At 42.7% G+C, this 124,285-nt stretch overlaps 4 protein-coding genes across 4 annotated transcripts; 3 read left to right on the top strand and 1 right to left on the bottom strand.

Moving 5' to 3' along the window:
• Positions 1-2,886: 2,886 nt before the first annotated feature.
• FAM114A2 (family with sequence similarity 114 member A2) lies at positions 2,887-14,136 on the bottom strand. The gene is made up of 14 exons (XM_053462361.1): positions 13,993-14,136; positions 12,562-12,779; positions 11,320-11,416; positions 10,668-10,766; positions 10,444-10,550; positions 9,665-9,799; positions 8,650-8,808; positions 8,269-8,389; positions 7,299-7,378; positions 5,838-5,960; positions 5,466-5,602; positions 4,689-4,761; positions 4,185-4,238; positions 2,887-3,748 (listed from the first exon to the last, which is right to left on the bottom strand). The coding sequence occupies exons 2-14, from the start codon at positions 12,766-12,768 to the stop codon at positions 3,662-3,664; spliced, it is 1,479 nt and encodes a 492-aa protein (XP_053318336.1). The 5' UTR covers positions 12,769-12,779; positions 13,993-14,136; the 3' UTR covers positions 2,887-3,661.
• A 57-nt stretch (positions 14,137-14,193) lies between these two features.
• On the top strand, positions 14,194-17,942 carry MFAP3 (microfibril associated protein 3). Its single transcript, XM_053462355.1, has 3 exons — positions 14,194-14,316; positions 15,730-16,162; positions 16,657-17,942. Exons 2-3 carry the CDS (start codon positions 15,865-15,867, stop codon positions 17,412-17,414), a joined length of 1,056 nt encoding a protein of 351 aa, XP_053318330.1. The 5' UTR covers positions 14,194-14,316; positions 15,730-15,864; the 3' UTR covers positions 17,415-17,942.
• Positions 17,943-47,757: 29,815 nt separating this feature from the next.
• On the top strand, positions 47,758-106,134 carry GALNT10 (polypeptide N-acetylgalactosaminyltransferase 10). Its single transcript, XM_053462352.1, has 12 exons — positions 47,758-48,034; positions 86,198-86,300; positions 86,666-86,804; positions 92,285-92,451; positions 98,551-98,736; positions 99,367-99,550; positions 100,591-100,708; positions 101,853-101,960; positions 102,710-102,931; positions 103,406-103,522; positions 103,626-103,775; positions 104,148-106,134. Exons 1-12 carry the CDS (start codon positions 47,885-47,887, stop codon positions 104,313-104,315), a joined length of 1,812 nt encoding a protein of 603 aa, XP_053318327.1. The 5' UTR covers positions 47,758-47,884; the 3' UTR covers positions 104,316-106,134.
• A 4,387-nt stretch (positions 106,135-110,521) lies between these two features.
• SAP30L (SAP30 like) lies at positions 110,522-113,281 on the top strand. Its single transcript, XM_053462357.1, has 4 exons — positions 110,522-110,820; positions 111,271-111,393; positions 112,071-112,169; positions 112,711-113,281. The coding sequence occupies exons 1-4, from the start codon at positions 110,629-110,631 to the stop codon at positions 112,840-112,842; spliced, it is 546 nt and encodes a 181-aa protein (XP_053318332.1). The 5' UTR covers positions 110,522-110,628; the 3' UTR covers positions 112,843-113,281.
• The last annotated feature ends 11,004 nt before the right edge of the window (positions 113,282-124,285 follow it).

The raw sequence follows: 124,285 nt of genomic DNA, 5'->3' as shown, positions 1-124,285 counted from the left end.
ATAACAGCGGAGATCTCAAGTTATTTGTCACAGATCATTTTCACTTGCCGTTCCTAATCCAACATTTTCTTTGGGTATCAAAGTCATGTCAAGTTAGATTTTTCCCCAGCTCACAAATTGAAGAAGACATTCGAGAAGAAACAGGACTACCCAAGCCTGGACTATGCCATAAGCTTGGTAGGCATTTCCCTTTAATGCATGTGGTTAAGTTATACTTAGATGCGTTTTATTTAGTGCACTGAACAGCGGTGCGTGGAAGAAACTTTATGAGAACGTTTAAGTCCACGGAACGCAACAGGAATAACATTCTCAACGACCTTTCATTATTTCGACCATCAAGATCTAGGGATACCGTAGAGCCATCTAGGAAACTTTACTACCGAACCAGATCTCGACCCCCTGCGGACATCCGGTCAAGGGATTAAGTAAAAATAAAACTTATATCACTGTGGAGGCCCCGTCATACCAAGGTGACATAGATCATGTGGCCATCTTCAGCGACATCATGTCATGGATCCGGATCTGAATACGTCTGGTTATTCCTCCAGCAAATCTCTGTTAAGAAAATAAACCCTAAAGGGAATTTCCCCACCTGAAGGTAGAGTTGTAAACTGGGAGGAATCAGACTCCATGTCCATGTGAAGGCCTGGGGGCGAGAATTCTAATATACTCCAATGTGCCTTGGTTTAAATGACCTTCGACAGATTGGTTGTGTAGCAAGGAAATTCCCAGCAAATCCTGATCTGCAAGGTGTCCTCAACCGGACAGTACTGGACATTAAGCGGACTTCATGTTCGGCAAAGGATCAAAGACATTTATTTCATTTTTTACACATATTTTCACCATTATACAAACAAAAAGTAATCAACTTCTTAGCTAAAAAAAAAATCTATTAGTAAAAATACATTACTTTTTCTTTTTCATTCTTTTTTTCTAGAACTTGCTCACCAGCTTTTTAAATTAGTAGCATTTTATGTTTGCGGGCAACCCTGCGCGGAGGCCATGCGAGATCTGGTGCATAGTTGTTGTTTTATTATGTCATTTTTAATACTAGATCAACCCTTGTTGATTCTTGTCTGTACACGCAGGGTTTGTCTGTATTTTGTTGCGGGCTGGATCCGGTACGGCTATATGTATATATAACTTTACCGCACCCTCTCTTCTACTGTTGCGCAACATGTAAACTGTTACAGCTAAAGTCTAAGCTCTGTTCCAGATTTTAAAGGGCGAGTATATTTGGGCCGTGCTGGAGAAATCTTCATATCCATAAATATAAAAGCAGGTATAAGCTGATCGGTCAGTAATGTTTTTAAGACTTAGACAAGGTTTACATAGAACAATTACCTATACAGTAATGCTATTAAATGTGTAGGATCTCACAAAGAGGAAACATGTTTATCACCATGTACACCGTATTATTCTATATTGCAGTTGCTCCTTTGTATATAATAACGCCTTATCTCATAGGCGGCAGTGAATGCAAATAATGTTTCTTGATCTATACATAGGCTTGTAGATCTCTATAGGGGGCATGGCCTCTTTAAAAAAAACATGCAGACCCAACGAGATCTGGGACTTGCACTCCAAATGCATTCTCCTATACTAGCCATGTTGGGGTCCAAATGAAGCTGCAGCTTGTCCACCCCACTAGCACATTATCCCGCCATATCAAGGAATGGGGGGGGGGAAGCCGCGCTGCAGAGTATCTCACATTAAAAAAATACTGTTCAGTTAACAAAAACAGCTTTAGTCTATTGGGACTGGTGATCTAAAGAAGTCTGCTTTGTGCCTAGCAAGATCTACTACTGCGCGATATGCTGCGGTACCGAGAGAAGGCCATTACAAACATGACATTTCATCGATGCTCACACAACACCCTGGGGTAATATTCAAAGTTTAATATGCTCCAAATAATTAAACAGCAACATTGGGCAATGGTTTTCAATATTGTTAAGTAAATAAAACCCTTCATAAGAAAAAAAGTCACAGCTTGAAGGTCCAGTCATAACCTTGGAAGACCCAGACCCCCATTTTGCATTTGAAATCCGGGGGGGGGATCATACTATACTGTAACGTGTCTTGTTTTCTTCATACACGATGAACCCTGAAAGGTCAGCTATTTACTTATGTTTTCAGCTAGGTCGTGTAGCAAGGAAATTCCCAGAAAATCCTGATCTGCAAGGCGTTCCCTCCGGGCTTAGAAAAACTTGAAAATAACATGAAATACATAGTTTCACTCGTTATACATAAAGAAGTACAAACTGTTACTTAGATAATATTCAAAGCATAACGTCTTCTACCTAATGGCCCAGAATAACTGAACAGCCAAACACTGAAAGTGCTTTAACTGCTAAATAGCATTTCAATTCACATACTTTACTACGGGGCATATCCACTAAAGCGTGAGTCTGTAAAGTAAGTTTAAAATCGCATCGCCCTGCCTTTGCTGAACTGACCCTGTATAATGCATTGTTAACATGGAAATACTTCTAAAAAGTTGTCTTGTTACGCAGGACCGGTCTTGCTTATGATTATAACCCAAAATCAATAACTACATTATATGCCTTACAGTGATTTGCAAAGGGATAAACTCCCATTAGTGAAAATATGCTTTACGCCTGCCACATGCATGTTTAATAATTGGTTCTGGAACCACATTGCTGGCTCTTTAAAGAAAAAAATAGGTTAAATGTATATATATTGCATCACCTGCTTTGTAGCGGGTCTTGTGCTGAATTAATTAATGAATTAATGAAGACAGGTACTCTATGCCATCCTCAGGTTGCTGAAGTTTCACGGAAGCGTCGGTTGAAAAAGTGCCAGATTTGTGTTTTGGTCACATTGCAACTACAACAAAATTATCCACAATTAAGTCTTTCAAAACCCTTTTCTTTCCTTCTCTATTACGCAAACTCTTTAATAAGGTTAAAAAGGAACGCATCACCAATTCCAACAGCTTAACCATTTCCCCAAAGATTATTAGATTTGGGACAAAGAGGTGCTATGTGTATATTTTCCCTGTTTTAGGGTTATAGATGCTTACAAAAAGATAAAAATACAGAGTTTAGCATTTATAAGAGTACTTAAAACATACTTTTACAGTAGGGCGGTAGACAAGCTTTTATCTACAGGACAAACAGAGGGATGACACATCAGCATCAAGAAACACACCCTGACACTGCGAGGCACCAGGTCCGGAAGCAGTATAACTAATACTAATCAGTGGGAACCACGGACCGTGCACGAGAACGTGATATATTGGGCACAATAGCCCTGCGAGGACATCTCTACAGGTATAGATGTTTAGGTTACATTTTGAAAGACATCCGGGTTGAACCTTGGTATCCGTTGGCTGCCTGCGGAATCGCACACAATGGCGGCACTCATAAAGGAAAAATACAAGAAGAAAAGAGCTCTCGATCCGCCCGACTGGTTTAATTCAATGCACGGCTGTTGTTATTTCCCTGCTGACTCCGACTGGAGGTTTTCTGGATTCTCATTTGGTTCCGGGTTGGGAGACGTCCTCTGAGCAGATAGTTTTGTGGTCAGAAATTGGGAAACTGGGTTTTAATCTCAGTGGTGACAGCCAAGGATGGTCCAAGTCAACAGAGGAGGAAGCAATAGAGCAGAAAATAGCATTGGCCGATAAATTAAACGTGGATTATGTCTGGCTCTGGATATGGGATATTTCAAGGACTGGCAGCAGAAGCTGGAAAGCATCCTGGATGTAGGAAGCGCTGTTAGAGGCCTAAAAAAGAAATGAATGAATGAATGAATGAAGCACAATTCACTTGATTAAAGAATTATTATTATTATTATTATGTGATAGGTGTGGGGATTGTTTTAAGTATTAATTTAGCAGTGTACCTTCAAATCTTCCAAGAGCTGAACCTTTCACAAGATGCCCCCTTGACATAAACACTGACATTAAAAGAGTCACGACATGAACATGTGGGAGCCAGGAGTTACTCAGAGAATAGAGGTTCACAAAAACACACACCAACAACACCCGACAACCTGTGTGACATGCATCAAGCTGTGTACATGAGCAGTTCTTCTATTTTTTGTCAACTGTCTAAATAAAGTTGATTGAAATGGGAAGCCGTGTTAGCATGTCCGTCCTGTGGATCCGCACATGCTCTACTCTCTGATCTCGATTAGGTACATCTCTGAACCACACTCACCTCTAAAAAGACGGCCGTAATTAATGGGTTCAAAACATCAGACTTTTCTGAAGCCTGCAAAAAAATAACATATGTTATTACGTATTAATACGTTGGATAGCAAAGAAAATAATAATTTCCTGTATTGTTTTATTGATTAAAGCCGACTTTTCTGTACTTTGACAAACCATTAAATATAAACTTAGCCTGAATATCCTCCTTCTCTGCTAACCAACAGATGCACTCAAAATATGAAATGGTATAAAATAGTGAAGAGGCCTGACTTGTGTTGATAGCGTCGATGAATCCGGATTAACAAATTTTGAATTTAAACTCTGGCCATAAGAATAAAGATGCGCAACAAAATACACCCTCTTCAAACTTTCATAAACCTTCAGCAATCGCTTCCAAGCCATAAATCCATTAAGTGCTCAAAATTTGTTTTCCAACATCGGGGGAGTGAAAGAAACGGGCATTGGAATGGGTAATAAAAGATTTAATGTTACATATCCAGCACACACTTACCCCGGTAGTCGTCAGCAAAGTCGTTACCTTCTTTGAAAGCTGTGAGAGTTCTTTGCACAACGTAATTGTCATTCTAGAAGAAAAAAAGAATGCAAAATTAAACCAGGAACTGGGGGTCCTATTGGTGGGCCACTAGCCAAACGAGTAGCCCACAATAACATCAAACGGTCAATTACTGGCCCTATGGCTCCCACTCAGATGCATCTCCACTCCAGACCAGTCTATGTATCTCTATACCACCCATCCATTTAAATTCAGTGCATGGATACCTTATGTAGCAGCGGGGACAAAATAAAACGTGTTTTGGGTCAACTGATCCTTACCCACAGACTACAAAAGGTATTATTATAGTGTCCCTGCTATGAAATACACCTTGTGTTACACTCAAAAGCAGATACTTACCACTGCAAGCCATTGGGAAATGATTTAATTACAGACTCGAGTCTATGAGAAATCATTGGCCTTTCTCCTTACCCCACCCGTACCGAAACGGCTGCCTGAATCAATCAACAATAACCAGCGACTAAACAAGAGGGGACAGAGAACTTAATGGGGAGGCATAACTATGTATATACCGAGATCAGGACGTCTGTTGGGTTTGATTAGTGAACCGGAATGTAAAATATAGGATTTGGGAAAAGTGATAGAAGCTGCACCCCTCGCGAAATATCTTAATCAGGGGTCACTGACTGTAACCTGTGCTGGTCAGCAGTGGCCGATGTTCACGCAGTAGCTGTACGGTGAGAATCGGGGAGCAGCAAGACCGCGTGCACTTACTGGGACAGGGCCTTTCCCCTTGATACGGCAGGCACTTGCGTCTCTCCGTGAAGGATTAATGTAGCCGACTTGTGGAACATTTCCATAGAGCAGGCGGATAGTTCTGCCAGACTGCGAATCGCCAGGTCATGGATTTCCTGCCATCAGAGAACAGAGCCATTAACACTTTAAACGAAGGGCTCGGACACAATACGAGTTTCTGACATACAATGTTCCAGAACCTTTGAAGCCATGTGGCTTCCACATTTAAGCAGATGTTATATAATCCATGTGCCAAAACAAACGCATTTCTCCATCATTCCCCGATCACATCCCCTGATTCATCCCCTGATTCATCCCCTGATCATTGCAGCATTTTCCCAGACTGTTCACCTCAACAGTGGTTTTCTTCTGCGGCTCTGTGACCTCCGTGACCTCTGTGTCAGTCTGTTCCTCGCTTCCCTTTGTTTGCTGTGCCGCCACTCCGGCCACCCAACTGTAAGCCGCTTTCCGCGCCTGAAAGGGGAATAGATGGCAGAATATGGGAATAATTCATCTGACCAGGAAATCAATAAAGATGTAGAAAAGCCATTTGTTGAAAGCATTATCTGCACGTTGATCACACCGGTTACTCTCCTGCATTTCTTAAACTTTACCTCTAAAGTTTACCAACTAAGTTCTGAAATTAAATGCATCAGATCTGAGAAGCTGCGGCAGCCACCTAGTGGCCACGCATGGCATTGCAGCAAAGAAAAAGTCAAACATCTAAAGAATGTGTCGGGTTTTCTAGATTCTGGACATGTACCGGCCAGTGCTCAAAATTTGAGATGTTAGCGTGTAGTGTTATGTAGGAGCCGCAGGGGACAGATAACTAACATGTTGTAGATGACTTGTGTGGCCAACAGCGAGTAACGTTCTAAGTCATGGAAGCCACCGCGCTAAACACCGCTTTTTCGTTGCTGTTAACGGTTTGTTCCTGAGAACGCTACCTAAGCGGCCGCTATAATAAAGGTTAAGCCTGGCCGCTGGGACTAGTAAAAATAGGCAGCAAAGTAGGCCCTTTTCTCATTCGTCACTATGTCCTCCTCGTCTGATTGGTCCCCGAGTTAAATGGATTCAGAGGGGACACAGGTGCTTTAACGGCAAAGCTGATTGGCCGCCTCTTGCCACTACTGTGTGCTGACTGATTCAACTGCAGATATTGCACTGTGGGTCTAGCGATATATGTGCTGTATGTTTCCTTAATAAAGTGCGCCCCTTTGTTCAACCAATAAGACCAGTGCCGTCTGTAATATTAGGAAACAATATAGCAAAGGGACGAGGCATTAAGCCAAAAGAGCTGACTATTAATCCAAGGACCAGAGGAGGATTTTGGCAACAAAGGCCAAGGAATACTCGGTGCCCTTGGTTCCCATTACATTCTAGTATGGAAAATAATTGAGGATAACAATGAAATAGCCCTAAGTACAATGACACTGGCCCTCACAGCTGCCCCACTGGCCCTCATAGCTGGTCCTCCCATCTCCGTTGACTGGCCCAGGGAGCTGTAACATTAATGGTGGTCTGTGCTGTTCCAGCATGGACCTTCACGGCTGCTCCCACATGGTCATCTTCCAACGCCCTGAAGCTGGGCACTGCAAGGTGGTTCCTCAAGTATGGTGAACAGGTGGCCCTGCCCTGACCACACCCCTTCCTGTCTGGTCACACCCCCACCTCTAACCACACCCCCAACACAATTCCCCCGATTTGGACCTTTGCCATCAAATACTGTCACAAAACCGTCTGGTTACCAAACGCTAGGTCACACAGTAAAAGGATGTCGTTGATGATAGGGACCGGGGCAAGCGCACTCACTCTGGTCAGTTTATCCGGCTTGGCTGAGATCTGTAACGCCTCGAATAACGCAGTTACCTCCTGGCTGAAATCTTCATCCCCTGCGTGAAAATCATTAGCAGAGGTAAGACGACTATTCGGTCTAAGAATCCATTGGGTATTTACAATCTTTTGACAATGTACAAAAAAACCCTAATATTTAAAAATATACAAAATAATCAGCCAATTAGGAGAGAGAGATACATTCTGGCAGATACTCCTAATGGGAAAGTTTTTTGTAAAAACTAGTTAAAATATTATTAAAAATATTGATACACCATGTTTATTTGTTATTGATAAAATAAGTTTCTCTGGTTTTCTCCCCACCGACATGGCTTTAATGCATTCGCATGCCATGTTCCCATGCAGGAACTATACAGACTTTACATTCATTTACATTGTAATTAAACTACATTTCAGTAAAAGTGTGTGTCCATTAATTATATATATATATATATATATATATATATATGGAATCATACTTTCCAACTACTTTCAAGAGACTACAAATATGGCAATTAATTGCTGGGTTTATGGGTCAGTCCTTTGATGCGCCCAAATCCACCGATCTCTTCCTATTTTAAATCTCAGCCGCTCCAGCTGCCAGAATGGAGATAGGTCCTTGGGATAGTTGTCAGGTACAGTAAAAAGGTACAGACGGTGCTGTGCGCTTGAACTGACTTGACCCAGCACATCAGCACTGAGCCAGCTAAAATCACCACCTTCCATCTTTGGTCTTCATGTGCGTCTGGAAGGGCTTTCGCGAGGACCTTCAACATCAGGTGGGCAAGTCAGGCTCAGCATTGGCCAGCTCACCCACCTGTAATATAAAAAAAGGAGTCTCCGCAGAATGATGCCTGTATTTTAACTTGAGTATCAAGCAACCTTCAACTTTTCACCGCTTAGCACACAATTAATGAATTCCACATAGATTCCTGCACTGCGTTTTTACCTTTTTCCACTTCATCCTCATCATCAAATTCCTCCAGAGAGAAGGTTTCCTTTAACGGCTCCAGCTCAGATTTGACCGTGGCGAGCTGGTCCCCAGACAGCGCACTAAGAACGGACTTCACCTGGGAACACAAGCAAGAGGAACCATACGATGACCCCAGTTACCATTACCGAGGTCCAATATCAACCTTTCTTAATCACCGCAACATACGTTAAAGGCCCGGGATTCAGGAACAACTGAGAAGACCTAAAAGTGTCTGTTAAATCTGTCACAATAAAAGTTATTTTCATCATAAAGGCTTTAAAAAAGCTAATAATTTACCTATTCTCCTTAAGCATTAATAATACCAAGCTCTGTTTTTATGCGAAATATAAAGCAAACCTTCGCTTCACTTTCTTTAGAGAGGATTTCCAAAGCCTCAAGGTGTGCGAGACCCTGGTACTCATCAAATAAGAGCCCGTAATGGGCCTTTCCATCGGTCTGTGCGGTAACCGCGCCACTGACTCGCTGTTCTTCTTTCTCCTTCGCCTCTCTCAATACCTGCCAGAAAGAAAGAAAAAGTTCTGGATCATTAATAGCTATTGTTGTTTTAAAGCGCGTGTGTTCACGTCATCTCCTTTGTTCCAGATTTCTATTCTGTTGCCATCTGCGCTGAACGGATATCATAGAAACAAATCTCCTTTCTGGCTTGGATGCGGCGGGAAGACTCACCACCAGAACTCCGATACACAATTAAATTGATTGTAGAGCTTTGGCAGACGCAGCGATCCGCTTGAGCTATAGCGCCAAATTATTGTTTCTGTAACAGCTGATATTTCATGCTTCCATACAATTAGGTGGCCCTGAGGTTTCCTACCCTACAACCAAGAGCTGGCAATGACACGTAACAAAGCTAAATGCACAGATTTACATTAAAAATCAAAGGGAATGTCATGAATCAGCCCCCAGCCTTACAGCCACCGGAAATAGAATGCTTGTATTACTTACGCAAATGTATAGATTTATAGGTTACTTATAATCAGACTGCCCTAAGCACAGCTTAGTTAATTAAGCCTGCTGTTGAACTATTAGGAATAAGAGTAACGGTCCACAGCCGGTCTGTATCGACTGCCGGAGTGGCGGTGTGATTGTAAAAGGTATAGCACGGAATTGCCGTATAAAGACGGAGTGTGTCCTGCTTTAAGCAGAGTGTGGTTTGGCTCTAAACAGCCAAGCTTAGGCAAGCTGGGGCAAAATATTTTTTCGTACATCTATAAAATATTTACATTTATTCATTACGTCCATCCCTACGCCTCATCAATTCACACATTTGCCGATCATTGGTGGGGTGTAATACTGCAATGGACCACAGACTCCTGCGAGAGTTCTGTCTTTGAGGGATAAAGCCGTAACTTACTTGGGATAAGGTTGAGTTTCTGTTTATAAGTCCCTTGGTTTTCTTGAATCCTGGGTCTCCCTCTGCAATGACGTCCATGGTCTTTTTCCCGATAAACTCCAGGGCATCTAATCCTCCGGTGAGAACAGTCTTCCCCTAAACAAACATCCACAGATCAAAACGGGATATTGTTTTTAAGACATCGTACAAACACACGCGCTCACCAGTGTCATATTAGCATCCCAAATATGAAGAGAAAGCTCAGGGGCCTAATATCAGGAAGGCAGTCTATATGCGCTCTCTTATAAACACCTTATGATAGCCGGTAACTATGGAAAATTGCTAAGAAAAGTATGAATAATCCTGATTTTCTTTTAAAATGGAAGAAGTAGAAACGTTTAAATACTCAAACAGAAGTAACAAAGTACAGGAGGGAAGTTTATTTAAAAGGAGGAGAATTATGAGGTCATAATCCAAACGGGTCAGAGGCTTTGATGTAATATATTCGAGTTTTACTGAGAGGGTGGTAGAGATAAATACAGTGAAGGAATTTAAACACGGAAAACATAAATATATGGCCTGAATCTAAAACGAGTCCAACAAATAAGGTTTATGTCTGTAAAGCAGAGGGGAAAAAACCAAGCAGACTGGATGGGCTGAATGGTTCTTATCGGCAGTGAAATTCTCTTTTTTTTTTTACAAATGTTGATCAATTCTGTGTTTACAGAGAGTAACAGGAAATTATTACAGCCCAGACAAACATTTCAGATTCCAAGAAGCGATTTGCAGTGAGCGCTTACCGTGCTTTGGACTGCTGTAGAGATGCTGGAGAGAAAACCGAATGCCCCCGTTATAGGAGACGAGCTTTCACTCTCTTTGGCGCCACCGCTCTCCCCAGAAATGGCCTCTACAATAAATAAATGGGAGAAAACACTTCTCGTATAAACAATTTGCATTCCATTTACCATCATCTCATTGATAAATTCCTTCTGCCATACGACAAGATTAAAGGTATGGTACTTGCCTTCTGCTGGCTCTTCACGGGTTCTAAATGAAAGCTCAACAGGGCTGGGAACCCCTAAGGAACTCTCAGCCTTTTCAATAGCAGTAGAAATCCCATGACCTGCAAGAACAGAGTGGGGTATAAAAATACTCAAGGGGTCCAAAAAAAAAAAAATACACCGGGATGGGCATTTATGTTCAGAAAATGAAATAGTTGCAGCTAGGTGGGATATATATTATTTGCATACATTTCCTGCACCAAATTGGTTTAGAAGATGTGATTTTTGTATTGTCTCTATTCCATGGCTTAGTTTCTGTCTAGCAATAAAGAAACCAGGGCTGCTGGCTGTAAGAGTGTAAGCTCATTTGACCAGGGCCCTCTTTACCTGTTGTTTCTGTATGTTATCTTGATGTGTTATATACTGATTGTTATGTTCTGTCTACCCTTTGTACGGCGGACTTCTAATGTAGGAACTGACACCGAGCAGCCAGAACAGATATCCCATCCCAGCTGGCTGTTGGTCTCTTTAACTGGGTTACATAGGATGATTTGGAGTTAGATAAGAACTCAAATTAACCCTGTAAACAAACGGTTTGATATGCGCAGCCAAACCGATGATAATTCAAAATCTTTACGGTAACTAAGAACTCCCACATGTGCTATCCCTACTCACCCACAGTAGCCACAGTGGCTGAAGCTGTAGACATTAATGATTTGCCCCAATTTCCCCAGTAACCCCATCCCGATGGCGATTTGGAATCAGAATCCTTCTGGGGATAGAAACAAAAAATGATACATTAATGGAAGCCTACCGAAAAGAATGGGTGATGAACTTTATGTTACTAACTGATCATTAACAAAACTGGAACTGTTATCTACAATTGTAAACAAGGCGATTGCTGCTATAGCCACTTTTAGGTGATCTAAGGTAAAGACGTGGACAATGCATCCACGTCTTCTAACACGGAGATCCAAAAATGCACAGAAAAGAGGAAAATGGTAAATGTAATAACACCGTTACTGTCCAGAGCTACAGTTTTTCCCATTCAATTAATGTTATAAACACAATTAAAGTGGCTAGACACTCGCTGCTGGATTGGTCTTTCATTATATGAAAGCCTTTGCATGCAAAACACATAAGAACATTTATAGAAATAACGAGATTATAGAATCACACTGTTTTAATATAATGGATGTATGTTTTTGTTTTTTTTTAATGGCGAATATTTTAATTTTGCCTCAGCTCAAAGTAACCGGGAATAGAACAGGCAGACTGTGCTGGATGTTTCTAGGTGGGACCTGGTTTATTGCCTTATTACTGTAGCACTGGAAGCCCCTGGGCTCTGCTACTGGAGCACGGGGCTGTGTTATCCGAGAGCAAGGAGGATAATGGCTTCCAAGCCAACCTTTGATCTGTGACACATCGCTTTCCATCGCGGGTCTCTGATATCTTACAGGGTATTGCAAAATAACAGGTTGCTCTTAAGTACTTTGAAATGCCCCAGCAAATATATTTACTAGCGTTAGATATTAAGGTTTGATGGAAACCCACTTGAAGGTCTACTGAAAAACCCTCCTTACTATTTCCTTCTGCAACATTATTTATCACGGAAATGGTGGAGGTTAATACAGCGAGAGCACGGGAGAGACGTAAAGCTCCTGAATCCAAGACAAGATCAAGGACTGATTGAGGTCTGAGTCTCTGCATCGGGGAAAACGGGTAGACTAGAAGGGCCGGGCGGTTCTTCTCTGCCAGTAAAATCTATTACCAGAAACTGCGATCTCTCACATGGATAACCATAATTACGTTTGGATGAACTTCCCCAGGATCAGCTCCCCAGGAATAATGCAAACTAGATCCAAGCTCAGCTTCAACACCTCTGAATAAATAAATAATCATTTTAAGTGGCCTTACTGGTTCGGACTTCTCTGGGGGCTTCTCCTCTTCATCTGTTGATGTGCTGTAAGACTTAGACTCCGGGCGCTTCCGGGTTACAGCCACTGGTTCTGCGACTGGCCGGGGCTCCTCTTTGGAGACGTTCTCCGTTGACGCTGCATCTTCTTCCCCTTCCTGAGGCAAGATATCATCTGTAGTGTTTTCACTGCTGTCTTTATCAGACATGTTTAAAGCATCTGGGAGGAAGAAAAAAAGTTGTATTTTTAACAAATTCCACTATATCTGACCCTAAATGACAAATGATTGATAACACCGCATCGCCTTCAAACATTATTGTCCTCTTCGTTGACCTTCCATCGTGACCTCCTTCCACTAACACTTCCAGGACCTCTACTGCTGCACCTGACCTTGGTCTGCCAGATTCTCTACAACATCTCCAGGATGTTCTTCTCCACACACCGTGTCCAGCATTACCCTCGTAGCCCCCGTATCTCCTAACACTCTCTACCTCCTAAACTCCTAGCACTCTCTACCTCCTAAAACCAGGTAAGCTCATAGGACAGCCTTCTGTCTCAGCAACGTATGTTTCTTCACAACAGTCAAAGCAGCCATGCTTATTGTATTTTGCTCAGCAACAGACTACTGGGAGTAACCTAAGTCATGGTATACATTCTGTCCCAGCGGCTTTACAACCGGTGCTTCCGAGAGGCTACCAGATTACTTCACAGCTGTCCAGCTGTGGCCCCACGAGTCAAGTTATAATCGTCCTTCACTGAGCAACACAGGAGCCGTACTGTAATGCGAACGGCATGGAGCCCGGTGCTGCGTGTAGAGCCGTTGCACATTAAAGGCATCGGTGTCTATTGTAACACAAGTACCCTTCTTACACATGAAAGCATGATCACAACTGCGTATCCATTACTATTATTAACTTATATTGGGGCTGTGTTATTTAATAGTAATAGTAATGGAAAGAAGGGCTCTGTTCACAAGAGATCACAATCTTATGTTTCTCAATATATGCAATTATTTACAATCAGCAGCATTATGTGATTACTTATAATAATTACATGATTATTATTAAGAAATAAATATATATATATACACACACACACACACATGTGCTATACATATTATAATATATAGATATATACACACATATGTGCTATACATATTATAATATATAGATATATATACACATATATGTGCTATACATATTATAATATACATATATACACACAGATATGTGCTATACATATTATAATATATATATATATATATATATATATATATATACACCCATGCATTATACCACATGACACCATATGTTTATATAAGCGGGTAATTGAAAGTAATATTTCTTTTCCTGCTTGGCGCATATAGCCCGTGCCCCTATATATATATATATATATATATGCAGGAAGGCATTGTGAAGTAATGTATACATACACCCAGCGTGCTGGCAGACGTGGTGTCCGTGTCTACAGCTTCCTATGACGGGGTAATATTACTGTTGCTGCTCGGAGCAGATGGGAAGGGGGTAAACCCCGATGACGTCACGAGGCAGTGACAGCACGCGCCGCCACGTCACTGTCAAGTCCAGAAGCCAAACAACCGTGCAGGCGGAAGTGAGAGTTGAGCATTCCCCGTCCCACACCCGCGACCCGGAAGCGGCCTGTCATAACAGAACGCTTCCGGATGTGAGGCGGAGGAGGCTTTGCGGAAGGTAGATGTCCCTGCTGATGAGTGTGTGGATAACTCGGAATACGGTAGGTAACTGCTGGAGGCTTCGGCCATAACGCTTAGAATCTGACGGAAGTTGTGACTCGTTTGGCCCCTGTAGCCTGTCTGTCAGTCGTTGGTCTCGTCTTAGATTCAGGCGCTGAATGCCTATCCCATACGTGTTTAAATCGCCTCACTGTATTAATACCGCTGCTGCTGGTAGGCTGTGCTGTTTATCTACTACCCTTTCTGTAAAGTAAAACTCCCTTACGTTACATCTAAGCCTTTGACCCTCTAGTTTTAGATTATGGCCTCTTGTCCTAACATTTCTCCATCTTCAAAATAAACTTCCTATAAGTTAAATCCCTTTAAGTATTTAAATGTTTCTATCACATCCCCTCTCTCTTCTTTCCTCCAAACTTTACGTAAGAATCCCCATTGTCTATATATATATATCTATATATTATAATGTATATGGGAGGCTTCCCTTACTGGCAGCTGGGCAGGGTGTACCCAGCAGCATTATAGCCCATGGGCACTATAACTAAATAAATAACTATCATTAAAATAATACCGTCTATAGCAAAGATCTCCATTCTACATCTACACAGAACGCTAGTGTTTAATATAATACGATAATACAATTTGTGTGCAAAAATAATGCACAGCAAAAAGTAGTGGGTTTGTGATCTGTCACGTCCAGATCTCCTTCATAATAAGACTATAAACTAACCCTTGTACAGGGCTACAGTTTGGCATCCAGCACTGTTGATAAAGCAGCATTAGAAATCGCTGAGCTTGCGTTATCGAGGGAATCTGGCAATGTCCGGCTCGTGGAGCGCGATCTGCGCGCCTCTCTGTGTCTCGCCGTATGCCGGCCAATGCATTTCATTAAGTGATCATTTATGAATAGCAGAAATTATTTGCATGTAAATGATTGTTTTGATCTTATATATATATATATATATATATATAATCACAACTATTCAAAAGTTTGGGGTCACTGAGCTGTTTTCATGGCGATCCTGGAAATTTCTAGCTGTGCCAGATGAATGCAAAAGGGTCAATTAGGCGATTAAAATTGAATTAGCCAACACAACGTGCCATTGGAACACAGGAGTGATGGGAGTGATAAAGAAGTGATGGGAGTGATAAAGGGCCTCTGTACACCTATGAAGATATTCCATTAAAAATCAATTTCCAGCTACAAAAGTAATTTACAACATCAACTCCGTCTACGCTGTATTTCTGATCCATTTCATGTTATTTTAATGGGGGAAATGTTTGTTTCTTTCAAAAGCAAGGACATTTCTTAGTGACCCCAAACTTTTGAACAATTGTGTGTGTGTATGTATGTATGTGTATATATATATATATATATACTGTATGTGTGTATATGTCAATATACTTATATATACACACAGGCAATGGTACATTGTGACTACATTCTTTTTATGTTCACAGGAGGAAGTATCTACAGAAATGTCTGATGTGAATCCGCATCTTTAGGTTTCCTCATCTGAAGATCTCTTTCACCAATGGATGTTCTTCAGTGGCTCTGCTGACTGAGGTGGAAAGGTTCTCGCTGTAGATGTCCAAATGAAAGCCTCATTTCCCACGCGGTCTCCTCTGGCGCCTCTCCTCCTCTGTTCTGGACTCGCTGTGTACCTCGCCAGCGCACAAACCATTTCTAATGCAACCAGCGCCCACGCACTCAGCCCGCACAATGCGTCTTTTCATGCGCAGCTCCGACTCTCAGCAAATTCGCCCGCACACCACAACCTGATCGCTAAAGAGGGAAGCAGCACGGTTATAGAATGTAACCTCAACACCACCCAAAATGGAGACATCATGTGGTTTAACTCCAAAGGCCGTCCTCTGGGAGAGGTGGAAGGAGGTGAGAAGTGCAATGAGTTCGGGAATGGTTTGCATTATCTTTGACATATAATACCAGCTTTCATCCGGAATGTCAGAGGATACCCTTTGCTTGACAACTATATATGTTGGGCACAAAGTGCAGTCAGATGAGCTTTGAGGTCCTCAAGAGTCTCATCTTTAGATGGTCAAGCACTGGTCCTGGTCAGTTTTGTTTAAGCTACTACGACCAATGGTCTTAGTTAGTCAACTGGCGTATGTTTATGTGAAGAACCTACTTATTTAGTCAACAGCCCACGGTTTTAGAGTTTGGTAGGGATGGAAATGGGTGTTTGTGTGATTATAGTGGGTTTCCTAATTGACTCACCCTTGAAATTGGTACATTTTGAAAATCGAAAATGTTAACGTTATGCATTCCCATTTTTATTCTGTGCCATCATTATAATGACTTGTTTGAATGACGCACAAAGAGTTGCCATGTTTTAATCCAGTTCTTATCTCCTTTGACTCATTCAGGAGGTAAATGGGTGATCTCATCAAGCGGTGCTCTGAACATAACAAGCGTGACGTTTGCCGATCGTGGTAGGTACACCTGTATGTACCCTGTTGGCAATGGCACGTCCTTCTATACAGTTACTCTCAGGGTCACCTTCACCTCTGGAGATATGGGCATCTACTATGTGATTGTCTGCTTGGTGACCTTCACCATCACTCTTATCCTGAACATCACCCGCCTCTGCATGATGAGCAGCCACTTACGAAAGACTGAGAAAGCCATTAATGAATTCTTCAGAACTGAAGGAGCTGAGAAACTTCAAAAAGCTTTTGAGATCGCCAAGCGTATCCCGATTATAACCTCGGCCAAGACTCTAGAACTGGCCAAAGTCACTCAGTTTAAAACCATGGAGTTCGCTCGTTATATAGAAGAGCTGGCCAGGAGCATCCCGCTTCCCCCACTTATCTTCAACTGCAGGGCCTTCATGGAGGAGATGTTTGAGGCCGTGAGGCTAGATGACCCAGACCAGGTTGATAAGGTGAATAGTTTGGGTATCTACACAATCAGCCCACCTCTGCCACGCAGCATATCCCCATCTGGAGACTCTGAAGACAGCTGTATCAATGGGCAGGAGATAGCTGTAAATGTGTCTGTCCACCCACAGTGCGAAACGCAAAGCATCCACACGCATAACTCTCAGGACAGTTATCCCATGGCTGGTCCTGAGGAAGTTGTGGCCATGTTGGATCCAGAGACCACACCAGAAGATCATGTATGAGGTCGATGTCATCCCAAGTCAGAACCCAAGGAGCTTGCACCCAATTCCAAACCCCACTGGCACACAAGTTTATTCAATCTAATATTCTTCACCGTTCATGATGATGGGCTTTGGTGTCTCTTCATAATGCCGGAACTCACCTACAACATACAGGGTTGATATGAGTTTGGGCCTAGTCCATTTCCCCCTTTTTAGCCTCTGAATGTGCCAACAAGCCCTATGCCAGCGTCGCCAATAATATTGTAGTGAACCATGATCGGTCTAAACCGTATTCAGGAATCATATCCCCAAAACTGTAGCCAGGCAGGTAAGTGATGAGCTTTGAAACGCGGCTCACGTTGGAGTAAGACAGGGGCTTGGATGTGTTATTATACATTCAGTGTGCTTTGGGGCAGTTACATTATTAGGTCATCTGGCCAATTTTGCCCATGGGCTAACATTTGCCATTCTGACGCTGTGATGTAGTATTCCAGAATCTTCCAGCATGTGCCATAAAGATGACTCCTGGTAATTAGTAACCCCTTTGTTACCGCAAAGTCGCTAGCCAATAAAATGACGTTCCAAGAAGCAAGAAGCTGTTCAAATCTTGCTCAATACTTATGTTTCTCGATGGTGACCCAAAGCTGTGCTATTGGGGGGGGGGGATGAAACGTTTTCCAAACAGGGACCAAAAATCACTAAGGATTGGTTTATAGACCCAGGTGAAAGTACAGACGATGTTGCAATGTGTTTTGTGTTAGTTCAGCTTATGATTAGGGCATTAACCGCCTCGATCAGCTTATCGTATTTCGCGGACTCCCTGCTATTCCTGCTGCAGCGCATTGTAATCAGTCGATTGACTTTTTAATGTTATTTCTATCTTACTGCATTGTCTGTCACATTTGTTGTTTTTCCTCTCAACAGAGCTAGTGTTTAATTGGAAGGATCTGTTACATTTTGTAGCATAACTTGGGTAACTTTCAACAAATAATCAATCTTCTGGTCTGCCAGCTAATATGTAGGGAAAAAACTGACGTCACACAAATATATATACTGTCCTTCAAAAGTTTGGGGTCACTTAGAAATCTCCTTGTCGTTATCAAAATACCATGAAATAAATCAGTAATACAGCGCAGACGTTGTAAATGACTATTGTAGCTGGAAATGCTTTTTTTAAAGTTTTTATTGAGGAGGTGCATGACATCACATCAATGTATGATGACATACTTCGCTTACAGAACAATCGTCCACATGCTACATATGTGTGCATGCAGAGAGGGTGGCTCCCCAAAACAGCAATGGGAGATAATCATTGAGTCTTACCCTGACCAGTGCTGGATATTCAATGGCAATGAGCGTGAAAAGGATAATAATCACATAGCCGACCAGAATTGAAGAAATGCAATTGTGTGTGTGTGTGTATATATATATAACCTACAACCACAATTCAGCCCTCAAAGGACATCAATGCCAAATAATTAGTCATTCATTATAGTAGAAGCCGCAGAATATATTTCCCACCGGGACTGCCGGATGAGATCATAATTTATAATCAACGGCTGATTTTTAATGGAATCTCTGCATAGCCGTACAGAGGCTCTTTATCACTCCCACCACTCCTGTGTTCCAACGGCACGTTGTGTTCACTAATCCAAGTTTAAGTTCAAAAGGCTAATTGATTGTTAGAAAAAACTTTTCAATTGATGTAATAATTATGTTACATACAGAAAGTTCCTTGTTTCCTGTGAAAGCAGTGACCCCAAACTTTTGAATGATATTGTAAATGTCTGAAAATAGCCTATTGCTTATTTTTTTTTTTTTTTTTTTTTTTTTGCTAGCCTTCGCAAAGCTTACTCTGCGTTGCCATTACGGCGTTCGCACGGACACCAGACACAAATACTATGAATATTTTTAAGGTGCTGTTCCACCAACACTGCTGGCTTTAACACTAAGCACCATTAAAAAAGATCGTCTCTAGTACTGCCGAATGCCCAAATACTTGCCCATAAACCTGCCTCAATCACCGTTTTTGACGGCAACACTTAATTGTCATGTGAGGCAAATGCGAGAACTAATGTTGTTGCCATAGAAACTGCAGAACTGTTTTAAACATTTCAGTGCTCTTTTCATGTGCTAAAACCTTCCGAAGAAAGAGTAAAAAGACAGATCAGCTAAGGGTTAATTGATTACATTTATGGAAAATGCAGTTACGGTAATATTTTTTGTCCAATCTTACATTAGATTTGTGAATATCTGTTAATGGCTTTTGTTATTATCGCCATATAAAGTTATTAGTTAGATACACTGATAGCATATTGCCGGTAGTGTTTAATAGTATTAATATTTGAATAGTACTGTAAAGTGTGCAGTGACATATCATTTCTTCCCGCAATAACTGTTATTCCCTCTATAAAATATGTTTTTAGGAGAAGCATGCGGTCTCGACCTTTCTACCCCCTATGTTGAGGTATAATAATGATCTGTTATAGGGATTATATGCGATAACGTTGTGATCCGTGTACGATATACCGTGATCGTTACTTCTAGCTATGTTGTCTCGTTTAGGCTTGTGTTGTCTTTTAGAATAGCTTGTGTTAAGTATTTGATTAAGTTTGATGCCCAGCCTTTATCATGGCTGTGTAGGCAGCACCCTGATGTCCATGCTAGTTCTGTAATCTTTGGGGCAAATGATTGGGTCCATTCCCCATATTGCACGATTCTTTGAGTTTGTTTGCCACTTTATAACTATTTTGTCCATCAAAAAAAATCCAAAAATCAAATAGTTCCTCGTTCCAGACCTGTCTTAAGGGTGCTGTTCCACTTTGTCTGCTGAATGAACCTTAAGTACCTAAAGGTTCCTTCGTGCTCTTGAATGTCAAAACCTTTCCCAGGAAATAATCACTTAATGGCATAACATTTTCGTGGGAATGCCTAATTGTCATGTGACACAAATCCAGGCACTGGTAGGTTATGAGAGAAACTGAGAAGGCTTTTATAAAAGTCCTGTGTTGGTTTTAGAAGGAAGAACATAACAGCAGATTAACACACTAAAGAGCGTCATTAATATTAAGTGGAACAGCACCTTTAAGAGGCTGTATTCTTCTAAATTAAGCAATATAAACCCAACTTTTTGGAACGGTCTGGCACCCACAAATAATCTTCCCTCTCGTCAAACCTCACTGATTTTCATAGGATGGTAGCAGAGTATAGGTTTATGTTTTTATGTGGTGTGTTTTGTATAATTGAAGTGCCCCAAAATTGGGGTTTGTTAATCAAAAAGTGAGTAGTGGTGAGCTGAACCATTTTAGTGTGTATTCACTAAAGTGTGAGTTTGCGGGACAGGTGAACATTCATCTCCCTAACTTCACCATGCGTTATAAAAACGCCAAACACAGCGAGCCTTCCCTTCAAGAAGGTCCAAGCTTGCCCAGCAGAACACATCATCATTAGAGCTGGCTCTTGGCCGTGTGCGGTCTGGCTCTTGGCCATGTGCGGTGACGTTAATAAGTTCATCTCTCCTTTAAACATCTTAGTGAATACCCCCCCTGATTTTAACTTGCAGTATTAAATATTCGTTATGAAGGACGAGTATCATCCTCCTAGCTGGAAAGACTCACCATGGTTGGTCCTTCATGAATAGACACCAACGGTTGATATGGGTGGCAGCGGACCTCATGTTTTGACATTGACCAGTAACGTTTTCAGGAACCAAAGGAATTCCACAGTGGGCCACTTCTCACCTCATCGTATGTACCAAACGGGGCAAATAGGCACCTCATCCTAATGGGGGTTTCACTTGAATGATATTTAACCCCCATCTCTATTTGCCTCATTCTCTGTTTATTTTTTGGTTTTGTGCTTTCTATGTTCCTGATGTATTTTCCATAAAAGCTAAAAAAAAATCTTTACACTTTCAGATGATTTGGTGAATTTACAAATAGAATGAACTCAAAATGTTGCAGTTTTTAACTAACAGAATGGCAACAAAGTGTTTCATTGTGTGAACGAAATGGGGTGTCTTGTAAATAAGGGGGTGGCAAATGATTCGGTAACATTTTGGGGGACAAGTATTATATTTGGAAAAAGTCACCCTTATCGCTACACATTCCTCCGATGAAGCAAGTATTTTGTAGCCAGCCGTGTAATATTATTGCTAAATGTAGCAGATCTGCAACTTTTCATGGAGTGATTTAATAAAATCTGAAAGTTTTGTCTCATATTGTGTTTTTTTCCATTTTTACTTTTGTTTACCAGCAGAACTATTGCGAAGAGCTTTAAACTTCAGTTATTTGAGTATGAGGTTGTATCTTAGTCTAATGCTGGCATTACATGTTCTTATGTTTTTGCATTGAGATAGACCAGTGCTGATCTCAGGGTCTCACGAGCCACAAACATGCCAGGAATTCAGAACAGGGCAGTATTCCAACCTGATAACGACCCCAAACACACCTCCAAGATGACCCCTGCCTTGCTAAAGAAGCTGAGGGTAAAGGTGATGGACTGGCCAAGCATGTCTCCAGACCTAAACCCTATTGAGCATCTGTGGGGCGTCCTCAAACAGAAGGTGGGGGGACAGCAAGGTCTCTGACATCCACCAGCTCCGTGATGTCGTCATGGAGGAGTGGAAGAGGACTCCAATGGCAACCTGTGAAGCTCTGGTGAACTCCATGCCCAAGAGGGTTAAGGCAGTGCTGGAAAATAATGGTGGCCACACAAAATATTGACACTTTGGTTATATTGACAATATGGTTATTTCCACTTAGGGGTGTACTCACTTTTGTTGCCAAGGTTTAGATATGAATGGCTGTGTGTTGAGTTATTTTGAGGGGACAGCAAATTTACACTGTTATACAGGCTGTGCACTCACTACTTTACATTGTAGCAGAGTGTCAATTCTTTAGTGTTGTCACATTAAAAGATATAATAAAATATTTACAAAAATGTGAGGGTGTACCCACTTTTGTGAGATAGTGTGTGTATATATATATATATATATATATATATATATACACATCTGTGCAAATGCCCCGCCTGCCATTGGCCTACAGTGCCCCATATTCACTAGACTGGATATGCACAGCCACACAGCGTAAGAATAGTCATCGTCCTTCAAGAGATCGGGCCATCTGCTCATCCCCAGTCCGGCCGTGAATGTAATCTATGAGGATCCCAAAAGGTTGTAGCTACGCACTTGTGACACTAGAGGGCGACATTGTAACTTTATAGCCGCATATAAAATATGCATCACAATGCAAGGCAGTAAATTCTGAATATGAGCAGCTGTGGAGGCCACACAACCTGTTTGTTTTCATAAATGACGGAAACACAAATGCAAGAGAAACCATATTGCGTCTAGAAGCGTTTAATTCATGAGATAAACCAGAAAAAATAGCCCGCGACTACTCCTGTAGTTTGATGCCAAAAAACAGCAACGACCACAGACTTGATTAATTTATGCTGTGTACCGGCGTATTTCTAACAAATGTTTAAGATTCACAATCACATTGATTCTTCCTGATTACTTCTTGTCTGTTATTTGTCATTACACAGAAATGGAATAGAGAGATGAGATGTAAGCTAGCAAACAAATTGTGCTATCCCTATAAATACTGTTTCTTGCTTTGTATGTTTGGGGAGTGATTTGTGTGGCTGGCAACAGTGTGTGGTTGAGTGTGGTGTTGTGTGTTATCTGTGTAGCCAAGACAGTTCTGTGTGTCTGACACTGGTTTGTGGTGGAGTGTGATCTGAGTGGCTGAGCGAGGTGCCTATGCTTGAGTGTAGTTTGTGTGGCTGAGGGAGGTTTGTGGCGCAGTACACATACATTCATACACATGCACATTCATACACATACACATTCATACACACGGTAACTGTGAAACTACAGGAAAATCTGTCTCCTTTTCACAGATCTCCTAAAGTAAGCTCTGTCCCATGAAAATCAGAATGGGGGGCAACCCTACCTATGGAGGCAGATCCGGTCCAGTTTCAATTCAATGAGTGGGTTTGGGAGATCTCCCATGTAACTACTGAGGCCTGTGCGTATCCAGTGTTGACTTTCATAGTATCTCTTGAACTTCATGAACATCATATCCTAGGGATCTGCTAAAAGGCCTGGGTATCATTAGAGGTGCCATTCTTCATATCTTAGGAATTAGGAAGTGAGGGCACAAAGGATAAGGGCAGATGTAGTTTGGGGCTTGTGCTACTAGTCCCAAAGCTTCTATCTCTGTTCCATGCAGTGTGGGTCACACAATTTGTCTTTCATTGTGTTTGTATCTCTTTCCCTTCCTTTTTCTCATAGGTGCCAGTAGACCAGAAAATGTCAGCATAGTACCAACAATTGAACTTGTCTCAGTTGTCTGACCCAATGTACCAGAGGGACAGGTGGCAGCCTTGCATGCTTAGTTTCAAAAACCAACCAGGCTCTTTCTAGAGAAGACGTTAACTGGAGATGGACCTTCATCATGCATAGTGAAGCTGAAACACAACTCTCCTGGATGTCCCTCACATTGTAGGCAGGCTTATGGGTGGCATGATGTGGTCTTCTGTGTCACTAACAAACTCTCGGAATTTACACCTTAATCTCAGGGTAATATCAAGGTTACGCAATCCAGAGCTGACTCCGTATTCTATACATTTCCGATCATACGTGAGCCTTCCTTTTACTACCTGTGTGTCATGGTTGATATGCCTACTTGAGTACAGGTGACTCAAATAAGTGTTAGGAAGGTATTAGAGCCATTTGGATAACACATTTGATGAGTGGCTACATAGAATCTCCACTATTAAAGGGTTATTATTTAATGAGTCTCAGGGTCAGCTCATTTTGAAAGTTTGCAGGTATCACCGACCTCTTTCCATTCTTACAAAATGATTTTTATTGATAAAAGCTTTAACGACCCCTTGATCCCTTTTTTGGTTTGAGCTCCTTATTAAAGGTTAATTGGGTGAGCCATATAAATTTTACTCGCTTTCTTATCGTAGATATTCGCTTGGTCTGGAAGTTCAGGAAGTTCCTTTTTGTTGTAATTTATATATGAAGCTGGGAGTTTCTACAGTATTTGACGGAATGGAAAAGAGGCGAGTTGGGGCTACACACAGGGCTGTAGGTAGCACTAATTCCATTAGAAAGGGGATGGAGAGCCGGCATTGCCAAGCTTCACTCCCACCAGATTTACTGTCCTGGAGACGCGTGATAACTGATGTCTCTAGGATAAGCCCAAGGGTTTCCAGGCTTGGCCAAGACTGGGAGAGTGTAGGCTGGAGCCAACCTGCCTCAAACCCTCGCTTTCATTTAATCATTTGGTCCTCCTTGGCAGGTCCTGTCTGGCCATCAGCAGACAGCACCCCATGCTTACCCATACAGTTGCTCCAGGAGCAGATCAGGCTTGCAGTGTGAGGACGCCAGCTGAACACTCACATATCACATCATTTATCAGCCGCTGGCCTTAAAGCCCCAGCACTGCTCACGAGACCCCATACAAACATTTTTCATGTTCTGAACTTGCTGAAACTCGGGTCTTGCTGAGCCTCAGAGTGTATCCAACATCCAGAAGATCGTACCCTAACTCCCTCTAGATTGTAAGCTCATTTGAGCAGGGCTTTCCTTCTTTCCGTATGTCAAATTGTTATTCTATATATTACTTGTTATGTCCGGTCTACCCACTGAACATCCCTACAGAATATGATGGCGCTATATAAAACAATAAATAATAATAATCAGATACTAGGTGTGGATAACCACGCAGTCAGCGGGTCTCCTTAACCGAATGATTATTGCTTCAGCATGAAAGCCAAAAGTTCCAATTGACTAGGACCATTTATTTAAATCAAGGTCTCTCCTCCCACAGTATGTATTCGGCTAAATCATCTACCAGCCCTTTAAAGTATGATAAACGATCGTGATCCGGATCCTTTATTAGGAGAAATGGCTGTTGTCAGAAAAATGTTATGATATAAACATATTAAATTCCATAGGCTTATTGTTATTATGAAAGATGAGCTAAATATACGGTTAACTAATTAAATAAGGCGTGTTATCAAATATATATATATATATATATATATATATATATATACATTTATTTCTCGCTTAAACAGAAAAATAACATTTGATTACGGAGTTTGATGGCACAACCGAAACGCCAATACTTTATGATTTCACTTTAAATTATTTTATAACTGGTGTATGAATGAGATGGTGACATCAGACGCGCATACACTACCTCCAGCAATACCTGCCTACCCGGGAACTCTCCGGGTTTTTGCCCTAATCCTAGGGTGAAGGGGCAGATTCTTGGGGTCCTACAGTCTGAATCTGACTCCTGAACTTTCTATATAAGCTGACCATGAGATTTGTGAAATATTAACCCTTTAATAGCTCTTTGTGATTATTCTATATAGTTGGCTTACCAGATATGTTAAACATGTGCGTGACCCTAAGAATCTGCCCCTTCACCCTAAGATTGGGGCAAAAACCCTGAGACCCAGGGTCAAACCCAGAAAGTTCACCTACTCGGCTGAGTTTATGACATTTCAACTAAATGCGGTGTTAAAAACGTCATTGCCAGTACTTTTAGCAGAAATAATTTGTGCACAATTGTGCCTCATTCATTACCTTTACAGGGACACAAAATCACTATCCAGGCTGTTACCACGGAAACTGAAAATGTTTTTTAAAAAAATTCAGGTTTGTTTTTATGGAAAATGACTAAACGGACAGATCTGCTAAACTGTAAATATGCATCGTGTGTTATAATCGTCTGGCATTCCTGGGCTCTATATTTTGCTCATTCTCATTCATTCGCGCACTCAAAAGGCGACAGTCCCCATAATAACGTAATAGGCCATTCATTCTTTTAATACAAAAAACAGAAGCAACGCTGACAAATATCACGGCTTATAGAGCGGCAGCTGTAATTCTATTTGAAGTGTCATTGTTAGGCTCTCCAGAGCCGTTACACGAGAGATCCACGCAGGAGAGCTTTAATGTTATAATGTATGTGACTTTGCATAAGTGCCATTAGACAATATGAGATCTTTATGTATGGGACATTTATTTAGTGGACTATAAGCATGTTTACATTCACCGAGGTCTCATTAATCGCCTTTACATGCATGTTATGTCATTGTTTGCAGAATATAAGATGCCATTGAGCTAAACGGTGTTTAAATTGACTAAAGTCACTTGAAACAGATGGCTGAGCAAACAGATCTGCAAAGTGAGCAGATCAGCCGGAGTGCCTGCTTTAACGCAACGCGCCTCGGAATGGTAAAAGGGATCCAAAGTGAGGGTTCTGCCGTCAATCCAACCAGGGATATCTGGTTCCTCTTGTTAAGCTGTCGCGGCCAAACCTTTAGCTTTCTGTTTCGGGCCGGGGAAGGATCATTCTCTCTGTTCAATTCACAGGCTCCGGCTTTTGTTCAGTAGGAGCCACTGAAAGCCAAGGAGAATTGCAATTTCATCAAGACAAAGAATAGAGCACTATAGACAACACCGAGTGCCATTATTTGATGTTAAGAGGGCTTGTTCAACCATCCCTACTCCACTTTCACGAAACACCCAATTTATGCCCAATACAACCTTCTTTTGTATAAAAAAGAGTAATAGGAAGGTGCGGGCTTTCAGCCTTTGTCTGTATCTTAAAGGGACAGTAAAGATTAAAGTCCACTGAACAAGGCTCCTGGGAATAAGCGTAGCTAAATGGACAGGGAGCATGTATGTGTGTGGGTGAGTGCATGCTTAGGGGATGTGTGTTTTTGATTGGGGTATGTAAATGTAGGGGCGGGAGTCACTAGGGGATAAAGGGTGCCCTCTGGGTGACCCCGGTCACTGTCATTTTTCCAGAGACAGTCAACAGACTTACCTGCTTCCCTCAGCCACTATGCAAGCAATGGCTTGGTTACAGCTTAACTCTAAAGCAGGCAAGCATCAGCTCAGTTATCTGCCACGAGGAATGATTGAGTCCTGACCAGAGCAGGTTGTATCAACCATACAGCACTTTGTCATGTTCCTAGCTGTTTAATGGCAGCACTTAACTTTATAATGGCCGGGTATGTTTCTGAGGTGGGATTGATCAGTTTTTTAATTTTTTTTTTTATTTGTCCCCTTGCAGCATGGATGCAATAATCCTGTATAATGACAGCCATGTGGGATTGCAAAGTTTTTATTTTAAGTCTAGGGATAAACCAATTTAATGTTATGTGAATGGCTGGGGGATGATTACTCTGCTGCAGGGTCCTATCTTATTTCTCTACATATAGGTGTATTAGTAATCACCCTGCTGCACCTATTTAGATGGAAGATGCACTTCAGTAATATCCATCTTATTTGTACAAGGCCTTTGCTAAGTATCTGAGGGAAAGGATTTGGTACCTCGTGGCATTGTACCAGGAAAGCTGTGCTGTTTGCTCAATGGCAGGAACTCTTGCAAAGTAAAAACTCTCATGTGGGCCTTAGCTAAGCATTGCTAGGCCTTAACGTGCCAAAGCTAGGGGTGGGGGCTAGCCCATTCACTCCTATACAATGGGGAATGGGTTAATGTGATCTTAAAAAGCAAGATTGTAATGGATTACTAACTTGGCTGATATTTAGCAATCCCTCCATTAAATTGGCAAGTGATGGAAAATGTATTGGTCAAAAGACCTTTAAGATTATGAACTGATACTTTCAGTCTAACTCCCACTTTGCAGTGCAGTGATTAGTTTGTCATGTTTTCACGTCTTAGGTTTTGGTGGGAAGATTTGTTTCCTTGCCCTTTATGTACAAATTCATCTAAAGTCTGATCATTGGCACAGCGACGCTAATTCCACTTTACTTTTGCATGGTGCCTCTGCCTCCATTCTATAATCCATTCACTGCATGTTAAGATTGCAGTGCTGTGCCAAAAGCAGTAGTGAGTACGTGGCACCGCTTTATTCTTGGCTTTCCTTAGGATGATTGTGCTTTTCTATTTAAACGTTTTATCATGTTTTCCACATGAAGCTCCTGATACATTTTGCAAAGTAAAACATCACTGCACTTTGGTTTAAATTGCAGATTGTGGTATTATATTCTTCTGTTTAAAAAAAAAAAAAAAAGTTTTTCAATTGTCACTATTTAAGGTGAGCTACTGGTTCTGCCCCCCCCTTTTAACTAGCCACGTGGCTAGTGCTCACCTGTAACAGGGCGGTTTCAGGAGTATTGAGTTACAACATGGCACTCCTTTATGATATTATTTATATTTGGGCAGATGGCCCCATTTATTTGGTTTTCAGAGCTCTTCATTTCATTTTTCATTTTATGGGGGTTGCTGTCTGAGGGGGGTCCACCCCGGATAGCAGTAGCTGTGGTGGCTACCTGCAGGACTCCCTCTTGGCTGGGTGCCTGGGATACAGGTCGTGCAGCTACTGTGCATGGATGATCCGCCAGTAGCTATTTCAAGCTGAGTTAACAAAAAAAAAAAAAAAAAATGCCTTCTGTGGTAAGGCACACTCTGGGCACAAGCTATGGTGGCTTGCGTACAAGGGCTCCCCACGGGCCCTGGTGGAAGTCTGTGATCTGGTTTGCCTGGTGCCATGAATGGATGTGGCCAGGGTTCTGTTTTACATGTCCCTGGTGGTATTGTGTGGAAGGCCTACCCACGGGCTGAGTCCTGGTGGAAGTATGTGATCTGGTTTGCCCAGTGCCACGAGTGGACGGCACTATCCCTTGGTTCGGACTATCCTTGGTGGTACACCATTGTGTGGGAGTTAGCCCTCTGAGGTGGTGCTGACTCAAGTCACAAGCTATGGAGCTTGTTATGGTTTTGCTCCTGGGCCATGTATGATCGGCCAGGAGTTTAGGCCCCAAGGGGTGGGATCATAAGGATCTACTGGACTTGCTTTCACTCTCTGTTTCGTTCTATGGCCCGACATTCACACCCCAAGGAGTGGAATCCTGCGGGATCTATAGAATGCTTGTCCTCGGCTGCCACTTACACCTGGTGTTTTTCTAGGCTAACCAGTCGATCGCTCACCGGTTTTCTCTTGCAAATATTCTATTGTTTTGCTGGTACTTTGTTTGCCTTTTATTCCTGTTCTCTTCGCATGATGTGTATGTACTTGGCTATAGGTGAGGGCCTGGTACTGTACTTAAAGTCAGGAGGACATCACTACGTTGATGGGTAACTATAGGTACACCATATTTTCCATGTTATTGCTTCAATGGGGCTCAGGTTGGCATTTGTATGCTTGACCAATTTTCTCTATACTTTTTCATTTTTCTGGGCTTAACCTGGTATCTATCTCTAAAATTGCATACGTCACCTTAAGTCAAATATGCAAAAAAAGGACAAATTAATAAATTAGATAAATAAATAAATTATTAGTTGACTATGACCTCACCTTGGTTTTCCACATACGGGGGTTCATTTATATATAAAATCCATTTTTCCATGTAATGGAAATTTGTTAATCGTGTGCTAATTGCCAAGACCATTTCTAGCTCATATTGAAATCAAACCTTCATGTTCCCAGCGTGTTTACTGGTTTTTAATACAGATCTTTTAGTATGCATACTGCACAACCTTAACCAGAGAATCCATTGGGGCGGGAGGTGGTACTTATTGCATGTGCCTTCCCCCCCGCCTCATAACTACAGTCACAACTTAATATCTGCATCAGTTATAAAGTGAAGTTCTTTCAGGGAAACTACCTGTGGTGCAGTGTGCCATTTAGGGCAGCTAGGTGATGCCTGTCTACTTGTATCGGGGTCCGCACAGTCTAAGGTTTGCATTCTGTGCGGCTGGATATTTTACCAACAGATAAGAGCCGATTCCATTCAGCCAATGCTATTACAAAGAAGTTTACTCATTACATTTTCATTATACTGGTTGGTTATTAGCATTCTGCCCAAAACTGTATTGAAACATATTCCTTTGGCCTTCACCTATAGCCTTGGTAGCCCCCTAATACTTTCATGGAAGGATATCTTCTCCCCAAGCTAGTAGGGGGCCCGCTTCTGGTACATCAGGACGGGTCCTAATTGTCGCATTTTCAATTTGTGGGTGTCTTTCGGAAATTGCTTTTGGGGGCATTCCTTCCGTATTGGGGCAGCCACGGAGGCTACCTGGGTGGGTTTGCCCGATTCCTCGGTGCAGCGTGTTGAGCGTTGGTGCTCGGGGCGTTTTAGGTCTTACATTCGTTTGGATATGTCTGCTTAATGTTTTCTGTTTTGTAGGTACGGTTCTTCCTCAAGTTTGGCTCATCGGAGACTCATTCGTCTTCTGGGCTAGGGAGTGGACGGGGTTCGCACGAATGGGGCACAGTTGGGGTTCTCCCCTCTGGGGGTTGAGGTGCGGCGGTTTGGGAAGCGGGGGATGCGGTGGGTTCATCTCCTTTCCAAACTTATCCAGGCTGTTAGGTTCCCTGTCAGTTCTAGTGATTCACCTCGGGGGGAATGATCTAGGGGTGGTCCCGGTTAGCTCCTTAGGGGATATGATTCTTAGGGATTTGTCTAGGATTCTGGTGTTATTCCCGGAGGTTCAGCTGGTGTGGTCCGAGGTGGTGTCTCAGAATTTCTGGTGTCAGGCGACTAGCCAGCTGGCGCTGGAGCGGTTGCAGGTTAAGTTGAATCTTTGGGTATCTAAGTTTGGTGTTAGTGTTAACGGTGTGCCAGTTGGGCACAGGGTGTTTGAGAGGGACGCCGCTAATTTGTTTTGAAGCATTGGTGTTCGTCTCAATGATATTGGTTTAGATATTTTGAAATTGGCACTGCAGGAAGCGATCGGTCAGGCCATGGCTTTTGTTGGTGGGGGCCCCCGCTGATTTAAGGGGTTAAACAGCGGGGTTTGTGGCGGTTTGTGTGTCCTTGCCGGTCTGGTTTTGGTAAGTGATGGAGTTTGGATGCTGGTGTGAAGGAAGGCTCAATCCTCCCCTAACCTCTGGTGTTTTTTATTGGACGTGCCCACCGAGCTTATGGTCGGCTGGTGGTTAGCATTAGTTCTGGGACAGCGGAAGTTAGCTGTCAATGTTATTGGACGTGCCCACCGAGCTTATGGTCGGCTGGTGGTTAGCATTAGTTCTGGGACAGCGGAAGTTAGCTGTCAATGTTATTGGACGTGCCCACCGAGCTTATGGTCGGCTGGTGGTTAGCATTAGTTGTGGGACAGCGGAAGGTAGCTGTCATTTTTGTTTGGACGAGGGGGGAGGTGAGTACCTGTGGTCTGGATTGTACAGTGGTGAGCGGCCGGCAAGGACGGGGTTAATTCAGTTCCTGTGTTGGCTATGTTTGAATGTATTATGTGTTATGTATATTTGTATATTTGTATTTAGTATTTATTGTGTGGTTTATTGTGTATTTATGTTTATTGGTTTATGGTGTTTAGGCCAACACAGTGTTTGTGGTTATTCTTAATAAAATATGCTGTGGCCTGTTTTATCCAACTTCAGTCTCTGTGTCGTTAATTGGTGGGGTTTAGGTGGTAGTTGGTTTGTGATGCACGGTACACACTACCCACATACAAGGCTCCTGGGAATAAGCGTAGCTAAATGGACAGGGAGCATGTATGTGTGTGGGTGAGTGCATGCTTAGGGGATGTGTGTTTTTGATTGGGGTATGTAAATGTAGGGGCGGGAGTCACTAGGGGATAAAGGGTGCCCTCTGGGTGACCCCGGTCACTGTCATTTTTCCAGAGACAGTCAACAGACTTACCTGCTTCCCACCCTCCCTCCCTATTTTTTGTGTACTAACTTTCTTTCTTTTGTCACAGCTGGCGGTTTGTGTGTCCTTGCCGGTCTGGTTTTGGTAAGTGATGGAGTTTGGATGCTGGTGTGAAGGAAGGCTCAATCCTCCCCTAACCTCTGGTGTTTTTTATTGGACGTGCCCACCGAGCTTATGGTCGGCTGGTGGTTAGCATTAGTTCTGGGACAGCGGAAGTTAGCTGTCAATGTTATTGGACGTGCCCACCGAGCTTATGGTCGGCTGGTGGTTAGCATTAGTTGTGGGACAGCGGAAGGTAGCTGTCATTTTTGTTTGGACGAGGGGGGAGGTGAGTACCTGTGGTCTGGATTGTACAGTGGTGAGCGGCCGGCAAGGACGGGGTTAATTCAGTTCCTGTGTTGGCTATGTTTGAATGTATTATGTGTTATGTATATTTGTATATTTGTATTTAGTATTTATTGTGTGGTTTATTGTGTATTTATGTTTATTGGTTTATGGTGTTTAGGCCAACACAGTGTTTGTGGTTATTCTTAATAAAATATGCTGTGGCCTGTTTTATCCAACTTCAGTCTCTGTGTCGTTAATTGGTGGGGTTTAGGTGGTAGTTGGTTTGTGATGCACGGTACACACTACCCACATACATGTCCAATGTGGCCTTATTCAGAATATCTGACGGGAACACTTAATTGTCAAGTAACATAAACAGAGGCGCTGATAGGTTGTTGCCATAGGAACTGGAAAAAAAAGCTTCTTAGATATGGAAGGGTTCCTTGTCCCCTTGTGCACCGACGTTCGTCGTTATTATGAAGGACTCCCCTGCTGCCACCTAGGGGGCCGAATACATACCTCCCAACCATCCCATTATTTACGAGATAGTCCCAACTTCTGGACACGGTCCAGCCTCTGATATCCCCTGACCGGCCCAAGAAGCTGTAAAATCAATGAAGATTGGGGCTCTTCCCATGTGGCAACCTCGCTACGCTCTGAAGCCGAGCACCTTGAGGTGGCTTTTTGGATAATGTAATCCCGTTCCACCCCTGCCTTCCCGAACCCACTCTCACCACCTCCAGCCACCCCCTTCCTGACAAAGGTGTCCCGTTTGGTCCCCTGAAATGTTGGGGGGTATGCTAATTTGGCAATTCTTTTAATTTTATTCTTTAACTACTTTCATGACAGCCATAGTGATAGTAATTACATAGTTACCACTAACAGAGAACAAAGTGTTCTCCCACCTACTCTGCTGAAATGAACGCTTTAATAAATTAATGCAGGATTAGAAACATTTTAGCTCAGCCGAATGCCCAGACCTCACCGATAAATAATTATTTCATCATGTCAAATATTACCTACGTTCTACGTTTTCAGGGAATGCTTAATTGTCATGTGATGCCAAAGCAGGCACTAATAACTTTTTATAGTATTTTAAATGCTTATAGGTCCTTTTATGTGGTTAAACTTTAAAAGGATCATATTAGTTGGTTAAGGGCTTGAGTAAGTGTTTATCTTTGGCGTTCTCCTAGGCCTAACCCAGGGCAGCGGCACCACCGCCTCCTTTGCGTCACCATCCTTAATGCTGGGATATGACATCATAATTTACACGGGACGAAGTAAGCTATGCAGTCTGTGCCAACTTGGCATGGTCCTCTATAGTCTTAATGGGCTGTTTGGGGAGATCAGTGATGTCACATTGAACTGGCCCATTGAACAGTGGAACTACCTGACCGTCCAAAAAGGCAATAGTCCCCCTGTCATGCAGCAGAGGGGCTGTTGCCCCCTGGACCTGTATGCTAATGATTGGGAGTGACGTGTAAAAATTCCAAAGTAAAATGTTTTCTTGGCCACCCAAAAATGTCCCCATCTGCCACCTGCTAAGCTCGACGTCTTGGCACTCAAAGCAAAAAAACGTAGCAGCGAATCACCGCATTTCCACTTAATCTATACGGACTGGTGAAATGGAGTATCAGCTCCCAGCGGGCTTCAGTGTAACAGGGAATTGAAGAGAACGAATCCACAATGTGTCCCTTCTGTCCGTGTGCAGCCTTCTGTCTGATCCGATGTATAAACTCAATGATATTCTGTTACGCACAATATATATATATTTATATGTATGCATTGGCTGATATTCCCTCCATATGCTAAAAAGTAATAATTTAAATTATTTAAATAATTTCACACCTTTTTTGATGTAATTTTCCAAAAATCATCACACATTAACAAACAATTAACACGGAGCGGTCGCCTTCAAAGCTTTTAGCATAATTACATTTATTATAGCTTGCTATTGCTCGTAAATTTTCATCTAAACAATTGTTTTGGCAATATTTAGTTTCAAATTAAGAAACTATTTTTATTTTATTAGCGGCGTCAGAGATCTGTGGGAGAGCATTCAAGACGGTTGCCAATCGTCCCAGGAGTGGACGTCCCATCTAATTCACCTTAAGGTCAGAACATGCAATGCTCTACAGGCCTCAGTTAGCATGTTACATGTCACATGTTAAAGTTCATGACAGTACAATTAGAAAAAGACTGAACGTGTATGGTTTGTTTGGAAGGGTTGCCAGGAGAAAGCCTCTTCTGTCTAAAAGGAACATGGCAGCACGGCTTAGGTTGCAGCTGAACAAACCCCTAGACTTCTGGAACAATGTCCTTTGGAGAGACAAGACCAGAGTGGAGATGTTTGGCCATAATGCACAGCGCCACGTTTGACGAAAACCAAACAAAGCATATGAGCACAAACACCTCATAAAAACTGTCAAGCACGGTGGCGGTGGTGGTGGTGGTGGTGAAGGGGTGATGATCTGGGCTTGTTTTGCAGCCACAGCACTTGGGAACCTTGCAGTCATTGAATCGACCATGAACTCCTCTGTATACCAAAGTATTCTAGAATCAATGTGAGGCCATCAGTCCGACAGCTAAAGCTTGGCCGAAATTGGGTCACGCAACAGGACAATCATCCCAAGCACACCGGCAAATCTACAACAGAACAGGTGAAAAAGTAAATAATCGAGGTGTTGCAATGGCCCAGTGAAAGACCAGACCCTAGGCCTGATCGTTTGATATAACTGATCAAATGCATTAAGATATTCAGAGTGTCCACTTAAGGTGTCAACTTTTGGCAACCAAATTAGTAGACAACCAATAACACTAGGAGGCCAACGAAGGCTATGAGTAACCTCCAGCCACCGCTTCACCAGGCGTCGGGTTGCCAGCTAGCATTATCTTTCCACTTTTTCCTCTTTGGTAAATTTAATCTCAGCTTCTTTACAGGAAAAGTGTAAAGACATCATTACGACAATAACATGGAAATGAATTTATTTGGTCCATTCCACTATCCCGAAAGATCCTAGTTAGTCATGTTGATTTATAAAGCAGTTTATAAGACCTGACAGTCAATTTAGGGCCCTGAGAAAATGTCTGTTATCAACTTCAATGTTTATCAAAAGCCGAAAAGCCCACAGGAGAATCTGATAATAATAAAATCTGGGGGGAAAAGCAAATGTACCGCTGGGCTAGTTATATGCGACTATACATTTAATCAAAGGTGTTACTGAGAGACATATACAATTTAATTAACACTTTAGATTCATTTAGTTGTGCCTGCAATGCATGTTTATTGGAAAGAGATGTCTTTATTAAAAGGATACATCATATGCTTTTCACAGATTATGATAGATGAGTAACCCCTTTCGATTTTTAGGGTGTCCCACTTTTGCAGAATCCCCCCATATGCATTTGCCCCTGTCGTAGCAATTTGATTTACAGGACATATGTTGTGCCGTATGATGTCATTACTGACAGTAATCTCCAGCATAAGAGAGTTCGGCAGACCCGCAGACCCCTATGACCACAGCCAGTGTAGAGTGTGGCCGCGTGTATCCATCCTGTTGCCGCAGGTGCATAATTTATCGGCCGCTGGCCTTAAAGTGCCGGAAACCAATTTTAATCCCCCAGTGCAGATCTTTTTCCCCACTATCTAAGCCCACAAGGCTACTTCAATTTCACACCCATCAATAGTTCAAACATTATTAAACACAGATTGTGCTAATGCCACCAAAGCTCTGTTAGTAACGTGGTTATAAATATGTTTTTCTGCAATTAAATCCTTGCAAGTGTTTTGAAAGAGAATGTTGGCAATCGCCCAGTGCCTGTCGTGGCAGCTAAAACTTTTCTTTTTCAGACTTTTAGGCTCAGTGACATTTAACCATCTGTCATCAATATTCCAGCTTAATTATGACTGTCCCAGTTTTTATTCACATGCTATTATTTAGATCATCAGCAATATAAATAACCTATTACTCTTGGTTGATGATGCAAGAAATGGTATTATCTGATACACTCGTCATGTCTGGGCACAACTTGATGCATTCTACCCACCCCAAGAGTTCTGCATACAAAATTAAAGTAGGTTCTAAAACCAATAAATAATAATATTGGCAACATAACAGACCTTTACTCATTCTACACAAATGCCACTGCCTGGAGGAGCTGACCCTTATTTAATGGCTACTCTGGGGTAAAAAAGTGGAGGTTTTGCCGTCGACTAAAGAGCAAATGGGCTGAAGATCTCCCTTGGAACCGGCCTATTGAGCAGCAGAGCACTGTGGAGCCTGATTACTAGACTTGGGCACCGGCCAACTCTTCGTGTTCGTCTTCAGGGGGGAAAAAATCTTCGTATTCCGCAAATATTCGCCCGTTCCTGTGTTCGGTTCGGGCGAATATTCGTTTACATTCTGACGAAAGCGACGTGACCCTGCGGTAATAGCACAGTGTGCAAGCAGCTATAAGGTAAGGATGTGAGATGAGGGTTGTTGATGTTTGAGGTGGGATGGATAGAGTGAAGGTGTGATGGAGTGTGTTTTAACGTGAGAGAGTGTATGTGAGCATTAATGTTTGTTAATATGAATGTGTATGTTAGTATCAAAGGATGAGGATGAGGAGGCGAATCTTGGGGTCAATCCAAAAGGTATTTCCAAAAAGTAAATAGGGCAGCCTGGCAAAATTTTGGAAGAAACATGGTACTGGCACTTTAGGACATACATGTGGCTGCCAGCTTGATTCCCATGCCTGCACACCACACTCCCTACACGTTTGCCATGTATCTGAAGAACGCGATCTGCTGCTTTTGGGGCAGTAAACTTTCGGCTCCACTGGCCATCGGCCCATCGGGCATTTGCCTGGTTTGCAGATAGCCTGTCCAGACTTGGGGTACGACAGAAGACTGAGCCTTTTGCTGAAGGTAGTCCCTTTTACTTGGCCAACATAGCAGGGTCTTTGGGGCTATAAAGTCATTCTATTGATATTCAGAATCATGGATGCCGGTATTCTAGTCATCTAATCGTTGTACATGTAATTCATGCAGGCAGATCACAGCACATTGCCTTTATCCTCAGATTTAAATGCTGGGGTGCTCTGAGCTCATCAAAGGACACACAAAGTAGATAGGTGTATGACCAAGTATTTAAATATGTTTTAATACTAAGTAAAAATGAAGGAGGCAATGTCACGCATGCATTGCTCTTTACAAGCTGGTGCTTTGCCAGGGGCTAGAAGCCAATGTCTTAATATCTGTTCATATTTGCTTGAGTGGCTGTACGAAAGTAGCTGCCAAAAGTGTCTAACGATTTTAAAGCAAAATATCATCTTGTAATAAAAATTACAACTTGGAAGATGAAAGGCTCCGAGGATCTTCTAAATGGATCGACCATAATTGGTATTGTTGGCACAAAGCTGTAGGAAAGAATAGATTTATGGTTCGGTATTCATCGAAAGGGACATGGGGCATAGTACCTACATCTTGGCAGTAATTACTCTGCCAATTCATTATGTGCTGGGCTTTGTGATAGACGTTTCACAATATGCCTCATAAGCACCGACGACTTCAATTAGCCTTGTTACAGATACTTTGTCCTGGGTGGGAACCTTCTCCAAGCCAATATCTTGGTAAATTCTTTCCAAGATCATCCGTACAAACTGTTGATGGATCTGCAATAATATGGTAGCCTGGCTCAGTTTAGAGGTGTCAAACTTTATGCCTAGAGGGCCACAGACAGGTCAGGTTATCTGGATATCCCAGAATGGGCACTGGTAGCTAAATTCACCCAAATGCCTGTATTTTTTGGCCCTCAAGGGCTGGAGTTCGACATCCTTGAATTTAAATAATATCCAAACTGATATCCCATAAAATAAGAAAAATTTGGGCAAAAACATGCTTTATCATGGACATTTAATAGAATGTTCTATACCTATTGAAGACTATTGACGACCAAGAGTATTGTCACAGACAAGTATGGATACTTTGCCCACCTCTTCTTGATGGAAAAGGAGATTTGCATCATGGATGTGCAGCTGACAAATCTGCAGCCGCTGCGTGATGTCATCATGTCCATATGGACCAATAAGGTCTCATAAGGAGCACCAAGTATCACCAAATGTTTTACTGCTTTGAAAGTTCATTTTGGATTACAATACAACCCTTTTCCCTCCAGTGGTTTGAGCATCTTTTTTTTTGTACTGATACATAGAGGGTAATAATTGGATGTCAGATTTGTTATTCTTTAGTAGATAGCTAGAGGAGAGAAGTTGCCCGGAGCTCTGGATGATGAAATCTCCCGTGACAGGTACATGGAAACACTTGTGTCTATCCACACATCATTTAAGAGTAAGATTCAATCACGCCAGTCGTGAATACCTCGTCCCCCTTTCCACTGACTGTATATCTAAACTACACTTGTTTTATGGTATTGAGTATAGGCACTGAAACCATATTGTCTAAGAAACAGAATGCAGACAAAAGTAACTAACCTAGAACGATAAACACAATGCAAGTAAAAAATTCTGAAAACTCAACACCCCTTATATTACCGGAAGACGGTAGGTGGAAAAGGTGTCTTTTAGCCGGTGTCTTTTTGCATAGACCCAGATGAAAATCCTTCTAAAAGCACTATAAAGATATATAAAGCCTTATATATCTCCAAGGGCAGGCAAAATAATCCCTGGATCTACTACTATTTATATGAATATGCATACCGCTGTTCTTCCTCCAAAACAGGAAGCTGCTTCGTTCCTAGAAGCCTCCATGGTAGCTGTGGTTTCCATTGTCATAGAGAGCGCATTTCAGTGCTTTACGGCCCTCACTGCGAATAATGTCCATGTTGGGATCATAGTGGTGGCTTCCAGTTATCTGATGACTTTGTGGTGTGAAGATTTCCAAAGACCTTCTGCTGACCTCCATTGGTGAGGAAGTGGACAGAACATGGGCACGAATGGGTTGGTTATGTTAAATAAAAAGAAGTGTTCATGAACAAATTTCATAACTAGTTAAAACTGAGATTCATTTCGAATCTGGGCAGCTCTATGAGTAGCCGGATAATGTGTGAAGTGCCATCACTGGGCTCGGCGCAAGCTACAATTAAAGTTTCCCTTGAGTCACATTAATGTATTACTTAACCTGATTGCTTTACCTCAAGCCTTTGTCTTTTGGGATAAGACATAAATCTAAGAAATAAAAGCAATACAACACATCAAATTAGGCTGATACCGCTCCTCACAGACTTTATTGAACCCGTTAAAGTTTTATGATATTCTAATTGAGTGACATTGCATATGGCAAGACATAGACTGTACCCCATGCCCCACCAATATTGTTAAACCCTTCTCCATAGAGTTTTACATCTGGTTTTAGTTGAGCGGGCCTATAACCACAGCCGAGAACCTAGATGCCCCTGAAGCTCGGGGTATGGGGGCTTGTTAACAACCTTCTGGGGTAGCTTTTTGGAAAGACCGCAGTGTTTAGCCAAATCCATGCCCTATTCTTACTCTACTGCATTTTCCTATAAACCCATGGCTAGTCCTATTCATCATATGGCTAGCTCAGCAGCCCCGTCCAGATTTAACTGCTCCTGGCTCCCACGTCTACAATAAGTATATGGAACAGAGCGCACGAGAAGTTGTATGTTGGCCTATTAGAGCGGGATTTACTGCATATATTATCCAATTACCAGCCATTTGGGAACCATTTAAGTTCAGGGCTATTCCAATATGTTCCAATTAGAATCCCTTCTCTTGTTTTCCCAAGCTGCACTTTAAAACTTCAAATACATTTCAGGAACTTTCCCAACTTTCTCGGCAGCCACCAACTTATCCTGCATGCTTTTACTGTCCCCTAAGTATGGCTGGGATGAGGGACCTGATGAGATCACCTATTTTGTTTTCATTTTTGTCTATTTTTTAATTTTAAGAAAATTATTCATGACAGTCATTGACTCTCAGATACGCACACAAACCCACTTTAGAGAAAAAAGATAATCATCATAGCAACAGAATAAAATACAGTTTTGCTAAAAAAATGTAAAAAAAGGTCACCTGTTTTTATGATTTTGCAAAGAAAAAGCTTGCGATTGCACGAAGCATAGAATAGAGCAGCGGCGGTCGATGAGACTACACATTTTTCAAAGTTAATTAAGCCTTCTTGTGTTGAAATATAAACTGTACTTATTGTTTCCTACCAAAATATCGCTCCCGTGTGTAACCCGCTAGCTTTCCAACAGCCCCCTAGGGAAGATGTTCAGGATTTTCTTGTTTAGCTTCAACTTAACTACAGATATCGATTACTTCCTTACCAAGAAATAGAAAAAAAAAAGACACAATTTCTTCCCTGATAGAAAAGAACATATTAACCCTTTGGACACTAGGCAAAAGGACAAAAGGACATGTCTCATCCTCTAGTACTAGTTCTCTTCTGCGTACTTCTTAATGGCATAATGCTCGCAAGTAACAGTGGCATACTAATGAAGTGGGGAATCCATATTTCTTAACAGTATTAATTTTTTATTAATCCTATATTAGGGTTAAGAGTAGAGCATTTTACCCAGCATAGGCCTATTCCACCATATATACCTTTTTCAGAAAACTATTGAATGTAATTTGGTCTTATCTGGTCCTTGGGTATAAAAGACTTTCTATAGACTGCGTAGGTAGAGACGTGGGTGTTCAATTTATATATTAACATATGTGTCTGTAGCGCCACTTAGTATATTCATAATTCAAAATTCTATTGATTGCTCAAGTTATCCCTGTAACGCTTTTATTCCATATGGCATCATTTAAAGCATTGCTGTCTACAGACGGTTTTCCATGGGGAACAGAGATGAAATCAAAGCAGTATGTCTTCATTTTTATTCAGTGTGATAATTTAACCTCTGAAGACATTACAATACGGCACCCGGTGACCGAGAATGTGCCGTTTCCAATAGCTGGTGGAAGAATGATGGTAGGTTTATACAATACCTACCAAGTGTCTCACTTTAGGGTTAAACTCAAGTGTTCCTTTTTGCAAGGAGCGTAGAATGTTTGCTGGCCATGAGTGTTCTGCAGATCTAAAATTAATTCACTTCATTAACATTAATATGACAGCAATGCTTATAAATGAAATTGTACAAATATAGCATATTATTTTTCTTCTAAATTGCTTAATCTGATATGTAATTGGTAGGAAAGTTATCTACGGTGCCACAAGTAAATGAACCCTTTCTTGTTTCCCAGACTAATTGTTCATAAAATGTGATCTGAGCTACATCATCATCAAGTCACAAGTAAAGGCAAACACAGTGTGCTTAAGCTAATAGCCCACAAACAATGATAATCCTTCATGTCTTTTAATATTCACAGTGCTGGCGGAAAGAGTAAGTGAACCCTTGGATTTAATAACCGGTCGAGCCTCCTTTGGCAGCAATAACCTCAAACAAGCAGTAGCTGCACAACATTCAGGAGGAATTTTAGACCATTTTTCCTTACAAAACTGATAAACTCAGCCATATTCCAAGGCTGTCTGGTGTGAACGTTCTCTTGAGTTCATTCCATAGCATCTCTAAAGGTCTGAGCTCTGACTGGGCCACTCCAGTCATTCTTTTAAACCATTCTGTAGTAGATTTACTGATGTTTAGGGTCATTGTCCTGCTGCATCACTCAACTTCTACTGAGCTTCAGTGCCTGTCCTGGTGAGTGTCGGTGTGGCAGAGCCTGTCCTGGTGTGTGTTTGGGTGTCGGTGTGGCAGAACCTGTCATGGTGTGTGTGTGTTTAGGTGTCAGAGCCTTTCCTGGGTGTGTGTGTTTGGGTGTCGGTGTGGCAGAGCCTGTCCTGGTGTGTGTTTTTGGGTATTGGTGTGGCAGAGCCTGTCCTGGTGTGTGTGTGTTTAGTCATCTTTTTCCAGGCACTTTATTTACCGTATGAATAAAATTCACTTTTACTTATCCTGAGAGGACAGAACTTTATAGGCACAGAAATCAGTGAGGGGCAAATTCAAGGTATTGTGTTATTTACTCTATTTCAATTTGCATGTTTTATTAAAAATTAATAAGGATTACTGGCACAAAATTGTGACTTCAGGAGTCTTGTGTTTGATGACTTTTGTTTTAGTTTACTGATGTACTCCCAATCCCATCACATTAGATTCTATCCTATATTATCTGCCTAGCACTGATGTCATCTTTATCCAGTACATATGGATGCCGAGGAGTTAAGATTCTGTCTATTTTATTTATTTCCATAAAAAGGCCACCAAAATCCTCAGTACCATTCCCATGATGCTCTTAATCCGGTCCTGGCCAGGTAGCCACATCGCTATCCTCACCACATAAAACAAGTATAGTTCAATCTTCGTATCACATCTCCGTTCTCTCTACTTTCCTACAAGCTACTCATACTGAGTTCCTTTAATATAGATATATATCATGTTTAAGGCTTTGACCTTGGGTATTGAGGGTTGACTGGGACCTTGAGTGTTTTTTGTTTTCCTGTTTTTCTGTTCCTAGGATCTTGAGGTAAATTGAGATATTTTCATGGTCACAGTCTCAGTCTCAGAAATACAAAAAAAAATGAATTCCAGTTCCTTGAATAAAATAATTCACCAATATATTTACTGTCCCACAGGCATAAATATATGTTTCTAAACATATTGGTGAAATTATTATCATAACATGTGTCCTTCAGACTATATTGTGTCTACAGCTTCATTTTCAGTATATAAAGTAGACTTGTGCATTTGTATTCGGGCGAACATGGAAACGAACACGAAGGGTGCATTTTCGTTGTTCAGCCCAAATACCGAAGAAACGACCATGGCGGCAGCAAAACGTATACGAAGACGAAGACACACAACACGAAGAATCTTCGTGTTCGTCTTCGTTCACTAATCTCCCTGGTCCCTTGCCCATCTAGCCCACCTCATCTACGCAGCATCGCAGGGATTGACGGGAGTGGAAATCCGTAGGTTCGCCGTCAGGAGTGAAAGGGCTGTCCAAGCGACTCTATTGGTCGCCTGCAGGGTCCTCCTCTGGCATCAACCAATCGGTACCCCATCATGAAGATTTTATGTAGTTATATACCAAATTTGTAACCGAATAGCTTGAATATAGGCCTACTTGACATGTAATTATTTAAATATAAGCTTGAGTCACCTGCATTCAAGCCGACATATAAACCACGCCATACATGTAAAACTTCTTAGAATGAGTTCTTTCAGAATGGAAGTAACTTTTATAAATCAATACACTTCCAATTTACCCAGCCTTGCGGGATTATCATTAAAAAAAAAAAAGTGACCAGTATGGTGAGGTCAACATTCACGGCGAGATTTTTTTTTTCTTCTATAATGCGATTTGAGGCAATAATAATAAAAAAAACCCAGCATGAGGCCAAACCTGCCAGGATAGCTACACCTCTGCAGACTTTTTTTTTTTTACACTTATATCCTTGCTGTCCTAGTTTCATCGTAAATGAAAAATGAGGTACAGAGATAGCTGTTGACACCTGGGACCTAGAACATAGCGGGAGGTAGGATTTACACCATGAAAACAATGGAGGAATCGCACCGGTTGGGTGAACGGGGTGACAGGCAGAGAGATACATTCATTCTGTTGGCGAAAGGCATTTGTCAAAGTCACTTTTTGCATTATGGTGCCAAATTGCATTAAATCAGATCTCTGACATCAGAACGTATTTTTGTTTTTCTTTTTTGCTCACAGCGCAATTTTTTTTTATATGGACAACGACAAACAAAGTGAACAATGAACCTCATGCCGTAGGTCGCAGGATACCTTGGAGCTCAGCGCTGTGTATTAAATTCAAGTCTGTCGGGTATTGTCTTTTAAGTGAGCTGTAAAGAAATAGAAACATTTTTTTTTTATTATCTGGCTCTCTTGTGTAAACGAAAGGACTATGGGGACCCAATGCGAAGCGAAAGGACTTTTTTCGGTCTAATAGATTCTCTCTTCCAATATTGTATTCCCTGAGTTATTGACCCTAACTTAGGAAATCAGCCATGTTCGTAGTCTTTTTTGGAGTGCGAACGGAGAAGGGCATAGAAACATAGAACTTTCTGGCAAATAAGAACCATTTGGCCCGTCCAGTCTGTCCATTTTTTCCTGATATGACTCAGATCTTAATGAGTCTTTGATCTTGTCTCAGATTCAGGATAGCTTTATGCCCATCCCATGCATGTTTAACCCCTTAGGACGCACCTGTATCTCTTGGCATTTTGACTAATGGCTGGCTGGTTTACTGTCATCAGATCACCGTTACACCAACAAAGAGGAGAGAAAAGACCAAGACCATGTTGGGATCTATGATTACTCCCCATGCTGGTTGATCACACACATTGCGATTAGCAATGCAGGGCTATGGAGCCCTGCTTGCTGATCACAGTGGGGATCAGCACAGGAGAGATCAGAGGGAGATCTTCCAAAAAAAAAATAAGAATAATAAAAATGTAAAGAGGCTCTAATGTTCTGAACAAAATAAAGAATAATTTGTGTGTGCACATCAAATATGGAAAAGGGGAATAATGGTTTAAACATATCATAAAAATGCTTAAAAAGCTTTAGTGGATAAACACCCTCAATGCTGTAGGGCTTACATTCTCCCAAGGTATTAGCCTCTACACCGTCTAATGGAGGCTCTTTCATTCATCTACCACGCTCATGAACTCGCCGTATCAATTAAAGACATGCGCGCTCATTAGTCGTTCACTTAACCATTTAAAAACTCCTGTGAATAAAGTAAATAAAATTAATTGAGCGTCCACAGCCACCGAGCTCACATAGCATCATATCACAAATGTTTATGATCGGCTTATGATTAAGCGCCTGGTGCGTGAAACTCGTAAGGCTGCTTTGTAAAGTTGCTCGATGTCTCCCACCGCGTTGCTGCGCAGCACATTCTCCTACTGATCACTGATGAGTTATTTGTGCAAATTAATTACTCGGAGACGCCCGAGCGCTGAATCCATTCGCCTTTCAATCTGATGATTGCGCAACTAAAACAGAGATGCCTTCTAACGGGGTGTTTGGAAAGCAATCCGAAGACGGTCGGTGCGTCACTGGTCCGCTGAAGCTGCTTTTTTCTTTATTTGACTGCATATCGTGGTTATCTTCTCACATTAAACTCAAACAGGGAAGTATCTTTATAAATGCAGAACCCTGCTTACCAGCTGAGGGGCTTTACCTAGAATTTGTATCTTGTGACTTATCTTTCTCCAATTTAGAAAAGGAATAAGATATTTTAAATACAGAGCTTATCAGTATACTTTGCAGCTTTGATACAGGTTACTTTGACTCGCAGGGCTGTACATGCAGCCAACATGCTCAAAAGGCGGATGTCAGGGGCCGGGGCCGGACTGCTAATCACGAGGTGGCCCTGGCAATTTAAGTCCAGCAGCCGTCTGATTACATATTTGCGGCTGATGGATGGGCCTGATCTGCCGGTACAGTGACAGATCGGATGAGCGTGATGGCCAGTGGCCCGTTGGCCATTGGCCAGTCCAGGCCTGGTCAGGGGAGGGAAGAGAGACAGAGGGACTTAGAATCAGGAATCAAAATACATATTTACACATATTACATACACATAATTTACATATTGCCTAGAATTTATTATGAAAAAAGCCCTCGTTATCCATCATCAGAACCAAACTCAACACGGTACGGTTTTCATTCTATGACATCATCCACAGGCAAGTGGAACTTTTTATAGGACATGCAATTTGTCGTCCTATTTTTTTTTTTTTTTGCTGTTTTCCATTTCTTGATTTTTTATTTTTAGAGATCTTGAGCCGTGCCAAGTGATTACGGCTAATCAGCGCTAATTAAAACACCTGGAGTGATTCTTTTTCCTAATATCTTGAAACTCTCATTATTTATCCTCGGGTATACATTTCACCATCTTAAAGTTTGAGGAATACATAAACATCCTACCCAAACCATCCGAACGACCAACAACCTCTACAGATTATCTCGACCAACTTCTCCCCATCCAAGCCGTCCTCTCCTGTTTCTCTTCCCCCTCAACTAGATTGCAAGCTCCCAAGAGCAGGGCCTCCCCATGGCCGGTCCCTTCACATGGCGAAGGGGCAGTTTGTGACGGCTGCTCTGTAGGAAGTATTTAAGCGAATTACCTGCTCCTGTTTAAACTTTAACTACAGACACCAGGAAGGGTAATTTTCCGCACCGAATGATTAGAACGGGCGAAGGTTAACTCTTCTCGTAATAAGGATGCTACAGGTCACAGGTCAACGATAAGATAATTAATTACGGGCCAATTCCAGATGGCGACGGGACGGCCGTCGGGAACATTTCTTTCCCACAAAGAGCCACAAGGATCCGAATATATGATGGGATGGAGCATTTTCTCGGGTCCACAATCTTTTGGAATAAGATCTAGTTTGCTCCGATTCGTTATGTACCTAATAGCCTTACGCATGCCTATGTTTCCACCCCCGCGCAATGTGTCCACCCCCGCGCAATGTGTCAACCCCCGCGCAATGATTCCACCCCCGCACAATGCTTGCACTCCCTCGCCGTATTAAATAAACACTTTCTTTGCATTCCCCCCCAGAAGCGTCAGCGCAGGTCCTTTACCGGTCAGGCCGGTTTCCGTTGGGCTCGGTTGGGGGTCCGCGCCTCAGTAAGGAAGCAAAGACCACCCGCAGCCGCCGTCCATCAAAGACACAAAGAACGTACGAGGAGCCGGGCTAGACGCGGCCCCTACAGCCACAGAACACCCTTACAAAGGGGAAAGCCTGCTCTCCGGTGTCACTGCGCTGCCTCACACCTAATACACTGCCTATTAGTAACGAGTACTACCCTGCCTGCCACCCTCCACATCAATCCCATCTCCACCCTCCACACCACCATCACTCACCGTCACCCTCCACACCACCCTCCACACCACTACTACCACGCGCTGCCACTCTCCACACTACTGCCACCCTCCACACCCCCACTACCATGCACTGCCACCCTCCACACCACTACTACCACCCTCCACACCACTACTACAACGCACTGCCACCCTCCACTCCACTACTACCACCCTCCACACCACCACTACCACGCACTGCCACCCTCCACACCACCATCACTCACCGCCACCCTCCACACCACCACTACCACGCACTGCCACCCTCCACACCACTACTACCACCCTCCACACCACTACTACAACGCACTGCCACCCTCCACTACTACCACACACTGCCACCCTCCACTCCGCTACTACCACGCGCTGTAACCACCCAGCCGGGTCTCACCCGCACACAGTACACCCCGCTCAGTCTCCGCCCTGGGGGTGGCGCCGTGTCGGGGGCGCGCGTCATGCCCCGCCCCCTCGCCCCGGTGCGCGGCGGGTCACTTCGCTGGAAGCGCCTGGCACTCGGTTGCTTGCTGGCTGTGTCCGCCTGTCGGTCAGCCTGTCTGTCTGCTAGTCGGTCCTCGGGGTCGGTGCGGACGGGACAGGGGGTGGGAGACCGGGCGTGGGCTCCATATGCGGCGGAAGGAGAAGCGGCTCCTGCAGGCGGTGGGGCTGGTGCTGGCCGCCCTGCTTTTCCTGCCCAACGTGGGTCTTTGGTCTCTGTACCGGGAGCGGCAGCTGGAGAACTCGGGGGGCAGTAACCGGGGACCAGAGGAAGCGCAGGTAAGAAGATGCCCCGGCAGCCACTCGCAGCCAGCTGTGCGGGGTAATTGACTGAAGCCCCTGTGTGTATCCGGGTGTGTCCGGGTGTGTCCCGGGGCACTCCTCATCCAGGGTGTCAGTACAGGGGCATCTGTCACCTCATCATCTGGGGGAGAGCCCCGTCACACAAAGAGTTTCCGCCGCTGAAGGGGTTAAGACTTTAGTATGTTTTGAGTGTAAACAGAAGTTTGTCTGGGCGTGATGTGAGTGTCAGGCTGATCGGTGTGACTGTGTCAGGGGTATCTGTCAGTGCCCTTCCCAGTTGCCCCGGGCTGTGTCGGTGCACTTTGAGATGACGTGGGCTTAAGTGTGACCTGGAAAGGTGTTTCGGTGTCGGTGGTAATGCCCGGTCACATCTTTGTGTGTGTGGGGGGGTGCACTCGTACTAAAGTGGGACCTTTTCTTATATGTTACAGATGTGTCTTGCAAGGGTTAATAAATCGCCCCTTTCATGTTGTTGAATGTTTAAGTATCTTTAAATATGACGTCATCAGAGAAAATGCAGCCTCTGAGTAGCTGCTGGTCTGGTTTGGGTTAAAGGTCTGTTTAGCACCAAACATATAATTAAAAGTGGCTTGAAAGGAAAGCCTCTCTGTCCCTCTACACAGAGTATATATATATATATATGATATATAATGTGTACATGATCTATATATATATATTATATATATATTATACAGTGTCAGGGTGAAGGGGCAGATTCTCAGGGTCACAAAGTCTGGAACTGACTCCTTCCTACTCTACATAGCTGTGATCATATATAAGATAAGCATGTTATGGTGGATATCCCTGCTTGCATGCAGGTGACTCAGTTAAGTGTATCTTTAATGAGAAGTAACGTTTCCATGTTCTAGTCATTTTATTACTCATTTAGTTACACATTTGGTGACTCGCTACATAGAATCTGCACGACTGGCTTTTAAAGGGTTAATATTTCAAGTCTCAGGGTCTGCTTGTTTAGAAAGTTCCCAGGTATGAATATATATATGTTTATGTTTATGTTTAAATACTGTGTGTATGTGTGTGTGTATATATATATGTTTATATACTGTGTGTGTGTATGTATATATATATAGATTGTAAGCTCTTTGAGCAGGGCCGTCCTCACCTGTTGTTTCTGTAAGTCTAAGTGTTATAAGCTACTTGTAATGTCTTGTCTACCCATTGTACAGCGCTACTGAATATGATGGTGCTAATTGTGTGTTTGTGTATATGTATATATGTGTGTGTATATATGTGTGTGTTTGTGTATCTATATGTCCGTGTAAATATGTTTGTGTATATATCGTTTGAGCAGGGCCCTCTCACCTATATATGTGTTGTTTGTGTATATATGTGTGTTGTGTGTGTATATATGTGTGTTGTGTGTGTGTGTATATATGTGTATATCTGTATGTGTTTGTGTATATGTGTGTATATCTGTATGTGTTTGTGTATATATGTGTATATCTGTATGTGTTTGTGTATGTGTGTATATATGTGTGTTGTGTTTGTATATATATGTTGTGTTTGTATATGTGTGTATATCTGTATGTGTCTGTGTATGTGTGTATATATGTGTGTTGTGTTTGTGTATATCTGTATGTGTTTGTGTGTATATGTGTGTTTGTGTATATCTGTATGTGTTTGTGTGTATATGTGTGTTTGAGTATATCTGTATGTTTGTGTGTATATGTTTGTATGTGTATGTGTTTGTGTGTATATATGTGTGTTGTGTTTGTGTATATATGTGTATATCTGTTTGTGTGTATGTGTATGTGTATATCTGTATGTGTTTGTGTATATATGTTTGTTTGTGTATTTGTATGTTTAGCGGTGTGATGTAGCAGGAGCCGCGTTTCTCTCCCCGTCCTTGAGCTTTACTTGTTAAACTTCATTGATTGACAGTTCATTTATGATGACTGCTCTGCTGTAACTTGAAACTTCAGTCTGCCTAACTCCTGACAGTACCTCCCACCGTCTTAAAAGCCCCAGTGGTGGGGCAGAAGCGAGGGGGTGATTATATCTCTTAACTCCCCCCCCCCGCCTAACATTCCTTGCAACAGTTTCTGTGGATAAATGGTGCAAAGTTCAAAAAGTGGTCTTATCACCGTAGCAACCAGTGGAATGATCCAATCAACTAAAAGATTCCACTGGTTGCTGTGGTGATAAGACCACATTTCAAACGTGGTACCAGAATCACTTTGTATGCGTGAGCTCCTGACCAGGGACAGTGTACCGGTAACCGCGTCACGCCGGGTATTATACTTCGCCCGGGCGTTTCATAGTAGGTAAGTGGGGCGGCCACCCAGCAGAAATGGTAAAGGCCGATACAGTGATGAAATTGAAACATACAGTCAGATAACACTTGAACCCTTCCTGTGCGAAGCACACGCTTACCCCGCTGGCACCGACAGGGTTAAAATTCTGTACGTCCTGTGCCCGAGATGCCGGGGGGCCATTGAGTGCTACCCGCTGACCAGCTGCAGTGTGAACGTATGTAATGTATGTATAGAGTGTAATATATATATATATATATATATATATATATATATATATAGTATAAGCAGATTCCCGGGTGAGGTCCTGCTCCGGTATGTTGGTGATATAGACTTTTCTCCGAGGTGTGATTCTCGTTCCATTAAGAAAGTTGTATATCGCTGGGGCAAATTCGCTTAGTAGCGCTCCGCTCGTGCTCTTTTGTTTGTTTCTTTGAGTCGTGAGCATGTTGGTGCCATGTTTATTTACTAAGGGAACAGTATAATGCCCCGTACGCTGCGTGTATGTATTCGCGCGGTGGGGTTGTTAGACCCTGTGGCTGGCGGTGAGAATGTTGCGTGTGCACAGCGGTAAGCGTGTGAATGCATGAATGTATAGGAGGATGAACCCCTCCATGCCTGACATGGAGGCAACATGTCAAAGTCCTTCTCTTTGTACATAACCTGAAATGAGCAGAAAAGGGTACGTTTCCGTCCGGTACGTCCTCCGGTTATTATGGAGGTGCCTTATTACCTTTTTCCACCGAGCCCCCCTCGTCCCGTCGAGTTTCCCGAACCATGAGGGGCTCGCTCCGGGGACGGCAGGCGGGCGCAGGACCGTAACCCGGATCTCCTCTATCATTTATCGCTCTCTGTCAGGATGGCCGCCTGCGGGAGGACCGGCGGAGAAGACTTTTGTTCCTTGAGTGCGAACGCCGCAAATCCGTCATCTTTCCCGACGGCCGCATCAAAAAGATCTTTCTTCTCCCGTCCCCGGCGCTGCCGGCGCTCTCTAAACACCCAAATTTACTGTCACGGCGGAAGCTGCTGTGATCTTCAACGCGAGTTCAGGCTCGTATTTTTTTCCCGCGCGCTCTTATTGTTGCGGCGCTCTTTAATTTATAGAGCCCTAGATCTTTATTGGCTCGTTAGACGGCGCTCAGATCTATGTCTAGTGAACTCTAACGGCATTCTTCTTTCTTCTTTCTTCTTCTAGTTCTTGTAAGCGTCCCTGGGATTCTATCTGCGGGGAACAGACGGGTATACATTATATACTGGGGAGGAAGAAAGCAGCGCAGGCATATACCGAGTGATTTAAGTTTACCCTTTCGCTGCCAGAGTGGCGGGAGGGAAAGGGATAGAAGGGGATCGTACACTCAAGAACGAGTAATACGATAAAATAATGTCCCTGTCCTGAAGAGGCGAACTAGAGGGACAGATGTTTAGATGTAAGGGAATTTTACTTTTCTGAGACGGTGGTGAGTAAAGGGAACAGCCTCCCACCAGAAGTGGTAGATGCTTTTACACTAAGGGAATTTAAACGTGCATAAAAAAAAAAAACCTGTTAAGCCCCGCCCCTTTCCCTTGGCTGGACATTTTGGCCCGATCCCTGTTCGGATCCTAGCACTCCTTACCCGCTAACATTTAAGGTGGCCAAATTAGGACATCTTTGTTGGGGGATGTTTCTGGAAGCAGGGAGGGGAGCACGGCCGCATAGCGTGTCCCACCTAACTTATGGCGCTCGGCTGCAGAGCATCTCGAGGAGGCCACATGGGAGCTTCCCAACCGGCCCGTGATCCTCACCGCCCGCAAAGAAAAGTAGGACAGTCTGTGGAACAACAAGGCTGCCCTGTAGAAAGCAGGACACTTGGGGGGAATGCTTTTCAATCCTAAAATCTACTTGTTGGGTTGACTGTGGGGGCCACGACCCTTAGTGATGAGGGACGTCTAGCGGGTTACGGTCCTACCAGAGTTTGCAGAGAGTTATAGTTTTAACTTCTTGACTTTTCTATACATTATGATGGGCCACCCTCGGGAAGCTTCTGCTGCTGGGAAAGCTTGACTGGCCCTGTATAATGAATAGTTAAGTGAGTGAGATTTCTTAAGTCTCCTTACCCACTGAATTATGGATTTTACAGGGCCAGCTTAGCCCTTCAAGCTGGTGGAGCTTGCCAGTTTTGGTACTTCATAGTGAGTAGTGAAGTGATTAGAGCGGAACTCACGACTCTCCTCTAAACTCTGCCAACTGTGTTTAGTGAATAAACCCCACTGAAGTGGGTTACGTCCTGAGCACCAGTGCTGAGTATGCACTTGGACCATGTAAATCTGATTACGAAGGTGGAAGTTCCTGTAAAGATGTGTCCGGGTCCTACCGGCATCTGGCTTTTCTTAACGGTCAAATGGTTTAAGAACACTATAAAGAAAGCGTTCTTTGAGACATAATCAGGGTTATGGAAATGCTTTTAATCTCGGAACACACATTTCCTCCTGGAAGATTTGCTATTTATTAACTTGTTGACGCTTTATTTAAGGAAGAATATATATAATTTTTTGTTCTTTTTCAGGACTTAAGTTAAGCCATTCATAAATGCCAAAGCATGCACCACCTGACACTAACAAGACAAATAATTTTAAGCATGTTTCCCCATTATATTAAAGAATGTGCGGAGCCAAAACATCAAAGTTAGACTAAATATTTTTCTTAAATGCAGAAATAAGCGTTTTTTAGGCAATCGCTGTGCCTAATGCATTTCTTTGACCGGAGGAGGGTGTTTGGCTGGACAGATAATTGAAGTCTGGTTGCTATGGCTTCTAAAATCGTACAAATAGCACCTAATTTATTCTACTGTCTTATAATTATCTCTATAGCTGGATCCCTTCCAGGCTTCTAAAATATAATGTCTGGCTCTACTTTGACTTGCCCGGGCTGACTTGCTCCCGGGAGTGAAGGCTGGCTTTGAAGGGCTTGCCACAAAACAATGGATCTGCCAGTAGGGAGCCCTCTGAATGCTGACAGCTCTGCCATTGGGGGCTGCAGGATCCAGGCACGTTGCCTAATCACACAATGTGCACTCAGCCGTCAAGGTATTATGGCAGGAGACCCGATCAGGCTATCTACAGACCCCAGAGTCCCTGCCAATGTCAGCCATGACTCACTTTAGGGAAATGCCTGAACTTCTGTTCGGGCATTTAAATCTCATGTGAATGTAACAGCGCTCAGAAAGAGCATCGTCGCATTCGATATGACAGCTGAGGGCCACAAATTTTGGGCCCAGCTGACCTCCCGGTTGGTAAGTAGCAGGTCAGAGGAGAATGGGAGGTATGCGTTCTGAGCAGAGGGATGTTGGAGAGAATGGGAAAGAGCAGGAAGGGGCTGGGAGGATAAAAGGGGAGCTGGAAGGGCCGGGAAGAGGCTGCGCTGAGCAGTGGACAGCTAAGGCAACAGAAGACTCTTATCACTTTGTGAACTGAAATGCTGGACGGGTTAGCGACCAATCAGAGTGCAGCATGTGCACTCGGATTAGATCATACTGTGAGTCTCAATGAAAATTCCCACGGTGATAAGGCCATTTTATACACACAGGGTATTGTGCAAAACGTTTGTCCAGGTGTGAAAAATAGTATGAACTAAGCATTCTTTCAAAAATATTCTTAGTTTATTTTTCAATCTAACAAAATGCAAAGTGAGGGAACAAAAGAAAGATTTAAATCAAATCAATATTTGGTGCGATCGCCCTTTGCCTTCACAACAGCATCAGTTCTTCTAGGTACACTTGCCGAAAGTCAAGAATTTTGTAGGCTTATAGTTAGGTGTACGATTAAACAATTATACTAAACAGGTGCTAATGATCCTTTATTTAATATGTAGGTTGAAACACAATAGTTAACTAAAACAGAAACAGCTGTTTGGGAGGAATAAGACAGGATAAGGAACATCCAAACTCGCTAATAAGGTGAGGTTGGTGAAGACAGTTTAATGTCAAAAGGCATCCATCATGGCAGGACTGAGCACAGCAACAAGACACAAGGTAATTATACTGCATCAGCAAGCTCTCTCAGGCAGAAATTCCAAGCGGACGGTTGTTTCCAGGTGTTCTGTCCAAGCTCTTTTGAAAAAAAGCATAAATAAACCGCGGATGTTGAGAACATGAAGATGAAGTGGTCGGCCAAGGAAACTGTCCAGCAGATGAAAGACCCATCATGCTGACTTTCTTTCCCAGTCGGAAGATGTTCAGCTGTGCCATTAGCTCAGCATTGGCAGAAAACAGTGGGATCCTGGTACACCCATCTAGAGGACTGCACTGGGAGGCGGGTCCTGCGGGTCCCGCGGGACCCGCCAAAAAACTTGCGGGCGCGGGCGGTCTTGCTGGGGCTGCGGGCGGGAGCGGGCGGTCAGGCACTGTACCTGCGGGTCCCGGTAATCCCGCGCAGTCCCGCAAGGCTGCCATCTTGCTGCTCCCTCACAGCTTGCTCCGCCCAGGAACAAAACGGAGTCACGTGATGTGACGTCACTTCCTGTGACTCCGCCTTGTTCCTGGGCGGAGCAAGAGAAGAGACGCTGTGAGGGAACAACTCGAGGGCAGCCGCGCGGGAGTGCGCGGGAAATCAGGTAAGGAGGCGGGCATGATTGGCCACAAATGTGGCGGGAGCGGGCGGGATTGGCCACAAATGTGGCGGGAGCGGGCGGGAGCGGAACACCCACATTGCGGGAGCGGGCGGGAGCGGGATTAAAATCCGCGGGAGCGGGCGGGAGCGGGCGGGAGCGGGATTAAAAAAGTAGTCCCGCCCAGGGCTCTACACCCATCTACTGTCTGGAGAAGACTGGTGAGAAGTGGTCTTCATCGAAGACTTGTGGCCAAAAAGCCACACTGGGGTGCAGAAAAATGGCAGACGGTGACTGATGAATCAGAATTTGAAATATTTGGCTGTAGCAGAAGGCAAAGGTCTGGAGAGCGGTACAAGAATGAGTGTTTGCAGATAACAGGGAAGCATGGTGGAGGTTCCTCGCAAGTTTGGGGCTGCCTTTCTGCAAATGGATTTGGTCAGAATGAATGGTCTCCTCAATGCTGAGACGTACAGGCAGATACTTACCCATCATGAAATACCATCGGGAAGGCGTCTGATTGTCCCCAAATTAATTCTGCATAATGGCAATCGCCCCAAACATAGAGCCAAAGCCATTGAGAACTACTTTCAGCTTAAAGAAGACTGGAAGTCCTGGAATGGCCCCACAGAGCCCTGATCTCAACATCATCAAGAGAGAAACAACTGAGGCTGCTTAAAATCCACAGACTAACTGTGATTAGTTCCCCAAGATATCTGCAACAACCTACCTGCCGAGTTCCTTCAAAAACTGTATGAGAGTCTAGAAGAATTGATGCTGGTTTAAGGGCAAAGGGCGGTCACATGGAATATTGATTTGATCTTTGATTTCTTTCTGTCCATGTCTATTAATTTTTCTATTTTTGAAAGCATTCTTACGATATTTTTTGTACGCCTGCCTAAAATATTTGCACAGTACCGTACGCGCCTTTATTTTGCGTTGCCGGCTGGCGGATAGGATGCATTGTTTGACTCGTTCTACCGATGCTAATCCCTGAATATTCTCTGCCTCGTCGGCCGCATTATTCAAATAGAAGAGGAGTAGTAAGTAAACTCTCTGGGTTTATTCAGTCATTAACATTATGGCCCAGACAATAGGCCCACTTACTGTAACAGCCAACATCGTCAAAATCTATGATCTGTTTGGCCGAGCCTCGCAGGCTATTGAAACGTTTGAAATGTAACATTTAGTCTTCCAAATGAACCACAATCTACGGCTCTTTTTCTTGGAGCCTGCCGCGCTGAACAATTTCAATACTTCTGATTCTAAATGATTGTAGAATTTTTATTTTTTTTTTCTTCATGCTTTTTCTATGTATTTTATTTCCATATTATGAGGTTGCCATGGTAATTTCTGTTTGCTTAGTGTGTGTGAATAGCAAAGCTACACTGCGGCAATATGAAATTAGACAATTTTTATCAGCTGCCAATAGAGATCATCACTGGATTAGCTGCAAAAAAAAAAAAAAAGAGTTCGTATTTCAGATATTGTGAAAAACCTTTTGTTCCGTTCATATGTCATCATTTTAGGTAAAGGTAGTCATTTAGGTAAAGGGAGTTTTTTTGTTATAAATGATTTAAACACAATTATTAGGTTTGACATATGCCATAATTGAATGAATAATCTTGTTAATCATGGCACTTATGATGTCATCATACTAGAGCAGCAGATCAGGTGAGCATGTGGAGCTGTTGGCCAGTGGCCCACCGGCCATTAGCCCAGTGTGCCAGAGGGCCAATCTGGGCCAGGGTCAGAGAATCTGTATGAATGAATAAGTGAATGAATGAATGTGTATAAATGTGTGTTAGCATGGATGTGAACGTGTAAGTGTTTGTGTGTTGACATGGAAGTGTTGGGGGGGCAAAGATGGCACAAACTGGTTGTTTGGGGGCAGAAATTGCTATTTTGATGGCAAATAGTGCGACTCAGATAGGTATGTATAAAGAGTGTGTTGCATGGGCACAAGAGCTCGAGCACGCAATAAAGTATATATGGGGCTGGGGTATCAATATTTCCAGGGCTGCTTTTCATTCCCAGTCCTGGTTTGGGGAAAGCATGTTATAAGCTACCACCTTTTATTATTCATTTTTTCAGCATTTTAGGTCTATAAGAATTTAGAGTGCTGTGACGCTCCCTTTATAATCTTTTACTAGTTGCATATTAAAAATCTGCGAGTGGACAATGTCTTCATCTCACTTCACGTCTGGCAAAGAAACCGGGGGGAACATCTGCTTTTTGTTATTCTAATACCTCATCCATCCTTCTTATGCTCAAGGGACCCGTAACAAGAGCAGCGCATGGATTATAGTTTGACTCCAGACGCTTGGCTAATTCATTAAGATGGATGTCATATTGGTTATTTGCCTGAGCGCGTGTGCGTGAGACGCCGTTAATGTGTTATATTTAATAAGCGGCGTGCGCAGCCCTTTTCTTTCCTTTGTTAAATGCATTCACTCAATCAGCCCGTTCCCGCGTGTGCCTTCCTAATATAAAGTGTTTTATGAAATAATAGTAATCATAAGTGTCTCGGCAGTTATCCTGCCACCTGCTTTAATACAGGAATGGCTGTGATGGGCATCTAGAGGCGTCCACCCTTGTTCTACAGGAGAAGTTACAGTTCCTGCATGACGGAAGGCTTGTTTTGGTTCAGAAGTTGGGTGTTCGGTGTCGCTTTTAGTGATATTTATAGTTCTGTTCTGTTTAGCAGAGGACGTAGCATTTTCAGACCCCTGGCGTAGCATCAGGGACTTAATGTAGACCCCAGAAGTTCAATGGCCCCCAAGAGTACTTTTTGATACTGGCTTTAACGACATCTGCAAGTGACCTCCGTTGCATCTACTAAATTTCTCATAAGCGCATGGGGAGCTTGCCCCTCAACGCATCTTACAGGAGCCCCCCACACTTGTTTTTTTCGACTCTTCAGATCCTAAAACTACACTGCGGGCATCTAACTTGTGTTTTATGTTCTGTGGATGGATCCCTGATGGCTTGTAATAAAAAAATCAAACTGGCTCTTGAATTGTTTTTTCTCTGGCCCCTAACTCCTAAGCAGAGTCTTAGCCGCGAGTGTAGTGAACTGTAACACGCGAAGGCTTTTGATGGGTGCTTAACTCTTTGTGTGCCACTCCTGTTGCGGGATAAAAATAATCTCTTGCCTGCGGTGTGTTGGTTCACTTTATTAAGTTCAGTTCTGATAGCTTCACTCAAGGAAGCTGCAAGTCAGGAAAAAACAGGAACACTACTTTTTGATGATGTTTAAAAATGCCTTCTTATTTCTACTGGCACTGATGTGGTTAAAAAATTTTTTTTACACGGTAAAATAAACTTTTGTACGGTATTTTGTTTTGACAGTAGAAAAGGATTCTTCCGACCATAGAACACAAAGTTACCAATTCAGGATTCTTGTATATTTTTAAATCGCTACACATTTTGTTAAAAAATATCTAATTATACACCGAGCTGTGCGGATTGGTTCCCCGAGTACAATGCCATAGATATAGTTAATCGGCAGGAAGAGGGGGTACTACAAACCCGCTGATCCTTTTACGGTCAGAAATGTTTGCATTAAAGGTGCTGTTCCACTGTTCCGGTAGATTCGACTGCTGGCCTTTCTACTACATTAAGCCAAGAAAGCTGAGCAGATCTATCATTTTATTCTTCGATCTGAAAGTTAAATCAGAAACGGAAAGGTGTAAGAAGCCTTTTCGGTTTCTACGGCAACAACCCGTCAGTGTCTGCTTTTGTGTCACATGATATTTTATCTGCAAAAAAAAAAGAAAGGGCAGCTGAAGCAACAGGGCTGCAGCTCAGTTTCTGAATAATGCATTTTAAAGTACTTATTGTGCGTTCTTCTTTTACAGAGGGTGTCGGGGGCCGTATACTGCCCCTTCCAAAGGGTTATTTCTGGGGTATTTAGGAATCCCCCCCCGAGGGTTCTAAGAATGGGGTTTCTGGTGCTGCACTTAGTTCAGAACATTTGTTTTGATCCCTTCGCCGTTTTTCAGGAGGCTCTCGCCGGCGAGTTGGTTTTTGACAGCAGGATTGAAATGAATTTGCTTAATTACGGTTAAATATTCAGCTACTTCCTGAAAACGGCGGCTATTTCTCCCAAGTTGTCAGTAACGCTGATGGATTCTGGTATTTTAGCAATATGTAGCAGCTTTAAATGGTCCATGCTGGAACATCCACAGTACATCTCCAGAACGTCCCACGATACCCCACCAGAAACCCCCCCCCTTTTTTTGTGGCGTGCACAGAAAAAGATATTTCGTTTCCGAGAGTTCCTAAATCAAGCTGAGCATTGTAGCCACTCTAGCCGTAGAAAGGCTGTCTATGCCAATCACCAGTGAGCCACAACAATAAGGGAACGATAACCAAATGGGGAGGAATAACCAGGCTTATCCTGAAGAACTGGAAGTAAAGGTGGCTGTTCCCATGGTGTACACAAATGGCAGGTTTCTAGCGTATCCATACATTTTGCTTATATTTATTTTTGTATTGAATTGTAAAATGTAGTATTTTAATTTTGATATAAAGTAGACGAGATTTGGGCCCCAACTCTTTGCCTTTTAGCGTTCCCCTCCCCCCCTTGTGTTAATAAGTATGACGTATACTTGTATAGTCTTTCTGCATATTGTGTGTACAAGGAATTGTCCGGCTTCTTTTTTTGCCAATCAGCGTAAGTGGAGGACAGCAGCAGCAAACAGGGCTGCAGCTTCTAAATCAAGGAAGGGCTTTGTGCTTTATTTTTTCATACAGAGAACATTTAATTTGCATATTTCTTTAATGAGGTTGTCAGAGACATTAAACTCTCTGTTCCCGATATGTCCTGTTAACTCTTTAGACTGAGCCTTTTCTAATTGATTTAGTATCCGCTATGAGCTTTAGGTTAAAAAAGTATGAGGAACATGGTGAACGTTGGAGTAAACATGTAGAGTATGGCATGTGGCTTTATGCAAGCCGCTCATTATTAATGACACGGATCATACATGTGCATGGAATAATAGGTTATTATTATTGCTTATTGTCTTATATAGATTACGCTTAAGTCTATAATTAGTTAACCCTTTTTGCAAGATTGACCCGAAATCAGGTCAGGAGCAGATTAGTTAAAGGAAAGGTCAAAGAACCTTTTGTCAAATGTTTCGTGCCATATGCATAAAAGCGGTTTAACCGGTAGATAATTGCCATTGTAGGCCAAGTCCTTCAGGTATAACTTGCGGACGTGAAATACTTGTTGAGCTTGCCCTAAAAAAAAATAATAATAAAATAGCAGACTTTATTTTCTGTTAATCTATGGGAAATCCCATAACTGGTCAGTATTGGAGCGTCGTATTGAGCGTCCGGTGTCTTTGCTGTGAGGTCCTCTTGCTTTAGCGTGTCTGGCTTCCTGAGAATTTGTAGTTACTAATCGAAGGGATGTTGGCCAAATACCGCGCCGCAGCCATCCAGCTGGCACCTACCTATGGACTGGTTTCAGCTCCCATCAGAGTTGGTCCAAATCAACACATAAGGAGTGGATTAGTAAGATATGGCTTGGTTGTCGCAAGGCTGTTGCCCACACAAGAGCAGCTTGGCAGCAGAACCCCCGACAAATCATCCTGCTCCGTATGTTTGTTTGGAATCGGTGGCTAGTTAGCGCTTAGCGATTAGCGCGCCATTTCCTGCTTTGGGTTTGTAGCCAAATTGAATTTCCCAAATTATCCGCTCCGTCCTATTTTTGTTCTTTAATTCTTTTCTTGGACTATTGAGTGCCCAAAAAGTCAACGTTGGTGATCGTCCTTCTGGCATTCAGAGTACCGCATCTTTCTACTGCAAGCAACTAAGTCTTTTAATTTCCTTAATAGACTCTGGGAGCGTCTGGAAGTCCGTGCGTTGTCGCGCTGCTACAGTAACTGCTTATTAACCAATTTCTCAACGGCGTCCTCCTCTCGGTAACAGCTGGGAACGGTCCCGCTGCCGCTTGGCTTTACTCGCCGGTTTGACATTTATTCACGTCTATGTATACCCGCGGCCCTCCGTTGTGATGTGTAGGGAAGGATGATGCTTTCACGCTGTTTTTTCCTGCTGCGTAATAGGGCAGATAACTATAGCCACGCGTCTTTTAGAACGACGGACGTCTGATCTGCTGGGAGTCTGCAGTAAACACTGCGTCCCCTTCCTGGCTTTAAGTGCTTAGGATATCATTTCTTCCATTCTATATCTTGTTGATTTCATTTTAAACAATACGTATGAAGCATGCCGATAATTCAGTTCTCAATAAAAAAAGGAGATTTCACCCCATTGCTTGGAATCCGGGTCAACAGAATAATCTATAAACTATAAATTTAAAGGAGAACACTTAAATTCTAAAGTATCTCCAGCCTACACCTCTAAACAGCCTTACATTTCACACTTCTATGCACTAAATAGACCTTTGGAACAGTGTTTACTGATTGAAATAAGCAATATACACTATATGACCAAAGGTGTGTGTATACCTCACCATCACACCTATATGAGTTTGTTGGACATCACATTAAAAAATCATGTGCATTAATATGGAGTTGGCCTAAGTTTTGCCGCTATATCAGTCTCTGTCTCCGGGGGAGGCTTTCCGCAAGATTTTGGAGCGTGTCTTTGGGAATTTTTGCCCATTCATCCGAAAAGGGGATGTGTGAGTGACTGTAACCAAGTCCATCCAACCATGTCTTGATGGACCTTGCTTTTGGCACCGGGGCGCAGTCATGCTGGAACAGGAAAGCGTCTTCTCCAAACTCTTCCCACAAAGTTGAGAGCAGAACATTGTCCAAAATGACTTTGTGTGCTGAAGCATTAATCTGTCCCTTCACTGGAAGTAAAGGGCCCAAACCCTGAAAAACAGCCCCAGACCATTATCCCTGCTCCACCAGCTTACAGCAGGCACTATACATTCTGGTAGATGGCGTTCTCCTGACATCCGGCAAACTCAGATCTGTCCATCAGACTTCCAGAAAGTGAAGGGTGATTCATCGCTCCAGAGAATGTTTCTGCAGCTCCAGAGCCCAATGGCGGTGGCTTTACACCACTCCAGCTGGCACTTGGCATTGCGCATAGTGATCTTCAGCTTGTGTGCAGCTCCTCAGCCATGGAAACCCATTTCATGAAGCCCCCGACGCACAGAGCTTGTGCTGATGCTGCTTCCAGGGGGCAGGTTGGATCTCTGTATTCAGTGACGCTACAGAGAACAGGTGATTTTTGGTCACTACACGCTTCAGCACTCAGCGGCCCCACTCTGTGAGTGCGCCTCCTCGAGTATGTGGTTTTCATACCAGACATAAAGTGCAGTTAAAGAAGTGGAGACCGGTATAAGCTTCTGAACATTATATAACTTCAAATATAAATACTGTATAGAATTTATAATGTAAATACAGCTTTCTGGGGCGAAGGGGCACGTGCCTCAGGTCTCTAAACTCTAAAGACAAAACTAGAAGGAACTCCTAAAGTCCGCTTTGGAAGTGGGGCTCCCTTTCAAATGGTACTCCCCTCCCACTTAAATATAGGTGCTACTGAGCATGTGCGGGAACCGTACTTCCTACTCACACTTCCTGGTTTCGGGAGACAGTTGGGGGCGGAGTTAAATGCTGTTGCATTTGTAATTCTAATGCTTAGCGCATGCAGTAGAATGCACCGGGGAGCGCATATAGCAAACGCGCATTACAGATTAAAATAGAATGTTGGGGATCAGACTTTAGTAGTTGATATGTACATGGCGTGTTACATGCGTGTGCAGGGAATGGCTGGTTTCTTGTCGATGTTTTTCCCCTTTTAAGCTGTGATGAGGGTTCTGTGCATTTGAAGTGGAAACTGTGGCTGAAACACAAGGTGATCTCTTTGATTTGACAAGAGGTTGTCCGAGTCGTTTCATCTGTGGCCCCTGTTATATCGCTCATTAATAACAGGCACGGCTTTTGATGATGTTCATTAACTAGCCGGCCCACTGCATTGTTAGTACAAATCTGTCGGAGCAGCCGTGTGCAGAGACTGAAACGCGGCCTCATTAAAACCTGGAACACTGGGAAGCCAGGGCCGATTTGCTTTGGCTGCTTGTTACAAGTCTTTTATACATCGGCTTTCAAAGGAAAATAGTGAGGGAGATGATGGGGGGGGCGTCTAAAACGGGGAATGCTGCTCCGCGACCCCCAGACGCTTATGGCGCGTTATGATTAGCTGCAGGATTACCGAAAACGATAGGTCTGACTTTTTGATTCTCTGTTGACATCATTGATGTCATTACCCTGCCATGAATATTAGATGTCAGTAAAGCCACATCGTGGTACGTTTCTATCGTCTCCTGGCAGGTATCATGAACTGGTGTGTTAAAGGACAGTAAAGGGTGGTAGGTAAAGGAACAGCCTACCATCAGAAAGCAAGAAGACCAACGACTGATGAAGGTCCGAGTCTCTACATCAGAGATAAACGAGCAGACGAGATGGGCTGCCGTCAAATTCTATGTTTGATCAAATATTATACTTTTAATTTTTCATAAAAAAACAAAAACCCAATGATTTGTCTTAAGGTTGCCTATTAACAATGTTAGGTCCTGAAGAGCCATCTTGGTTCGCCTTGTTGGTTAGAAAACCTTTTCTGTGAGTAGATGGGGGAGTCTCTTCCCGTTCAGGGCTGGATGGCCCCGGAATGGGGTTATTGAGCGTTCTGATTACCATATAATAGTTTCGTGATGCCCGTTGATTGCATCACATTACCATACCCTATAGGAGGCCCCACTTAAACAGGGTGCTGTTGCCTAAATAATAATAGGAACGGCTGACGAGCTATTCTTCTTGCAGAACGTTGGGTTTGCATGAAGAGGCAGATCCTTCATCATGTTCTCGATGATCAGCCGGTTCCTTTCTTGAATTCCATCCCGCTTATTCCTACGGACTCTATCCTCACCGGTGTGTGTTTGGCCAAGCCTGGAACGCTAGCTGTTTGACACAAGTCATTTTACGTTTCATCGGCGAGAAGTCGGGCGTCTCGCTGCAGAGAGCCGTCGCCTAAAAAGTCCTTCTTGTAGCTGTCAAAGCTTCTCGGTGATGAGACTAATCAGCGTTTGCTTTGCTGTCCGCCTGCCAATATAAGAGTGAATTCCGAGTCCAAACCCACGTCTGCAGTGCTTGGCTTCAAAGCCAAATCCCACTGTCTCCATCTGTTGTTGAGATGTTGCCTCAGCATCGAGTCTTATTACCATTTTAGACTTTATGTGTAAAGGAGAACTGTCATAGTCTTGGCCTTCAGCGTAGCTGCGTTTGTTAAAGTGGCAGCATAATGTCCCATACGTTTACCGAGAGGACGGTGGATAAGTGGAACAGCTCCCCAGCAGCTTCGAACAGCCCCCCCCCAACTACACAGCGCAATTTTTCCACCAGCTTTGCCCCTCTGAGCAGTCAATCACCCCCGTTGAAGTCAGTCATGTGCATCATCCTTAAGGACTCCCCCCAGGACTGTTGTGCAACCAGTACCCGACAACAGAGGGGAGATAATAAGGATGATTAATCTTTCAAATCCAGCCCTCGGGAAGTTGCCCCCATCGTATATATCTACGGTGGGTTTTTATTCCATATTCATGACTTTTTTTTTTATTATACGTGTGAAGAACGGTAGGAATTGTGTAGGAAGATCGTGGGTTCCAGGCTATGTTCCCTCTAATTTTTCTTAGGTGGTGTGCGCACAAAATTTCTCTTGTGCAAAAATTTTCCCGGAGCCAAAATTTTGTGCGCACAATATGCTTCTGCAAATGTTAAATTTAAATTGTTATTCTATATTTTTGGTACAGCTCGCTCATGGTTAATAACACTACATTATAGTGTGATAATATAGTATAAGCTACACAACAGTATTACTTAGTGTAATGTCCTCCTGTCTGACAAACAAGCCTCTCTCCTAATGTCCATTTTGCTCTGTCACAGTCCATATAAAGCTAAGTTGGTGGAGCTGAAAAAATTCACATTGCAAGGGGATGGAGCAATATATTTCCACCCCTTTTGACTCCACTTCCATGGTCTATTTTAAAGGTGAAATTCTCACTGTACGTCATGTCAAATTGTTCAATTGCCATCATTATGGCCAAAGTATCATTGATAAGTAAATACACCAACTATGCATATGTACTTTGTTCAATCTGTTGTTCCATTAAGTCACACATGAATGTGTATTTGTTACTTTTATGTAATGCAATGTGAAAATAAACTAAAAGCAGACCATTCATTGCACATTATATGTTTTTTATTAAACATAGTTCTCAAAAGATATACTTAAGGTTAAAGAGGACAAACTGTTAACCTCAAAATTGCATTTACTTTGCAATAACAGTACTCTTTGCAACAGGGTTTACAATGTCAGGAACTTAGAAACATACTGTGTGGAGTATATTTTTCTCTGTCTACTATTGTAATAGTGCTCTGGAATCTGTGAGCGCTAAACAAAAAAATGTAATAGAATACAATAGAATATAATTCACAATTAAATAAATGTTTAAAATCCCATTTGTAGAATTTTGACAAAACAAAATTAAAATATTTCTGTTCTGATTATGTTTTAAAGTGTATAATTGTATATTTTTTGGTATTCAACTACATAGATCTCGTAGCAAAACATTTGACTTGATATATATATATATATTTTAGCTCCTAAGAAAACCAGCAAGGAAACTTCAAACTAGGTGTTCTGAGGACTCTTATAAGATCATCCATGCATAAAAAAAAAAAAAATAATAATAATAGTACACTTTAAGAATAATGGTCTACAGTGGCCTCTGCGATTTCCTTAAATGTAGCCATGGTCTACACAGGTGTCTACTGCTGTTGCTTTCAAACCAGTCAATGAAGCCAGATGTTGTTGATGTTAATGCAGAATTGCATTTGCAAGCGAATCATATGTTCAATTTATGCAGCCAGTGTTGGGATTCCTAATAATTTTAATCTTTGCAGATGAAGCCAGTCTTTGTATTGTAACTTGAAAGCCACTTGGATTGCACCAGTCAAATCAAAATCAAAATCAAAATCTTTCTATAGGAAGTCAAACTGCATCACAAAATCTCCAGTATCTCAATAGAATGATAGTCTGCAGCAATAAATGCCCACTATTTTAGTAGAATCATATAATTAGCTTCCTCTACAGGGACTGGGCCCTCACTGCAGCAGAGTGGTTTCCTCTACAGGGACTGGGCCCTCACTGCAGCAGAGTGGTTTCCTCTACAGGGACTGGGCCCTCACTGCAGCAGAGTGGTTTCCTCTACAGGGACTGGGCCCTCACTGCAGCAGAGTGGTTTCCTCTACAGGGACTGGGCCCTCACTGCAGCAGAGTGGTTTCCTGTACAGGGACTGGGCCCTCACTGCTGCAGACTGGCTTCTTTTACAAAGACTGATCTGGAGGAGTAACGTGCCAGTCTTTGTAAAGGAAGCCAGTCTGCTCCAGTGAAGGCCCAGTCCCTGTATCGAATGCCTCTCTGCAGCTGTGAAGGCCCAGTCCCTGTAAAGGTAGCCACATTGAAGCAGTAAAGGCACAGTCCCTGTAAAGGAAGCCACATTGAAGCAGTAAGGGCACAGTCCCTGTAAAGGAAGCCACATTGAAGCAGTAAGGGCACAATCCCTGTAAAGGAAGCCAAATTGAAGCAATGAGGGCACAGTCCCAGTAAAGGAAGTCAAAGTGAAGCAGTTAAGTCCCAGTCTTTGACTAGGAAGCTAGTCTGACAGAATCCTTTACTTAAATGTTGATGAGTAAAAGTAAAAAAATAAAAATAAAATGCTACTTGTATAAATCACAGAATTATTTTTTCACTCTTCTGTCTTTGGCATTGACCCATTCTTTGTACACTCTATCTAGACTGATAGAATTTCCATCCAACTGGTAGGTTTTGATTCTCATTAGCATATCCAAATGGCATTCACCTAAACGATTTCTTATCTTATTTTTAAGTCGATTCATTAAACTAAAACCTCTCTCACAGTCTGCACTAGATGCAAGAAAGGTTCCCCCAATGTCCATCAATATTGCAAGGTCACAAAACTGGTCATTATTTAGTGAAAAGTCCACCATCTGAATGAAATTTGTTATCTGTTTGGATTTTATTTTCTCTTGCAAGGAAAACTTAAAATCAGTGAACTGTTGAACTATTACCTTATTATCAGCTGTTAGAAAAGAATGGTATTTTTTACATAGGACACTAACTTCTGCATTCCCAAACATGAAGTCACAATTTGCAATTAAGGATGTCTCAAAAACTGACCATTCTTGCACCTCATCTTCAGGAAACCTTTCTTCCAAATGAACACAAAGAGAATTTATAAAATTCATCAGGGGACGTGAATCTACTTTTTCTTCTACTTGGCTTAACAAAAACTGAACTTTTTCACTCCATAAAACATTATCTCCCAAATACTGCTTTCTGATCTTGTTTATTTTGCCGCGTGCAAAATGAAGGGCATCAATTGGTGTCAGGTTGGTCTTTTGCAGAATTTTACACAGGGCAGACAGTTCTTCAAAGACATCACTTAAAACATGTAAAGCTATTTTATATGTCATGTTTGTCAGTTTCTTGTAACAGTATTTTGTGACCGGGTCATTTGACTTATCTTCTGAAAAGTATTTGATAAGTCCATCATAATTTTTTATTATTGCTAGCAATGCAAAGTGTCTAGATAACCATCTGACTTCATTGAGTGGTTTGAAAGCAACAGCAGTATTTTCAGTGGCCTCTGCGATTTCCTTAAATTTGCATCTTTTAACAGATGATCTTGAAAACACTGTATAAATCGTTCTCATTAAAGTATCAACATCTCTTATTAATTGTACTTGTTTCCATGCATCACAAATGCCCAGATCTTCACGATGAGCAACACAGTGTTGCTGAACTAAGTGTGGAATGCTCTCTTTTAGTCGCGCCGCTACACCATTAACTTTTCCCAACATTACTGAGGCACCATCGGACGTAAACATCACCATTTTATGAAGGTCAAGTTTCTTTTCTTTATAAAACTTCTTAATTGCCAAAACAATAGAAGGAGCATCGCATGCATGCAAATGAATAATTCCACCAAATACAGTTTTATACACATTACAATGTTTAGATCGGAATTTGAAATAAAGAATAAGACATTTGGTGACAGATATGTCAGTGGTTTCATCAACTGTTAACGTGTGAAAAGCTGCTGATGCTACTTCTTCTAACATGTCTTTCTGAACAACATAGTTGATAGATTCAAGAAATTCAAACGCATAGTTTTTACTTCGCCAGCTATCTGTCATTTGCACATACTTTACCATATGTTCATTAATGTGTCGAACTGAATTTAACGAGCTATTCATTTTAACAGCCAACAACACGTTGTCTATAAGAACTTTGATTATATCTGGGTTTGTTCGTTTTCGCTCTTTGTCTTCCGCACTTTCACGTAGCATGCGTAGCACGCCTGTAGCGGGTAGTGACTGGTTTTGTTGTCGAAGCTTCAATACACCCTCCATATGTGATTTACTTGCTAAATGACGTTTCAAAAAGTCAAGCTTCCAGCTATCATCCCATTTCTTACCAGTAGCAAAATCACCAGAAACTTTTGCATCATGACAATACAGACATCGAAGTCCATTTTCTAAATCATAAAAAAAAACTTCACGCAGCGGTATGTTCATAGCCTCATGGGCTTTTGGGGTAGCTGTTTCTACAATTTCATTTAGCCATTCTACTTTAAAAGAACTTGCTGTTCTTTTGCGCTTTGCCATGACTGAGTCACTTAAATGTATGAAAAAAAAAGATTTTGAACTAGACAAAAGTAAACTGAAATAGTGAATGAACAATGCAAGGCTAATATCAAAACCCAGGAGATCCTGAAAAACCTGTAGTTGTCCAAGTTGCAGTAGATCAGGCAGACAGGCAAATGATGCACTAGACAGGGTGGCTTGAATGTTCAGGTTGGTCTCTTGGTCAGGCAATTGAGGGCTATTTCATTTCCCATCACATGGCAGGCTGCAGGAATCTGGAGGACAGTATTTTTATATATTAAAGAAAATAATGATTTCTATAGGAGGAAAATAAAGAAAAAAAAGGGGGAAACGTGTACAGGGTCTTGGGTGAGTTTACTACTTACCGTGCAGAGTTGCAGTAGATCAGGCAGACAGCCAAATGAAGCGTTGGACAGTGAGGCTTAATATTCAGGTTGGTCTCTTGGTCAGGCAATTGAGGGCTATTTCATCTAACATCAAACGGCAATCTGCAGGAATCTGCAGGACAGTATTTTTATATATTAAATAAGAAAACAATGATTTCTGTAGGAGGAAAATAAAGAAAAAAAGGGGGAAAACAGTGTACAGGGTTTGGGTGAGTTTACTACTTACCGTGCAGAGTTGCAGTAGATCAGGCAGACAGCCAAATGAAGTATTGGACAGTGGCTTGAATGTTCAGGTTGGTCTCTTGGTCAGGCAATTGAGGGCTATTTCATCTAACATCAAACAGCAATCTGCAGGACAGTATTTTTTATATATTAATGTTTCTTAAACATTAAAAAAATTATGATGGAAAATCTGCAAACTATACAATGGAGGCAAAAGCAAATGATTTACCCAATAATGTGATATATAAATAAGCAGTGTTTCCAAACATTAAAAATAAAGCTTACTAATGGGATTTATATTTTTTATTTTTATTTATTTATTTTACACAGGAGGCACAAACAGTAAGATTCAGCACTGCAGCCAAATATAATTATCCAATAGTAGTACTAGACTCACCCATGAAAACACATTTCCTTTAGATGCTGGTGGCACTGGCTGGCTAGGGCTTCTGTTCTGTGGCTGGAAGTCTGGAACAGTGGCTACAAACATAATGACAATTGTGGCGTCTTAATGATTATTTTTATAGGCGTCCATTTGCCTATAAAAATAATCATTAAGACGCCAAAACCTGCTAGGTGTCAATAAATGAGGCCTGAGCTAGAACGCCCTGAATTCCCGCCAAACTGTCAGCATACGCACGTGGGGGGGGCAGTCAGCATACGCACTTGGGGGGGGCAGTCAGCATACGCACTTGGGGGGGGCAGTCAGCAAGTAAAAAAAAAAAAATACAAAACTAAATTTCTGCTGATTTTTACATAGATTCTACAGGCAAAAATAACAGGAGACAATCTTTGGTTTTGTGAAATATTGTCCTAATGTGATACACAAATTAAAAAGTAAAAAAAAAAAAAAAAAAAAAAAACACACAAGAAAAAAAAAACGGGAAATCGGAGGTAAATAATAATAATTAAATAATAAAGAAAGCACAATTTGCACCAGAACATATATGGGTATTTGCTCAACATAGTGAGGAAAGGTAGGATTTTTTTTTTAAAGAAATAATATAATGAACAATAAATAAAAGACCAGAGGAGCACAATAGAGAGAGAATACTCACCGCAAACCATAAATTCACCAGGCTCGTGCAGAAAGCGGTCAGCGTACTTCAGCTCTCTCCACACCTCTGCCTCTGCAACGGACTGCCCCCGAGCTTTTAAAAAGACAGATGCGTGACGTGTGACGTCACGACGTCGCGACGTCACGACGTCGCGACGTCGCGTGTCTGTCTCACTGATTGCGGTTGGATGGATGGATGGATGACTGCCTGCCTGCCGAATCACGGTAAAGGATTTATTTTTTTATTTTTTTTTCTTTGTTAAAGCCGTTGTGCGCACAATTTTTCTTCGTGTGCGCTCTCATCAAAACCTATGTGCGCGCGCACAAGCGCACACCTTAGAGGGAACAGTGGTTCCAGGGATCAGTAACATGAACATCTGGGGCTAAATTCTTTTTGGAACATGCTCCTTGCTAAAATATTAACTGTAAAAAAGAAAAATAATAAAAGCTGAGCATTTCAGGGGAGAGTTTCCGTTCCTTCGCCGTTCGGCAGGCTTGTATGGTTGGGGCACGGAGCTGCCGGTGCCCGGCACTGACCCCAGCTATGAGGCGATAAGCTGCAGAAGGGTGTGCGCCCCGTGCATCGACATGCTTGTTTTAATTCGGTGATGTCCAGCATAAAACAGGTTAACACGACTGCCCCTTGTATTTATTTAAATAGAGCACTAAGCACATTCCCGGCGTTTTTTTGGTCTTTAGCTCTACATTCGGTATTGATGTCTTTACTACAGACGGGAGCGACGCGTATAAGCGGTGGTGTCATGAGGCCAGGGTATAATGCCGCGATCCGTGCCGCTTTTCGTGGCAGAATTAACATTTTTTCCGGTAATTGGCATTTCTATCGAGTGCGAGCAGAATCGTCGGAGACCCGAAATCTCTTTGTTCTTCCGATTGATCCGGCTTGCATCAAAGATTTATGAATCCGTTCACACAGGAGCACGTTATCTCGCTTCGTTTCAGCTTTCGCCCGGCCGTTGCGAGATTTCTCCGCACCTGGGTGTTTAGGAAATCGTAACACGTTGCGTTTGCTCGTAGTGACATATTAATAAGCCTTTTAACGGAACAAATTATGGCCCCAGCTTCCCGGTTAGTAGGTTATAAAGAATAGACGGTTAGATATTGGTACAAAACTACCCTGTACTGCGTGCGACCCAGCTTGTAGACCCCCGGCCCCTGTTTCAGACCCTATAATGCCCCCTGATTGCTCACCTTTTTCCATAGGGGGCATTCCCTCGTGGTCTGGTACGTAGGCAGCTGATGATGCCATGGCAGGTCAGAGGAGATGTCGTGTCCGGCACGGGCAAGGAAGCCAAGGGGTCTGTGCTGTGGCTACGCAGGCATGGGCTTCCATCATGCATTTAAATGGCCTTGGGAAGGGAGATTCTACGAGGACAGGTCCCTTGCGCTGGCTGCACCCATTATTGTTCCGGTATTGGTTTCATTCATTATCAATTTACGGTACGTCATCACTATAAAAACTAAATAGGTTGCTGCTTAGGGCGCAGAATTTCACCTATACGGTATGCTAGCAAATGTATAGGTGAAACCGCGTCTTCCCTGAAAGCTACCAGCCTTATTCTCTGGGTTATCTAGAGCCAACGGCATTTAAAGATACATTAATGGAAGGAACACAGTCTTTTTGGGTCTTGGGATAAGTTTTTTCTTTTTTTATTAACATTTACTATCGATTCTATCAGCAGAAGGTACATATAACCTTCTATATACCTGTATGGATACCTATAGGTGAAAATGATTTATTGTTAGACATGCAAAGAGTTATCTCTAGATTGTAAACCCGTTAGAGGAAGCCGACTTTTGTTTCTGTTCGTATTATGTGATGCACTACTTGTGATGCGCTGTTTGTGCAACGCTGCGGAATATGGCAGAGCTATTCTAATAATAATAATAAGTCCTTAACGGCCCTGGAATCTTGATATCCCAGCTCATTTAATTTGCTTAGAAAGAAACGCTGTATACGGTAACCAACACATAGAGGAAAATATTCCTGAGGTTAAACAGGAACATTCCAGCGTCTGCCCGCAGCTTCTCCGATCGGTCTGAGTTCAGGTTTATTCTCACTAAAGGAATTCGGATGAACAACTCAACAAGGAAATTCTGGAGATGAAAACGCCTACGGCAGAAGCTGCAGCTGCCTTCCTCTTCCACTGCAGGAAGCAGGTAACCGGTGGCAGGAAAGTGCTCCTATTGAAATCGATTGTAGCACTTTCGGCACATGCGCACCGGGGTCTGGCCCCTGCCAGCAACATTCTCTGAGCCAGAGGTGGAGCAGGCAGGGGACAAATAGCTGCGATGGGGTAAGGGGCAGTTGCATGTGGAGTGACCATCCACTTATCATATATATTAAAGATCATATGGCTGCAGTGTCCCTGCTTTTGCCTGTTTAACTATTTGAGTTCTGCCGGCTGACATCCAATAGCGACGTAACTTCAAATAACTGCTTATAACCTCTCACCTGGGCGAGATTTTCATTTCCCAGCACCGCAGTCATGTAGGTTTGGCAGAACTATTTGAACAAAGTCAGCACAATGCCTAACCCACTGGACAAACAAGGAGATCGCCCGCTGAGACAGAACGCGAGAACGGAAAATGTGGGCAATTTAAGAACAGCAGGAGGCGCAACAAAAACGCCACGTCTCTCTAACTGCACGGCAGCCCCTTATAATGTCTTCTTTTTGTAATATATAAATCTGTCGGGGATAGAGATTGCTATGTAGGTATCTATGCACATAATGTCCTATAGAATCTAGCCCTCAATTTCCACTTAAATGTGTGGAGTCCAGCCTTGTTTAGTCCATCTTTAACCCTTTAAGGGTTGTAGAATACGTTAGTTATTGTAATTCCCTGTATCACATATTAAATACACTATATGGACAAAAGTATTGGGACACCTGACCATTACACCAACAGGGACGTGCATTCTAAATACATAGACATTAATATGTAGTTGGTCCCCCCTTTGCAGCTATAGCAGCTTCCGCTCTTCTGGGAAGGCTTTCCAGTAGATTTTGGAGAGTTTCTGTGGGAATTTTTGCCCATTTATCCAGTAGAGCATTTGTGAGGTCAGGCACTGATGTTGGATGAGACGCCCAGCTCAGAATCTCTGTACGAGTTCATCCAAAAGGTGTTTGATGGGGTTGAGGTCAGCGCTCCGTGCAGTCGGTCAAGTTCTTCCAAACCAAACTCATCCAACCATGTCTTTATGGAGCTTGCTTTGTGCGCTGGCGCGCAGTCATGCTGGAATAGAAAAGGACCTTCCCCAAACTGTTCCCTGAAGTTGGAAGCAGAGCATTGTCCAAAATGCTTTTGTTTTAGGAAGTAATTTAACATCTCCTTCACAAGACACTCAAATGATAACCTGATCTACTCCTTGCTCCATTACGTCTGCTATACTAAGTCCTCCAAAAAGCTGCGTTACATCATATTCTCAACGTAATTAGCTAATGATTACCATCCTAATTTATGCTGTTTCTTATCATGATCTTTGGGACTGCCTGGTCCCAATGGGTTCTGTGGTCCAAAGCATGATAAGAAATCACCCACTGCTCTAGACTTCTACTTTGTGCTCTGAACTTTTTGATTTTTTGATTCATGATTTTTATCGATCCATTCATTTGTGGCTCTTATAATTCTCATTTAAATAATGCCTAAATATGAGTATTCTTAAGTATACAAAGTAGTTTAACAAATAACACAATGGTCGTTAAGTCGGTCTAAGTGGATCATTGCTCCACTGTATAGAAGCAGCTGTTTTTATTTGAAGCTCTTGTGTTACTCGTGTTCTTGAATGGCTTCCAGTACCGAGGCTGTACATTTCCTGTTCTATAACCCTTTGCAGATGGAGAATCCATTTACGCTTGTAAGCGCCCAGTGATAAATGTTATTGGGAAGCCGGCTGCTTTATAAGCTCCATCATTCCGTGTCTTACTACACCTTATTGCACAATATTCACAATACTCCCCTTAAAACGGAGTACAGATTGTTGGCGAGAGACAGATAGCGGTTTGAGGTCTGTCCTCCTCTTCATCAAGACGGGATTCCTCAGCCGAGGCTGAAACGTGAGTGACGGAACTGGAGTGGCGCAAAGAAACCTGACTGTCTCCGATTCTTTTGTAATTCCACTGGAGAATTCCCCATGTGAAGCAATACCTCCCCATCCACTCACCCTCGATAACTCGCGCGTGGGATTAGGGATTGCCATGACCATTTAAATATACAAATGTATGACGGCGTGAAACCCCTGCTCTAGATGTAAGACTCAAACGGGGAAAAAAAGAAGCGACTAATTGGTCTTTGGGGAAGTGATACGTTGATAGTTCCTAGGCTTGAACGATGCGAGTGATTTATACGTTTTGGGAATACTTAAAAGGTCAGACTGCGGCATGTAGGACCGACCTGAACTTGGCTGTAAGTCACAGCAGAGTGTGATATATGAATGGATGGAGTCTGGCAACATCCACTAAAACATTAACGAAAATAAATCTCTTTATTTACAGCTTTACCGCCGCCATAATAAAAATCCAGCGGGTTCTTCTGCCGGCTCATACAGATAGAGAGGACATCTGTATTAGTACTGGGGGTTCTTATAAAAAAGAAAATGCCCACCGAAGGTCCGCATTACGATCCCCCTGCCATCCACAATGCATTTTTGTCCTAAGCCTCTGTTATTAAAGAGCCAGGTTAGAGAGGTTAAATTATTGACCCAACTATGGATGCTATTCACAAACCGCCGGCTTTCAGGTACTTAACACAACTTGCGTCCCCTTTTAACAGGGATCGTAAATAATCCAGGATTTTAAAATCCGTTACTTATACTCTAAGTAAAGCAAATGCAACTGTGTTTATAGAATATATGTATTAGAAATCTACATTTTCTGTATTCCATGAGAGCAGCCATATTAAGGTCCTGTTTCCATGTAGGAGCATTCCTTCACCTTAAGTTATCTCTCCTCAAGATTTACAGTCTACAGATAAAAAAAAAAACTTTTGTACATACATTTTTCCATTGTTAACATGTTTGGGCTCATTTGCAGCAATGTATTTTGGCCTAAGGTGGCAGGATGGTCACTCAACCAGGTGGAGATCACCATATGCTGCTCAATGGCCTGGTTACAAGGGACATCTCTGGTCTTCCAAACTGGATCATTTACATCATGTCCGAACTGATACGCCATCATGGCCGAACTGATACGCCATCATGGCCGAACTGATACGCCATCATGGCCGAACTGATACGCCATCATGGCCGAACTGATACGCCATAGCATGCTCTTCTTGGTCACCGCATGTGCTTAATAGATGGAACGTGGGGGTATGAGATTATATTCTGGAGCTCTTGGTAAGGATGGCGGCTGCGGTGGGGCGGGTGGAGGAGAAGATAAATCCATTGCCGCTGATAGGTCCACGAGGCAGGGTGAAGATGATGACAGTTAATCTAAAACATAAGCATGGCGGCCTCTAACAGTTTTCAACTAAATGCTTGTTTCTTTTGTACTTACAGGAACAATTCACTGTAATTGCTGCAGCATCTTCTGCTATACAAAGTGACAACTGACACACGTATGACGCACAACATACATATTCTATTACCCTCTATGCAGAGTTTGCGTTTTTTTTTTTTAAAATTAAGGATTTCAATTGTGAGAAAAATAGTTTTGACAATGCGTAGGTTGTTTTGATCTTAATTTTTATGAACTGATGTTCAATTTTATAACCAGCGTTTTGAAGGCCTTTTTTTTTTCTTCTTCTTCTTCGATGTCAAAATATCACGTTGATGGGTTTTTCCCCCAGTGTGTAAAACCGTTACAATGCCGAAATGCGCTAATCGGATACAATTTATAGATCCATTAAATCTCACTTTATTGGTGCTTCACGCACTTAATTAACCTTGTAGCTTTCGTTGGCCAGAAGATGCGTTTGAAGAATTGTGTGATGATTTAATAGCACTGACTGTTTTGGATGCCGCAGTTAACTTTCATGATCTGAGGTTTGCAGTAGACAAATAAGTGCTGTTTAAAGCAGATGCTTTTATCGCTTGGATTACGTCTTAGAGGTGCAGTCGTGTGACAACCAAGTAACGTTTGGTTGAGAAGAGCAGCTGTTGACTATCTTTGTGATGCCTCCTTGTCATACCTGGGATCTTTCTGGCTCCGGTTACTCTGAACCCCCCAATTGTTGGATGCTGGTAGAAGGTCCGGCAGACGTCGCGGGTGTAGTGACCCTGAGAAGCGGCGTTTTGCCAAGAGTCTTCGGTCAAAAGATGCTCCTTGTATCGTGAGTTTGACGACTCAACCCACTCAAGAGAGCTTTGAGAACCATCAAATTTCTAAAGAAATCTTGGATTTTTCTGGACACAGCTATAGTTATTGCTAAGATTGTAATGGAATTTTGACAAAGCGTGTATCTAATGAGATCTGACCTACTGACCTCTCAGCATGCCTTGCAACATCAGGTAGAATACCTGGAGCTCTCCCTCTTCTCATAGGTGGCATCATGAAAGATTGGGGGTAGCCCCAGACAGCTAAGTTTGCAGGTAGCGGGCATGGCCAAGTGCCACTCCATTGCACGGAGAAAGAAGAAACTGAGCTGGTGAAGACCTGGTGTCAAACACGGAGAGTTCCCACATCAAGAGGGATGCTGTCATCTCCCACCAATTGGCTGTTATAAAAAGTATAATCTGTCGCTGGTCATATGATCGCTGCCTGTGACAAGCAATGCAAGCAAATAATGCTGGTCTTCCAGAGAAAGCAGCAGGAAGAATAAGCTGCGTTCTGTAAATTCTTGATGTTTGGGGGGGAGTATTGAGTTATCCCAATGGAGCCAAAGTTATTTTAAAAGCTGAGTGGATCTTACCGCTTTATATAAAGTGTTTTTTAAGTATTGTAAACCAGCTAAAATGTGGACCGATTCCTAAAGTGTTTTTATTTTCTATGGCAACAACCTATCAGCGCCTGCTTTTGTGTCGCTTGACAATCAAGTGTTCCCAGCAAAAATCGAGAGCCAGACACAATATTACAGCAGATAAGGGTTAATGATGGGAAAGGTTTGTGTGTTCAGCCATACTAGGAAGGATGATTCTAACGTTTCATTTAGTGCTAAATTCAGCGGTCGGTGGGACAGCCCCTTTAAATATCACACAATATTTTCCTTCTTTTTCCAAAAGGCCTCCCTTGTAAATTTGCATGCAGGGGCCGAGCTGCAGACGAGGCACCCAGACATGTTTATAGCTGTGCCGGTCTATTAGTATGCTGCGTCGGAGCGTCTTAGGGAATGAGATGCGCATCTCGGTTGATACTTTCTTGTAATACACTGTATTGACTTGGCCGTAATGAAACGAGGTAATTGTGTTCGATGGCGCCCTGCCTTGAATCTTTAATGCTTGTTTTTTCATGTGTCTTATTTCCTTATTTCGCTTGTCTGCGGGGCATTAAGGAGCCGCGCGGCCGTCGGGTCACATCGTGGATGTTCGCGTTTCCTTCTGTGCGCTCGTAGCCCTTTGCAAACCGATGCCTCGTCTCCAGAGGAAGATTCCCCCCCCCCACCGCTCCGTCTCGCCCCCGAAGGTTCTTCCGGTCATCGATTGGCTCGCACCTAATCAGAGCCGATCTGTAATGTAACACTTATGCGGTGCAAGGGGTTACAGCTCAATTCCGCCAATGACTGTCATTAGTGGGTTTGAAGGAGTCGTTATCGGAAAAGCCTGTCGCTCGCGAAGAAAATGTGTCTGCAGACCATGAAATTAACATTTCTGTACGGCGGCAAATAATTGCTTACCAGACAGCAAATTCAGTAGGAAAATAAGCAGCCCGGGTGGTGATTAGTAAGGTCACCTGGATCAAGAGGCAGCTTCATTAGCAACCGATACATGCGCAGGCACAAGCAGGCAGGCAGGCAGGCGCTATCTATTGTCATATTGCATGCTACGTTTGTGTTGCTGCCCTTTGCAAGTTAAATCGCTTGAATGGCCAGAAGTGCTCGGCCAAAGCAAACAAAAAGATACGCGTTGGGATCAAATGATCTCCCGGCGTCGGCGGGGGGGGGCGGCTTTTTAAACTTCGTCCCAGGCGGCGTTAAGTCTTCGGCCGGCCCTGCAAATAATGCTGTCTCTGCCACAGACTGCCCACAATTCCATGTGTTTTAGGCACAGGATTCCCTTTATGCGCATACCTGAGAGCTTCCGAGGGCAGGCTACCTGGAGCGGACTTTGCTAGCCTTGCGGATGGTGGGGGTAGCCTCAGAAAGCTTTTATTGGGCAGAGAGTAGGAAGGGATAGTAGATGGGGAGAGGACGCGGCCAAACACCCCTTCCCTGCCTGGGATATATATAATCGGTATATAGCATGGCAGTGTTCCCATATTAAAAGGAAAAAGGAATTACTAATTAATTCTTTAAGGGGAGAATGACACACCTGCGATCGAATCCGGAATTATTTATCACTTGTGTGGTGATTTCTATTGAATTTTTTGTATTTTTTTGTCTTGCGCACGTTACCGAACATCTTGGTTGAGCGGAAATCTGTAATCAAGACAAAACAAAGCAGGGAAATTATTGGAGAAAAGCGTTTTCTGGGTTGATTTATGCTTTTTTTTTTTTTAAGCCATCTCTCGGTGATTGGAGTTGTTGCAGCTGCCGGAACATATCTTTTTTTTTGCCCGCGTTCTTAGTGAAATATCTGATAAAGGAGCGAATCAGATCCTGCCTCTATTTAACGGAGAGAAGAAGACATAATTTGGCGAGTAAAAATGAGTAAGTGGCGGGAAAAGTACATATATCGCGGTGTAATTGCGGAGAAATCGTGTTCCTGAGACAACGATTACACTTCTGGGCTCGGTGTACGTTCTGTTCTGCGAAGTCTTATATTTTACCGTTTAGTCTGTTAAATAAAGCTTTGTAACATTAATGTACAGAAAATACTCTAAATTCTCTGGTCGTAATGTCCAGAAACGTAGAGAAATTTACATTCCAGCCATCATATTGACTTTAATGTATATGGTAGCTGTGTGGAGCCCCCCCCCTTGCGAATACATTGGGGGGGAGGGGGTTCTGCGGAATCCCCCCCATACACATTTGTCCCTTCCCCCACCTCCAGCTATTTTCTGTGCCGGAGATGCACTTGGCCGAACATATCTCCTGGCAGGCGATATGCTTACCCCTGGGCTGTTCGGACCCCTGTGATCATGCGTGGAAAGCACTGCCATTGGGAGCGCTTTCCTTTCAAGCAGCCAATCAGTGGCTCCGGAGTCGGACTACGGAGAAGGGCATCTGCTGCCGCAGAGCCTAACAAATCCATATTGCCATAAAGGTGATGTCATAAATAGATATGGAGCGTTTCTGCCCTATTCACCAAGCAAAGGGCAATAAGACTTTTGTGAAAGCAAGATATTACCCCACGTTATTGGTCAAAGGCTTTGCGGATCCACATTTTCAACCAAAACTACTTTTTCCACCTAAAAAAGATTTACACGGCATACTTCGGTTGTCTGTGCCAAGATTCTGTAGTTGGACGAATTGGCCGCCAACGTTTCCTTTTGTAGTTTCTGCTGATGGGCGAAAGTGAGTAAATAAATCTAATCTAAAGATTTATAGCGTGAGATGTCAGCCTGTCGGAAACACAGAACAAGCAACAGAGACGTTACCTGCGCGCGAGGTCTCTACCGCTTACCGATAGTGCCGGGTGAAGTCTGGGTTACTGTCCGAAAGGGGTTCGGAGTAAATGAAGATTTTTTTTGTATTTTATTGCCCTGTTTTTTATCAGAGTTAAACAAATCGCGGTCAGTGGGGCAAGCAAGGGTTAATGTTACTTTTTTAGTGGAAATCGCTTAATTATACACACAGACGCACGCACACACATACAAGCACACCCGGAACGCGTGTGAGATTGTATGCAGGGCCGCCAACAGAACTCTTGGGGCCGAGTAAAAACCTAAAGACACTCCCAGCCCCATGTTCACAAATAAGGGCCACCAGACCCCAATCGCCACAAAGGGGCCATCCTGGACCCCAAAGCCTGTGAGGGCCCAGACACAGGTAGGAGGCTGTGAGGGCCAGCAAGGTAGTCCATGACAGATCAGTGAGGCCAGACCGCCCTGCTTGCCAGGGGCCAGTACTCTGGGACAGGTTCTACCCCAATGGCTGTCCTGACCATTGATTAGATGAATGTATTTTTTAGCTTCTTGTATACACAGTTTTTTTTTATTTTATGTATTATTTTCATGCTGCTATAAATATCTATTTAGCTTGCTTAGGTTTTTGTTGTTTTTTTGTGTTGCGCTTTAGGCGGATTAAAATATTTTTATCAACAAGCAGTTAATTTCTCCCCGTACCCGTCCGCTCCGAGCAGCAGGCAGGCAGGCGAAATTTCTACTGAAGCTGAAAAGCTCTCGCTAAGCCGAATCCCTTAACAACAACAACAAGAAGAAAAAAAAATCAAAGTACTATTGTTATTCAGAGTCGGTTTTTAGATGGCTGGCGCATCTGCTATTGATTTATTTGTACATGAAATGGAAGAATTTGTTCCTTTTCAACAGGAATTGGTTGTATTTCTATGGCGCGTAGATGGCATAATGTTCTAGATCTCCCAGGAAAGACACCACGATTCCAGAACAATCAGCTCCTCGTGAGACATGGCTTTTGTTTGATGTCCTGGAGAAGGTCGTGTTGCTTTGATCTGCCACCACGGACTCTGTCTGGTTTTTTTGTTTCCCCTTCAAAGTATAAACTCTAGAAAAGTATATATTTTGTACCAAAGAGCAGATATATATATAAAAAAAATGTTTTTAAGTGAACGTCGTTATTTCGAAACAGCGCAGTGGTTGACGTCTTTGGAATGCCAACCAACTATGTCCTCCAGATCAAGAACTCATTCTTGAGTCTTGGTCATTTGGTGGTGGGGTGTTTGATCTTTCCCCCTGACTAGCGCCTGTTTGATCTATGTAGCTGGGAACTTTCTAAAGGAGTTGATTATGAAGAGTCTTCAGAATATTAACCCTTTAAAAGTTCATCACGTGATTCATTGTAGTGGCTTGTTATGGCGGTAACCAAATGGTTTTGCTAGCAGTCCTTGGCAAGAAGTCGAGATGGTCGGAACTAAATCTCCTATATTCGAGCAGGGATTGAATTGATTGACAGTGAGAAAAGCGCACATTGGGATGTTCTGGACATCATGAAATCAAAGTAGAAATAGAGTAATCTCCAAAATACATGACCCTGAGAATTCTGCATCGGGAAACATCACATGTTGGCATGCAAAACAGTGAAGTCGGAGGGATGCTAAGAATGTTCTGGGAGGTAAACGTTTGCCTCGTTAAGTGACAACATGCATTCTTTTTCATAATGTGTGACATCACAGAAGAAGAGAAGGGAAGCATTTGCGCCGTGTGTCCCACTAGTGGGCAGTTTCTAGAGTTGAGTGCTGGAAGAGGTATTTCCGCTGTCTCACCTTTTAAACAGCCGACATACGGGGTCGGTCAAGCAGTATTTTTAAATCTATCTCCTTCAGTATGAAGTGAGGTTAACATTTGCCCGGTGTCTTGCTTTCTGAATACTGCCTAATGAGATCAGTATCTTGGGTAACCAGTTGCATGCTTTGCAGAACACGCTGATTGACGTGGTGGCCAAGGCTAAAAGTAAACTGCCGTTCCCAACTATCTCCAGGGACCACACAGGACTTGGCTAGTAACAAATGAGCCATTACACAGGTGAATGCACGTTATTTACAAGTGAATAGCGTGCCGGATGGTTGGCTCTCAGACCTAAACTGGCTCGGTGCCGAGGCTGAGATTTCAGAATGACTACACTTCAGGTCCTGGCGTTGATAAGATCAGCCGCTGTGTCTGCTCCAGACCCGTGCTTTGTCTTGCAGTTTGCTTGTATTCGTTCTCTTTGTTGGGAATTTGTGTTGCTCTTTCACTGTTCCAAAACTTCTAAAATCCTATTAAAATCTGACATTTTGAGAAAGAAAGCATTCATCTGTATGCTTTTTCGGGTCACGATGCCTTTCCCTAAGTTGGTGTTTCTGTCCCTCTAGACTCACGAGCTGTTTGTCCATCATGGCCACGTCTTCTGTATTTAGTGGCGTTTCATTGTCTGCTTGAAAAAAAAAAATTACAGAATACACAAACTACATCCTGTTGTTAAGCAAACAAGGACCTACTAACTGGTAATTCTTTCCAGTCTGTGCGTATATACCGTATATAATTATTCAACAATAGTCATTGGTTACAGTAAATGAAAGTATATTATATATAGATATATTTTTTTTTTAAAGATGCAGTTCCACTACAAAACATTATGGGCTCTCTGTGCATTAAGCAAACAGAATATATATCATTTTTTTTATTCTTTACTATCAAGGGTGAATTACATAAAAACCACACAAACTGTTCAGAAGCTTTTTGTGTCAATGGAAACAACGCATCGGGTCCTGGCTTTTGCGTCGCATGGCAATGGTTCCCGGGAAAAAATGACAAATAACACAAAAACTTACTTAATTCAATATTTTTCAGTGCTCCAGGAATGGTGTTTCTGAGGCTGCTTTTAGTCAAATAAGACAGAGTGGATTGAAGGACAGATACGTGGGGTTCTGATCCGCGTAAAGGAACACGTGTGTTCTGTTTTGACCTCGACATGTGAAACTCAGTTATGACAGCATTTAACTAAATTATAGATGAGAGCAGCAGAAAAGAGACCCTTTCTCTCTCTCTCTATCCCCCCTCTCTCTCTCTATCCCCCCTCTCTCTCTCCCCCTCTCTATCCCCCCCTCTCTCTCTCCCCCTCTCTCTCTCTCTCTATCCCCCTCTATCCCCCCTCTCTCTCTCTCTATCCCCCCCTCTCTCTCTCTCTCTCTCTATCCCCCTCTCTCTCTCTATCCCCCCTCTCTCTCTCTCTCTATCCCCCCTCCCTCTCTCTCTCTATCCCCCCTCTCTCTATATATATATATATCTATCCTCTCTTTCTCTCTCCCTCTCTCTCCTCTCTCTCATAGGTAAAAGAGCCAGTCAGAGAGTGATTCGATTACAATTTGTTTTATTAAAAAGTGATGCCACTGTGCCTGGGACAAGAAAACTAAATTGGGGAAACTTTAACGTCCTGATTAGACAATGGCATAGTTAAATAGATTACCGCTCCCCTTTCTTAATTCTAATCTGAATAGAGTCTCATTAACAATACAGAGAGTAATCAGACCTATCCATGTTGTATCAGCGATCAGACGCAAGCTTTTAATACAGTTGGCTGGTTAAGCGGTGCATCTCCCGGTGTTAATCAGTCCGCTTACCAGTCAATTAAAATATTACGTTACTGGATTTGAAAGGCACCGGCGGATCAGGAGAGACATTGAAATGAAGCATCGTGAAATGAATAGCGTTTTGTAAATCACAGTTGGATCGGCTTTTAGTAGGATCATTCCAGATAGGATTCACAGACTCATAGTAGTGTATTGTACTAAGCCGGGGGAAGGCTTTTCAATAGGGCGAAAAAAACCACGGTGTTGCCTAATCACGGGGGTATTGTTTACAGCCATGCGCAAGTAATTACAGGCCGTATTTTTATAGACACAACTTGAGATATATATTAATTTTTATCCTTGTGGCCGTATATCTCACATTGTTCTATTCTATGGATTCTGCATAGTTCTTCGATAAAAGTTCCCATAGGTGAAAGCTCCTCTTTTTAAGATTCCTGTAGTAACCTCCATAGTGTCCCTCTTTGCTAGGAGCTTCTAACGTCTGATGCGCGGGACCATTCAACGATAACCAGATCGAAAGCGCACAATAATACGTGAGCAAGCAAGAGAATAAAACGCATCGTGTCGACAGCCGCGATGGGTCATAACGGCACGTAAAAGGTTTTCTAAACCCCGCCCCTAGCCACACCCTTAACCACACCCCCTGAAATATGCCCCTCTTTGGCCATTTGAATGGAGGTGATAATAGGGACATTCACTAGCCATACTAGCCATAGTGTGGAATATGTAGTCATCCAAACATTAAAGTGAATCCCCCCCCATATGCGCATTTGCCCCCTTTCACAGCCCCCTGGCTTTTCCCATGCACTTGTCGTTCTTACAGCCATTCACCCCCTGGTGCTGTGTGGGGGAGGAATAACGGGACTACCTGAGCACTTGCCCAGAAGTGTCGCCGTGCCTTTAAATCCAGAAGAGGTCCATTTATTTCCGTATCGGTACAGAAGCCATTAAGACTCTTAGAGAGCATTAATCACCAGAGGATTATCTGCACCTCTCTTTTGTTCTCCGTAATCCAGTAGAACGTTACATGAACAGCAATCATTTTTTAATGAGCTGGAACGTTCTCCTCGGGTTCTCGTTTTAAATCCTTCAAATTTATTCTTTCAACATTTTGGAAATTTCCACAGTTCTTGAGGGTCCAACACCCGTTAGCATTGAGAGGAAACGTATATAAAATAAATCGTTTTGTTTTTTTTTCCGGAAAGTTTTATTTCAAAAGAAATAGCTGTGGTTTCCAGTTGTTACTCGGTGGAGACATTTTTTTCCATCAGAAGAGGAAGACTGAGCCAGAAGCTCATTTCTAAAAGAAATGATCCATAATGCATCCCGATCGACTTATGGTCTTGGATCTCTATTGAGAAAGGCGGCTTGGTGTAAAGCCAGAGACGTATTTACGTATAAATTAGTTTGGTTGCACAAATGAGGTATTTGGCTTCGTTAGGAACTTGCTGAATTTCAACGCAATCAGGTTTAATGCAATCGTTTTTACAACACATGCTCATGAATTTACTTTGGGTGGGAATGGATGAAGCAGGGATGCTTTAAGAACGGGAATCTGATATTTGTGGCAAAATGTGGCATAATCAACAACGCTATTCCATAACACTGCTCCTCCATACATTTCTGCCCTCATAAGCCAATACTCTCCTACTCGATCCTTATGTTCTTCCCATGGGCTAAGGCTCTCCTCGCTTATCACCTCTTCCTTTTCCTGTCTACAAGATTTCACTCGAGCTGCCCCCATATCTCTGGAATCTACTTCCACGAACCTTCAGCATTCACCCTCCCTCCCAACATTCAAGAAACATCCAAAAACCCACTTCCTAAGAGAAGCCGAACCGTCTTAGCTGCTAGAACTTCCCTGTCATTGATACAACCACCACACTACCTCTCACCCGTCTCTGTGCCTTATGTTTGTCACCCCATTACCTTGTGAGCCGCGCTCTCTCCACCTAATGTATCGGTTTGTCTTAGTCGGTCAATTCTCATCTTGTCAGACCCCTTGAATATATGGATTGTATTAAGCGCTGCATCAATTGTTGGCGCTATATAAATAAAAGATAATAAAATAAGGCATATCTGGGGGGGCATTTTATATTAAATATGAAAAAATAGTTTACATGTGAATTAATATTTGCTAGTAAAACATTTTTCCTATAGGGTCATCTTATATTCAGCCTTTTTCTTTTTTTTCCTAAATTAATATTCAAATTTTGGGGTGGACTCCTCTAATCGAACAAATACAGTATTTATATATTATATATGTAATATAAACACAATGTGACACCAAGGCCGCGCACGGAAAGGTCCTTTAGGGCCACATCCTGCCCCTCGGTTAGGGACCGGGTTCTTCATCCTCTGTGGGCTCGTCCGTGAGCCGCATCGTCAGGAGCGGGCATTAGTATTCCGCAGCGGAGCAGACGCCGCCACATGATATGATTGAATGCTGTGCGTGTGCCGCGCCGGGCCTCGCAAGCAGTGCGCGTTTTACATGTTGATGCGTGCAGCTAGCATCGAGCAGAATGTGTGCGCTGTCTACAAGAACCATTTAGAGCGCGTAGAAGAAGTGAACAAAGTGTTAAAAGAATCAATCTTTTTATTGTGTATCTCCGTGTCGTTTAAAGGTTGCGCTGGTGAGGCAGAAGGATGACGTCGTCCATGAAAAAGCACCCGGGAAAAAGGACTGGCATGATTATGAGCAGATCAGAAGAGAGCAGGAGCGAGCAGGTAGTCGCCACGCCGTATAATCGCATCTCGGGAGGATTGCGATCATCTGGAAGAGCTGGGGTTATTTTAATGTTTGCCCGGCTCGAATAATAAAAGAATAGTAGAATTGGGCAAAAAAGTTGAATGTTTACAGCAACCTCAGACTGAATGGTATTTTTGCTGTCCGCATATTCATGACGTTAAAAGATAATAATCATCCTATAGCCCCTTTTGATGATGTCATAAGCAGGGAACCAAACCAGCAAATTTATATACTTTCTCTTAGTTCATACAGTGCTATATATATATATATATATATATTAATACATTTTAGACAAATTCACTTTTCAAATTTGATTTTGAGAATGTCCTGTGCGCGTGTTTAGGAAACGGAGAACATGGGAAACCGTTCCCGATGACGGATGCGGATCGCGTGGATCAGGCTTACAGGGAAAATGGATTCAACATATATGTCAGCGACAAAATCTCTCTTAACAGATCGATTCCAGACATCCGGCACCCGAAGTGAGTATCCCGATCATAAAATTCCTAAACAAAATTCTCCTCCCTAAATTTGGAGCCGCCAGGTCGTTTACAAATAACATTTAAAGTGCACACATGCGTATGTTTCTGGTTTCTGTACATTTCTGTCCAAATTAAGCATTCAAATAGTTTGATGCTATCTATATGTTGTGTTTGAGGTTTTAAAGGGACGCTGCAGCCATAATATGCGCTCTAATGTAAATGATAGCCGCACAGTCCCTTTAAATATTGGTGGTGTCCCCCTTGCAAACACATGGGGGGGGCATTCTGCTGAATCCCCCTGTAGGCATTTGCCCCTATCCAAGCTATTTTCCATGCAGGAAATGCGATTGGCTGAACTCTTCTTGCACGCGATATACCCCCCTCCAATCAGCTCAAGGGATCTGTTCTTGAACCGGTTTGATCCGTTGGCTTGGTGGATAGAACTGAATTCTTTACGTGCTTTTCTTGAGCGTTCCCTTGAGTCTGAACTTTGCGCAGATCAGGCAATAAGAATACAACAAAACAACAAAACTATCTTTATCTGCTGAGAACTACGTCTCCTGGAGGGAGTAAAGAATACGAAGCAGGGGGGGACATTGCCGACCTCCGTGAAATATTCCGCGACATTATTATTCAAATGTTCCTCTGCGGCTCCGTGCCTATTTTCTCAGCTAGATGCTTACTGTACATCCACGTACCCCGTAATCTTACAGATGGACCTTCGTGCGCGTGTAGAGTACACCCACGGCTTGTTCTGCGCAGCACGCTCAGCATCCGAGGTGCACTGGGATAAAACCTGTTTACCAAAAATCCATCCTCTGGAGGGTAGCGGTAGCCTGGAAAAAAATAGCTCTAAGAATATATGAATAAATAGGAACCTTTTCTTAAAAGGTGTTTGTAAAGGCTGCATTGGTACGAGTGATCAGGAACGCTTATTTTCTTTTGAAAAGTGTTTGACGCAAATATTACCATTTAGACTTTGGATAAAAATATTTGTAACATGTTCTGACTGCAGAAACGGGAAATAGGTGGATTTTTAGATTAGGAATTTAAGAACCCAATGTACCCAAAATAATAAAATTCACCCACTAATTCAGCCTATATGTATGTAGTCACAAATATCAAGTATTAAGAGAACACATATTGTGTGTCTTTATATACATTTATAGCATTACTGGGTTTTTGCCCATGTCTTATGTTCAGGGTTCCTTTATGCTTGTCCCTTGCTGGCTTATATTACGTCAGTAGTGTTTATTTATATGGCTTGTCCATTTATCCACCACTGCCCCTATTAAAAATACATCCATACATTAATTTTAAAGGTACACTTCAGCCACTGGTGTTGGTTGCTTGGGCTACAGTACCTCTTACTGCATGTAATTCAATGCATACATTTTTCGCCCGGAGTCTGGTTTCCTTCCTTTGCTGCCTAAATCAATTGAACCATAAAAATACTTATGTAGACTTCCTATAAATGCTCAGAAGAACTTTAGTTCTATAATAATTAGTCTGTCCTGTAAATGCACACCCCTATCAGTCCTACAACACGGTGCCAAGTGATTTCGCAGGCAGGGCAGCAACTACGGTTGAGACCGCTCGCAATCACTTCCGCAAGGACCCGGTGCTTACCTGTGACAACGTCTCTTGTACCGCCTAGGGGAAACAGGAACCCAGTGGCGTCACGTCAGTTTACATCACATCATATGACCCTGCTCTGTTCCTGCTTCCCCTGGGCGATAAAAGAGAAATAATTTGCACAGCGTGCGAGTAATTCAGAGGGAAGCAGTGCCCCCTGCGGAAGTCTCTGAGCGGCACAAAGAGATCTGCAGTTCAGGTAAGGGGGTGTATGCGTGAGTATCTGAATGAGGGAATCTTTGTGAATAATTATCTGTGGGTGAGGGAATTAATGAGTATATGTGAATGAGTGAATGAATATTTGTGAATGAGTGAATGAATGTGTGATTACATGGATGTGTAAGTGGGGGGAAGCATGGCACAGGGAGGCTGTTTGAGGCAAAGATATCACAGGGAGGCTGTTTGGGGGCAAAGATAGTACTATGCTTCCAGTATGGGTGCTAGGCAGGTCCTGTGGATGTAATCTGCGTGCCAGGGCTGACATTATACTAAGGGGGGTGGGGGCTGGCTGGGGGCAATACGCAAGGGTGTGGTGGCATTAATTCACAAGGGGGTGCTGGCTGGAGGCATCACATAAATCAATACTAAAAGGGGGACTGGGTGGTGGGATAAATATACAAGGTGGAGCTGGCTGGGGGCAATACACAAGGGTGTGGGGCAATGGGGTATTAATTTACAAGGGGGGCTGGTTAGGGGCATCACATAAATCATACTAAAGGGAGGGCTGTCTGTGGGATAAATATACATTTTTTAAGATGATAATTTTTTATGGCTCGAGAATGAATATCCAAATGGCCTGTGGCGGGAAAAAAAGGTTCCCCAACCCTGATATAGCGGGTGACGGAGGGCTTAAAACCTTCTCTCATCATTTGTAAGACATGAACATTCACTCTCTCTTTTGTCGGGGGATTACTTGTTGTCCTTGACTTGGATTTATTTTTCATGATTAAGTAAATCCTAATTAAGGCAGGTGCAGTGATTGCTGTTTATTTTGCCTGTTAGAAAATGTTAATTCTTTGCATTTCCCTGAACCATTATAATGGGGCCACACCGTCTGAAATGAAGCCCACTATGTGGTCTCACTTTGTGCAAAGGAGAAATTGCAAAAAAAAAAAAATCTATAAATACGTTTTAAAAACACGAGGAAATTAAAAGGAATATCAATGAGCAAAATATCAAACATTAATCCGAACATCAAACAAAGCCAAAAAAAATAATGGCAAATAAGTAAGAGCAAATATTTATACGGCATTAGGATTTATAATGAACAGTTCTCAGATCTCCACGATAAAGGCCGCTTTTCTGGCACTAAATGGATTATACTTATTTATTTCATTACCTTGAAGTGTGTAAGATTTCCACCACGCTATATCATCATCGTGTTATCTTTATTAACGATGGGTAAGGAATCAGAACGTGACGCACCTTGTGTCTTTGAGCGCCTCTATAAAATAATACACAGTAACATACTCTGTGAGTGTTTTCTTCCAAAAATAAAAACTATTGGATTTGATATAATAATCAGTAATTCTGTAGCTAAAGCACATCATCCTCTGCTGACTGCACATAAAAAAAAAATATCTTCCTAAAATAAATTGGTGACGGCTAGTACGGTAGTTCTTGGCTCCGGAAGCTGGAGAGAAGCTCAATTGTCACCAGTTAATGAAGTGTTCACAGTTACCTGCAACCGACCGGCGGAATGCAAGATGAATAATTTCACAAGCGGGCAGACCGAGCGGGACGATCTGTCTCCAGACTGCTCTCTGGCAAACCCTGCTTCACACCTGGATATTTCCGCAGTACAGAGAATGTAACACCTGTCTACAAATCTGCCTCTCCCGGCACAAAGAATCGCTGTTCTCCAAAACATTCGTCTGGCGTTTATAGTCCTCCACTGGCAGCTCTTCATTGAGCTTTGCTGTGTTTGTGTGTGTATATATATATATATATATATATATATATATATATATATATATATATATATATATATATAATATATAATATATATAAGTATAGACAAATACAATGTGATTAAGCTAATAACACACAAACATGTCATGTCTTGATTGAGCACACCCATTAAACATTCACGGTGCTGATGTTTTTCCATCAACACTGAATGTTTAATGTGCCTTAATTTATAGAGTAAGTGAACCACTTGGGTTTATTAACTGGTCGAACCTCTTTGGCAGCAATAACGTCAAACAGTAGCTGAGGATCAGGCCTTCACAACGTTCAGGAGGAATTTTGGACCGTTGTTCCTTACGGAACTTGCAGAACTGATAAGCTCAGCCATATTCCTGGGATGTCTGATGTGAACGACTCTCTTGAGTTCATTTAACAGCATCCCTAATGGGTTAAGGTCTGGGCTCTGACTGGGCCGCTCCAAAATGCAGATTTTTAAAGTTATTTTGTAGTAGATTGATTTAGATTATCACCCAACGTTCATGTCGGTATGCAGTTCTTCAAGGTGCTCCTGCCATGGACTCCATGCGTTTTAATGTTTTGTGTATGTAGACTCATGAACAGAGATGTTAACCAATTCCAATGATTCCTTCAAGTCTTTAGCTGTTACTTTAGGATTCTTTTTACCTCATTGAGCATTCTGTGTGGTACCCTTAGTCATCTTGGCTAAGCAGCCACTTCTAGGGAGAGTAGCTACAGAACTAAATCATCTCCATTTATTAACAATTTGTGGACTGAAGAATATGTAAACTCTTTGAGATGACCTTGTAACTCTTTTCAGCTTCATGCAAACCAACAATTCTTGATTGCAGGTCTTCTGAGAATTGTTTGTGAGGCATGGTTCACATCCGCAGATGATTCTTCAGAACAGCAAACTCAAAATGTTTGTGTTTTTTATGTCAAAGTAGCTCTAAAACTCGCCTCCAATCCGGTTTTATTGATTGGACTCCAGGTTTGCCAACTCCTGACTCCAATTAGCTTTTGTTGAAGTCATTAGCTTATGTATATATTCACATACATTTTCTAACCCATACTGTGAGTGTTTGAATTGTGTGTTCAATATGGACAAGTACATTACAACAGCAACCAGCAAGATAACAATAGGGCATATATAACTTAATGGGGAGAAATTACCCTTGAGTTCCTGAGAATATGCAGTTATGTAAAGATTACATTGTTGCAAAAAAAGCTTTGCATTAAAGGAGCAGTGCAGTTTCATCTTGACTATACCTCATCACATTTTGATACCACCCCCATAGAAATATATATATTTTTTTGTCTCCTTAGTTCAAGTAAACTTGAATGTTGTTAAACTTTCTGCCTTAAATAGTTGATGTGTTCCATCACTGATTAAATCACCCAACTAACCACCAAAAGAGCAATTACTGACTTCCCGGCTGGTATCAAAGGGGTTGTTATGTGGTTTTAAATACCAGGCATCATACGCTATAGAGTGGAATTTGAGAAGGACCCATGTGCCTCATGTTAGAGAGGATAGTGTTTGATATCGCTGAGTGGAGAGCTTGAGATAAACACTTAACGGGTGTTTATGAAATATTCATCCACTTATCATAACAGCGTTGGTATCGCCCAGAGAATACAGCGCTGACAGTGATTAACGGTGTTCCGAATATCTCTTTAGGAAGAGATGATAAATTGCTCTGCCTTTTGCCTGACGTCTGTCCGCAGAGACCCGCTCTGCATCGTCGCGCTCTTTAATGTTGTTACGTGTAGCTCTCCCAGTCCCGTGTGTACTTTCACACCTCTCGGCTGGTGTTTTCCCAGATGTTCGCCAGTTGTCCTTATTTAACACGCGCTCGGGGCATGTTCTGCATGAAAAGCTGACAGCTGTCCCGTTTGTGTCTTCTCTGGTTTTCTAGCTGCAAGAGCAAACTGTATTCGTCGAAGCTGCCAAACACCAGCGTGATCATTCCCTTTCACAACGAGGGCTGGTCCTCCCTCCTGCGGACCGTGCACAGCGTACTTAACCGCTCTCCCCCCGAGCTCATCGCGGAGATAGTCCTGGTCGATGACTTCAGTGACAAAGGTTCGTATGTTTCAAGACTCTCAAGCTTTCGGTAAATCTTCCATGAGCAATGTTCTGCCAAAATGAACATTCCGATGGAAACCGGAAAAAGAAAGCCCATTGACTGTCGATGAGATGCTAGTTGATGTCATTGGAACTCTGAGCCTGATTATTCCTCCCCATTCATTTATCCTACCACTATAAGTAGTGGCCGATGTCAAGGCCAAGGAGTATAAGCACATGTATCAGAGCATCGGTTGCATTTTGCCTTGTATAGGGACCAAGGTATAGTATTAAGATACAGTAGGATCTGGAGACAGAATGTGAAGGGTTAAAGGGTCCAGGGATATTGGCAGAGAGCTTGTGACACAGGATTAATGTTTGAAGTCGGGAAGATGTCACATTCTGGATTAGAGATAGGAAGAAGCTCAGTGACATAGTATATATATATATTATATATTATATATTCAGATGTTTGGGGTCGCTCAGCTGTTTTCATGGAAAACAAGGAAATTTCTAGCTGTAACATTATTGCAAAATGTTTTTCTAATGATCAATTAACCTTTTAAACTTAAACTTGTGATGGGAGTGACACCTACAAAGATATTCGATTCAAAATCAGCCGTTTCCAGCTACAATAGCCCTTTACAACATTAACCCCGTCTGCGCTGGATTTCTCGCCCATTTGGCGTTATTTTAATGGACAAAATTTGCGTTCCTTTCAAAATGGAAGTGACCCCAAACTTTTGAACGGTAGTGTATAAGCGACGGGAGAAAATCACATATAACCAAGTACTTGACATTTAAAGTGTATCTGACGCCGTTCCCAGATGCTTCACTTTACGGCTTATATACCGAATAAAGCCGTGTAATGGTGTTTAATGGTTAAAGTAAGCAGAATAGACAGTAGTTTTATTAAAGCTAAAAGCTGTGACAATGTTGTTTTCTCTTTAAGTCTCCCTTTCACATGCTACTAATGTGATTCCGGAGAATATATTTTGGTCCTCATCAGGCTTCTGCTTCTTACTAAACAGTTACTTTCAGAATATGGCGCTCCTGTATAGCGCACTTGCGTGAAATAGGGCTTTGTCGAAGCGCTTGCTTTATTTTGTTGCCTTTGTATACAGAACAGACACGTATTTTGGAGAGAGGGAATGGGATATTCAGGCAGAATCTCAATCAGCCATCAGACAGCTGCGTATTCTTCAGGCCTTCAATCAGCGACGACGCTCCGAGTCCTTTCACTCAGCGCCTTCTCGTGATTTATCTTCTGCTGCTCTGTATGTGGAAACTGGATGAGCAATCTGTCTATTTTTTTTTTCTTCTTCTATTATTTTCTCTCGGTGCTCAAAGCTTGAAAATCAGACGGTGTCGGTAAATAGCTGTGAATCACATTTACTCCCGGTTGTTTAGAAATGCATGGGCTGTGGACATGATGCTGACGGTTTCGCTCGGAACACGCTGCAGGCAACCCGTATTAATTACAGGAAGCCTGAGAGGCGCTTAGTCTAAATGTGAAAAAAAAACATGAATAGAATATTCAAGAACAGGAATATTAAATTGATAGCTTTTTCGGCATCTGGAAGTCCGTCTGCTCGTCCTTTTACATCAGGATAGTAAGCTTTGGGCACATCCCTATCCAGAATGTGACCTTCTCCGTGTCTGCTTATCCAGAAGGTAAACCACAGTCTCCCCCATCTCTTGGGCTGTATGCAGGGCCGTCTGGGGCAAAGAAATGCACTGGGGCCATAAAAAATATATTATATAAATATACACATAAGCTACACACGCTTGCCCACACACTGCTATATACACTGCCCTTACACACACACACACATATACACACACACACACATACACTGCCCTTATATACTGCCCTTACACACACACACACACACACACACACACACTCACATATGCACTACACACATACACTGCCTATAAACACACAAATGCACATACTGTACACTGCCCATACGCCCACATATGTGCTACAGACATACAGGGTCACACTTGCCCTAACACTTCTCCCCATCTCCATAGGCATAAAGATAAGACAAGACCAAGGACCGAATAAGGCTGGAGCTTTTACAGCTAGAAAAAAAAACCTAGATGGGCTGATGGGTTCTTATTAGCCGTCAAGTACTGTTTATATTACTGTCTATGCGTTATACAGATCCAGGAACTTGCCAGGGTTGGCCCTTCATGTTTCACAGTGAATTTGGCGAGCTGAATCTGCAAACCCACCGGCAAGACTCTTGCTCTATTTAACGAACCCTTCCATCCCTGCCTTAATGATATTTAATATTCGAGCTGCATGGTGGTAAATGTTCACTTTCTCATACAAAAACCCATTGGTGTTATGGTGCGTAGAACTGTTATCCATCCATACATCAGAATTATTATTTCCCTCTCTGATAAATAATTCCGTACCCCTTGGCAGCTCTATCAATGTAGAATACTTTGTGTGAAATTTGAACAGCTGTTCTCTTTTTTTTCCCTGCAATCAGAGTAAATTATTTAGCTGGGCTTTGGCTGCCAGAGCCCTAATTGCCTCCCTGAGAGCCTCTTTAATTTTCCGCAGACCTCCCATCTGTTCGGTCCCCAATGGTCGCCATAAGCCGGAGCCGTATCGGCTATGCTTTGCTGCCCTTTTTGTTTGCACTCGCCCTTTTGCCGGTGGCTTGAATTGTATTGGGACCGTTCGTGTTTAGATTGTAATTGCAACCTGTTGACTTTATACACGCATCATCTATCAGATTTAAAAGGAGCCTAGTGTGTCAAAAGCACATATTTTCCTGGAAATACGGGTGCCACAAGGGTGCGGGGGGGGCGCTATTCCTGCATCCCTATCTGCCACGCAGCTTGATACCGGTCAACCGCTCAAATCTGAAGGCATGTGGAGTGCGCTAAACTTGTCTAGGAAAGTATAAGCGTGTGTGTGTATATGTATACATACATACACACACACATACATACATATACACCGTGGAGGAACTTGAATGCAGAATCAGTGCAGTCCAAAAATGGTGGTCAATATCTAAGTAACCCAAGCAGAAAAGAAAATAGGGTCCATTCACTAAAGAGCGAGTTTACAATAGAGGTGTACATTTCGGTTGACTGATATCAATATGCATTATGCAGGGCTAACTCAAGGGACAAGGAGAAGCTCATTGGGCTTATCCTCCGTAACACCCAGTCATAACACAGAGTTGAAATAGTTAACTTTTGTGTAAACACATCCTTTAGTGAATAGACCTAATGTGTCAAATACAATCAGTTTTATTGAACAGACTCCTTAAAAGACCACTACAGGCCTGGTTTCGTGTTAAATGTGCAGGCATGTATTAGTTATTGGAGGTAGAAACTGAGGCTTCTGTCTTACTTAACTCCTCCCCTGCTTCCCGTCCTGGAAGCAAAGAGCATACCTTAGTATGCTTCTTGCACATGCTCAGTGGACTGCTGCTTCTACTGAGCGTGTGCAAGAAGTTTACACGCCATTGCTTCTTGCTTCTCTTGAAGACGGAAGAAATAATGGAACAATCCATGCCTCCTATTATGCATACAGTTAAGGGCATCGGAGTCCATGCAGAAATGACTGCAACATGTATTAAAAATAAAAATATAATTTTGAGGATTAAAAAGACAATAAAATTGGGTGCTGGCTCTAGCTTGGATAGGTAACTGAGATAACGAAGGCTCTGTAATATTTCAGATACCCTGCCATTAGAGGTTTTACGATCCCCACTGTTCGTATGTTGGGTAGAATTTTACTTGCCTAGCTTCCTTTCCCTATATCATAATCATTACATTTATTACATCGTTTTCTCAGCTTCACGTAAGATTGGTCAAAAATCAATTTTATGTAGGATTTATTTGTATCCTTTTTTTTGTTGCACGGTCTGTAGGTTTACTTATCTCTAATGAAATATAAAATACAGATAATCTGGATAAATCCTAATTCTAATGGATGTACTTTTCTACACTGACCCCCCCCCCTTCTATTTCATATCCAGCAGTAGAAACGAGAATTTTCCACCTGTCGATTTTATTTGTTGTCCTATCCAGGTGCCCAAATCTCATTATTTTTTAAATATATTTACACGGTAACTAGCTTTTCTGGAGCTGTTAGGATTCCTGGCAAGTGCTTCACAATCTTTTCAGATCTTTTTGTTCCCAACTGAGCCAATTTTTGCCTCATCCGTTCCTTGAAAGCCACATGTAGCTGCTGAATTATTAAACCCGTAAAGCTTTAATGTCTGCTACGCCGCCCCAGAGGACTGCAGTCAAAGAGCGAACCGGTTCTTAGTATGAGTGGAATCACCGAAGCTTTGTTGCTAAGCTTTCTGGCGCTATGCTATACCGGGGCATGGCGGCACGGACCCGGCTCTGCCCAACTCCACCAAAGGGTATGATGGGGAGCTGGAGCCACAACTGCATCTTGTATTCACAAACCGGTATTCATCTCCGGTTCAATGTATAGTTCTAAGATTCTTTGTTGTCTCGTGGAAGCTTTCAACTTCTGAGATGGGTCTTCAATGACGTTAAAGGTGCTCTATGCATCATTAAAAATGTTATTTCCAGTACTGAGCGCCCAAACCCTTGCCAGAGATAACTTTTAACCGCATAACATTTATACCTCATTGATAAGTATCGCCAGGGATATTTATGGCAAGCACTGATAGGCTGTTTCCATAGAAGCTGAATAATCTTCTTGATTAAGTCTTCAGAGGAATGAATAAAATGGCAGATCTCTAAGGTTCGTTCCCTCAAGTTACCAATAAAAACAGTTGGGATAGCCGCATCAGACCAAATGGATTTCGGTTGTAGTTGATTTCTTTTATTGGGCCATCATAGCATAACGTAACCAAGGCTTTCAAGACCTCAAGGATCTCGTTGTCATATGGAAAGGTTCCGAAAGCTAACGTAAAGTTTACACCTTTTTTCCATATTGGCCCAAGAAAAGGCGTAAACTTGCGTTAAAGACTCAACGTGGTAGAGAATGCTGTTTTGTATAAGTGGACCAGCACCTTTATTGGTGACAATTACTCATAGAGTAGTGATCCTCTGCATGATACCAAGATATTCATTAGTTAGAGCGCTGAGTCCTGTTAAATAAGCGCCAAAGCTTTGGATATATTGTATTTGTGGTTTGCTACATGAACTCTGGTTAGCTTATTATTTAAGCCTCCCTGTTCCTTTTGAAATTGCTTGTCACTTTATATTCTACAGCATTCCTTTATACTTCAATCAAAGCAGCTATATCGGGAGACAAGCGTGATAATATTGCATTCTATTAAGCTGCAGCAGAAGGGTTCTACTCTGTTTAAAGATAATAACGTTCTGCTCGAAAGATGAGGCTGTTTCTACCTGCGTGATGTCTTCTACAGCCACCAAAAACACATCTTTTACAAAACCTGAAATCATTTTCTATGATAGGTCTCCGTCGCCGCCGAGTAGAAGGAAGGGTTATTACACACTCACTGTATGATTGAACTGCTGTATGCTGAGTTGTGGGTTTTTGACCCAAGTACTCAAGGATCGGGTTACTAAGACCCTGTCTTTCAGCTCGACTCTGTATAGTCTGCAGCTGATGTTCCTACCAAGCTGAGATGACCCCCTGTGTCTCTGAAAGTATGGATAACAAATGTGTGGACCTCCTACAGCAGTGTTTTACTTTATCCACTATTGATCCTGACCATGTTGAGTCGGACCACAACTTCTCATCACATTCTATCAGCTCTTCTCTATGAAATAAAACTCACGGCTAAGAAAATATTCCATGGAATCCTTTAGCCTTAGTTTTTTGGGGGGGTTTGAGCATCATATTCGTATTTGAAAAGACTTATAGGGAATTGGAGGTGCCACGTATTTAACATTATCTGCAGATGTAACTGACCTAAAGATGCATCCTTAAATTGGGTCATCTCCTTGTATAAGCTGCCAAGTTCTATTGCTGAACCCGACTTTACCTTCACGGAATTCATAATTGTCAGATTTGAACCCAACGTTTATCCGCTCAGGAATGATACTGGGGTCGTGCAAAGTAAAGCTCTGTCATATAAGGCATTCCTTTTTGTGTGTGTTTGACCGTAATTATATAATCTCTCCTACGCGCAGAGCATTTGAAAAAACGTCTGGAGGACTACATGGTTAACTTCCCTAAGGTGAGGATTGTGCGAACGAAGAAGAGAGAAGGCCTCATCCGTACTCGCATGCTTGGAGCTTCAGTAGCCATTGGAGAAGTCATAACGTTCCTCGACTCTCACTGTGAAGCTAATGTGAACTGGCTTCCGCCATTGTTGGGTGAGTTCTGTCACCTTCGGCTAGATCACCTCTACAGGCCGTGGTCTGAAACCAGAGGGTCAGCTGATGTAACCTAAGGAAGTTTTACTTTACTGAGAGGGCGGTAGATTCATTGGAAATTCATGGGGCTAATGTAGCTATCATGAACCTAAGATGAGACCAAAAGACTGATTAAAGTCTTCGCTTCAGGATAAATGGGGGCTGAACGGTTCTCGTTTTCTGCCAAGTTCTATGTTGTATTTGTAGTAATTACGCTGACACCCAGCTGTACGTAACATTCAGCCAGCATTCTAATGGTTAGCGAGTCAGAATGTTTGAAAACGGCCCGGGATTCACAGAGCTCCCTCCTGTCCTTCTACAAAGGCCTTTTTATGTTTCTGTAGAGAATGGTTGCCATGAGGATGGACAGGATTTAAACTGGCATTTATTGCTGACATACTTCCTTTTGGCTGAGTTTCTGACCTGAATCTTTCCTTACTGTATGACGGTTCAAGTGGCAACAGTACACGCCATTGTACCCAGGATTCAATAGAGCTTTATCTTACCTTCCATAGATATGCATGCGCATCAAGTTTGCTTGGCTCCTGTCTCACATTGGCATTTTGATGCCAAACTTTTGTCCTCCCGCAGACCGAATCGCTCAGAACCGCAAGACTATCGTGTGCCCAATGATCGATGTTATTGATCATGACCACTTTCAGTACGAAACCCAGGCTGGAGATGCAATGCGGGGAGCCTTCGACTGGGAGATGTTTTATAAACGCATCCCGATTCCTCCGGAGTTGCAGAATTCGGATCCCAGCGAGCCGTTTGAGTGAGTTTTACGCTCTTTTGACTATTTATGTTGTCATTTTATAACCTTTCATGTCAACAGCATAAGAGTTCAGGGTAGATTGAGTCAGTGGATACATCAGAACGCAGCCATTAGAAGAAATATATTACAGATAACAGACAACATGTGAAGGGATAGGATTAAAAGGATCATATGACTGGGAATTCTTCTCCCTATTCATCATCTGTTCTCTTCCCGCACACTAGTCTTCTTCTATTGCAGCGTTTGTAATAAGAGGTACCTCATTCTCTCTTTTAAGTTTTATTGATGGTCATCCAAGCTGTTTGCATCTTTAAGACTAGTGGCAAAAAAGATAAAGCACATAAAAGCACCCAATTTTTCCTCCCCCCACCACCCAGCTAGGTGGGCAAACTTCAGGTTCACTGGGGTTGGGGTTACTGTCCCACAACCTCCCTATCTATTCATGCAATCTGACGTCATCATGGGATCTTCACCCCCCAGTTGCGTGGCCCAATGGCATAGCAAACCTTGTCACCGTCGGGCCACCTCTAGAGAACACAGCCGCGTGATGTAAGCCCTTCACCATCTCTAACCTCCTCCAGGTTCTTTTGAAACGCATAATCAAAGGCACCCAACCAGCAGTTGACATTGTCCTCGTATTCACTGATATGCTGTTTCCTAGAATGTATCCACATAAGTTAGGTTACAGATCGTTTATACTTAGACCAGTCTTTTTTGGGACCATTTTAAGGTAATCACAAGTAAGGAAGAGATCTGAAGCTTCATCATCTCTTCTTTATGGAGTGATGACCGAACGGACCAATTTCAATGCCCCAAGACTGTAAATATCCTTCAACAGAGATCAGGTCCAGATCAGCCACAGACCTCCTCCTTACTCTCTGTTACGTAAATAAGAGTGGACCTCGTAGTAATCTCCTCAGTATAGTGTGACGTGGATCCCTTCAGGACGGAGGACCTCTCGCCTTTATGTACCCGTTTCTGCAGTAAGCATTTCTACACCTCAGACCTGAGCCTGGGCTTTCCATTTTGTTTCATTACAGGTCTCCAGTTATGGCCGGTGGATTATTTGCAGTAGATAAAAAGTGGTTCTGGGAACTTGGAGGCTACGACCCTGGTTTGGAGATCTGGGGAGGAGAGCAGTATGAAATTTCCTTCAAGGTCAGTGTGGGATCTTACTGTTGATACCCCACCACATTGCCAACATGAGGCTATAGTGCATTTGGCCAGATCCCTTTTTCCTGCGTACGCATTGACACTCCGCGTATGAGCGCAGATTCCTCTGTCTTTATTATTCCCGACATCTGTGTAGTGCCGTGAACCCCCTGTCATACAACATGCCCACTTCACTAGAGACAGTTACTGTCGCACCCCTGGTAATTAGTCCCCCGCTGCGAGACCCTTTGATGTGCTTGGGACATGTCACACGGTAACAGCTTTGTTTATTGTCTTGGAATTAAGATAAAGTGGTGCAGTCATCTGTAGCTGATAGATTAATTACTGTGGTGAAATCACGAGTACAGAGGGGCTGGATGCAAGGAGAGGCCGGGTGGAAGTTATAAAACGAACGATCGCTCGGCCATGGGGGTTAACTAAGCGTATTTATTATCAGGCGGTGCTGACAGCAATACACAGAACACTCCAGAAACTCCAGATCTAAATGCTCTCCATAAATTGGAGCTAGAAAATGCCTATACCCCTCCCTGATGGATATGTCCTCATCACGGCATTTTCCTTTTTGGTGTCCACAGGGTTAAACCAGCTTTCGAAGAGTAGTATTCTCCATAAGCTTATTTTTCCACCTGTAATAACCATACAAGATGTGAATTGTGCTCTACAACCAAATTGTCTTCTCCTAATAGAGTAATACACAGAGGATGCCTTTCAACATCGTCCTTTTCTTAGAATTATTTGATTGTCGGAAGAACCTAACAAATAAAGGCTGTGCATACTTTTCAACCTTTTTTTCTTATTAAACTATCCAGTCTTCTGGGAACTACCTGATACAATCATTGTTTGGGTTCCTCACCAAACTAATGGGGTCTTTAGTTGAAGTACATAGGGTGTTCAGACGTGGAGTCACGCAATCTTTCAGGACCTCAGAGGTTTCTTCTGTATTCTGAAGAAGAGGTACATGTGGTTGGGACTCTACGTTTCTTTTTGACGATGTTGGCCAACCCCAGCTAGTTCCTCTGCAAGAAGGGAGTTCCAACAGCTTTAATTACATTTTGTTCCTGGAAATTTAGTTTTTAGAGAATGTTGCCTAATTATATTTTCATGATATTCTATGTTGAATAACTTTTAGGTGTGGATGTGTGGAGGTCGAATGGAGGATGCTCCGTGTTCCAGAGTGGGGCATATTTACCGGAAATATGTACCATATAAAGTGCCTGCGGGGGTCAGCTTGGCTAGGGTAAGTTTTTATAGAGGTACATGAACCAAATCATGACCATGGGCATCTGTTAAGCTCTGGGGTAACTCTTGTTTCAGTTTTACCATTTTTCACACAAAACTCAATGGGCGCATGCGCTTCCCCTTCTCTATCCATTTTGTATTATGGGGCATGAGGCCGTCTGTCTTGGAGCATGCCTTTCTCAGTACCGGTGTAAGGTCTCATGCTTCTCTCTGGACCATATCTATTACCACCTGTAGTAGAAAGCGAAATAAAGTATACTGATGCCAGTATGGGAAGTTATTATTCTACATTTGAACGTTAAGTAGAGATTGTTTTATGCAATTCTGTTTCCGCCGGTTTCTCTAATATCTACGTCAGTCTTCTACGTATTTTTTAATTTATCTAATATCCTCAGCAATTAGTTAGTCTGATTGTTATTATTTTTTATAAATAATACCCTTTGATTAGGAGCCAAATGCAGAAATTTTGTTGGGGTGGCGGGGGGTGGAATTTCAGATGAAGCATCAGCGCCCCCTGGTGACAATATGAAATATTTGTTGGAAAATAAAGTGTTCCCACCTTTCTAGAGCTTGAGTTTGGATCTTATAAGACTACCGTTTTTTAAATGCATTGGACGCTAGTTGGGGTGGAATAAGGACTTTGGCATCCATGGGGCTGGATAAGTAGAAAGTATCCAAGGGGCCAACTTTTTTGTTTTGTTTTTGTGGACACTTATTCACGTAGGCTGCCTTTCTTTGCTGTTGTAGAACCTGAAGCGCGTGGCCGAAGTTTGGATGGATGAATACGCCGAGTATATTTACCAGCGCCGACCGGATTACAGACACCTGTCACCGGGCGATGTGGGATCCCAGAAGGAGCTACGCAACAAGCTAAACTGTCAGAACTTCAAGTGGTTCATGACTAACGTAGCCTGGGACCTCCCGAAATTCTACCCACCGGTGGAGCCACATGCCGCTGCCTGGGGAGAGGTGAGAAGGGGTTACGGGGGGGGGCATTTACAGCCATTTTTACAAAGCCCCAAGACTTTTGAGAAGGGTTGTGTTTTAGAAGCTACAAGCTGGTTTCTGAGAGCCACCACCACGCTCAGATCCGTGAGATCCAGTGATCCCGTCACTGTTCTTCAAGCGATGTGAGTCAACCTAGATCACTAGAAAGGATCCTAACTAGATCCCAACTACCAAACAGGAGTCAAAAAACAGCATCTGGTCTCAGCTACCATCTTCTGAAATTTCTAGCACCTCATGAAAGATGCCAAGGATATTTCACAGGATTAATAGCTCTTTAAGAGACGTTAGATCCTCTGTTTAGGTTGAACGCTCTAGGCCTTTACATATAATACCCATATCTTTTAAATAGAGGCATTTGTAGAGTTTCGGCTGCTCATTTATCTACTCAATACAGATGTATTGACCGCTTTGCCTCATGTATTCTGCGTCGTACAGATCCGTAACAAGAAGACGGGCCTCTGCGTGGACACTAAGCATGCGTCTATGGGCTCCGAACTACGTCTGGATATATGCACCAAAGGCCAGAAGGCTGATGCGTGGAGCAGTATTCAGGTAGGAACGTTACTCCTTCCACCTCAATAGGATTCATGTCAGATGGGCAGCGTAGCCACCAGTATGGGAAATACACGCGTTTATAAAGAGTTTTGTGTTACAGGTCTTCACCTTCGGCTGGCGGGAAGACATCCGTCCCGGAAACCCTCAACACACTAAAAAAGTTTGCTTTGATGCCGTTTCTCATACTAGCCCGATCACGCTGTACGACTGCCACGGCATGAAGGGTAACCAACTGTGGAGATACAGAAAGGTGAGTTAAGGGCCTGAGGAAATAATTGTTATGGTTGGGTGGTTGATACTCCTTGTTTTCCCGAAGTCCCGGCTAACCCACTTCCGTGTGGCATATACACTAAAGAAAGTTACTTCTTGGGTCACGGAGAAGAACTAAGCTGTTACACATGAAAATATTAATGGGGCAATTCCCTACATAATGGGACACCCCAGCCATATGATAGCTGTGTGTCCATCACAGTTGGGTACCTTATGGCCCACTCACTTCTGTGAACGTCCATTCCCATGAGTCTAAGCTGTTTGTTATGGGAGTTATAGCCAACCGTGAGGGAACCAGGATTTGCACTTGCCCCAGTTCGCGTCCGGCTGACGTTATTTATTTTATTCCCAGGACAAGACAATTTATCATCCCACCAGCAACAGCTGCATGGATTGCAACGAGTCCGACCGCAGGATTTTCATGAATATTTGCAATCCTTCCTCGCCCAGCCAACAATGGACCTTTGAAAACACCAACTCCACAGTCTTAGAAGCCTTTAACAAAAACATGAACTCCTAGCAGAGGAATATACATATATAAATAGGAATATATATTTTAAATCTATATTTTTTACTGGTGGGTGGGGAATCGTTTCCTTCTGAAAATTTTATTTTTCCTTTTCTTTTGTGTCTAGGTAAAAAAAAAAAAAGGGATATTTTGAAAGTGTCGGTGCAGGCTGGGATTACATGTTTTTTAATGACACTGTGGTTAAACATCAGATGTTTTGACCCATACAGAGATGTACGAAATTTGGTCTATATTTTTATCCTAGGGACAAATCTACAGCTAGCGCCAAATTGAGTAGCCACTAACGTTCATATATGGTTGGCTAAGAAGCCACAGAACTCTGCTGATTCATAGCGTGTGCCTTTTGATATAAGCAAATGCACCTTAGAGCTATAAAGTAGCTGTCTAAGAGGTAAGGGGTTACCTACTGTCCCCCCAAAAAAATGTTATCACCCGGAACATTGGCGAGCCTTCCAAGGGCCGACTTAAAAACATAAATCTTCGATGTATAATGAATACAGTGTATAAAACTGGAACCGAGAGGAATCTTGGGCTAAGGTGGTCCATCTTGACCAGCGCGTATAAACTCACTTAGATCCCCTAAAACGAGGTTAGAAACAGTGTCTGTGGGTATGACGGGGTACTCGTCACTGGCCTGGTGTCTTGGTCTTCTTTCCATGTTCTCCTCTAATGGAAGTACCTTCACATGCCATTGGGGATTATGTTCTAAGACTGCGTCTTTAAGCTCATGAATATTTATATTAATTGATGTGTTTCCATACCATACGATGTACATCTCATCATGACGTCTGTAGCTTAACTGCAGCATCGTTAAAAGGACCAGCTTGCAAGCACAAATGAGCAGCAAATGCCTAAACTTGAACCATTTTCTAGTGCCTTGCTGGACAGGACGGAGGGATGGGGCTTTCTGGAATGTTGAGACTGTGTAATCATTTTGTAGATAAGATTGTTTTTTTGCCTTAACCTCTCAATACCCAGGAGCCCTTTTGTATGATTGATATGTAGCGGATCTGTGAGTGTACCGTTTCATAAGCATGTCCTACTAATGATCTAATTCTTTGAGCGCCAAGGGACTAATCAAGAGTTTACAAAGCCTGACAGGTAGCCAATGGGCGTTCATCTTACACATGGGGAGTACTTTTTTTTTACCATGAGATGGAAGGGCCCTCCATGTTGTTCAATGTTGATGTCACTGATGATAAAAGCAAGAAAAGTACTAGAATTAACGCCTAATAATAGGAACTGGAATAGTATGTAAAACAAGACCACTGTAGTTACAAAATATTCCGAATGCTTTTCATCTATAAGATGACAGGAAAATATACTATGTTGTCTACTGTTGCTTCTGGAGACACTGGTGGAGCTACACTTGAGTGCTCGTTGTCCTCGTCCGTTATTGTATAGGAATACAGGTTCACTGGTCAACCTACTAAAATTGTCACCTCCGTACATCCCTTAACACAGGGCTGGGCAGCCAGTGACCCCTCAGCCGTTTTAAGGCAAGACTGTTTTCTAGAGCAAACTCCAACCCAGCACCTCATTTTATTATCTATCCCCTCTCATCCTCAGCAGACCAAGATGAGATGTGGCCGGTGAGTTCACTGTCGGTAGTTTCAGTGTTTATTGAAGGTGATGGGAAGGTGACCCAGCCATAAAGCTGGCCTTTACGTTATTCAGAGCCATTGTTTGGAGGAGATGGACAATGGTTTGCTCAGCCCTGGATTAGCTTGTACCGGCAGGACAATTCAACCACATAATCTACTGACTACCTCTGTTTAGAAGTACACATCAACGTGGCTCCTAAATTAAAGGGGAACTTCTGCCGATTTTAGTTTTTTTCATTATTGTTGGTAGCACGTGTTTTTTTTTTTCAACACACAGCTATTATTATGGGAGCTTAATCATACCACATCAATCACCACTGAGTGAAGGAGAGTACCTGTATAGAGAATGGCTCTGAAGGGCAATCACAGACCTATCCGGCTGAGCTCATCTGAGCAGACCCTGGAAACGTTAATCATTTAGAATATACTTAGACGTGTCCCTAAAAGATTTGGTATGAAGGACATCGTATGTGAGCCCAGTAGATCTGCCAAGAAGATGAGATGTTCATCAAGCCACCAGTGACAAAATCATTAAAACGTGCACAGTTGATTTGTCCAGGTCATCAACGTCAACTCGTTCTTTGTGGGACAATATTTAATGAATAGATAAGTAATCAGTGAACTTCTGGTAAGATCTTTCCCTCTTTGGACTTCCATGATCTAGACGTATGTGTTGGAAGAACATGTGAAATGCTTGTTCTACTATTACTTCTTGTTGTGTTTTACGAAATGATTGCCCCATTTCGATGGTATAGGGAGTGCAAGGCAGCTCGTATAACTGAATTTGTTATATCGTTTTGTAGGCATGTTTGTGTCTTGCCCTGTTGACCGTTTCTTTAACTTTACATTCCGTTCACATGCTGTCCAAGTCTAAGTGATAAACCCACTCGATGTGCCAAAAGCCGGACCGGAAAATGAAATTCAGGGTGTATGGGTTACTGGCGATGGGGATCGGATTTAATGTTTCTGTAGCCACGGTCTCAGGTTTTCCATAATTATTGTTTAATGGATTCCCATGCTCTGTATTTGTTCTGTCAATTTTAGGTCTCTAAAGGGAAATGTTCGTTAAAACACACATTTTAGAATATTTTAGATTGAGAGATATCTCTTTCTGGTACAAGCTGTTAATTCAACGGTGAAACTGGTACTTAACATGTGTAAGATGGTGGATGAAGACTGTATCTTGCTTTATAGGCAGCTTTCCCCTTTGGTAAAACAGATTACACGCCAAATAAATTGTCCCCTTGTGGTGAAATGTGCTGTTTTGCAGCAGCTGTAAAGCAAACTTCCAACTCGATGGAGGGAATAGGACAGAATAAATCTAATTTGTCTTTTCTTCCAACTAAAGTCATAACCAGTCCATTACCATAGAGTCCATTACCATTTATTTATCTTTTTTTCTTTCGTTTTGCTTTTTTTATATACCTTCTGTAAGCTTCTTTGTAGACCTTCTCAACAAAAGTTTATTCTGCTCAATAATTCCCTAATTCCATTAATTCTTGTAACCCATGGCTTTTTGAGATTCTCCAAGTTGGGTGTATAATTTTTGTATGTTTGGTACATGTGGTTTTCTTTTACATTTACTGTATGTGACATTACAATACTTTAATATTCTAGAATGAAGGCCCTTGGAATGTCTTACTGCTGTCGATCCATATGAATTTTTTTTTTTTTATGAACTTTCTGTAAAATCTCTTATTTGCTATGTTTTATGGAAAATCAAACTGGAAAAAAAATGTACATGATTACAAATGTTCGCTGCTATCAACATCAAGAGACATCAAGTAGATTGTATGATGAACTTCAGATGAAACCACTAATAGAACTAACTGGATGTTGTCCATGATAACACTGAGATGTCTCCTGTTCTTCTGGTGGGACGGATACTTCACACTCCTATATATTACCAGCTTCCTCCCGTTAGCTGAACTTGTCTCGCAGATACATGTGACTACGTTTCGGATAGACGAGGAAGGGTGGGTGGTTTTGGCACTTTAACCATAGTGGCTTGGATAATCCTTGAGGACTTTTATGACCTATTGCGTTGCTATGTTTTTAAAGGCTAAAATACAACTTATTTTATAATGTATTTAAATTGAATAAATTTTACAAATATTCCTATGTGAACGAGTGTTCTTTTGTTGCCGTGCGTATTTTGCGTTGATGTTTTCTCTGGCACTTAGGGTTAATCTATTATTTTCGGGAACCCTAGCTGCCCCCTCTGTACTTGGCGCAGACTTTCTTTCAATGTTCAGGTCTGGTTGGGTCAAGGAGTTACTTTGTATGGAGCGTATGTATTTTGGATAACGTGTATAGGGTTTGTATTTTTAATGTATAACAAAATGTAAAGCTTTGAGGGCGTGATGAGTCGCTACTTAGAATCTTTGGCGACACCTAAAAATAAATATCATTTGAAATGATGACTGTAGCCAGAGGTTAAGAGAGAGACATGATGTAGCGCTTTCCAGCTAGGAAAGGAGACGCAGAATCGTACCAGGGAACTCTTTGGGTTTTGCCTGTAGACTCCTGGTTGACACCAGAATCCTCCAGGTCACAGGGTCCCACGAGCCCCACTGCCCATCCATTTGCCCCTTCCCGTGACATCGGCTTGAACTCCCACCGACATCAGCAGGCAGGGCTGGATTAAGAGAATCATGGGCCTGGTGCTGAGGATTTTGGTGGCCTTTTTATGGAAATAAATAAAATAGACAGAATCTTAACTTCTCGGCATCCATGTGTACTGGATAAAGATGACATCAGTGCTAGTCAGATAATATAGGATAGAATCTAATGTGATGGAATTGGGAGTACATCAGTACACTAAAAAAAAAAAATTCATCATACACGGGATGCCTTAAATCACAATTTTGTGCCACTAATCCATTTTAATAAAATATGCAGATTGAAATAGAGTAAATAACACAAAACCTTTACTTCTCCTCTCACTGATTTCTGGGCCTAGAAAGGTTTGTCCTCTGAAGTGATCTACAAAGGAGGGTGTTTTATCTCCGAATAAGTAAAAATGAAATAGTTCAGTTTGTTTCTACAGTAAGTAAAGTGCCGGGAAACAGATGACCAAACACACACACCAGGACAAGCTCTACCACACCAACAACCAAACACCAGGACAAGCTCTGCCACATCGACACCCAAAACACACACACACCAGGACAGGCTCTGCCCCACCAACACCCAAACACCAGGACAAGCTCTGCCACATTGACACCCAAAACACACACACACACACCAGGACAGGCTCTGCCCCACCAACACCCAAACACCAGGACAAGCTCTGCCACGTTGACATCCAAACATGCACACACCAGGACAGGCCCTGCCACACCGACACCAAAACACACACACCCAGACCACATCGGCCATGTTTTCCAGGACACATCATCCCACCACCCAGTCCCGCTTTAATATCGATTTACATGATGCCCCCAGCCAGCAATCCCTTGTGAATGAATGCCACCACACCCTTGTGTATTGCCCCAGTCGGCCCCACATTTTATATTTATGCCACCCAGCCAGCCTCCCCTTTAGTATCATGTCAGTCCTGGCACCCAGATTACATCCACAGGACCTGCCTAGCACCCAGATTGGAAGAATAGGACTTGCCCACAATACTCATGTATACACCCTCCCCCACTCCCTTACATGAACTGCAGATTTCTCTTTGCCGCACGCAGGAACCCGCTGCTTCCCTCTGTGTTGCTCGAAACTCTTTTACTGCCCAGGGGAAGTGTGAAGTGCAGCAGGGTCATGTGACTTAACATGACTCCACCGGGTTCATCCATACCCTTGGCGGTACAAGAGACGTTGCTGGCAGTGTGCAACGCACAGGTAAGCAGCATGCCCCTGCGGAAGTGATTGTGGGAGTCGCCTGGCCGGGCGCGGTTGCGACTCCCTCAATCACAATTGCTGTGGGCTCAAGATGCTCCACCAGCCCCTGGCCAATCTGTCCTTAACTGGGCCTATTTTCAGGTAAGGGTTTCAGGTAGCCGAAGCCCAAAAAGTTCCCACTGAATGCACGGCAAGTAAATCACATGGGGACACAGAAACTGAGGTATGCCCGGCAAAACTTTCACTAGGGATTCCTGCACCCTACTGAACGTGGCCCACAGGGGCAGAAATGGCAGGGGTTCTCTGCAAAGGAAGACAGGAGGCTGCATTACCCACTTCACACCAGCAGGGGGCATAAGCTTTTGTTTTTTTTTTTTAACAAAATAGAGACACAATAGCTGCCTCCTGTCTGACCAATTCCATTCACAATATGTCTGCGGGTTCGGTGAGCTCTATAGCATATATTTACATCGAATGGACATCTGCTATGCATTGCTTTATTTAAGTGCACTGTCGCTTTAACTGCTGCAAAGGGCTACATTTCAAACTGGGCCAACTTTTCAGGGTGCCGCCCCTTTAAGGAAGTACACAGTTTGAGTTAAACAAGGCTACTAGCGTAGCCGGAAAAGGCGTGGCTTCTTGCAGCCTGTGTGACAGCGGGTCTGGCCAATGGTGTGTGCTATGTTTCCAGCGTCTCTCCGCCTACGGGAAGCAATGACCACTCAGCGTGCGGAAGAGGGCGGGATTTCCGTTGTCAGGGTGCTGGCGGCTCGGTTGCTGCAGGAGTCTAACTGGTGACAGGCCCGGCATGGTTGTTTTGTTTTTGTTGGTTTGATGATACGGAAAGAGCGGGAATGAACGGCTTCAGCACAGAGGAAGACAGCAGGGACGGGCCTCCGGCCCCCACCGCCCCGTTTTTTGGTCAGATCTGCTGCCTGATCGATGGCGGAGAGCGCTGCGCTCGGCCGGCGGGCAACGCGTCCTTCAGTAAGAGGGTTCAAAAGAGCATCTCCCAGAAGAAGCTCAAGCTGGACATCGACAAGAGCGTGAGTGACCCTGCGTATCCATAATCCCCATCATATAACTCCGCGCTGCGTGAAAGGGGCACTCCGGCCACCGTATCCGTTTTAAAGCTTATGATAGCTGAGGGGGCCTTTAAGTTTTTATGATGCCCCCCCGTAGGCTTTTTGTCCGATATACTCCCCTCCAGTCAGCTCCAGCACTGGCTCGGGGAGGGCTGTTAATAAGACCCCCGTGCACATGAGTGGAAAGCCCCCCATTCATTTCAGTGCAAGTGCTTTAAGCAGCCAATCAGTGACAAGAATTATTAGACCATGGTGGAGGGCTGCAGCTTCTCCCCTACTCCGTTATTACCCTCCCCAGCCCAGAGAAATAGGCACAGATCATGTAAATAGCGTTTAGTTCCCACCTTAACGACTACGGACCTCCATGTTAAAATGAAAAGAGTTTACCTCATGAAATGTGTTCTTCCTCAGGTACGGCATCTTTACATATGCGACTTTCACAAGAACTTCATACAAAGTGTCCGGAACAAGCGGAAGAGGAAGACCAGCGATGATGGCGGAGATTCCCCGGAGCACGAGACAGATGTGCCAGAGGTGATAGAGCGTCTCTACTTCCGAACGCCACAAATAGTGACGCTGATACCTGTTACTTGTTGTGCTCCTCAGGGGTCAGCGAAGTAAAAGCTGTTAATGATTTCATCTCAAAAGTGTTTTTTATAATAATTCTCCCTTCATGGGGCCAACAAGGGCAATCCTTGTTCTCTTGTGCCTAGAGAGGTGCCAACCAGACCCCACCGACGAGGACCTTGAAGGCCAAATGTATGCCTGGGGTTTGTTGGTTCCCTTTGTGCCGGAGAAAAAAAGCCTCTTGTTTCCGTTCTGGAGTCCCCTTGTTGTAAGATCAGACTTATATGGCTGTTTCTTTAGAATATATATATATTGAGATGCTCCTCAGAGGGGTTGCTCTGCAGAACAGGCTGTTACGCAGCTGTGCCCCCCCACTGGTTCACATTACTGTTGGCTATGGTCCATCTCCCGCGTCCTGCTCTAGAGACTGGCTTCAGTATTGGGGTGCTGACTCACATTTGGTCCACATGTGAACTGAGCAGAGCCAAAGTATCTTCACATCTTTTAGATAATTTTTACCTTTTTACCCTTATATTCTTCGAATCCGGTTACAGCTATAAGTAGTTAGGCTTTTTGATCACGGCTGCGCGGGGTGTTGACGTTGCCTCTTGGATCGTAAACTTAGTCTTTTTCTCTGTTCGCAGGTCGACCTGTTTCAGCTCCAGGTGAACACACTGCGCAGGTATAAAAGACATTATAAGCTGCAGACTCGTCCAGGACTTAACAAGGCACAGCTTGCAGAGGTACGCTAAGTGTTAATCCTCCAAGGGACTTTATTGGTCTCTGAGCCGTAGAGGTAAATGATGTCCCACTGATTCCAAAATGACCCCCCCCCCCAACAATCTGCATTACGGCTTCAAAACAGTCAAAGTGTTGAATGGGCCATACTATGTATGTAACGGGGGGGATGATGTCCAACAAGCCCCATCTTGTTACGATCTCATAGACTGTAGTCTTTAAGTAGTTTTCGTTTAGAGGATTTACAGCAAAATGAGATTATTTATCTCTTTAACGTCACGTGGGATGGGATGTGTCTATTTAGATGGGATAGGCAGAAGGCTAAGCTCTATTTAATATAAGGCCGGGGACTAAGGAAAGTATTCAGAGGGTCGGCAGGCTGGATGGGCTGAATGCCACTTTCTATGTTTTTATTTAACCTAAAGGCAGCGGAGGTAATGTGTTCAGCGGTAAAACCGGTGTCCCGCTGGCTAACAAAAATCCTTAATATGGAGCTTGAAGTCTTCATTTCCATCTGAGACATCTTCGTTGACTCTCCCTTAACAGACAGTGAGTCGACACTTCCGCAACATTCCCGTAAACGAGAAGGAGACCCTGGCCTATTTCATATACATGGTGAAGAGCAACAGAAGTCGGCTGGACCAGAAGTCCGAGAGCAGCAAGCAGCTGGACGCATAGCTGCCAACATGACGGGACTGACTGCAGCAGCCCTGGAAAGCCAATGAATTGTATTGTACATAGGAACCTTCGTATTGTGCCATAAAAAATGGAACTGGCCTCTCCTATCCATGACCGAGGCTTAGGAGCACATGTCTGTGTAAGGACTAGGGCATGTTGGACTGTGCTTTGCATGTGACAGGATTAAGGTACAGTAAGAACCAACCACCAGCTTGCTTCCCCCACGCATTTGGAGTCAAAGAAGACCGCAAAACAATTTGAAGCAAAAAAACGACATTCGGGCATGTTGGCCCTCCTCGCTCCGCTCTCGGCAGCTATGGACGGCTGATGTGAGATCTGCATGTGTAATTCTCAGCAATAAGGTGCTGTCCAGTATCAGTGTGACCACTGCCTTCTCTCCCAGCCCTGATTGGGATTCATATTCTTTTTAATTTCCATGTAAATATCACAACTATCACAGCGTGTTAGGCTTAGGAGACCTCTTAGGAACCCTTAGGGTAATCCACGCTTCGATCACTTTAACGTGAAATGTGTGAATACACACCGGACTGTTTTTTATATTATCAGCCAACAAATCAGCGTATCTCCTGTCCAGAAACTTGCTGCCAAACACCATTTTTCACGATCTTCTAGCCAGAGAAAAAGGCTTTTCCCCCCAGAAATAGGCGGATTCAGCGATGGACTAGATGATATATGGGGAGCTTTGGGATAGGAAGTGTCCCCGGGACCCTCACACAGTTACCGGTGGTCTTCAGAGCCCTGAAGCACATTCTGTGACACGATCCGGTATTTTAGGAATCCATTGTAGAGAATCTGAGCGAATGGACCGGGCGGAAGAAAGTATTTTGTATAATGTGAGTTACACTGCCAAAGAGCACCTGCGTATTCATGGTGTCCGTTATGTACATACGTGTTCCGGCAGACATAATGTATAGATCTTTATCACTAACACCGTAGAGGTCTGTAGACACTACTCGGTATCACGGGCTGGCGAGACCTTAATGACCGCACAAGCACGGGGTCCGTTGAGCCGTACTAACAGGTTCTAAAAACCCCTTTTATACATTCTTGTCTTTTTTTTCTTAGGTTACCATATATATATTTTAAAGTCATTTTTACACTTTTTTAAGTATTTATTGTACTAAAATATAGTCTTGAATCCTAATTAAAATCTCTTGGTGGTTCACAATTTGTTCAGATGTTTTTTCTTTTTTTTTTCTTTTTTTTCTTATCTCTGATTGAAATAAATTATAGTTTTGGGGTATTTTTTTCTTTTTTTTTTTCTTACACTTAATACAAAAAATACATTTCTTAGAAAGCATGTTTTGTGTGAAAAAGAATAACTAGCGTGCGTTCTCGGACCAAAGTCTAATGTGGTTGTTGTAGTATTTGTATCGTTATAAATATTGCATTACTACTCTGTGGAAGAGTAAAGATGCTGTTCCACTAAGGTAAGAAATTAACTGAGTGCTTGGTTATCAAATAATCTGAACCGATTGTGTTATTTTCTCTTAAGAAATATGATGTCATACATGCCGAATACATCATTGCACAATCTGTAACGCAATCTGAACCGTGGGATTGCAACCCCGCTGGCCTGCTGAGCTCTACCTCTGTTCCGAAAAGTGGGACTAGAGGGGTAAAATCAGGACTGTCCCATGCAAAGCAGGACAGTTGGGAGACATGCGTTGTTCCAGCCATGTGTTTAGCTGCGAAGAACAAAACTCAGAGAAATCCTTATACCTGACAGGCTATTTTTCTGTATAAAAAAAAAGAGTTTTTGGGTGCTGGAAGGCTATATGATCTGAAAAGAATCAACACAATGTATACAAAGCCTACTAATTAATCTTATTCTCACAAGGCCGGGGGTAAATATTAGTTATAGTTTATATTGTTTATTCTTATTAGTCGCTTGATAAATACTCCGAAAAATGAGTAGGATTATTGGGCTGAGAAACGTCTATTTAGTCCAACAGGATTGGAGCGATGGTTCTTGGTCAGAGGGAGTGACATCGAAGCTTCGGAGCACTAAACGCTTGCCTTTATTCTGTGCATTCTATTCGCATCTGGCTCTCTGAAGTCCTGTACGTTACTCGCAGGGTTAAATCTTCAAAAATAGGAAAAAGATTGTATATTAAAGAAAGATTTTTAATTCGCAATCAGGAAAAAAGGCACAGAAATTTCCTGTAACAGCTTTGGAAAGAATATAATCTATATTAAATGTATAAAGTGCCCCATACAACCCCACAAATTAACATAATGGGGGGGGCGGCACTTACCTTTAGGAGAGGCTGCAGCGCCCTCTCCATTGTGCATTTTTTGTATGGCTTTGGCCACTTAAAGCATCCCGGTATTGGCAGGAAAGTGTTCTTATTGGATCCCTGGAACTCTTGCGTAAGCCAATGCCGGGGCTGGCTGGTATTGGCAGGAAAGTGTTCTTATTGGATCCCTGGAACTCTTGCGTAAGCCAATGCCGGGGCTGGCTGGTATTGGCAGGAAAGTGTTCTCATTGGTTCCCTGGAACGCTTGCGTGAGCCAATGCCGGGGCTGGCTGGTATTGGCAGGAAAGTGTTCTCATTGGTTCCCTGGAACGCTTGCGTGAGCCAATGCCGGGGCTGGCTGGTATTGGCAGGAAGGTGTTCTCATTGGTTCCCTGGAACGCTTGCGTGAGCCAATGCCGGGGCTGGCTGGTATTGGCAGTATAGTAGTTATGGCCACCAAATGGGCATATGATGGCTGCGAGGTCCGCCTGGCTGAACACATCTCCTGGCTCGTGATGTTTTACCTCCAGTAGGTTTGATGAGCAGCTTCTACCTTAGGGTAAGTGCTTATTTTTTTCCATTTATTTAAAGAATCGATGTTAAATTGCTCATTTAATATATATTTAATATTTCATTTAATATATATATATATATATATATATATATATATATATATATATATACGGTATATATACACATACATACATACATACACATATATATATAGTGAGGCTATCAGGGACTTTAAACCGTCCCTAATTACACCATCCTTATTATTGCAATGACACCTGTGGTAGCTTGTTGTGCTTGTTTGCCACATTTTGCCACAAAGTGTTTTTCTTAGATCCTTACTTTGAGATCCTATATCTTGGTAATATTTACCGCACCAGTGAAACGCGACAGGCGATGGGGTGACTTCTAGAGATGCCCCAGTCGCAAAAACGGGGAAAACACAAGCAAAACTTCGCTGAAATATAAACTACTTTACCGTAATATGATGGCGCTATATGAACAATAAATAATATATAATAAAAGGTGGTGTATTCCCAAATCAATGCACAGAAACGGTGGCGTTGCCCCCTGCAGGCCCGGTAATTCCATGAATACAAATCACTAAGCGGCAAGCATGTTTGCCCATTATATAAGTCACAAATACCGCCATCATATTCCATAGCGCTGTACAATAGGTGAACCAAACAATTTTCACTTACAGAAACAATAAAAAGCCCTTGCTTAAAAGCTTACAATCTAGAAGGAGTAGTGGTATAGTACACAAGGGGTTAAAGTGCCACTCTCAGTGATAGGCCAGCCACATTAGCGTATATGTTATATCCATGGCTACTAATGTGCTTCTTTAGAGCTTCTTCCGCAATCTCAAAATATTACCCCAAAAGAGAGTCAATACAGTTTAGTACCTCTGCCAATGAACTGGCAATACCACCGTTAGCCAGTAGAGGGCACCTGTGACCAATGAAAGCCAGGAGAGGCTGCAGGTAACTTTGTAAAAGTTAGGAAATGAGTTTTATTGCTTTATGAGGTGCTTGAGGTTCCTCGCTGGGACATCAGAAAAAGTAAGACACTTACGCACACACGGACACGTCCAATACTGAGACACACACAACCACGCAGGCTGTGTCACTTTCTGACCCCTCACCCGCGGTTACAGGGCTTTCTCGTTGTGACCCGGAAAGTTTAATTATTGAAAACAATCTTTCACTTTACATCAGATGCAAGAAACATATTGTTCGCCGACTGAGTCTGTTTTTAACTTTCAGGTAACAATCACGTTCTTAGAATTTCATATATTTTACAGAGGAGACGTGTTAGAACAAGGGGTCCTCATCTAAAACTAGAGGGACAGATGTTTAGATGTAATGCAAGATGGTGGTAGATAAATGGAACAGCCTTCCATCAGAAGCGGTAGAGGCCAATACAGTGAGGGAATTTAAACATGTAAGGGATAGACATAAAGATAAGACAAGATCAAGGACTGATTAAGGTCTGAGTCTCTACGTCAGGAAAATGGTCAGACTAGATGCACCAAATGGCTCTGAATTCTATGATCCTACGAGATACTGCAAGGTTTTAAAATCATCCATAAATGACTTGATTTTCAATTCATTTAATAACAGAAATAAGGTTTTTCTAATTTATATTTAGACAAATATACCAAATGTATGGGGGGGGCATGTTTGTTTCTGCAGCTTCTTCTACTAGATGTGTGTGTGTATATAATATATATATATTTATGCACCTTTATGATGTCATGCGCCTATAATCCCTGTTGTGTGTGCATAGGTATTGCTTATATTGCATATTGCTTATGGTATCATACAGGTCAGTCATTCTGTGAGGTCATACTGATGTTTATGCAGCATGGTACGGCAGTATTTATGACGGGTACATTATAATGCTCTGTATTACATCATTGTATGTATTTTGAGAATGAGCTCATACAACCCGTGTCATAAAGTAATAGCACACAAAATGTATTTGTTATATTTAAAGTAAACTATGCTAAAAGGTAAAGTCAGAAGACGTTACACCAAGGAAATAAACAAGCTAAACTAGTGGCCTCTTAGTTCAGGACATCACGACCCTTTTCTCCTTGAACCATCGCAAGGAGCCGTAATAAATTTCAGTGACTGGCATTGGGTCATTGGCTGGAGTCTGGCTTGGGTGGGGTGGGGGGCATCCTCATGGGCTACCGACCCAATTACCGACCCTGGTTGCAGAGGTCCTGCATCTCCCCAAATACAAGAAAAATCCCAATCCTAGTTTTGGTGCATGGAGAGTGGAAACTGGGCTCCTCCAGCAAGAGGTCATGTTTACTTAGAGGAAGGAATAATAAAATGAGCGTGACAGGGGTACTTACTCCTGATGAGTTTCATTGTGTCCTCCCACTGAGGACCTCACTCAAGATAAATGAGACCAACTCCCAGTGACTGATATCTTTAATGATCCTGACAGCATCCCAAAAGTGAGACCTTTCTCTGCCTCCCACTGAGACTCACTCATTCATGGACTGACATCAGGCCTCCAGAGGATGAGGCACTTGCAATTGACTAGACGCCACCCCAAATGTCAACTGGTCACCAGAGGAATCTTACCCCTATGTGTTTCCACATGATACGAGGAACCTGTAATGGGGAGAATATCGAATATCCTAACACAATTACCCACACTGTTCATGATGTCCGCTCTTGCAAGTAGATCCGCATTGGCATGTCTCATAAAACTAACACTGTTAAACACACACACACACATACTTACTCACACCCCCTTAAAATCATCCTCTAAACCCTCGACTTCCACACCTCCCAACATTTCAAATGTTTATAGAGGAACATTTTTGTTTCAAAGGACTTTCCTGTGATTTTTATATGGCTTTTATACTTTAGCGAGGGATTTAGAAGAATAACTTTTATAGTGATCATTTTAATTTGTAGACACGTTTTCTTCTGTTTCTATACATGCTATGTTTAGACATAATAGGGCCCGGGACAAACTCCCATCCCAACTGTACTGTAGACCCTAATGCTTCCTCCATCGTCAGCGTGGTGGTGTCCTGCGACGGGACGGAATACCCGGCGCCCTCCACCAGCAGATGGTGTGTAGCCCCCTAAGATGAAGCGTTAGTGGGGTGGTCTGTGTCAAATGCTGCCCTAGGCCCTGGACCTGGACCCAGGCCAGCTCCCCATTTTGTTGAATCATAAAAAAACCGCCTTGACATAATTGTGACTTTTAGGGCCGTAGAACACGAGGATGCCCTCATCAGGGGAAGTCCTTCATAAAAAGAGATACTTGGGAGGTATCAAAATACTGGAAATTGATTTTTCCAGTGTCTGTTGAGCCCTTAAATGAAGCACAAAAAGATGAAATCGCAACATTCCACACAATGACATTCTATACTCGTTACACGCCTTAAGTCATCTCAGGAGGTCCTAAGGAAACATCATAAAAAGTTACACCACCAAAAACTGGGGGTCGGATGGCATTTGGTGCTTCTTCCATTTTTTATCCCTTTTACCCCAATAGCCCAGTAAACTTCTTAACATGTTCCTATCCCCTCATCGAGGCGTCAGATAGGCTATCAGAGTCTCTACTTATTCCATCCAGGTCTACAAACTGCTGGATTCCTCAAGTACTGTTGTCCACATGACCCCCAACTACTCTCTATTTCCCAGGATCACCTCCTGGTTCTGGTGTCAATGTTCTGCTATGGTATTTGGCTCCGGGATGTCTGGGGAGTTTTTTTTCTTATTAACCCCTCCTTGTCCATTCCCAAGATAAGAAGAGATTCCCGGGAGATCAGATAAGCACATCCATACCAGCCACTTAGATACCAGAGCCAGATCAGGGCAGATGGAGTGAGCTCCGGAGGTATCAAAACACGTTCATTGTGAAAAGAATTGTGTTTTCTTATAATGCACACATATCAATACCAACTTTTTGAGTCCATTTCAACACACTAAATCTAAATAGAGCACACTTAAATAATGTAGGGTCACTGTGGAAAATTATGAAATATCCAAGAAGGACCTTTTTAAGTATAATTTACATACATAGATACAAAAGGAGCTAAAATTATATATAAAGAGAGAGAGAGATTTATATATATATATATTGCAAAAAGATATTATAAATTATTTCCCATATTTATCTATATGTATATTATTATATATATATATTTATCATATTTCCCATTTCCTATCTATCTATCTAAAATAAATTAATGGGGAACTCACATCATATGTAATATTTGTCGCAAAACATTTTATAAGTAGTAATTCCTCTGTTTCTTGTGAATACTTACCTACCCGTGATCCTCTTCTAGTTTGGGTGACCTCGTTGCCTTTTTGGCGCTGGTTGGGTCACACTTCACTTAGTGTGTGTTGGAACCACGTAAATATTTATGCCGCCAATGGCTTGCCGTTAGGAAAACCTACACATCGCTAGGCACCCTGCTGACAGTTTAAATATCTTTAATTTGTATGTACATGTTTATTTATTAAGTGCTAACAGATGTATTTTATATGCATTTTACGGTTTACAGTATAATGAAAGAGGAGGTACAATAAGTGCAGCTACGTAATAATTACAGTCCACGGATTTTATGATCGGGATACAATAGGCATGAATACATCAGGAAAGGAGGTCCCATCTCTGCAGAGCTTACAATCTAATCGGCACTTATTTAGCATAATGTACCCAAGGCTTAGTAGGTGCTGGAGAGATGTGAACTTGGCTTGGAATGGGTGGAATGTGGCCACAAATGGTGGGGGATACGCTACAATTGCTGGACTTTAGTAACAAACCCTCCTGTTTCCCTGAAGTTCTCTTTAAAAGTCTAAACCACCAAACACTCGATGGAACTATGAATTTCTCATATACAGAAAATTTTATGCAGAAAATGTGGCATTTCCATGATGCCCTGCAAATGTATATGTAGCCCATCTTGTCGTGCCCTATATGTATAATATATGTATAATATATGATAAACATAATGCTCCACTAACAGATAACGCATACAAAGAGCAATTAGACTAGAACAGATGCCATCTTAGTAGCCTGCACTATGGTACCTCTCCCTGGCTTGGGAGAGTCTCGTATTTTATCTCATTTGTATCGTTACAGAGGGAAAATCTCATCAGCATGCCGGTCCTGCCTATATGGGGATCTCCCAAGATTGTCCCTGGGTTCAGACATGGACCTTCTTGCTCGTTTGCATCTAGAGGGGTACTCGCTGCACCTCATTGACCCATAAGACTGAACTGTATGAAGGGAGTTAAACCGGACATGTGGTTCCCTAGGTTGATCTATAATCTCATCAGAGTATGAAATTCAGGGCTTCCTGATGGTACAGGAGAGACTATTTGGACGAAAACTGGCATCAAGCAGGGTGACCAGCAGACACAAGATCTTGGCATGGATGACCCTAAGGACATTCATGCATGCTGTTCTTGCAGTGTCCTTTTGCAAGGCTTTGTTGAGATGCATGGAGAACACACTCAAAAACTCCGGGGAGAGAATGCTCTTCTCCCACCGCTCTGTTCTGCATGGACTTTTTCTAGGAACTCACACAGAAGGTGTGAAGAAGACTGTAGCCTAATGCATTGTGTGTTAAGGAATGGTTTGCGAGGAACTACCTGATGCTGAGTAAGGAACAAGTCACTGTCCGAGATTTTTCGGCGAGAAAAATTAGCTAAAATTAGACAATTTCTCGAGTGCGGCAAACCGTAGGGCCAACTACTAAGTCAATGTCTGTTCTCAGTTGAGCTAGTCTCAAACCTCTTTAAACGTGTTTTCTCTCTTGGGGGATCTCTTGGGTTGTCCCCAAGTATAACAGCGACTCTTGACATTGACCTCATTGCTTAGTTTTGCCTAGAGGGATGTCCGCTGTACCTTCCTGGAGGTTCCTAGAGGTTCCTGGAGGCTCAATGGCATTTCTGGAGTTGTCGATTACCTTGTATATAGGAAATTAGAATTTGGGTTCTGGGCTGCCCTTGTCGGTGGGTTATGATATGCTTCTGGGGATTTTTTCCTCTGAAATGGGATTAGTGAGCTAAAATGTGAGGTCCCCCAAGCGTGGACGCACAGTAGGGTAGGGCACGCTATTAAATTACTGTCTGTCCTCCGTGGAGCTAGCCTCGTTCCTCTTTGTACGCATTTACTAACAGATATACTGTAAACTGAGAAAATATATCTCTTCTTTTGAAATTCCTGCTGCTTGGATTATCTCAGACTTACAAGATAAAGCTTTTGAACAGCTGTTGAATTTGGTTGCTGTTGTGTTTGTATTTGAAATATGCAGGTTCACACAATTACTGATAGATAGCTCATACTTCAAATATTTTCACTGGCTAAAATTAGCCTGCGATTGTAAAGCCTGAAACAGCAGTGCCACTTAAAACGCGGCTTTTTTACCTTTGGCAAAGTGTTAGCTCTGATCCAAGCAGCGTTCTCTTTAAACCTAAATATTTAATGACAGTGATCTAACGGCATAAGATGCATTCTAAATAAAGGTATGAAAAATGCAATAGAATAAACACAGTGTGTAAAAAAAAAAAAACCTTGGAAAATATGCAATGTGTTTCAGAACCTACCTGGAGAAAATTCCTTTGGTTTCAAGGATCTCTATTATATTTGGGGAGTATTTCTGGGATGTGGTCCCTAACTTTTTGATTATTATTCAATTATAATTATGTCATTCCTTAAACTGTATTTAAAAGTCATAAACAATGTGGCTTCTAATACTTTTTTTTATTTGATCACATTTTAAATAAAATATAATACAGTCCAGTTCTGGGGTCACTCATTGTTCCAAGAAAGGACTTTTTGGTTGCGAGCTGTCAAATCTGACTGTAAAATCTCATGGATTTTATTTTCATTAATTGATTTACAGTCATCTGAAAAAGAAAGTACGCCATCTTTGAACTCTATGGTTTTACATATCAGGACATAATAACAATCATCTGCAGGTCTAAAAATTAGGTAAATACAACCTCACATGAACATATTACACCGTGCCATGATTTATCCAACGAAAATAAAGCCAAAATGGAGAAGCCAAGGGCATTTGTTTAGCAACATCTGTCTGCTACTTAGCATCTTAATTCCTATGGAAGCAGTAAGGGTGTACACATGGCTCCTCCATTTTGCCTTTATTTTTGTTGAATTAATCATGACACTGTGTAATATGTCATGTGTTGTAGTTCATCTAAGGCTGTGTTTAATTTTTAGACCTGCTAAAGAACAGATGGTTGTTAATATGTTCTGATATGTAAACCCATAGAATTCAAAGATGGTGTACTTTCTTTTTCACACAACTGTATATAGCGACATCATATTCCTTAGCGCTGGACAATGAGATAAGTACAAAATAACAGGCTATAAGTTAGGTTTTCCTGGGACATTAGGTATAAATTTAGCACGTGTATCACATGGCCGGACCCTTTGTTGTTATGCTCATGAAGTGTGCTGCCCGGCATATCCAGCTGCAAGCTGCACGCTACGGTACCCGATCGACGACACCATGATGAGTGAATGTGTGTATGTGTGTGGCGCAGTTGGCCCACGGCCTACTATTTGTGGACTTTACATCTGGATAGTGGTGTTGAGTATAAAAGGGAGCTAACCCTCAGTTTGTCTACTCAGAATTTACTTTCTTGTCTCCTTTTGTTTAAAAATCCTCACACCCAGGCCTTGATTGACCATGGGGCCAACCTTGCCCTATGTGGTGGTGCCTGAAGGGCCTCCCATGTACCTCGATTGCCAATTTTGTTTCCAGCCTGTGCCTGCGCATAAATCCTCTTTCGGCTGCTAGCCTTAAAGTGCCTCACTCCTTTAGCTTAGCACATTACTTCAAATTAAAATTAATCAGTCTTTTTTTTAGGCTACACAGCTTTTTTAATGTTGAATTCAGCAGATTAGGTGGGACAACATCTATAAAAACCTTTTAAAAAATCCATGGCTTTTATATGCCCGCATTCACAATGCTTACCAGCCTGCGGCTAAAATCCCAGCTAGGTGGCAGCGCTGTTCCGCAGGGCTGGGGGTCCTAAAAAATGGACCCCTACCTTGGATCCTATAAAGGCTTAATCCAATCCTGTTTATCACCTTAGTAGCGTTCAATCGAGAGAGGAAGAAACCCATTACCCGACGGCGAACAGAAGGCAGGGAAGCCCTGTTACATTATACTATCAGTTCCTCGCAACCTTATTTGAGTAATTGTGTCTCCCAGGGCTTAAGGCACAAAACATTTGAGTGTTTTATAGGAAGGGAAATTTAATGTATTCCCTTACTAGATATACTCGGTGTCATTATACTGAGCACCACGCTGCTTTTTCATGATGTAGCAGCTTCCATTTGCCACATTTGAACCTCGGCTCTATATTTCAAGCTCTGGCAGCAGCCGACCCCTCGCTCCCCGCGCAATACAAAGTGCTTTGTTACTCCTCTGGGCTTTCCTAAGCCTTTTGCAGTCCCCGTGTGATCATTACCGCAGAGGTGTTTTACCTCATTAAAATGGTTTGGTCTTTTTTTTTTTTTTTGATCCGATTTTCCTTGGCTTTTTCCTAAAGACTGTTATTTATACCCCACCCTCTCTAGAACTTTTTTATGAAGGCCAGATTGTTTTGTGAACGTCGCCGTATAAAGGTGCCTTTGAGTTTGCCACATTA

This window comes from Spea bombifrons, chromosome 4, assembly GCF_027358695.1.
Source record: "Spea bombifrons isolate aSpeBom1 chromosome 4, aSpeBom1.2.pri, whole genome shotgun sequence".
Taxonomy (NCBI): Eukaryota; Metazoa; Chordata; class Amphibia; order Anura; family Pelobatidae; genus Spea; species Spea bombifrons.
The sequence above is the reverse complement of the archived record's forward strand: the minus strand, read 5'-3'. Positions and strand labels throughout refer to the sequence as shown.

Excerpts from the sequence above, each read along its gene's own strand:
- FAM114A2 (XM_053462361.1), bottom strand. The coding sequence starts at position 12,768 with ATGTCTGATAAAGACAGCAGTGAAAACACTACAGATGATATCTTGCCT. Across the intron at positions 11,417-12,561 it reads CCCCAGAGAAGTCCGAACCA|AAGGATTCTGATTCCAAATC; the intron begins GTAAGGCCACTT and ends TTCTATCCCCAG. Across the intron at positions 10,767-11,319 it reads AGCCACTGTGGCTACTGTGG|GTCATGGGATTTCTACTGCT; the intron begins GTGAGTAGGGAT and ends CTGTTCTTGCAG.
- MFAP3 (XM_053462355.1), top strand. The coding sequence starts at position 15,865 with ATGAAAGCCTCATTTCCCACGCGGTCTCCTCTGGCGCCTCTCCTCCTC. Across the intron at positions 16,163-16,656 it reads TCTGGGAGAGGTGGAAGGAG|GAGGTAAATGGGTGATCTCA; the intron begins GTGAGAAGTGCA and ends TGACTCATTCAG.
- GALNT10 (XM_053462352.1), top strand. The coding sequence starts at position 47,885 with ATGCGGCGGAAGGAGAAGCGGCTCCTGCAGGCGGTGGGGCTGGTGCTG. Across the intron at positions 101,961-102,709 it reads CGGGGGTCAGCTTGGCTAGG|AACCTGAAGCGCGTGGCCGA; the intron begins GTAAGTTTTTAT and ends TTGCTGTTGTAG. Across the intron at positions 103,776-104,147 it reads AACTGTGGAGATACAGAAAG|GACAAGACAATTTATCATCC; the intron begins GTGAGTTAAGGG and ends TTTTATTCCCAG.
- SAP30L (XM_053462357.1), top strand. The coding sequence starts at position 110,629 with ATGAACGGCTTCAGCACAGAGGAAGACAGCAGGGACGGGCCTCCGGCC. Across the intron at positions 110,821-111,270 it reads AGCTGGACATCGACAAGAGC|GTACGGCATCTTTACATATG; the intron begins GTGAGTGACCCT and ends GTTCTTCCTCAG. Across the intron at positions 111,394-112,070 it reads ACGAGACAGATGTGCCAGAG|GTCGACCTGTTTCAGCTCCA; the intron begins GTGATAGAGCGT and ends CTCTGTTCGCAG.